Below are 124,600 nucleotides of genomic sequence, written 5' to 3'. Positions count from 1 at the left end.
ATTTGTCACATACACATGGTTAGCAGATGTTAATGCGAGTGTAGCGAAATGCTTGTGCTTCTAGTTCCGACAATGCAGTAATAACCAACAAGTAATCTAACCTAACAATTCCACAACTACTACCTTATACACACAAGTGTAAAGGGATAAAGAATATGTACATAAAGATATATGAATGAGTGATGGTACAGAACGGCATAGGCAAGATGCAGTAGATGGTATAGAGTACAGTATATACATATGAGATGAGTAATGTAGGGTATGTAAACATAAAGTGGCATAGTTTAAAGTGGCTAGTGATACATGTATTACATAAAGATGGCAAGAAGCAGTAGATGATATAGAGTACAGTATATACATATACATATGAGATGAGTAATGTAGGGTATGTAAACATTATATTAAGTGGCATTGTTTAAAGTGGCTAGTGGTACATTTTTACACAATTTTCATCAATTCCCATTATTAAAGTGGCTGGAGTTGAGTCAGTATGTTGGCAGCGGCCGCTAAATGTTAGTGGTGGCTGTTTAACAGTCTGATGGCCTTGAGATAGAAGCTGTTTTTCAGTCTCTCGGTCCCTGCTTTGATGCACCTGTACTGACCTCGCCTTCTGGATGATAGCGGGGTGAACAGGCAGTGGCTTGGGTGGTTGTTGTCCTTGATTATCTTTATGGCCTTCCTGTGACATCGGGTGGTGTAGGTGTCCTGGAGGGCAGGTAGTTTGCCCCCGGTGATGCGTTGTGCAGACCTCACTACCCTCTGGAGAGCCTTACGGTTGTGGGCGGAGCAGTTGCCGTACCAGGCGGTGATACAGCCCGACAGGATGCTCTCGATTGTGCATCTTTAGAAGTTTGTGAGTGCTTTTGGTGACAAGCCGAATTTCTTCAGCCTCCTGAGGTTGAAGAGGCGCTGCTGCGCCTTCTTCACAACGCTGTCTGTGTGGGTGGACCAATTCAGTTTGTTTGTGATGTGTACACAGAGGAACTTAAAACTTTCCACCTTCTCCACTACTGACCCGTTGATGTGGATAGGGGGGTGCTCCCTCTGCTGTTTCCTGAAGTCCACAATCATCTCCTTTGTTTTGTTGACGTTGAGTGTGAGGTTATTTTCCTGACACCACACTCCGAGGGCCCTCACCTCCTGCCTGTAGGCCGTCTCGTCGTTGTTGGTAATCAAGCCTACCACTGTAGTGTCATCCGCAAACTTGATGATTGAGTTGGAGGCGTGCATGGCCACGCAGTCGTGGGTGAACAGGGAGTACAGGAGAGGGCTCAGAACGCACCCTTGTGGGGCCCCAGTGTTGAGGATCAGCGGGGTGGAGATGTTGTTACCTATCCTCACTACCTGGGGGCGGCCCGTCAGGAAGTCCAGGACCCAGTTGCACAGGGCGGGGTCGAGACCCAGGGTCTCGAGCTTGATGACGAGTTTGGAGGTTACTATGGTGTTAAATGCGGAGCTGTAGTCGATGAACCGCATTCTCACATAGGTATTCCTCTTGTCCAGATGGGTTAGGGCAGTGTGCAGTGTGGTTGCGATTGCGTCGTCTGTGGACCTATTGGGTCGGTAAGCAAATTGGAGTGGGTCTAGGGTGTCCGGTAGGGTGGAGGTGATATGGTCCTTGACTAGTCTCTCAAAGCATTTCATGATGACGGAAGTGAGTGCTACGGGGCGGTAGTCGTTTAGCTCAGTTACCTTAGCTTTCTTGGGAACAGGAACAATGGTGGCCCTCTTGAAGCATGTGGGAACAGCAGACTGGGATAAGGATTGATTGAATATGTCCGTAAACACACCAGCCAGCTGGTCTGCGCATGCTCTGAGGACGCGGCTGGGAATGCCGTCTGGGCCTGCAGCCTTGCGAGGGTTAACACGTTTAAATGTTTTACTCACCTCGGCTGCAGTGAAGGAGAGCCCGCAGGTTTTGGTAGCGGGCCGTGTCAGTGGCACTGTATTGTCCTCAAAGCGAGCAAAAAAGTTATTTAGCCTGTCTGGGAGCAAGACATCATGGTCCGCGACGGGGCTGGTTTTCTATTTGTAATCCGTGATTGACTGTAGACCCTGCCACATACCTCTTGTGTCTGAGCTGTTGAATTGCGACTCTATTTTGTCTCTGTACTGGGACTTAGCTTGTTTGATTGCCTTGCGGAGAGAATAGCTACACTGTTTGTATTCGGTCATGTTTCCGGTCACCTTGCCCTGGTTAAAAGCAGTGGTTCGCGCTTTCAGTTTCACGCGAATGCTGCCGTCAATCCACGGTTTCTGGTTTGGGAATGTTTTAATCGTTGCTGTGGGTACGACATCGTCAATGCACTTTCTAATGAACTCGCTCACCGAATCAGCATATTCGTCAATGTTGTTGTTGGACGCAATGCGGAACATATTCCAATCCGCGTGATCGAAGCAGTCTTGAAGCGTGGAATCAGATTGGTCGGACCAGCGTTGAACAGACCTGAGCGAGGGAGCTTGTTGTTTTAGTTTCTGTTTGTAGGCTGGAAGCAACAAAATGGAGTCGTGGTCAGCTTTTCCGAAAGGAGGGCGGGGGAGGGCCTTATATGCGTCGCGGAAGTTAGTATAACAATGATCCAAGGTTTTACCAGCCCTGGTAGCACAATCGATATGCTGATAGAATTTAGGGAGTTTTGTTTTCAGATTAGCCTTGTTAAAATCCCCAGCTACGATGAATGCAGCCTCAGGGTGTGTGGTTTCCAGTTTACAAAGAGTCAGATAAAGTTCGTTCAGGGCCATCGATGTGTCTGCTTGGGGGGGAATATATACGGCTGTGATTATAATCGAAGAGAATTCCCTTGGTAGATAATGCGGTCGACATTTGATTGTGAGGAGTTCTAGATCAGGTGAACAGAATGACTTGAGTTCCTGTATGTTGTTATGATCACACCACGTCTCGTTAATCATAAGGCATACACCCCCGCCCCTCTTCTTACCAGAAATATGTATGTTTCTGTCGGCGCGATGCGTGAAGAAACCAGCTGGCTGCACCGACTCCGTTAGCGTCTCTTGAGTTAGCCATGTTTCCGTGAAGCAGAGAACGTTACAATCTCTGATGTCTCTCTGGAATGTTACCCGTGCTCGGATTTCATCAACCTTATTGTCAAGAGACTGGACATTGGCGAGTAGTATGCTAGGGAGTGGAGCGCGATGTGCCCGTCTCCGAAGCCTGACCAGGAGACCGCACGTTTTCCCCTTTTACGGCATCGCATAGGGTCGCCGGCTGGGATCAGATCCATTGTATTGGGTGGAAGGCAAAACACTGGATCCGTTTCGGGAAAGTCATATTCCTGGTTGGAACGATGGTGAGTTGACGTTGCTCTTATATTCAGTAGTTCCTCCCGACTGTATGTAATGAAACCTAAGATTACCTGGGGTACCAATGTAAGGAATAACACATAAAAAAACAAAATACTGCATATTTTCCAAGGAACGCGAGGCGGCCATCTCGGTCGGCGCCGAATACAATATTATATTGTATTGCAGGGATGTCTCCGAATCCCTGCGTCAGGGATACATTCGGTCCACCACTTCACCCGCCTCCTCGAGTTTCTTTTTTGTGAAGAAGAAGGAGGGAGGTCTGCACCCGTGTATTGACTATCGAGGTCTAAATCAGATCACTGTGAGGTACAGTTACCCGCTGCCTCTCATAGCCACAGCGATTGAGTATATGCACGGGGCACGCTTCTTCACCAAACTAGATCTCAGGAGCACTTACAACCTGGTGCGTATCCGGGAGGGAGACGAGTGGAAGACGGCTTTCAGTACTACCTCAGGCCATAATGAGTACCTCGTCGTGCCGTACGGGTTGATGAATGCTCCATCAGTCTTCCAAGCCTTTGTAGACAAGATTTTCAGGGACCTGCACGGGCAGGGTGTAGTGGTGTATATTGATGACATTCTGATATACTCCGGTGCACGCTCCAAGCATGTGTCCCTGGTGCGCAAGTTGCTTGGTCGTCTGTTGGAGCATGACCTGTACGTCAAGGCTGAGAAATGCCTGTTCTTCCAACAGTCCATCTCCTTCCTAGGGTACCGCATTTCCACCTCAGGGGTGGAGATGGAGAGTGACCGCATTTCAGCCGTGCGTAATTGGCCGATTCCCACCACGGTAAAGGAGGTGCAGTGGTTACTAGGGTTTGCCAATTACTACCTGAGGTTTATCCGGGGTTTTGGTCAGGTAGCGGCTCCCATTACCTCACTGCTGAAGGGAGGACCGGTAAGTTTGCGGTGGTCGGCTGAGGCAGACAGAGCTTTTGGTCACCTAAGAGCTCTGTTTACCTCGGCTCCCGTGCTGGCCCATGCGGATCCCTCTTTGGCGTTCATAGTGGAGGTGGACTCGTCCGAGGCTGGGATAGGAGCCGTGCTCTCTCAGCACTCGGGCACGCCACCGAAGCTCCGCCCCTGTGCCTTCTTCTCGAGGAAGCTCAACCCGGCGGAGCAAAACTATGATGTGGGGACCGGGAGCTGTTGGCTGTGGTCAAGGCTTTGAAGGCGTGGAGACATTGGCTTGAGGGGGCTAAATATCCTTTTCTCATCTGGACTGACCACCACAACCTGGAGTACATCCGGGCCCCACACGTCACCCTCCTCTGGTCATCCTGGGATTGGTCAGACGGTGCACTGTTTGAGTGGGAAGTACTGGTGGCCTACCTTGGCCAAGGATGTGAGGGTTTATGTCTCCTCCTGCTCGGTGTGCGCCCAGTGTAAGGCTCCTAGGCACCTGCCCAGAGGGAAGCTACACCCCTTACCCGTTCCCCAACGGCCTTGGTTGCACCTGTCGGGGGGTTTTCTTACCGATCTCCCCCCTCACAGGGAAACACCACGATCCTGGTCATTGTGGATCGGTTTCCTAAGTCCTGCCGTCTCCTCCCTCTGCCCGGTCTCCCGACGGCCCTACAGACTGCGGAGGCCTTGTTTACGCACGTCTTCCGGCACTACGGGGTACCTGAGGATATAGTGTCTGATCGAGGTCCCCAGTTCACTTCGAGGGTCTGGAAGGCGTTCATGGAACGTCTGGGGGTCTCGATCAGCCTTACCTCTGGGTTTCATCCCGAGAGTAATGGGCAGGTGGAGAGAGTGAACCAGGATGTGGGCAGGTTTCTGCAGTCTTATTGCCAGGACTGGCCGGGGGAGTGGGCGCATTCGTGCCCTGGGCTGAGATGGCCCAGAACTCGCTCCGCCACTCCTCCACTAACCTCTCCCCCTTCCAGTGAGTACTGGGGTACCAGCCGGTTCTGGCGCCTTGGCATCAGAGTCAGACCGAGGCTCCTGTGGTAGACGACTGGTTCAGGCGCGCGGAGGAGACATGGTATGCCGCCCATGTTCACCTCCAGCGGGCCGTGCTGCGCCAGAAAACCAGCGCAGACCGTCACCGCAGTGAGGCCCCGGTGTTCGCACCGGTCTGGCTCTAGACCCGAAACATGCCCCTCCACCTGCCCTGCCGGAAGCTGGGTCCGCGGTTTGTGGGGCCATTTAATGTCCTGAGGAGAGTGAATGAGGTTTGTTACAGGTTACAGCTTCCCTCCGATTACCGTATTAACCCCTCGTTCCATGTGTCTCTCCTCAGGCCGGTGGTGGCTGGCCCGCTCCAGGAGTCTGAGTTGCGGGAAGATCCTCCGCCCCCTCTGGACATCGAGGGGGCCCCGGCGTACTCCGTTTGCTCCATACTGGATTCGAGGCGTCGGGCGAGGGGCCTTCAGTACCTTCAGTACCTTCAGACCCGTCGATGTTAACGTGGGCCTGTTTGGCCCGCCTTTTCCTGTAGTACACAATCAGCTCCTTTTTATTGCTCACATTGAGGGAGAGGTTATTGTCCTGGCACCACACTGCCAGTTTTCTGACCTCCTTCCTATAGGCTGTCTCATTGTTGTCGGTGATCAGGCCTACCACTGTTGTGTCGTTAGCAAACTTGATGATGGTGTTGGAGTCGTGTTTGGCCACGCAGTCGTGGGTGAACAGGGAGTACAGGAGTGGACTAAGTACACACCCCTGAGGGGCCCCAGTGTTGAGGATCAGCGTGGCAGACGTGTTGTTGCCTACCCAGTGTGGCCCGTCGGGAAGTCCAGGATCCAGTTGAAAAGGGAGGTGTTTATGGTGTTGAATGCTGAGCTGTAGTCAATGAACAGCATTCTCACATAGGTGTTCCTTTTGTCCAGGTGGGAAAGGGCAGTGTGGAGTGTGATTGAGATTGCGTCTTCTGTGGATCTGTTGGGGCGGTATGCAAATTGGAGTGGGTCTAGGGTATACGGGATGATGCTGTTGATGTGAGCCATGACCAGCCTTTCAAAGCACTTCCTGGCTACTGACATGAGTGCTACAGGGCAGTAATCATTTAGGCAGCTTATCTTCGCTTCCTTGGGCACAGGGACTATGGTAGTCTGCTTGAAACATGTAGGTATTACAGTCTCGGTCAGGGAGAGGTTGAAAATGTCACATCTGCTCCCACTACGCCCTCTGGTGTCCATCCGGTTTCGTCATAACCTTCAGATCTCCCCCTGTATACTCTCTCTCTCTCTCTCTCTTGGTGTGATTATGTGGTTGGAGACAGGTGTGCTGGAGTCAGAGCAAATCCCTACCAGCTGCATATCGTCCCATAATCAAGACATCTACATAAACTCATTCCTGCCATCTCCACGCTGCCAGATCGTAATCTCTGATCAGTCAGTAATGATTCTAGCCTTTTGTCTTAGCTCAAGATCCTGGTTGCTCTACAGTGCTCGTTCCCTGTCTTACATCATTTTTGTTCTCTCCTTGCAGTACTGCTCTGTCTCCGGCTCCTGTCTCCTGTTCTACAGCTCACCACCAACCACCTTGCTCTGGATATTACTCACCACCATCACCTTGGATTCCCCTCAGGACCAGTTCCCCTGTTCCACGCTGTCAACTCCAACCTCACTCTACACTCCTGGTTATTGCAACTCATCTGAGCTGCCCCAGTTCTGCACTCCCCATTTTCTGTGTTCAATAAACATTTTGTGCATTCATCCCGGTTTCCTCTGCTGAGTCAGCTCTTGGGTTCTCCCCATTCGCTCATCGTAACAGAAAATGTCTGTGAAGACACTTGCCAGTTGGTTCGCGCATGCTTTCAGTACACGTCCTGGTAATCTGTCTGGCCCCGCGGCTTTGTGAATGTTGACCTGTTTAAAGGTCTTGCTCACGTTGATTACCGAGACCATTATCACACAGTCGACCAGAACAGCTGGTGTTCTCGTGCATGCTTCAGTGTTGCTTGCCTGGAAACGAGTTTAAAAGGCATTTTGCTCGTCTGGTATGCTCGCGGCTGGGTTTCCCTTTGTAGTCCGTAATAGTTTTCAAGCCCTGCCACATCCGACGAGTGTCAGAGCCGGTGTAGTTGGATTCAATCTTAATCCTGTATTGACGCTTTGCTTGTTTGATGGTTCGTCTGAGGGCATAGCGGCATTTCTTATAAGCGCCTGGATTAGTGTCCCGCTCCTTGAAAGTGGCAGCTCTAGCCTTTAGCTCGATGCGGATGTTGCCTGTAATCCATGGCTTCTGGTTGGGATATGTATTTACGGTCACTGTGTGGACGACGTCGTCAATGCACTTATTGATGAAGCCAATGACTGAGGTGGTATACTCCTCAATGCCATTGGATGAATCCCGGAATATATTCCAGTATGTGCTAGCAAAACAGTCCTGTAGCATCTGCCTCATCTGACCACTTCTGTATTGAGCGAGTCACTGGTACTTCCTGCTTTAGTTTTTGCTTGTAAGCAGGAATCGGGAGGATAGAATTATGGTCAGAGGGTGGGGGAGAGCTTTGTATGCATCTATGTGTGTAGATTAAAGGTGGTCCAGAGTTAATTTTTTTCTCCTCTGGTTGCACATGTGACATGCTTGTTTAAAATGTGTTAAAACTGATTTAAGTTTGCCTGCATTAAAGTCCACTAGGAGCGCCACTTCTGGATAAGCATTTTCTTGTTTGCTTATGGAGTTGGTTGAGTGCGGTCTTAGTGCCAGCATCAGTCTGTGGTGGTAAATAGACGGCTTAGAATAATATAGATGAGAACTCTCTTGGTAGATAGTGTAGTCTACAGTTTATCATAAGGTGCTCTACCTCAGGCGAGCAATACCTCGAGACTTTAATATTAGACATCGCGCACCAGCTGTTATTGACAAATAGACATACACCCCCACCACTCGTCTTAACAGACATAGCTTCTCTGTTCTGCTGGTGCATGGAAAATCCCTCCAGCTCTATATTATCAGTGTTGTTGTTCAGCCACAACTCGGTGAAACATAAGATATTACAGTTTTTAATGTCCCGTTGGGAGGATAATCGTAATCATAGGTCATTTTTTCCCCAATGATTGCATGTTAGCTAGTAGAACTGATGGCACTGGTAGTTTACTCGCTCGTCTACGGATTCTCCGAAGGCAGCCCGACCTGCGCCCCATTTTCATGAGGGTGATTTGGGCCTGTTCGTTGGACTTGTTAAAGGAAAAAGCTTCTTCCAGTTCGAGGTGAGCAATCGCTGTTCTGATGTCCAGAAGTTATTTCTGGTCATAAGAGACATAAGCAGCAACACTATGTTCAAAATAAGTTAAAGAAATAAGTTACAAACAACGCATAAAAACTAACAAAATAGCACAGTTGGTTATGAGCATGTAAAACGTCAGCCATCCTCTTCGGCCCCATCTTATTTAATGTCAGTACAGTTGCATCAAAGCTGGGACCGAGAGACAGCTTCTATCTAAAGGCCATCAGACTGTTAAATAGTCACCACCAGCCGGCCTCCGCCCAATACCCTGCCCTGAACTTAGTCACTGTCACTAGCCGGCTACCACCCGGTTACATTTACATTTACATTTACATTTAAGTCATTTAGCAGACGCTCTTATCCAGAGCGACTTACAAATTGGTGCATTCACCTTATGATATCCAGTGCAACAACCACTTTACAATAGTGCATCTAACTCTTTTAAGGGGGGGGGGGGGGGTTAGAAGGATTACTTTATCCTATCCTAGGTATTCCTTAAAGAGGTGGGGTTTCAGGTGTCTCCGGAAGGTGGTGATTGACTCCGCTGACCTGGCGTCGTGAGGGAGTTTGTTCCACCATTGGGGTGCCAGAGCAGCGAACAGTTTTGACTGGGCTGAGCGGGAACTGTACTTCCTCAGAGGTAGGGAGGCGAGCAGGCCAGAGGTGGATGAACGCAGTGCCCTTGTTTGGGTGTAGGGCCTGATCAGAGCCTGAAGGTACGGAGGTGCCGTTCCCCTCACAGCTCCGTAGGCAAGCACCATGGTCTTGTACCGGATGCGAGCTTCAACTGGAAGCCAGTGGAGAGAGCGGAGGAGTGGGGTGACGTGAGAGAACTTGGGAAGGTTGAACACCAGACGGGCTGCGGCGTTCTGGATGAGTTGTAGGGGTTTAATAGCACAGGCAGGGAGCCCAGCCAACAGCGAGTTGCAGTAATCCAGACGGGAGATGACAAGTGCCTGGATTAGGACCTGCGCCGCTTCCTGTGTGAGGCAGGGTCGTACTCTGCGAATGTTGTAGAGCATGAACCTACAGGAACGGGTCACCGCCTTGATGTGAGTTGAGAACGACAGGGTGTTGTCCAGGATCACGCCAAGGTTCTTAGCACTCTGGGAGGAGGACACAATGGAGTTGTCAACCGTGATGGCGAGATCATGGAACGGGCAGTCCTTCCCCGGGAGGAAGAGCAGCTCCGTCTTGCCGAGGTTCAGCTTGAGGTGGTGATCCGTCATCCACACTGATATGTCTGCCAGACATGCAGAGATGCGATTCGCCACCTGGTTATCAGAGGGGGGAAAGGAGAAGATTAATTGTGTGTCGTCTGCATAGCAATGATAGGAGAGACCATGTGAGGATATGACAGAGCCAAGTGACTTGGTGTATAGCGAGAATAGGAGAGGGCCTAGAACAGAGCCCTGGGGGACACCAGTGGTGAGAGCACGTGGTGCGGAGACAGATTCTCGCCACGCCACCTGGTAGGAGCGACCTGTCAGGTAGGACGCAATCCAAGCGTGGGCCGCGCCGGAGATGCCCAGCTCGGAGAGGGTGGAGAGGAGGATCTGATGGTTCACAGTATCAAAGGCAGCCGATAGGTCTAGAAGGATGAGAGCAGAGGAGAGAGAGTTAGCTTTAGCAGTGCGGAGCACCTCCGTGACACAGAGAAGAGCAGTCTCAGTTGAATGACTAGTCTTGAAACCTGACTGATTTGGATCAAGAAGGTCATTCTGAGAGAGATAGCAGGAGAGCTGGCCAAGGACGGCACGTTCAAGAGTTTTGGAGAGAAAAGAAAGAAGGGATACTGGTCTGTAGTTGTTGACATCGGAGGGATCGAGTGTAGGTTTTTTCAGAAGGGGTGCAACTCTCGCTCTCTTGAAGGCGGAAGGGACGTAGCCAGCGGTCAAGGATGAGTTGATGAGCGAGGTGAGGTAAGGGAGAAGGTCTCCGGAAATGGTCTGGAGAAGAGAGGAGGGGATAGGGTCAAGCGGGCAGGTTGTTGGGCGGCCGGCCGTCACAAGACGCGAGATTTCATCTGGAGAGAGAGGGGAGAAAGAGGTCAAAGCACAGGGTAGGGCAGTGTGAGCAGAACCAACGGTGTCGTTTGACTTAGCAAACGAGGATCGGATGTCGTCGACCTTCTTTTCAAAATGGTTGACGAAGTCATCCGCAGAGAGGGAGGAGGGGGGAGGAGGGGGAGGAGGATTCAGGAGGGAGGAGAAGGTGGCAAAGAGCTTCCTATGGTTAGAGGCAGATGCTTGGAATTTAGAGTGGTAGAAAGTGGCTTTAGCAGCAGAGACAGAAGAGGAGAATGTAGAGAGGAGGGAGTGAAAGGATGCCAGGTCCGCAGGGAGGCGAGTTTTCCTCCATTTCCGCTCGGCTGCCCGGAGCCCTGTTCTGTGAGCTCGCAATGAGTCGTCGAGCCACGGAGCAGGAGGGGAGGACCGAGCAGGCCTGGAGGATAGGGGACATAGAGAGTCAAAGGATGCAGAAAGGGAGGAGAGGAGGGTTGAGGAGGCAGAATCAGGAGATAGGTTGGAGAAGGTTTGAGCAGAGGGAAGAGATGATAGGATGGAAGAGGAGAGAGTAGCGGGGGAGAGAGAGCGAAGGTTGGGACGGCGCGATACCATCCGAGTAGGGGCAGTGTGGGAAGTGTTGGATGAGAGCGAGAGGGAAAAGGATACAAGGTAGTGGTCGGAGACTTGGAGGGGAGTTGCAATGAGATTAGTGGAAGAACAGCATCTAGTAAAGATGAGGTCAAGCGTATTGCCTGCCTTGTGAGTAGGGGGGGAAGGTGAGAGGGTGAGGTCAAAAGAGGAGAGGAGTGGAAAGAAGGAGGCAGAGAGGAATGAGTCAAAGGTAGACGTGAGGAGGTTAAAGTCACCCAGAACTGTGAGAGGTGAGCCATCCACAGGAAAGGAACTTATCAGGGCGTCAAGCTCATTGATGAACTCTCCAAGGGAACCTGGAGGGCGATAAATGATAAGGATGTTAAGCTTGAAAGGGCTGGTAACTGTGACAGCATGGAATTCAAAGGAGGCGATAGACAGATGGGTCAGGGGAGAAAGAGAGAATGTCCACTTGGGAGAGATGAGGATCCCAGTGCCACCACCCCGCTGACCAGAAGCTCTCAGCAGAGTCTGCTGCCAATGCACTGTACCAGTCAAAAGTTTGGACACACCTACTCATTCAAGTGTTTTTCTTTATTTTTACTATTTTCTACACATAGGTAGGTGGGCAGAGCCAAGCACGAGCTAGCGAGATCTTATTGGCCTGTTCTAGCATACATCTGCATATTTCCGTTAGGGAACGCTTACTCTTTGAAATTCGAGTGTACACTAACTCAGTTGGACTTTGCACTCCTTCTAAACATCACGATTTTTAAAAACCTTGGCAAAGGCTCAAGTCTACACAACTTAGTCCACTCTGTTCATAACAGATTCTAGTTTTCATCGATAAGAACATTTGCAGAATGCAGGCCAAAATCCATCTCGTTCCAACTTTCCCCACTGCCCCCCGTGGGCTTCCTCTCACTACCATATTTGGTAATGAGTGGAAACGCCATATTTATATATCCAGTGAAATATCTGTCTCATTGTTCTATCTGTGACAGTATGAGTCATAATACCTTGCAGTCAAACAGGGAAATGGTTCCAATAGTTTTTCCACAATTAATTTTTCCCCTATGAGATTTTAGAAACAATTAAAATAAGGTCTGTTTTTGTGTAGGCTTACCCTGGCGTGATGTTTTGATAAATGTGTAAATCTCTCTAGGACAAGGTGACTTCTATCAAAATATTTGCCTGTATTTACCCCCCCAAAATGAAATGCTAATTAGCTGCTAATGTGGCTAAAGAACAACCAATGCTATGGTCCTCTGGATGAATCTGCCGAATCAAGGCAAAGGTAGTATCTGGATTAACTAACGTTAAATTTAGTCATGAATAAATTGGCTACATTCCTTTAAATGGACAATTATGTGAATTGTCTTGTGCAAGTTTTAAATTGACACAATACCTGTTAGCAAAGATGTCAGCTAGAGATGACGTGCAGGAGCTTGCAGGGATTTGTAGTTTTGCATGACGTCTACTTTTATGTGAATTTCCATTTTCGAATCTGAGAGTAAATGGAGCCGAATATATTGATAAAAGTCACATTTTCCTAGAGATTTACACGGTTATCAAAACGTCACGCCAGGATAATGCTACACGAAACACAGCCCTTATTTTAAGTGTTTCTAAAATCCCCTACGGGAAAAAGGAATGGTGAAAAAATGATTGGAACCATTTCCCTGTTTGACTGCTAGGTTTTATGGGTATTATGACACCTCCACTATGGGGCTCTATACCCTTCTAACACCAGCTTCTCAGCCACTATCTCTTAAATATTACTCCACTGTTGGAATTAGGAACACAAGCATTTCGCGACACCCGCAATAACATCTACTAAATATGTTTATGCGAACAAGATTTGATTTTCTACAACTCCTCCAACCTGTGTGTATTGTTGTCATGATGAGGTTACTGTAGGCTATATAACAAGCACAGAAGCCAATTCACAAATCTAGTCTAGGCAGGGCTCTCCAACACTGTTCCTGGAGATCTATCATCCTGCAGGTTTTCACTGCATCCCTAATCTAGCACACCGGATTAGAATAAACTGGTTGTTGATAAAATTAATCAGGTTAGTTGCAACTGGGGTTGGAGCGAAAACCTACAGAAAGGTAGGTCACCAGGAACAGGGTTGCATTAGCATGCACTGTCATAATGTTATTCCCTCAAACTCAACTCGGGACCTCGATGCCAGTTCCACTGCCTTGTACATTATTTCATTGTTCCCTCTAATCAGGGACTGATTTAGACCTGAGACACAGGTGATTGCAATTAATTATCAGGTTAAAACCAGCAGGCTCCATACCTTGTAGGGCAGGGTTCCCCAACTGGAGGCCCATGGGTGACTTTATTATTTTTGGGACAGAAAAGACTGTAAAAACACCAGCATCTCCAAGTGATCCAAGTAATTTTAATTGAGTAAATCTGTTCCAAATTATTCCCACGCATAATACAGAGATATATGTGATGTTATACAAATGTAAGCAAAGTTTGAATTGATTAATTTTTAGCCAAATATATCTGTTTAGGCTTCTTGCAGTCAATTTGCAGTCTACAAATGATTTGTAATTATGTCTCGGCCTCCTGACCATCCGCTCAAGAAAAAGTCGGCCCGCGGCTGAATCTAGTTGATGATCGCTGTCATAGGGTAAGAGTTGAATACCCCTGTAATAGAATGTATAAACAGCCAATAATCCCTAAAGCTATTCAATAATGGCCGATAAATCCTAGTCGTAGGCTTATTTAGTTTATCACTTTTTTATATATATGGGTCAAAGACGAGATGTGTCAAAAGGCCATTCATTTAACATAATTTTTATTTAACTAGGCAAGTCAGTTAAGAACAAATTCTTATTTTCAGTGATGGCCTAGGAACAACTGCCTTGTTCAGGGGCAGAACAACAGATTTGTACCTTGTCAGGAATACCATGCTATTGTTTGAGGGGAGTGCACAGTTTTGAACATGAAAAGTTATTAATAAACAAGTTAGGCACATTTGGGCAGTCTTGATACCATTTTTAACAGAAATAGAATGGTTCATTGGATCAGTCTAAAACTTTGCAGATACACTGCTGCCATCTAGTGGCCAAAGTCTAAATTGTAGCTGGGCTGGAATAATACATTATGGCCTTTCTCTTGCATTTCAAAGATGATGGTACAAAAAAGAAGGGTTGGTTTTTTCTTCGTATTATCTTTTACCAGATCTATTGTGTTATATTCTCCTAAACTCAGCAAAAAAAGAAACATCCCTATTTCAGGACCGTGTCTTTCAAAGATAATTCGTAAAAATCCAAATAATTTCACAGCTCTTCATTGTAAAGGGTTTAAACACTGTTTCCCATGCTTGTTCAATGAACCATAAACAATTAATGAACATGCACCTGTGGAACGGTCGTTAAGACACTAACAGCTTACAGATGGTATGAAATTAGGTCACAGTTATGAAAACTTAGGACACTAAAGAGGCCTTTCTACTGACTCTGAAAAACACCAAAAGAAAGATGCCCAGGGTCCCTGCTCATCTGTGTGAATTTGCTTTAGGCATGCTGCAAGGAGGCATGAGGACTGCAGATGTGGCCAGGGCAATAAATTGCAACATCCGTACCGCGAGACGCCTAAGACAGCACTACAGGGAGACAGGACGGACAGCTGATTGTCCTCGCAGTGGCAGACCATGTGTAACAACACCTGCACAGGATCGGTACATCCGAACATCACACCTGCGGGACAGGAACAGGATGGCAACAACAACTGCCCGAGTTACATCCGGAATGCACAATCCCTCCATCAGTGCTCAGATTGTTCGCAATAGGGTGAGAGAGGCTGGACTGAGGATTTGTAGGCCTGTTGTAAGGCAGGTCCTAACCAGACATCACCGACTACAACGTTGCCTATGGGCACAAACCCACCATCGCTGGACCAGACAGGACTGGCAAAAAGTGCTCTTCACTGACGAGTCACAGTTTTGTCTCTGGTCGGATTCGCATTTATCGTCGAAGGAATGAGTGTTACACCGAGGCCTGTACTTTGGCGTGGGATTGAGTTGGAGGTGAAGGGTCCGTCATGGTCTGGGGCGGTGTGTCACAGCATCATCGGACTGAGCTTGTTGTCATTGCAGGCAATCTCAACGCTATGCGTTACAAGGAAGGCATCCTCCTCCCTCATGTGATACCCTTCCTGCAGGCTCATCCTGACATGACCCTCCAGCATGACAATGCCACCAGCCATACTGCTCGTTCTGTGCATGATTTCCTGCAAGACAGGAGTGTCAGTGTTCTGCCATGGCCAGTGAAGAGCCCGGATCTCAATCCCATTGAGCACGTCTGGGACCTGTTGGATCGGAGGGTGAGGGCTAGGGCCATTCCCCCCAGAAATGTCCTGGAACTTGCAGGTGCCTTGGTGGAAGAGTGGGGTAACATCTCACAGCAAGAATTGGCACATCTGGTGCAGTCCATGAGGAGGAGATGCACTGCAGTACTTAATGCAGTTGGTGACCATACCAGATACTGACTGTTACTTTTGATTTTGACTCCTCCCTTTGTTCAGGGACACATTATTCAATTTATTTTAGTCACATGTCTGTGGAACTTGTTCAGTTTATGTCTCAGTTGTTGAATCTTGTTATGTTCATACAAATATTTACACATGTAAGTTTGCTGAAAATAAACGCAGTCGACAGTGATAGGACGCTTCTTTTTTTGCTGAGTTTATTTGTATATCGCTTGCAAAATTCTTCATCTGTACAATATGAGTTTGAGGTTACATTCCTTTCACATTTCCACAAACTTCAAAGTGTTTCCTTTCAAATGGTACCAAGGATATGCAAATCAAATCAAATTTTGCTTCAGGGCCATATATGAAATTTTGATTTTTTTTTACAAATCCATTGGTGAGCAGGGTCTCGTGACATTTCATAATAGAATTTTTCAATTATGTATTTCGCTGTACAACCAGGCAAACAAGACTGGGTAAGCCAGTCGGCAGGTAAGTGTTGAGACAGTAACCGAAAGGTTACTAGATCAAATCCCCGAGCTGACAAGCTAAAAATGTGTAATTCTGCCCCAGAACAAGGCAGTTAACCCACTGTTCCTAAGCCGTAATTGTAAATAAGACTTTGTTCTTAACTGACTTGCCTGGTTTTATTTTTTAAATATTTTTTTTAAAGAGCCGTTCTGAAAAACAAACGCACTTTAATGCGTGTAAACTTTTGGGTCCTCCTCTTTAGGTTTTGGGTTGAAGTGATTGGTGGAATCAAGATCAAGCCCCACTCTCAGCAAGCAGCCAGTGACGTCACCGTGTTTATATAACATTATAAGAGTCGTCTGAGGCAAGGATTTGTTTGTTTGTTACGATTGGAGTCACGATTAAAAAATATATCAAAACGGGAAAATGATCATGGAATGGAAGATCGTCGTTCCTTTGCTCGCGGTGGCCTTTACCGTGGCGAGCGCCGGTTTGATCGGAGGCCCCGTGGCCGCAAATATGAACGACCAAGGAACGAGAGACGCCCTGCAGTTCGCGGTGGTCGAACACAACAAGAAAACAAACGACATGTTTGTCAGGGAGGTGGCCAAGGTTGTCAATGTACAGAAACAGGTCAGATCCTTTTCCATTTATTAGTTCACGACAAGATAATTTTGTTAGTTTGTGTAGTCTACCCAGTGAGCAAAATGACGTAGAAAATACGTATTTTCTCATTTATGTATGTTCAAAATGGGTCTTTTAAGGATGTCTTGTGTTATGGGTGTAAGATGGCACAGTGATGCCATCTGTTGGTAAATGTTCATTACTGCAACTCATGTATTTATACCGGGGTGCTTGAGATACCCGGGTGTGTTGTGATGTACAGAACAAAGCTGGTTACTCGCATGAATGTCTCTCTCGTCATTTAACATTTTATGGATGTATGCCATATTTATTATAATAATAAATTCCACCCAATCTGTCACATGGACTTATGTTAACTTTTTAAAATAGCTTTAAAGATGTCAGCGATGTTCAAAAGAATAAACCAACTACAATAACATTCATAGTAACGGTTATATAAATAACTGTTTATTGTTATGACTGATATATTTTTGTATATCTACCTTAGTTGAATGCACTGACTGTAAGTCGTTCTGGATAAGCTGAACGACCTACATTTTTTTTTTTAAACGAACAAGGCATGCTGCGTATTATTCTAATACAAGTCGCCAACAAACAAGTACCAATTTGGTCAGTCCGGCCCAGACCAAATCTGAAAGAATCATAGACGTCAAGGCTGTTTCACAAGTTTGAACAGTACTATTCAGAGTACAGTACAATATAGTTTAATTCAGTAGAGTACAATATGGTACATTCTACTGTACCTCATTTTCTCTACTGTACTGTGCTGCGCTCTTCTGTACTGTACTGTGCTGTGAAACATAGATGTCTATGATTGGGACAAACAAGGCCAGTCTAGGCAGGACCAAATCTTAACCAAACATAGACGCCCAAAAGACCTCTGGCGCCTGTCCATGCTTATTGTGTTTGCTCGTGTTTCATTCCTCAGGTGAAATGAGCCTAGTAATTGAACTAAGTCGCTAAGGATAAGAACATCTGCTATATGACTGAAAATGGGAATGGGTCTTATTGTCAGGAAGTTCATCAGATTAACACAAGAGTACCACCACATTGAAAGCTCAATGATTGTCTGTGTTTATATGGCAATTTCCCAACCCCTCTGGATCAGTGCACATTTGCCATTATGCAGAGGACTATTCATTTCTAAACCAGGCGAGCATCTGCGCTGATTTGAGAACACAGCATAGAATGCGGAAGGGGTGGATCATGGATTGGATTCTGTTTTTTCCTGTTCAATTATTTATCATCCGTGCATGATAGGGAGAAGAACCAATCTAGGATTAGGCCAAACGGCTGTTTATCACCTCTGTTAGTTAACCTCATAGCCTAAGATAGTCAGAGTGCCAATCTGTTTTTGCTTTACTGTACTGTGTTTTGCATTACAGTTCTGCCCGGATTTGGCAAAAGAGCAGAAACAGAATGCCACCCTGGCCTAATCTAACATGACGTGGACAATCAATAAAACTTTCAAAATTGCTTTGAAAGCAGATGTGATTTCTGTATATGTGAATGATATGATCCCAAAAAATGATGGCCATGATTAAAAAGATTGTTTATGTAACCCACCCTCTTGCCTACAGGTGGTATCTGGGATGAAGTACATCTTCACAGTGCAGATGGCCAGGACCCCATGCAGGAAGGGAGGTGTTGAGAAGGTCTGCCCCGTGCACAAGGACACACAGATGGCTGCGGTAAGGACCACTAGGGCCTAGACTAGCCTGTTCCCAGATCGGTTTGTCCTCAGCCTAAGTGCCAGTCGGTTATCAGAGCTTCCTATATGTCCGGCTTATGACTGGTCCATAGATTGTTTATAACATGTTGCAAACAGTCATAGCACATTGGTAACTAAGAATTTAGACAACTGTTGATAAACTACTTAAAATTGCTCAGTTCAGTTGTTATTGCTATACACTGAGTATACAAAAAATTATGACAGACAGACTGACCAGGTGAAAGCTATGTTCCCTAACTGATGTCACTTGTTAAATCCACTTCATTCAGTCCATGCCCTAACGAATTGAGGCTGTGTGTGCAGCCTTTGGCCATGTTCAAGACCATAAAAACGGATATATTGTGTGTAAATTGTGACTGATCTACAAATAATGAGTAGTTATTTATGACGCAAGTTGATTTGTAGATCAGGCAGTCGGCTGCAATGTCGAACAAGTCCATTGTCAAGTGTTCTGCTTGCTGAAAGGTTGTGTTACTATGCCAACTCATGTTGCTTTCTGTCTCCTCAGCCCTACAAGTGCACCTTTGAGGTGTGGAGCCGCCCCTGGCTGAGCGATATCCAGATGGTCAAGAACGAGTGCAATAGTTAAGACCCAATGAAGAGAACTTCAATCAATGTCTAGTCTACCCAATAACTAGTATTATCTAGTACTAGTGTTATTTGTTAGTCTTACCAATGCAGTTCAACCTCCTTGTCTAGGATGTATTCTTAGAATCCCACTAATAAAAGATTTTCAAACGTATTGTATCCCCACACTAATATAAGCACTTAATGCACACATTGCTGTCTTGAGAATGTAGTATTAAAATGATGCAACAGGGGGCCTCCCGGGTGGCGCAGTGGTCTAGGGCACTGCATCGCAGCGCTAGCTGTGCCACCAGAGTCTCTGGGTGCGTGCTAACCAAGGGGGCCAGGTGCACGGTGTTTCCTCCGACACATTGGTGCGGCTGGCTTCCGGGTTGGAGGCGCGCTGTGCGTACTCCCGTACGTCTCTCCCGAGCCCGTACGGGAGTTGTAGCGATGAGACAAGATAGTAATTACTAGCGATTGGATACCACGAAAATTGGGGAGAAAAGGGGGGGGGAAATGATGCAACAGTTAACTAAATAAAGAAATATTTTGGAACATTTACATGTGGTTATTTGCTTTATTTTGTTGCCATATGCCCAAACCTCTCCTTTACAAAGTAAGTTCTAGATGTGTTCTTTTCACATGACTGTGTCCAAAGTTGAGAAATACAACTGCCAGTCACACGCCCAATGAGTCACAGAGCCCACAGAAAACAGGACGTGACAGATAAATGTAATAAGACAGATGGGCTGGTCTTTTTTTAGCCCAGTGGGCCTGTCAAACCTTTTTGACAGGCCTCGGGGGGGGCCCCGAGGCCCCCCCCCGAGGCCAGTATGGGGGGCCTCGGGGGGGGGGGCAAAGGTTCACCTTCCAACAGGACAACACAGTATCTGAACCAGATCAAACATCTCTGGAGAGACCTGGAAATAGCTGTGCAGCAACGATCACCATATTCTGGCAGAGCTTGTGTGTATCTGCATAGAAAATGGTAGAAGCTCCCTAAATACAGGTGTGCCAAGCTTGTATCATCATACCCAAGAAGACTCGAGGCAGTAATCGCTGCCAAGGGTGCTTCAACAAAGTACTGAGTAAAGAGTCTGAATACTTATGTAAATATGATATTTCAGTTTTTTGCAAAAATGTCTAAACCTGTTTTTGCTTTGTCCAATATGGGGTATTGTGTAATGATTGAGAGGGGGGGGGGGTTTAATCAATTTTAGAATTAGGCTGTAACGTAACAAAATGTGGAAAAAGTCTGGGTCTGAATACATTCCAAATGCACTAAAGCACAGCTAAGGGCTGAACCCAGGCAATCCTCATTGCGTCGTGCGTAAGAATAGCTCTTAGCTGTGGTATACACCCACTGGGGCCTTATTGCTAAATATATTATAGAATTAGTTTAAGCAAGTGGTTGTGTACAGGCTAGGTTATATTCGTGAATTGACATTTGCAGGAAAATGTTGAAGCATTTGAGAAACGTTTTCTCATTCCAGTCTCTACAGCAGTGTTGAATAACTGCGGCGTTACTGATGTGTTAACTGGTGGGAAAAGTACCCATTTGTCATACTTGAGTAAGAGTAAAGATACCTTAATAGAAAAGGACTCCAATAAAACACATCAGTGAAAGTATTTGGTTTTAAATATACCTAATATACCTATCAAAAGTAAATGTAATTGATAAAATATATTTGAAGTATCAAAAGTGTAAATCATTTCAAATTCCTTATATTAAGGACATTTACACATTTCTAGTTTTGTGTTAATTACAGATAGCCAGGGGCACAATCCAACACATTTACAAACAATGCATGTGTTTAGTGAGGCCGCCAGATCAGAGGCAGAAGGGAAGACCAGGGATGTTCTCTTGATAAGTGTGTGAATTAGACAATTTTCCTGTCCTGCTAAGCATTCAAAATGTAATGAGTACTTCTGGGTGTCAGGGAAAATGTATGGAGTAAAAACTACATCATTTTGTTTAGGAATGTAGTGAAGTAAAGTTGTCAAAAATATAAATAGTAAAGTATTGATACCCAAAAAAACTACTTAAGCAGAACTCAAAAGTATTTTTACTTAATTAAGCACTTTACACCACTGGTTAACTGTCAGTGATGACTTCTGCTTGGCAAGTCACTAAGATAGATCTTGTCTTGGCTTCTTAATACAAGACTACAGACATGTCCATGACTCAATACAATTAAAATTGTTATTTTTGTTGGTTAAATCATGGTTGCATAGCCTGCCATTCAAGAAAAGTAGGACAGGACAACAAAAAACCACGTTTTATGAAATGAATAGGCTTCTGATTAAAACAAATATAAACATGTTTTATTTGGTCCCAACATGAATAGACATGGATAGCGTAACAAATATGGTGATTCTGCGTAGATTACATTTCACAATTCACATTTATAATCGAGAAGCCCAATGACCGAACAGCCCCTGGCTAACACTAATAATTGAACTGGTACCCTGCAGCCCTGTATTGAGGGTCCTCAGTAAAGCCCAGGTTGGTGTAGAGGCTGTAGGACAGTGTATTCTCCTCCTCAACGAAGCAGTACACTGGGAAGCCCTGAGAATAGAGTCTCCTGGACATGCTGCTGACCAGGGCTTTGGCCAGGCCCTGTCCTCTGTTCCTATTGACAACATACCTAGAGCAGGATAGGAACCACAGCTTTGGTAATTGTTTCCCAGGGGGAACATATAAAGCACCCCTTGGTACGGTTCAGGTGAGACCTGTGTAGATGTTACATGCTCCGGGGTGTACTAACCTTAACCATTATTTGGGGAAATGCAAGTAAGTGACTGATGGGTTTAATGTTCCTGTAGCCCTGCTCTTCCCCATCGAACTAAGTCAATGTGTGATTCGTTCAGGGAGGAGACCCTCAATTCAATGCCACTGTAGAGGAAAGAGAATGGATATGATGATACAGACACATGGTTAAAAGAAAATGATGTTGAATATAATAAACTACATTCATCAATCTGACTCCAATATAATGTGAATAAAAACAGGCCCTGTATGTTTCTGGAGGAATCTAGTTACATCACCTCTCAGTATAACTATAATGAACATGTTTCTATCTTGCACCGTTCTGCAATTATTAAGAGAATAGTTACAAATAGCTAATCCTGGCGGCCAATGTTTAAAGGTGGTAGCCAAGCATGTACAGTGGGGCAAAAAAGTATTTAGTCAGCCACCAATTGTGCAAGTTCTCCCACTTAAAAAGATGAGAGAGGCCTGTAATTTTCATCATAGGTACACTTCAACTATGACAGACAAAATGAGAAAAAAAAATCCAGAAAATCACATTGTAGGATTTTTAATTAATATATTTGCAAATTATGGTGGAAAATAAGTATTTCGTCAATAACAAAAGTTTATCTCAATACTTTGTTATATACCCTTTGTTGGCAATGACAGAGGTCAAATGTTTTCTGTAAGTCTTCACAAGGTTTTCACACACTGTTGCTGGTATTTTGGCCCATTCCTCCATGCAGATCTCCTCTAGAGCAGTGATGTTTTTGGACTGTTGCTGGGCAACACGGACTTTCAACTCCCTCCAAAGATTTTCTATGGGGTTGAGATCTGGAGACTGGCTAGGCCACTCCAGGACCTTGAAATGCTTCTTACGAAGCCACTCCTTCGTTGCCCGGGCGGTGTGTTTGGGATCATTGTCATGCTGAAAGACCCAGCCACGTTTCATCTTCAATGCCCTTGCTGATGGAAGGAGGTTTTCACTCAAAATCTCACGATACATGGCCCCATTCATTCTTTCCTTTACACGGATCAGTCGTCCTGGTCCCTTTGCAGAAAAACAGTCCCAAAGCATGATGTTTCCACCCCCATGCTTCACAGTAGGTATGGTGTTCTTTGGATGCAACTCAGCATTCTTTGTCCTCCAAACACGACGAGTTGAGTTTTTACCAAAAAGTTCTATTTTGGTTTCATCTGACCATATGACATTCTCCCAATCTTCTTCTGGATTATCCAAATGCTCTCTAGCAAACTTCAGACGGGCCTGGACATGTACTGGCTTAAGCAGAGGGACACGTCTGGCACTGCAGGATTTGAGTCCCTGGCGGCGTAGTGTGTTACTGATGGTAGGCTTTGTTACTTTGGTCCCAGCTCTCTGCAGGTCATTCACTAGGTCCCCCCGTGTGGTTCTGGGATTTTTGTTCACCGTTCTTGTGATCATTTTGACCCCACGGGGTGAGATCTTGTGTGGAGCCCCAGATCGAGGGAGATTATCAGTGGTCTTGTATGTCTTCCATTTCCTAATAATTGCTCCCACAGTTGATTTCTTCAAACCAAGCTGCTTACCTATTGCAGATTCAGTCTTCCCAGCCTGGTGCAGGTCTACAATTTTGTTTCTGGTGTCCTTTGACAAGCTCTTTGGTCTTGGCCATAGTGGAGTTTGGAGTGTGACTGTTTGAGGTTGTGGACAGGTGTCTTTTATACTGATAACAAGTTCAAACAGGTGCCATTAATACAGGTAACGAGTGGAGGACAGAGGAGCCTCTTAAAGAAGAAGTTACAGGTCTGTGAGAGGCAGAAATCTTGCTTGTTTGTAGGTGACCAAATACTTATTTTCCACCATAATTTGCAAATAAATTCATTAAAAATCCTACAATGTGATTTTCTGGATTTTTTCCCCTCATTTTTTCTGTCATAGTTGAAGTGTACCTATGATGAAAATTACAGGCCTCATCTTTTTAAGTGGGAGAACTTGCACAATTGGTGGCTGACTAAATACGTTTTTGCCCCACTGTATATGTTCTATCAACAAACTATACTGAACAAAAATGTAAACTCAACATGCAACAATTTCAAAGATTTGACTGAGTTATAATTCATATAAGGAAATCAGTCAATTGTAATAAATTCATTAGGCCCTAATCTATGGATTTCACATGTCTGGGAATACAGGTCACATACCTTTAAAAAAAAGTAAGGGCGTGGATCAGAAAACCAGTCAGTATCTGGTGTGACCAACATTTGCCTCATGCAGCGTAACACATCTCCTTCACATAGAGTTCATCAGGCTGTTGATTGTGGCCTGTGGCATGTTGAACCACTCTTCAATGGGTGTGCGAAGTGGTATATTGTGGGGAACTGCAACACGCTGTCGGATAAGTCGATCCAGAACATCCCAAACAAGCTCAATGGGTGACGTCTGGTGAGTATGCAGGCCATGGAAGAACTGGGACATGTTCTGCTTCCAGGAACTGTGTACAAGTCATTCCTTGCGACATGGGTCTGTACATTATCATGCTGAAAAAGGTGATGGCGGTGGATAAATGGCACGACAATGGGCCTCAGTCACGGTATCTCTGTGCATTTAAATTTCCCATCTATAAAATGCAATTGTGTTTGTTGTCTGTAGCTTATGCCTGCCCATACCATAACCCCACAGCCACCATGGGGCACTCTGTTCACAACTTTGACATTAGCAAACCGCTCGCCCACACAACACCATACAGGTGGTCTGAGGTTGTGAGGCCCGGTTGGATGTACTGCCAGATTCTCTAAAACAACGTTGGAGGCGACTTATGGTACAGAAATTAACATTAAATTCACTGGCAACAGCTCTGGTGGACATTCCTGCAATCACCATGCCAACTGCACACTCCCTCAAAACTTGAGACATCTGTGGCATTGAACATTATAGAGTGGCTTTTTATTGTCCCCAAAACAAGGTGCACCTGTGTAATGATCACACTGTTTAATCAGCTTCTTTATATGCCACACCTGTCAGATGGATTGATTATCTTGGCAAAGGATAAATGCTCACTAACAGGTTTTTATGTGTATGAAACATTTCAGGGATAATTTATTTCAGGTAATGAAACATGGGACTAGCCCTTTACATGTTGCATTTATATTTTTGTTCAGTGTACCTTTTGATAAGCAACTGCTAGGTTAGGGTTAGTTTTAGTAGATAGTTGAAATGTTACTGATAATCTGTAGATAGTCTGTAGAGAAACTACAGATGGACTAATCAAATAAAGTGTTACCCAAGTCCCTGTTGTTGAAGTCAGTCCAGGTGGAAAACTTTTCCAGTCTGTAGAGCCACTGGAGAGTCATTCACCCCTCAACCTGCAAGGGGAGACATTGTCCACAAATTGTATTTATTTATTTTTATTTACATGACTAGAGCCACCTCGAATCCATCCAGTGTAGGTTTCTTCAGAACGCCTCGATTAGGATTTAGTATTTATTTTGTTGTCCCTGAGGGGAAATGTGTCTTGGACATTAAAAAGTGCTATTGCTTCCACGAAGGATATCACAGGTTAAAAACATATATGATCATACAATACATCATATTACTACTTTGAATTTCAGATGGGCAGTTTGTGTGTTTGACAGTGAGGTAAAAATGATGATCACATTCTCACCAACAGAGTCTGGCTTGGTGGCCTGGATGTGCAGCTAGCCAGTCTCCCTGAGGATCTCATATTTTTTTATTTAATTGTTTTATTTAACTAAGCAAGTCAGTTAAGAACAAATTCTTATTTACAATGATGGCCTACCCCAGCCAAACCCGGACAATGCTGGACCAATTGTGCACCACCCTATGGGACTCCCAATCACAGCCAGATGTGATACAGCCTGGATTTGAACCAGGGACTGTAGTGACACCTCTTGCACTGAGATGCAGTGCCTTAGACCGTTGCGCCACTTTGGATCATATACGGTACGTTCCCCTCCATGAAACCTATTAAGCCATACAATCTCCTGACGTCCTCCTGGGTGAACCCAGCCAGGGCAGTTAGCGACCAATCAGGACAGTAAACAGGACACCCAACCCCCTCTGCTTGCCAGCTAACATGTTGAGGTGGAGACCCTTCACACACCTACAGTAGCACAGGAAGAGAGCAATGAATGTGGTCACTCAATTTAGAGAATAAAACAAAGGGGGCTGTCTGCTTAGTGGGGTTTAGTGTTGAGGATTTGACACAAGTTCAATGCACTTAAAACATTTGAATCTGTGTACACTAATGTACCTGCAGCCCTAACCCTTCGATATTTGCAGATCTGAAGGGTCTGGGTATGTGTAAGCAGTATAGTGGTGGCGCTTCCACCATATTGCTTGCTTCCACCTGTTGGATTCGGGGGGTAAACTTTGAACATGGATATACTAAAGACATGATAGATCAGAAGCATGGTATATAAAGGATTGAAAGAGACTCGTTTTTATGTCAGAAGTTAATGGTTCTCTGTAGAAAGACAGAGTGGCTGTGGAATGTGCTGGGTGGACGGGAGGGAGTCACGGGAGTGCGATAGGTGATACTAGAAGACATCTGTGGATTAGGTGAAGGAGGGGTTGAGGTCAGGAGATCAGGTCAAATCCCTTGAAGGGAGAAATAATGGTTTATTATCTTCTTACCCTCTTCCTGTCGAACTATAAGATGTATGGATTGGAGAGAAGGAGGGGTGTCTAAAGTTGAGTATATATACTTGTGATGGTGGGAACATGTCTTTGTCTGAATTACAGCTGTAACGACCCTTTGGTAAGAATTAAATTTGGTTAAGCTTCTCTAGTGTCCGTTATTTACTCTGAAAAATAAGAACCTAACACACCTAACAGATCAACAAAGATGAAGAGGTCCAAGGGGAAGAACAATTGGGGCAAGCTGTCTCTCTGTTCTTAGGGTGTGTCCTGATTTTCACCCAAAGTATACAGATGAACACTTTTTTCTCATGGATTAAACAATGCTGGCAAATCACTCCAGCCAATGCTTACACCAATCACATGCTTTGAAATCCATGATTGGGAGTGTGCAAGTGCACACATCTAGAAAAGAGTGGAGAATTGGGACTCTGTTCTTACTGTGGCTTCATCTGGGCCATGTTGGTATTGATGAGTGAGCTTGTGGAAGACCCTCGCTGCATCCAGAGTGTTAAAGTCTGCCGGGAGGGACACCACAGAAGAAGAGCGGATACAATGAGTTAGCATGACACCAGAGGAACCATAGCCCTTAGTAGCCTACCTAGTCCTAGTACAGTGAACTAATAGTAAGACTTTGCTGAATGGGTCTTGGTTAAAAAGTAAAACGAAGATCAATTACCAGAATCAGAAAATGACAATGGACAATAACGTATTCTTCTTCGTGAATCTCCTTATTGTATTCACATTGAACATTTATTACTATTATACCTTCTAGTGTACAAACTTTTACAGATGCATCATTGAGAGCATTCTGTCGGGCTGTATCACCGCCTGGTCTGCAACTGCACAGTCCGCAACCGCAGGGCTCTCTAGAAGGTGAGTCAGTCTGACCAACGCATCACCGGGGGCATACTGCCTGCCCTCCAGGACATCTACAGCACCCGGTGTCACGGGAAGGCCAAAACGATCATTAAGGAACTCAGACATCCAAGTCACGGTCTGTTCATCCCGCTACCATCCAGAGGGCGAGGTCAAATCAAATCAAACTTTATTTTTCACATGCGCCAAATACATGTGTAGACCTTACCGTGAAATGCTTACTTAGAAGCCCTTAACCAACAGTGCAGTTCAAGAGAAGTAAAGAAAATATTTACCAAATAAACTAAAGTAAAAAATTATAAAAAGTAACACAATAAAATAACAGTAACAAGGCTATATGCAGGGGGTACCGGTACCGAATCAGTGTGCGGGGGTACAGGTTAGTTGAGGTAATTTGTACATGTAGGTAGAGGTGAAGTGACTATGCATAGATAATAAACAGCGAGTAGCAGCAGTGTACAAAATAAATGGGGGGGTCAATGTAAATAGTCCGGTGGCCATTTGATTAATTGTTCAGCAGTCTTATGGCTTGGGGGTAGAAGCTGTTAAGGAGCCTTTTGGTCCTAGACTTAGCACTCCGGTACCGCTTGCCGTGCGGTAGCAGAGAGAACAGTCTATAACTTGGGTGACTGGAGTCTCTGAAAATTGATTGGGCTTTCTTCTGACACCACCTATTATATAGGTCCTGGATGGCAGGAGCTTGGCCCCAGTGATGTACTGGGCCGTACGCACTACCCTCTGGAGATCCTTACGGTCAGATGCCGAGCAGTTGCCATACCAGGCGGTGATGTAACTGATCAGGATGCTCTCGATGGTGGAGCTGTAGAACTTTTTGAGAATCTGGGGACCCATACCAAATCTTTTCAGTCTCCTGAGGGGGAAAATGTTTTGTTGTGCCCTCTTCACGACTGTCTTGGTGTGTTTGGACTATGATAGTTTGTTGGTGATGTGGACACCAAGGAACTTGAAACTGTCACGACTTCCGCTCTCCTTGTTCGGGCGGCGCCTGGCGGTTGACGTCACCAGTCTTCTAGCCATCGCCGCTCCACCTTTCATTTTCCATTTGTTTTGACTTGTTTTTTCACACACCTGTTTTACATCTCCTCATCACTCTACGTGTATATTATCCTCTGTTCCCCCCCATGTCTGTGCAGTCTTCGACCACCCACCCGAGGGTAGAGCGGCGGGTGAACGCCTCTTCCACCTGAGACAGGGGACGAAGAGCGCCCAGGAGTTCGCCCTGTAATTTCGGACGCTGCAGCCTGCGCGAGGATGTCCGTCGGGAGTTGGCCTGCAGAGATACCACCCTCACCTTCGACCAGCTGGTGGACCTGTCCATTCGGTTGGATAACCTGCTGGTCACCCGCGGACGTCCAGAGAGGGCTCTGTCGGTTCCCTCTCCCAGCACCACCTCTCTGGTGCCTATGGAGCTGGGAGGTGCTGCGATCAGGGAGGCCGGAGGAGGGGCCTTCACGTGCACCATCTGTGTCCGCAGAGGTCACACTGCCAGTCGTTGTCGGGTTGGTTCCTCTGGGGTTCGAGGCAGCAGGCAGGGCACTCTGGAGTCACCCTAGGTGAGCCTGCACCACTCTCATCCAGAGCCCTCTGTTGTACACATGTTTGTGCATGTAATATTTCCTCAGTTTTCCCCGCATTCCCAGCATAAGGCGCTCATCGAATCAGGCGCGGCTGGGAATTTTATTGACAGAGCATTCGCCCATAGTTTAGGGATCCCTATTGTTCCAGTGGTTAGGCCTTTCCCAGTTCACGCTTTGGACAGTCGACCATTAGGGTCCGGGTTGATTAGGGAGGCCACCACTCCCCTGGGCATGGTGACGCAGGGGGGTCACGAGGAGAGAATCAGTCTCTTCCTCATTGATTCTCCTGCGTTTCCCGTGGTACTTGGCCTTCCATGTTTATCTCGTCATGACCCCACCATTTCATGGCAACAGAGGGCTCTCACGGGGTGGTCGCGGGAGTGCGCGGGGAGGTGTTTAGGGGTTTCAGTTGGTGCTACTACGGTGGAAAGTCCAGACCAGGTCTCCACCGTGCACATCCAAATCAAATCAAATGTATTTATATAGCCCTTCTTACATAGCTGATATCTCAAAGTGCTGTACAGAAACCCAGCCTAAAACTCCAAACAGCTAGCAATGCAGGTGTAGAAGCACGGTGGCTAGGAAAAGTTCCCTAGAAAGGCCAAAACCTAGGAAGAAACTTAGAGAGGAACCAGGCTATGAGGGGTGGCCAGTCCTCTTCTGGCTGTGCCGGGTGGAGATTATAACAGAACATGACCAAGATGTTCAAATGTTCATAAATTACCAGCATGGTCAAATAATAATCACAGTAGTTGTCGAGGGTGCAACAAGTCAGCACCTCAGGAGTAAATGTCAGTTGGCTTTTCATAGCCAATCATTAAGAGTATCTCTATCGCTCCTGCTGTCTCTAGAGAGTTGAAAACAGCAGGTCTGGGACAGGTAGCACGTCCGGTGAACAGGTCAGGGTTCCATAGCCACAGGCAGAACAGTTGAAACTGGAGCAGCAGCACAGCCAGGTGGACTGGGGTCAGCAAGGAGTCATCATGCCAGGTAGTCCTGAGGCATGGTCCTAGGGCTCAGGGCCTCCGAGAGAGAGAAAGAAAGAGAGAAAGAGAGAATTAGAGAGAGCATACTTAAATTCACACAGGACACCGGATAAGACAGGAGAAGTACTCCAGATATAACAGACTGACCCTAGCCCCCCGACACATAGACTACTGCAGCATACATACTGGAGGCTGAGACAGGAGGGGTCAGGAGACACTGTGGCCCCATCCGATGATACCCCCGGACAGGGCCAAACAGGCAGGATATAACCCCACCCACTTTGCCAAAGCACAGCCCCCACACCACTAGAGGGATATCTTCAACCACCAACTTACCATCCTGAGACAAGGCCGAGTATAGCCCACAAAGATCTCCGCCACGGCACAACCCAAGGGGGGGCGCCAACCCAGACAGGAAGATCACATCAGTGACTCAACCCACTCAAGTGACGCACCCCTCCTAGGGACGGCATGGAAGAGCACCAGTAAGCCAGTGACTCAGCCCCTGTAATAGGGTTAGAGGCAGAGAATCCCAGTGGAGAGAGGGGAACCGGCCAGGCAGAGACAGCAAGGGCGGTTCGTTGTTCCAGAGCCTTTCCGTTCACCTTCACACTCCTGGGCCAGACTACACTCAATCATATGACCTACTGAAGAGATGAGTCTTCAGTAAAGACTTAAAGGTTGAGACCGAGTCTGCGTCTCTCACATCCCCCCTGAATATGCCGATTTGGCTCTCGCCTTCTCCAAAAAGAAGGCGACTCAATTACCACCCCATCGACGCGGGGATTGTGCGATAAATCTCCTGGTAGACGCCACACTTCCCAGGAGTCACGTGTATCCCCTGTCACAGGCGGAGATGGCGGCTATGGAAACATATGTCTCCGAATCCCTGCGTCAGGGATACATTCGGTCCTCCACTTCACCCGCCTCCTCGAGTTTCTTTTTTGTGAAGAAGAAGGAGGGAGGTCTGCACCCATGTATTGACTATCGAGGTCTAAATCAGATCACTGTGAGGTACAGTTACCCGCTGCCTCTCATAGCCACAGCGATTGAGTATATGCACGGGGCACGTTTCTTCACCAAACTAGATCTCAGGAGCGCTTACAACCTGGTGCGTATCCGGGAGGGAGACGAGTGGAAGACGGCTTTCAGTACTACCTCAGGCCATAATGAGTACCTCGTCGTGCCGTACGGGTTGATGAATGCTCCATCAGTCTTCCAAGCCTTTGTAGATGAGATTTTCAGGGACCTGCACGGGCAGGGTGTAGTGGTGTATATTGATGACATTCTGATATACTCCGGTGCACGCTCCGAGCATGTGTCCCTGGTGCGCAAGTTGCTTGGTCGTCTGTTGGAGCATGACCTGTACGTCAAGGCTGAGAAATGCCTGTTCTTCCAACAGTCCGTCTCCTTCATAGGGTACCGCATTTCCACCTCAGGGGTGGAGATGGAGAGTGACCGCATTTCAGCCGTGCGTAATTGGCCGATTCCCACCACGGTAAAGGAGGTGCAGTGGTTACTAGGGTTTGCCAATTACTACCTGAGGTTTATCCGGGGTTTTGGTCAGGTAGCGGCTCCCATTACCTCACTGCTGAAGGGAGGACCGGTAAGTTTGCGGTGGTCGGCTGAGGCAGACAGGGCTTTTGGTCACCTAAGAGCTCTGTTTACCTCGGCTCCCGTGCTGGCCCATGCGGATCCCTCTTTGGCGTTCATAGTGGAAGTGGACTCGTCCGAGGCTGGGATAGGAGCCGTGCTCTCTCAGCACTCGGGCACGCCACCGAGCAAAACTATGATGTGGGGAGCGGGAGCTGTTGGCTGTGGTCAAGGCTTTGAAGGCGTGGAGACATTGGCTTGAGGGGGCTAAATATCCTTTTCTCATCTGGACTGACCACCACAACCTGGAGTACATCCGGGCCCCACACGTCACCCTCCTCTGGTCATCCTGGGATTGGTCAGACGGTGCACTGTTTGAGTGGGAAGTACTGGTGGCCTACCTTGGCCAAGGATGTGAGGGTTTATGTCTCCTCCTGCTCGGTGTGCGCCCAGTGTAAGGCTCCTAGGCTCCTGCCCAGAGGGAAGCTACACCCCTTACCCGTTCCCCAACGGCCTTGGTTGCACCTGTCGGGGGGTTTTCTTACCGATCTCCCCCCTCACAGGGAAACACCACGATCCTGGTCATTGTGGATCGGTTTCCTAAGTCCTGCCGTCTCCTCCCTCTGCCCGGTCTCCCGACGGCCCTACAGACTGCGGAGGCCTTGTTTACGCACGTCTTCCGGCACTACGGGGTACCTGAGGATATAGTGTCTGATCGAGGTCCCCAGTTCACTTCGAGGGTCTGGAAGGCGTTCATGGAACGTCTGGGGGTCTCGATCAGCCTTACCTCGGGGTTTCATCCCGAGAGTAATGGGCAGGTGGAGAGAGTGAACCAGGATGTGGGCAGGTTTCTGCAGTCTTATTGCCAGGACCGGCCGGGGGAGTGGGCGCATTCGTGCCCTGGGCCGAGATGGCCCAGAACTCGCTCCGCCACTCCTCCACTAACCTCTCCCCCTTCCAGTGAGTACTGGGGTACCAGCCGGTTCTGGCGCCTTGGCATCAGAGTCAGACCGAGGCTCCTGTGGTAGACGACTGGTTCAGGCGCGCGGAGGAGACATGGTATGCCGCCCATGTTCACCTCCAGCGGGCCGTGCTGCGCCAGAAAACCAGCGCAGACCGTCACCGCAGTGAGGCCCCGGTGTTCGCACCGGTCTGGCTCTAGACCCGAAACATGCCCCTCCACCTGCCCTGCCGGAAGCTGGGTCCGCGGTTTGTGGGGCCATTTAATGTCCTGAGGAGAGTGAATGAGGTTTGTTACAGGTTACAGCTTCCCTCCGATTACCGTATTAACCCCTCGTTCCATGTGTCTCTCCTCAGGCCGGTGGTGGCTGGCCCGCTCCAGGAGTCTGAGTTGCGGGAAGTTCCTCCGCCCCCTCTGGACATCGAGGGGGCCCCGGCGTACTCCGTTTGCTCCATACTGGATTCAAGGCGTCGGGCGAGGGGCCTTCAGTACCTCGTGGAGTGGGAGGGGTACGGCCCAGAGGAGAGGTGCTGGGTTCTGGTGGAGGACGTGTTGGACTCTTCAATGCTGCGGGAGTTCCACCGTCTCCGGCCGGATCACCCTGTGCTTCGCCCTCCGGGTCGTCCCCGAGGCCGGTGTCGGCGCGCTGCTGGAGCCGGGCGTCAGGGAGGAGGTACTGTCACGAATCCCACCGAAGTCGGCTCCTCTCCTTGTTCGGGCGGCGCTCGGCGGTCGACATCACCGGTCTTCTAGCCATCGCCGCTCCACCTTTCATTTTACATTTGTTTTGTCTTGTTTTTCCGCACACCTGTTTTACATCTCCTCATCACTCTACGTGTATATTATCCTCTGTTCCCCCCATGTCCGTGTGTGTAATTGTACGTTACGTGTCATGTGTGACGCTTCATGCAGGTTTTTCGTCGTGTCTTGTTTGGAACCCGTGGTATTGTATCGTGTACATTATTTTTGTGACGAGTGCGCTATTCGCTTTTGCCTTTGGCGGGAGTGTCCAGTTGCGTCCGACTATTTTTCCTTCTGCCAAATAAAGTGTGCCTGTTCACTCATCTCTGCTCTCCTGCACCTAACTTCAGTTAATCAGTTGCGCACACCGTTGACGGAAACTCTCAACCTGCTCCACTACAGACCCGTCGATGTTAACGTGGGCCTGTCCGGCCCGCCTTTTCCTGTAGTACACAATCAGCTCCTTTTTATTGCTCACATTGAGGGAGAGGTTATTGTCCTGGCACCACACTGCCAGTTTTCTGACCTCCTTCCTATAGGCTGTCTCATTGTTGTCGGTGATCAGGCCTACCACTGTTGTGTCGTTAGCAAACTTGATGATGGTGTTGGAGTTGTGTTTGGCCACGCAGTCGTGGGTGAACAGGGAGTACAGGAGTGGACTAAGTACACACCCCTGAGGGGCCCCAGTGTTGAGGATCAGCGTGGCAGACGTGTTGTTGCCTACCCAGTGTGGCACGTCGGGAAGTCCAGGATCCAGTTGAAAAGGGAGGTGTTTATGGTGTTGAATGCTGAGCTGTAGTCAATGAACAGCATTCTCACATAGGTGTTCCTTTTGTCCAGGTGGGAAAGGGCAGTGTGGAGTGTGATTGAGATTGCGTCTTCTGTGGATCTGTTGGGGCGGTATGCAAATTGGAGTGGGTCTAGGGTATACGGGATGATGCTGTTGATGTGAGCCATGACCAGCCTTTCAAAGCACTTCCTGGCTACTGACATGAGTGCTACAGGGCAGTAATCATTTAGGCAGCTTACCTTCGCTTCCTTGGGCACAGGGACTATGGTAGTCTGCTTGAAACATGTAGGTATTACAGTCTCGGTCAGGGAGAGGGTGAAAATGTCACATCTGCTCCCACTACGCCCTCTGGTGTCCATCCGGTTTCGTCATAACCTTCAGATCTCCCCCTGTATACTCTCTCTCTCTCTCTCTCTTGGTGTGATTGTGTGGTTGGAGACAGGTGTGCTGGAGTCAGAGCAAATCCCTACCAGCTGCATATCGTCCCATAATCAAGACATCTACATAAACTCATTCCTGCCATCTCCACGCTGCCAGATCGTAATCTCTGATCAGTCAGTAATGATTCTAGCCTTTTGTCTTAGCTAAAGATCCTGGTTGCTCTACAGTGCTCGTTCCCTGTCTTACATCATTTTTGTCCTCTCCTTGCAGTACTGCTCTGTCTCCGGCTCCTGTCTCCTGTTCTACAGCTCACCACCAACCACCTTGCTCTGGATATTACTCACCACCATCACCTTGGATTCCCCTCAGGACCAGTTCCCCTGTTCCACGCTGTCAACTCCAACCTCACTCTACACTCCTGGTTATTGCAACTCATCTGAGCTGCCCCAGTTCTGCACTCCCCATTTTCTGTGTTCAATAAACATTTTGTGCATTCATCCCGGTTTCCTCTGCTGAGTCCGCTCTTGGGTTCTCCCCATTCGCTCATCGTAACAGAAAATGTCTGTGAAGACACTTGCCAGTTGGTTCGCGCATGCTTTCAGTACACGTCCTGGTAATCTGTCTGGCCCCGCGGCTTTGTGAATGTTGACCTGTTTAAAGGTCTTGCTCACGTTGATTACAGAGACCATTATCACACAGTCGACCAGAACAGCTGGTGTTCTCGTGCATGCTTCAGTGTTGCTTGCCTCGAAACGAGTTTAAAAGGCATTTTGCTCGTCTGGTATGCTCGCGGCTGGGTTTCCCTTTGTAGTCCGTAATAGTTTTCAAGCCCTGCCACATCCGACGAGTGTCAGAGCCGGTGTAATTGGATTCAATCTTAATCCTGTATTGACGCTTTGCTTGTTTGATGGTTCGTCTGAGGGCATAGCGGCATTTCTTATAAGCGCCTGGATTAGTGTCCCGCTCCTTGAAAGTGGCAGCTCTAGCCTTTAGCTCGATGCGGATGTTGCCTGTAATCCATGGCTTCTGGTTGGGATATGTATTTACGGTCACTGTGTGGACGACGTCGTCAATGCACTTATTGATGAAGCCAATGACTGAGGTGGTATACTCCTCAATGCCATTGGATGAATCCCGGAATATATTCCAGTATGTGCTAGCAAAACAGTCCTGTAGCATCTGCCTCATCTGACCACTTCTGTATTGAGCGAGTCACTGGTACTTCCTGCTTTAGTTTTTGGATAAAGTAATCCTTCTGACCCCCCCCCCCCCCTTAAAAGATTTAGATGCACTATTGTAAAGTGGTTGTTCCACTGGATGTCATAAGGTGAATGCACCAATTTGTAAGTCGCTCTGGATAAGAGCGTCTGCTAAATGACTTAAATGTTAAATGTAATGCTTGTAAGCAGGAATCGGGAGGATAGAATTATGGTCAGAGGGTGGGGGAGAGCTTTGTATGCATCTATGTGTGTAGATTAAAGGTGGTCCAGAGTTTATTTTTTTCTCCTCTGGTTGCACATGTGACATGCTTGTTTAAAATGTGGTAAAACTGATTTAAGTTTGCCTGCATTAAAGTCCACTAGGAGCGCCACTTCTGGATAAGCATTTTCTTGTTTGCTTATGGAGTTGGTTGAGTGCGGTCTTAGTGCCAGCATCAGTCTGTGGTGGTAAATAGACGGCTTAGAATAATATAGATGACAACTCTCTTGGTAGATAGTGTAGTCTACAGTTTATCATAAGGTGCTCTACCTCAGGCGAGCAATACCTCGAGACTTCTTTAATATTAGACATCGCGCACCAGCTGTTATTGACAAATAGACATACACCCCCACCTCTCGTCTTAACAGACATAGCTTCTCTGTTCTGCTGGTCCATGGAAAATCCCGCCAGCTCTATATTATCAGTGTTGTTGTTCAGCCACAACTCGGTGAAACATAAGATATTACAGTTTTTAATGTCCCGTTGGTAGGATAATCGTAATCATAGGTCATTTTTCCCCCAATGATTGCATGTTAGCTAGTAGAACTGATGGCACTGGTAGTTTACTCGCTCGTCTACGGATTCTCCGAAGGCAGCCCGACCTGCGCCCCATTTTCATGAGGGTGATTTGGGCCTGTTCGTTGGACTTGTTAAAGGAAAAAGCTTCTTCCAGTTCGAGGTGAGCAATCGCTGTTCTGATGTCCAGAAGTTATTTCTGGTCATAAGAGACATAAGCAGCAACACTATGTTCAAAATAAGTTAAAGAAATAAGTTACAAACAACGCATAAAAACTAACAAAATAGCACAGTTGGTTATGAGCATGTAAAACGTCAGCCATCCTCTTCGGCCCCATCTTATTTAATGTCAGTACAGTTGCATCAAAGCTGGGACCGAGAGACAGCTTCTATCTAAAGGCCATCAGACTGTTAAATAGTCACCACCAGCCGGCCTCCGCCCAATACCCTGCCCTGAACTTAGTCACTGTCACTAGTCGGCTACCACCCGGTTACTCAACCCTGCACCATAGAGTCTGCTGCCAATGCACTGTACCAGTCAAAAGTTTGGACACATATTCATTCAAGTGTTTTTCTTTATTTTTACTATTTTCTACACATAGGTAGGTGGGCAGAGCCAAGCACGAGCTAGCGAGATCTTATTGGCCTGTTCTAGCATACATCTGCATATTTCCGTTAGGGAACGCTTACTCTTTGAAATTCGAGTGTACACTAACTCAGTTGGACTTTGCACTCCTTCTAAACATCACGATTTTTTTAAACCTTGGCAAAGGCTCAAGTCTACACAACTTAGTCCACTGTTCATAACAGATTCTAGTTTTCATCGATAAGAACATTTGCAGAATGCAGGCCAAAATCCATCTCGTTCCAACTTTCCCCACTGCCCCCCGTGGGCTTCCTCTCACTACCATATTTGGTAATGAGTGGAAACGCCATATTTATACATCCAGTGAAATATCTGTCTCATTGTTCTATCTGTGACAGTATGAGTCATAATACCTTGCGGTCAAACAGGGAAATGGTTCTAATAGTTTTTCCACAATAAATTTTTCACCTATGAGATTTTAGAAACAATTAAAATAAGGTCTGTTTTTGTGTAGGCTTACCCTGGCGTGATGTTTTGATAAATGTGTAAATCTCTCTAGGACAAGGTGACTTCTATCAAAATATTTGCCTGTCTTTACCCCCCCAAAATGAAATTCTAATTAGCTGCTAATGTGGCTAAAGAACAACCAATGCTATGGTCCTCTGGATGAAACTGCCGAATCAAGGCAAAGGTAGTATCTGGATTAACTAACGTTAAATTTAGTCATGAATAAATTGGCTACATTTCTTTAAATGGACAATTATGTGAATTGTCTTGTGCAAGTTTTAAATTGACACAATACCTGTTAGCAAAGATGTCAGCTAGAGATGACGTGCAGGAGCTTGCAGGGATTTGTAGTTTTGCATGACGCCTACTTTTATGTGAATTTCCATTTTCGAATCTGAGAGTAAATGGAGCCGAATATATTGATAAAAGTCACATTTTCCTAGAGATTTACACGGTTATCAAAACGTCACGCCAGGATAATGCTACACGAAACACAGCCCTTATTTTAAGTGTTTCTAAAATCCCCTACGGGAAAAAGGAATGGTGAAAAAATGATTGGAACCATTTCCCTGTTTGACTGCTAGGTTTTATGGGTATTATGACACCTCCACTATGGGACTCTATACCCTTCTAACACCAGCTTCTCAGCCACTATCTCTTAAATATTACTCCACTGTTGGAATTAGGAACACAAGCATTTCGCGACACCCGCAATAACATCTACTAAATATGTTTATGCGAACAAGATTTGATTTTCTACAACTCCTCCAACCTGTGTGTATTGTTGTCATGATGAGGTTACTGTAGGCTATATAACAAGCACAGAAGCCAATTCACAAATCTAGTCTAGGCAGGGCTCTCCAACACTGTTCCTGGAGATCTATCATCCTGCAGGTTTTCACTGCATCCCTAATCTAGCACACCGGATTAGAATAAACTGGTTGTTGATAAAATTAATCAGGTTAGTTGCAACTGGGGTTGGAGCGAAAACCTACAGAAAGGTAGGTCACCAGGTACAGGGTTGCATTAGCATGCACTGTCATAATGTTATTCCCTCAAACTCAACTCGGGACCTCGATGCCAGTTCCACTGCCTTGTGCATTTTTTCATTGTTCCCTCTAATCAGGGACTGATTTAGACCTGAGACACAGGTGATTGCAATTAATTATCAGGTTAAAACCAGCAGGCTCCATACCTTGTAGGGCAGGGTTCCCCAACTGGAGGCCCATGGGTGACTTTATTATTTTTGGGACAGAAAAGACTGTAAAAACACCAGCATCTCCAAGTGATCCAAGTAATTTTAAGTTAGTAAATCTGTTCCAAATTATTCCCACGCATAATACAGAGATATATGTGATGTTATACAAATGTAAGCAAAGTTTGAATTGATTAAGTTTTAGCCAAATATATCTGTTTAGGCTTCTTGCAGTCAATTTGCAGTCTACAAATGATTTGTAATTATGTCTCGGCCTCCTGACCATCCGCTCAAGAAAAAGTCGGCCCGCGGCTGAATCTAGTTGATGATCGCTGTCATAGGGTAAGAGTTGAATACCCCTGTAATAGCCAATAATCCCTAAAGCTATTCAATAATGGCCGATAAATCCTAGTCGTAGGCTTATTTAGTTTATCACTTATTTATATATATGGGTCAAAGACGAGATGTGTCAAAAGGCCATTCATTTAACATAATTTTGTATTTAACTAGGCAAGTCAGTTAAGAACAAATTCTTATTTTCAGTGACGGCCTAGGAACAACTGCCTTGTTCAGGGGCAGAAGAACAGATTTTTACCTTGTCAGCTCGGGGTTTCAAACTTGCAACCTTTCGGTTACTAGTCCAACGCTCTAACCACTAGGCTACCTGACGCCCAATAAATATGTATAAATATAATATTAAATTACTTAACTCTTACCCTTCTTTTTGACCCATTAATATTTGTGTTGCAAACTATTAAATTAAGGGAGTTATTGAGCTGTAAAGTGTCAAAATGTCCTTCAGTGTAAATTCTAATGACAAACTTGTTTGTAAAATTGAGAAATTCCTCCTAAAAATATAAATGAACACCATTGGCATAATTGTGTTAGTGTTTGCAACAATATATATAATACTGTATCTAAAAAATATTTTAAAACTTGAATAACTTTTGTCTGGACTTTTGCGCTTCATCAATGTCATTCAGTATAACAAAGGTAAAAAGACATTTTGGTATAATCATGTGACAGTGTGTGACATCACAAAGAAGACCCATTTAAGACCCTCTATCAATGTGATGAGGTGAAGAAATCTCTCTGAAATATTTGATGATTTCACCTTTTCACCCTCTAGTAACCTTTCTAACAAAAAACACAGGTCCTTCAATACAACACAGAAAAAAATACTATTAATGTTATTATTTTATAAAAAGCTATATTAAATATGAAAGTAAGAAATCTTTATAGGTCAAGGTCATTACTTTATATAGGTGGCCAATGAACTGCCTGTACACTTTTGTCCTTCAGCACAACAAAAGTTGTGTTATACCAATATTATACCACAATGTCACCCGTTATACTGAAGGACAGTAGCTTTGTTATCCCATGTTTTCACAAGTTTATATTTAATCATGCAATTCATATTTACTTATTGTATGAATATTATATTTAAAAAAAAAATTATGACATTTTAAGGTATTTCAAGGCACATTATCTTTATACTGTAGATGCTGTTGTCTAATAAGGAGAGGGCTGCACGGCACAGACAAAAGATTAACGCAGATCCAGTTGCTAGGAAGGAAAGACTAGCCAGAAGAAATGCAAGGTATTGTTTTCATGGTTTCATGCTACTGTCAAGAACAGAATAGGATATAATAGGATATAAAGCTGGGTGGATTACACTTAACTTGTTCAGGGTTCGGTGTCCAGTCCACGGGACAGTTGAGCTAACGTAGGCTAATGCGATTAGCATGAGGTTGTAAGCATGAAGAAAATTTCCCAGGACATAGACATATCTTATATTGGAAAAAAGCTTAAATTCTTGTTAATCAAATTGCACTGTCCAAATTGCAGTAGCTATTACAGTGAAAGAATACCATGCTATTGTTTGAGGGGAGTGCACAGTTTTGAACATGAAAAGTTATTAATAAACAAGTTAGGCACATTTGGGCAGTCTTGATACCATTTTTAACAGAAATATAATGGTTCATTGGATCAGTCTAAAACTTTGCAGATACACTGCTGCCATCTAGTGGCCAAAGTCTAAATTGTAGCTGGGCTGGAATAATACATGATGGCCTTTCTCTTGCATTTCAAAGGTGATGATACAAAAAAGAAGGGTTGTTTTTTTTCTTCGTATTATCTTTTACCAGATCTATTGTGTTATATTCTCCTAAACTCAGCAAAAAAAGAAACATCCCTATTTCAGGACCGTGTCTTTCAAAGATAATTCGTAAAAATCCAAATAATTTCACAGCTCTTCATTGTAAAGGGTTTAAACACTGTTTCCCATGCTTGTTCAATGAACCATAAACAATTAATGAACATGCACCTGTGGAACGGTCGTTAAGACACTAACAGCTTACAGATGGTATGAAATTAGGTCACAGTTATGAAAACTTAGGACACTAAAGAGGCCTTTCTACTGACTCTGAAAAACACCAAAAGAAAGATGCCCAGGGTCCCTGCTCATCTGTGTGAATTTGCCTTAGGCATGCTGCAAGGAGGCATGAGGACTGCAGATGTGGCCAGGGCAATATATTGCAACATCCGTACCGCGAGACGCCTAAGACAGCACTACAGGGAGACAGGACGGACAGCTGATTGTCCTCGCAGTGGCAGACCATGTGTAACAACACCTGCACAGGATCGGTACATCCGAACATCACACCTGCGGGACAGGAACAGGATGGCAACAACAACTGCCCGAGTTACATCCGGAATGCACAATCCCTCCATCAGTGCTCAGATTGTTCGCAATAGGGTGAGAGAGGCTGGACTGAGGATTTGTAGGCCTGTTGTAAGGCAGGTCCTAACCAGACATCACCGACTACAACGTTGCCTATGGGCACAAACCCACCATCGCTGGACCAGACAGGACTGGCAAAAAGTGCTCTTCACTGACGAGTCACGGTTTTGTCTCTGGTCGGATTCGCATTTATCGTCGAAGGAATGAGTGTTACACCGAGGCCTGTACTTTGGCGTGGGATTGAGTTGGAGGTGAAGGGTCCGTCATGGTCTGGGGCGGTGTGTCACAGCATCATCGGACTGAGCTTGTTGTCATTGCAGGCAATCTCAACGCTATGCGTTACAAGGAAGGCATCCTCCTCCCTCATGTGATACCCTTCCTGCAGGCACATCCTGACATGACCCTCCAGCATGACAATGCCACCAGCCATACTGCTCGTTCTGTGCATGATTTCCTGCAAGACAGGAGTGTCAGTGTTCTGCCATGGCCAGTGAAGAGCCCGGATCTCAATCCCATTGAGCACGTCTGGGACCTGTTGGATCAGACGGTGAGGGCTAGGGCCATTCCCCCCAGAAATGTCCTGGAACTTGCAGGTGCCTTGGTGGAAGAGTGGGGTAACATCTCACAGCAAGAATTGGCACATCTGGTGCAGTCCATGAAGAGGAGATGCACTGCAGTACTTAATGCAGTTGGTGGCCATACCGGATACTGACTGTTACTTTTGATTTTGACTCCCCCCTTTGTTCAGGGACACATTATTCAATTTATTTTAGTCACATGTCTGTGGAACTTGTTCAGTTTATGTCTCAGTTGTTGAATCTTGTTATGTTCATACAAATATTTACACATGTAAGTTTGCATAAAATAAATGCAGTCGACAGTGAGAGGACGCTTCTTTTTTTGCTGAGTTTATTTGTATATCGCTTGCAAAATTCTTAATCTGTACAATATGAGTTTGAGGTTACATTCCTTTCACATTTCCACAAACTTCAAAGTGTTTCCTTTCAAATGGTACCAAGAATATGCAAATCAAATCAAATTTTGCTTCAGGGCCATATATGAAATTTCGATTTTTTTACAAATCCATTGGTGAGCAGGGTCTCGTGACATTTCATAATAGAATTTTTCAATTATGTATTTCGCTGTACAACCAGGCAAACAAGACTGGGTAAGCGAGTCGGCAGGTAAGTGTTGAGACAGTAACCGAAAGGTTACTAGATCAAATCCCCGAGCTGACAAGCTAAAAATGTGTAATTCTGCCCCAGAACAAGGCAGTTAACCCACTGTTCCTAAGCCGTAATTGTAAATAATAATTAGTTCTTAACTGACTTGCCTGGTTTTATTTTTTTTAAAGAGCCGTTCTGCAAAACAAACGCACTTTAATGCGTGTAAACTTTTGGTCCTCCTCTTTAGGTTTTGGGTTGAAGTGATTGGTGGAATCAAGATCAAGCCCCACTCTCAGTAAGCAGACAGTGACGTCGCCGTGTTTATATAACAGCATAAGAGTCGTCTGAGGCAAGGATTTGTTTGTTTGTTACGATTGGAGTCACGATTAAAAAATATATCAAAACGGGAAAATGATCATGGAATGGAAGATCGTCGTTCCTTTGCTCGCGGTGGCCTTTACCGTGGCGAGCGCCGGTTTGATCGGAGGCCCCGTGGCCGCAAATATGAACGACCAAGGAACGAGAGACGCCCTGCAGTTCGCGGTGGTCGAACACAACAAGAAAACAAACGACATGTTTGTCAGGCAGGTGTCCAAGGTTGTCAATGCACAGAAACAGGTCAGATCCTTTTCCATTTATTAGTTCACGACAAGATAATTTTGTTAGTTTGTGTAGTCTACCCAGTGAGCAAAATGACGTAGAAAATACGTATTTTCTCATTTATGTATGTTCAAAATGGGTCTTTTATGGATGTCTTGTGTTATGGGTGTAAGATGGCACAGTGATGCCATCTGTTGGTAAATGTTCATTACTGCAACTCATGTATTTATACCGGGGTGCTTGAGATACCCGGGTGTGTTGTGATGTACAGAACAAAGCTGGTTACTCGCATGAATGTCTCTGTCTCGTCATTTAACATTTTATGGATGTATGCCATATTTATTATAATAATACATTCCACCCAATCTGTCACATGGACTTATGTTAACTTTTTAAAATAGCTTTAAAGATGTCAGCGATGTTCAAAAGAATAAACCAACTACAATAACATGCATAGTAACGGTTATATAAATAACTGTTTATTGTTATGACTGATATATTTTTGTATATCTACCTTAGTTGAATGCACTGACTGTAAGTCGTTCTGGATAAGCTGAACGACCTAAATGTTTTTTTTTAAACGAACAAGGCATGCTGCGTATTATTCTAATACAAGTCGCCAACAAACAAGTACCAATTTGGTCAGTCCGGCCCAGACCAAATCTGAAAGAATCATAGACGTCAAGGCTGTTTCACAAGTTTGAACAGTACTATTCAGAGTACAGTACAATATAGTTTAATTCAGTAGAGTACAATATGGTACATTCTACTGTACCTCATTTTCTCTACTGTACTGTGCTGCGCTCTTCTGTACTGTACTGTGCTGTGAAACATAGATGTCTATGATTGGGACAAACAAGGCCAGTCTAGGCAGGACCAAATCTTAACCAAACATAGACGCCCAAAAGACCTCTGGCGCCTGTCCATGCTTATTGTGTTTGCTCGTGTTTCATTCCTCAGGTGAAATGAGCCTAGTAATTGAACTAAGTCGCTAAGGATAAGAGCATCTGCTATATGACTGAAAATGGGAATGGGTCTTATTGTCAGGAAGTTCATCAGATTAACACAAGAGTACCACCACATTGAAAGCTCAATGATTGTCTGTGTTTATATGGCAATTTCCCAACCCCTCTGGATCAGTGCACATTTGCCATTATGCAGAGGACTATTCATTTCTAAACCAGGCGAGCATCTGCGCTGATTTGAGAACACAGCATAGAATGCGGAAGGGGTGGATCATGGATTGGATTCTGTTTTTTCCTGTTCAATTATTTATCATCCGTGCATGATAGGGAGAAGAACCAATCTAGGATTAGGCCAAAATGCTGTTTATCACCTCTGTTAGTTAACCTCATAGCCTAAGATAGTCAGAGTGCCAATCTGTTTTTGCTTTACTGTACTGTGTTTTGCATTACAGTTCTGCCCGGATTTGGCAAAAGAGCAGAAACAGAATGCCACCCTGGCCTAATCTAACATGACGTGGACAATCAATAAAACTTTCAAAATTACTTTGAAAGCAGATGTGATTTCTGTATATGTGAATGATATGATCCCATAAAATGATGGCCATGATTAAAAAGATTGTGTAACCCACCCTCGTGCCTACAGGTGGTATCTGGGATGAAGTACATCTTCACAGTGCAGATGGCCAGGACCCCATGCAGGAAGGGAGGTGTTGAGAAGGTCTGCACCGTGCACAAGGACACACAGATGGCTGCGGTAAGGACCACTAGGGCCTAGACTAGCCTGTTCCCAGATCGGTTTGTCCTCAGCCTAAGTGCCAGTCGGTTATCAGAGCTTCCTATATGTCCGGCTTATGACTGGTCCATAGATTGTTTATAACATGTTGCAAACAGTCATAGCACATTGGTAACTAAGAATTTAGACAACCGTTGATAAACTACTTAAAATTGCTCAGTTCAGTTGTTATTGCTATACACTGAGTATACAAAACATTAAGAACACCTGCTCTTTCCATGACAGACTGACCAGGTGAAAGCTATGTTCCCTAACTGATGTCACTTGTTAAATCCACTTCATTCAGTCCATGCCCTAACGAATTGAGGCTGTGTGTGCAGCCTTTGGCCATGTTCAAGACCATAAAAACTGATATATTGTGTGTAAATTGTGACTGATCTACAAATAATGAGTAGTTATTTATGACGCAAGTTGATTTGTAGATCAGGCAGTCGGCTGCAATGTCGAACAAGTCCATTGTCAAGTGTTCTGCTTGCTGAAAGGTTGTGTTACTATGCCAACTCATGTTGCTTTCTGTCTCCTCAGCCCTACAAGTGCACCTTTGAGGTGTGGAGCCGCCCCTGGCTGAGCGATATCCAGATGGTCAAGAACGAGTGCAATAGTTAAGACCCAATGAAGAGAACTTCAATCAATGTCTAGTCTACCCAATAACTAGTATTATCTAGTACTAGTGTTATTTGTTAGTCTTACCAATGCAGTTCAACCTCCTTGTCTAGGATGTATTCTTAGAATCCCACTAATAAAAGATTTTCAAACGTATTGTATCCCCACACTAATATAAGCACTTAATGCACACATTGCTGTCTTGAGAATGTAGTATTAAAATGATGCAACAGGGGGCCTCCCGGGTGGCGCAGTGGTCTAGGGCACTGCATCGCAGCGCTAGCTGTGCCACCAGAGTCTCTGGGTGCTCGCTAACCAAGGGGGCCAGGTGCACGGTGTTTCCTCCGACACATTGGTGCGGCTGGCTTCCGGGTTGGAGGCGCGCTGTGCGTACTCCCGTACGTCTCTCCTGAGCCCGTACGGGAGTTGTAGCGATGAGACAAGATAGTAATTACTAGCGATTGGATACCATGAAAATTGGGGAGAAAAGGGGGTAAAACATTTTTTTTGATGCAACAGTTAACTAAATAAAGAAATATTTTGGAACATTTACATGTGGTTATTTGCTTTATTTTGTTGCCATATGCCCAAACCTCTCCTTTACAAAGTAAGTTCTAGATGTGTTCTTTTCACATGACTGTGTCCAAAGTTGAGAAATACAACTGCCAGTCACACGCCCAATGAGTCACAGAACCCACAGAAAACAGGACGTGACATAAATGTAATAAGACAGATGGGCTGGTCTTTTTTTAGCCCAGTGGGCCTGTCAAACTTTTTTTATGTTGTGAAAAATTATCATTTTCTGGCTAATGGGGGGCCTCGAAGAAAAATGGGCCAGTATGGGGGGCCTCGGGGGGGTGGGGGGGAGGTTCACCTTCCAACAGAACAACGACCCTAAGCACAGAGCCAAGACAACACAGTATCTGAACCAGATCGAACATCTCTGGAGAGACGTGGAAATAGCTGTGCAGCAACGATCACCATCCAACCTGGCAGAGCTTGTGTGTATCTGCATAGAAAATGGTAGAAGCTCCCTAAATACAGGTGTGCCAAGCTTGTATCATCATACCCAAGAAGACTTGAGCCAGTAATCGCTGCCAAGGGTGCTTCAACAAAGTACTGAGTAAAGAGTCTGAATAGTTATGTAAATATGATATTTCAGTTTTTATTTTGATTAATTTGCAAAAATGTCTAAACCTGTTTTTGCTTTGTCCAATATGGGGTATTGTGTAATGATTGAGAGGGGGGGGGGGGGGGTGTAATCCATTTTAGAATAAGGCTGTAACGTAACAAAATGTGGAAAAAGTCTGGGTCTGAATACATTCCAAATGCACTAAAGCACAGCTAAGGGCTGAACCCAGGCAATCCTCATTGCGTCGTGCGTAAGAATAGCTCTTAGCTGTGGTATACACCCACTGGGGCCTTATTGCTAAATATATTATAGAATTAGTTTAAGCAAGTGGTTGTGTACAGGCTAGGTTATATTCGTGAATTGACATTTGCAGGAAAATGTTGAAGCATTTGAGAAACGTTTTCTCATTCCAGTCTCTACAGCAGTGTTGAATAACTGCGGCGTTACTGATGTGTTAACTGGTGGGAAAAGTACCCATTTGTCATACTTGAGTAAGAGTAAAGATACCTTAATAGAAAAGGACTCCAATAAAACACATCAGTGAAAGTATTTGGTTTTAAATATACCTAATATACCTATCAAAAGTAAATGTAATTGATAAAATATATTTGAAGTATCAAAAGTGTAAATCATTTCAAATTCCTTATATTAAGGACATTTACACATTTCTAGTTTTGTGTTAATTACAGATAGCCAGGGGCACAATCCAACACATTTACAAACAATGCATGTGTTTAGTGAGGCCGCCAGATCAGAGGCAGAAGGGAAGACCAGGGATGTTCTCTTGATAAGTGTGTGAATTAGACAATTTTCCTGTCCTGCTAAGCATTCAAAATGTAATGAGTACTTCTGGGTTTCAGGGAAAATGTATGGAGTAAAAACTACATAATTTTGTTTAGGAATGTAGTGAAGTAAAGTTGTCAAAAATATAAATAGTAAAGTATTGATACCCAAAAAAACGACTTAAGCAAAACTTAAAAGTATTTTTACTTAAGCACTTTACACCACTGGTTAACTGTCAGTGATGACTTCTGCTTGGCAAGTCACTAAGATAGATCTTGTCTTGGCTTCTTAATACAAGACTACAGACATGTCCATGACTCAATACAATTAAAATTGTTATGTTTGTTGGTTAAATCATGGTTGCATAGCCTGCCATTCAAGAAAAGTAGGACAGGACAACAAAAAAGCACGTTTTATGAAATGAATAGGCTTCTGATTAAAACAAATATAAACATGTTTTATTTGGTCCCAACATGAATAGACATGGATAGCGTAACAAATATGGTGATTCTGCGTAGATTACAATTCACATTTATAATCGAGAAGCCCAATGACCGAACAGCCCCTGGCTAACACTAATAATTGAACTGGTACCCTGCAGCCCTGTATTGAGGGTCCTCAGTAAAGCCCAGGTTGGTGAAGTGTAGGACAGTGTATTCTCCTCCTCAACGAAGCAGTACACTGGGAAGCCCTGAGAATAGAGTCTCCTGGACATGCTGCTGACCAGGGCTTTGGCCAGGCCCTGTCCTCTGTTCCTATTGACAACATAGCTAGAGCAGGATAGGAACCACAGCTTTGGTAATTGTTTCGAAGGGGGGACATATAAAACACCCCTTGGTACGGTTCAGGTGAGACCTGTGTAGATGTTACATGCTCCGGGGTGTACTAACCTTAACCATTATTTGGGGAAATGCAAGTAAGTGACTGATGGGTTTAATGTTCCTGTAGCCCTGCTCGTCCCCATCGAACTAAGTCAATGTGTGATTCGTTCAGGGAGGAGACCCTCAATTCAATGCCACTGTAGAGGAAAGAGAATGGATATGATGATACAGACACATGGTTAAAAGAAAATGATGTTGAATATAATAAACTACATTCATCAATCTGACTCCAATATAATGTGAATAAAAACAGGCCCTGTATGTTTCTGGAGGAATCTAGTTACATCACCTCTCAGTATAACTATAATGAACATGTTTCTATCTTGCACCGTTCTGCAATTATTAAGAGAATAGTTACAAATAGCTAATCCTGGCGGCCAATGTTTAAAGGTGGTAGCCAAGCATGTACAGTGGGGCAAAAAAGTATTTAGTCAGCCACCAATTGTGCAAGTTCTCCCACTTAAAAAGATGAGAGAGGCCTGTAATTTTCATCATAGGTACACTTCAACGATGACAGACAAAATGAGGAAAGAAAATCCAGAAAATCACATTGTAGGATTTTTAATGAATATATTTGCAAATTATGGTGGAAAATAAGTATTTGGTCAATAACAAAAGTTTATCTCAGTACTTTGTTATATACCCTTTGTTGGCAATGACAGAGGTCAAACGTTTTCTGTAAGTCTTCACAAGGTTTTCACACACTGTTGCTGGTATTTTGGCCCATTCCTCCATGCAGATCTCCTCTAGAGCAGTGATGTTTTGGGGCTGTTGCTGGGCAACACGGACTTTCAACTCCCTCCAAAGATTTTCTATGGGGTTGAGATCTGGAGACTGGCTAGGCCACTCCAGGACCTTGAAATGCTTCTTACGAAGCCACTCCTTCGTTGCCCGGGCGGTGTGTTTGGGATCATTGTCATGCTGAAAGACCCAGCCACGTTTCATCTTCAATGCCCTTGCTGATGGAAGGAGGTTTTCACTCAAAATCTCACGATACATGGCCCCATTCATTCTGTCCTTTACACGGATCAGTCGTCCTGGTCCCTTTGCAGAAAAACAGCCCCAAAGCATGATGTTTCCACCCCCATGCTTCACAGTAGGTATGGTGTTCTTTGGATGCAACTCAGCATTCTTTGTCCTCCAAACACGACGAGTTGAGTTTTTACCAAAAAGTTCTGTTTTGGTTTCATCTGACCATATGACATTCTCCCAATCTTCTTCTGGATCATCCAAATGCTCTCTAGCAAACTTCAGACGGGCCTGGACATGTACTGGCTTAAGCAGGGGGACACGTCTGGCACTGCAGGATTTGAGTCCCTGGCGGCGTAGTGTGTTACTGATGGTAGGCTTTGTTACTTTGGTCCCAGCTCTCTGCAGGTCATTCACTAGGTCCCCCCATGTGGTTCAGGGATTTTTGCTCACCGTTCTTGTGATCATTTTGACCCCATGGGGTGAGATCTTGCGTGGAGCCCCAGATCGAAGGAGATTATCAGTGGTCTTGTATGTCTTCCATTTCCTAATAATTGCTCCCACAGTTGATTTCATCAAACCAAGATGCTTACCTATTGCAGATTCAGTCTTCCTAGCCTGGTGCAGGTCTACAATTTTGTTTCTGGTGTCCTTTGACAGCTCTTTGGTCTTGGCCATAGTGGAGTTTGGAGTGTGACTGTTTGAGGTTGTGGACAGGTGTCTTTTATACTGATAACAAGTTCAAACAGGTGCCATTAATACAGGTGACGAGTGGAGGACAAAGGAGCCTTTTAAAGAAGAAGTTACAGGTCTGTGACCAAATACTTATTTTCCACCATAATTTGCAAATAAATTCATTAAAAATCCTACAATGTGATTTTCTGGATTTTTTTTCTAATTATGTCTGTCATAGTTGAAGTGTACCTATGATGAAAATTACAGGCCTCTCTCATCTTTTTAAGTGGGAGAACTTGCACAATTGGTGGCTGACTAAATACTTTTTTTGCCCCACTGTACTATGTGTAGTGTAAATAACAACTATCAATTGACCTACTAAACTATAAATGTCAATCAAATAATTACTCTCTAAAACGAGGACTGCATTTACTCAATTCAACTAATAGGATGTATTAGCCATGAACGAATTAACACTACATTACAAAATAAAACAGAGTAAATGACTATCAACTAAATAAGACTTCTGGTTACATGTGTCTTCAATTCAAAATAATCTCTAAGATAAAAACCTGTGTGTGGAGCGTGACCCTGAATAGCCAACAGTACACCTGCTCTCCCACTATGCCCACTCCACATAGTTCCCCTGGGAACGTCCCTCCCGGGAGAAAGACACAGATAAGGTGTTTGACCCAATGATTTATACGTACATTAGATGACTAACAGGGGCCGCTGTTTGGAAGCCACCAAGCCTCCATCTTGTAAAACATCTTTTGGAAGCTATAGAAATGCATTCATTCATTAATGTCTACATTTGTTTTTACCACATATATTCTATTACATACAACTTCATTTATACATTTCAATTATATTAAACTAAACCTTCAAATAAAACATTTAAAATATATACGCCTTCTGGGGATTGCCAATATGGCCGACCGGTGGCTTCAAAGCCTCTAATTAGAAAATACACTGAGTGTAAAAACATAAAGAACATGTTCATAATATTGAGTTGCACCTCCTTTTGCCCAGACGAATTGAGGCTGTTCTGAGGGCATAGACTCTACAAGGTATCGAAAGCGTTCCAAAGGGATGCTGGCCCAAGTTGACTCCAATGCTTCCAATAGTTGTATCAAGTTGGCTGGATGTTCTTTGGATGGTGGGCCATTATTTATACACATAGGAAACTGTTGAGTGTGAAAAACCCAGCAGTGTAGCAGTTCTTGACACAAACCGGTGCGCCTTCTTTAGCCTGTCTCCTCCCCTTCATCTACACTGATTGAAGTGGATTTAACAAGTGACATCAATAAGGGATCATAGCTTTCACCTGATTCACATGGTCAGTCTATGTCATGGAAAGAGCAGGTGTTCATAATGTTTAGTACACTCAGTGTACATCATACATCACAAGATATCACTAGGTTACTAAACCCGTCTGTGAGTACTTGTTGAGTTGGGGCAGGAGACTAGGGTCTGGTAACATCATAAACTGCACCAGGGTAAAACCCTTCATATTGACTGCATCTGAAATGGCATTTTCTTCAGTCACCATTCTTTTCAAGATCTCTTCATCCATGCAGAAGAAAGCTATTTTTTTCATGAACTCTGTCACGTTTGTTCTATTCATGAAAACAAAATCTATTCATAATGGGCTTTTCTTTTTTGAGTGATACACAAAAGTATGTGGACACCCCTTCAAATGTGTGGATTCTGCTATTTCAGCCACACCCATTTCTGACAGGTGTATAAAATCGAGAACACAGCCATGCAATCTCCATAGACAAACATTGGCAGTAGAATGGCCTGCACTGAAGAGCTAAGTGACTTTCAAGGTAGCACCGTCATAGGATAACACCTTTCCAACAAGTCAGTTCGTCACATTTCTGCCCTTCTAGAACTGCCCTGGTCAACTGTAAGTGCTGTTATTGTGAAGTGGAAACGTCTAGGAGCAACAAAGGCTCAGCCACGAAGTGGTAGGCCACACAAACTCACAGAACGGGAACGCAGAGTGCTGAAGCGCATAGCGCATTAAAATCATCTGTTCTCGGTTGCAACACTCACTACCGAGTTCAGAACTGCCTGCCTCTGGAAGCAATTTCAGCACAAAATTATTCATCAGGAGCTTCATGAAATGGGTTTCCATGATCGAGCAGCCACACTCAAGCCTAAGATCACAATGCACAATGCCAAACGTCGGCTGTCATTTCACCACCTGGCAGTCAAATCCCAGACAAATCTGGGATTAGTGGTGCCAGGAGAGCGCTACCTGCCCAAATACATAGAGCCAACTGGATAGCTTGGTGGAGGAAAATAATGATCTTGGGATGTTTTTTATGGTTTGGACTAGGCCCCTTAGTTCCAGTGAATGGAAATCTTTACGCTACAGCATAAAATGACATTCTAGACGATTATGTACCTCCAACTTTGTGGCATTAGTTTGTGGAAGGTCCTTTCCTGTTTCAGCATGACAATGCCCCTGCGCACAAAGCGAGGTCCATACAGAAATGTTTTGTCGAGATCAGTCTGGAAGAACTTGACTGGCCTGCACGGAGCCCTGACCTCAACCCCATCGAACACCTTTGGGATGAATTGGAACGCCGACTCCGAGCCAGGCTTAATCGCCCAACATCAGTGCCCGACCTCACTAATGCTCTTGTGGCTGAATAAGCACGTCACCGCAGCAATGTTCCAGCATCTAGTGGAAAGCCTTCCCAGAAGAGTGGAGGCTGTTATAACAGCGAAGGTGGGACCAACTCCATATTAATGCCCATGATTTTGGAACGAGATGATCGATGAGCAGGTGTCCACATACAAGCTTCATGTGACTAACTAAAAATTATTGACATATGACTGACTTTTGTGTAGACTGTGGTGGTTGATGGACCTATGGGACACCATAAAGCTCATATTAGTGTCTGGTCCGCAATAATAACCTTAAAATCAGGCCAGCTGTCGTAATTATTTCCAATGTGCTTGGCTTACTTCTGTTGATACCATACAGGAATCCATACTCCTACAACACAGTGTAAATATGATTTACAAGGTTTTATAGTTAGGCACTGGAAAGTAAGCCACATTCTTAAAAAAAAATGTTATCTACAACCTATAAGGGTTCTTTGGCTGTCCCCATAGGAGAACCATTTGAAGAACCCTTTTTGGTTCCAGGTAGAACCCTTTTGGGATACATGTAGAATCCTTTCCACAGACGATTCTACACGGAACCCAAATAAACTCAGCAAAAAAAGAAACAGCCCTTTTTCAGAACCCTGTCTATCAAAGATCATTTGTAAAAATCCAAATAATTTCACAGCTCTTCATTGTAAAGGGTTTGAACACTGTTTCCCATGCTTGTTCAATGAACAATAAACAAGAAATGAACATGCACCTGTGGAACGGTCGTTAAGACACTAACAGCTTACAGATGGTATGAAATTAGGTCACAGTTATGAAAACTTAGGACACTAAAGAAGCCTTTCTACTGACTAGAAAAAACACAAAAAGAAAGATGCCCAGGGTCCCTGCTCATCTGCGTGAACGTGCCTTAGGCATGCTGCAAAGAGGCATGAGGACTGCAGATGTGGCCAGGAAAATAAATTGCAAAGTCCCTACTGTGAGACGCCTAAGACAGCGCTACAGGGAGACGGATAGCTGATCGTCCTCGCAGTGGCAGACCATGTGTAACAACACCTGCACAGGATCGGTACATCCAAACATCACCGCTGCAGGACAGGTTCAGGGTGGCATCAACAACTGCCCGAGTTACATCAGGCATGCACAATCCCTCCATCAGTGCTCAGACTGTCCGCAATAGGCTGAGAGAGGCTAGACTGAGGGCTTGTAGGCCTGTTGTAAGGCAGGTCCTCACCAGTCTTCACCGACAACAACTTCGCCTATGGACACAAACCCACCGTTGCTGGACCAGACAGAACTGGCAAAAAGTGCTCTTCACTGACGAGTCGCAGTTTTGTCTCACCAGGGGTGATGGTCGGAATCAAGTTTATTGTCGAAGGAATGAGCGTTACACCGAGGCCTGTACTCTGGAGCGGGATCGATTTGGAGGTGGAGGGTCCGTCATGGTCTGGGGCAGTTGTTGAATCTTGTTATGTTCATACAAATATTTACACATGTTAGGTTTGCTGAAAATAAACGCAGTTGACAGTGAGAGGACGTTTCTGTTTTTGCTGAGTTTAGGTTCCACCTAAAAACCAAGAAGGGTTCTACTGAACCAAAAAGGGTTCTCCAATGGGGACAGCCAAATACTACACCGGCTCCGATGCTCGTCGGATGTGGCAGGGCTTGCAAGCTATTACAGACTACAAAGGGAAGCACAGCTGCGAGCTGCCAAGTGACACGAGCCTACCAGACGAGCTAAATTACTTCTATACTAGCTTCAAGGCAAGTAACACTGAAATATGCATGAGAGCATCAGCTGTTCCGGACGACTGTGTGATCACACTCTCCGTAGCCGATGTGAGTAAGACCTTTAAACAGGCCAACATTCACAAGGCCGCAAGGCCAGATGGAATAACAGGACATGTACTCCGAGCATGCGCTGACCAACTGACAAGTGCCTTCACTGACACTGTCAACCTGTCCCTGACTAAGTCTATAATACCAACATGTTTCAAGCAGACCACCATAGTCCCTGTGCCCTGGAACACTAAGGTAAACTGCCTAAATGGCTCCAGACCCGTAGCACTCACATCTGTTGCCATGAAGTGCTTTGAAAGGCTGGTCATGGCTCACACCAACACCATTATCCCAGAAACCCTAGACCTACTACAATTTGCATACCGCCCCAACAGATCCACAGATGATGCAATCTCTATTACACTCCACACTGCCCTTTCCCACCTGGACAAAAGGAACACCTATGTGAGAATGCTATTCATTGACTACAGCTCAGCGTTCATCACTATAGTGCCCTTAAAGATCATCACTAATCTAAGGACTCTGGGACTAAACACCTGGAACTGGATCCTGGACTTCCTGACGGGCCACCCACAGGTGGTAAGGGTAGGTAACAACATATCCACCATGCTGATCCTTAATACGGGGCCCCTCAGGGGTGCGTGCTCAGTCCCCTCCAGTACTCCCTGTTCACTCTTGATCGCATGGCCAGGCACAACTCCAACACCATTATCAAATTTGCCGATGACATAACAGTGGTAGGCCTGATCACCGACAACGATGAGACAGCCTACAAGGAGGAGGTCAGATACCTAGCCGTATGGTGCCAGGATAACAACCTCTCCCTCAGCATGACCAAGAAAAAGGATTTGATTGTGGACTACAGGAAAAGGAGGACCGAGCACAGTGGTGGGCTACAATAGGCTATATGTCAAAGGTATGCATTCTCATCGACAGGGCTGTAGTGGAGCAGGTTGAGAGCTTCCTTTTGGGTCCAAATCATCAACAAACTATCATGGTCCAAGACAGTCGTGAAGAGGGCACGACAAAGCTTATTCCTCCTCAGGAAACTGAAAAGATTTGGTATGGGTCCTCAGATCCTCAAAAAGTTCTACAGCTGCACCATCGAGAGCATCCTGACTGGTTGCATCACTGCCTGGTATGGCATCTGCTTGGCCTCCGAATGCATGGCACTACAGAGGGTAGTGCGTACGGCCCAGTACATTACTGGCGCCAAGCTTCCTGCCACCCAGAACCTCTTTACCAGGCAGTGTCAGAGGAAGGCCCTAAAAATTGTCAATGACTCCAGCCGTAGTCACTTTAACTCTACCTACATGTATATATTACCTCAACTAACCAGTGCCCCCGCACATTTACTCTGTACCGGTACCCCCTGTATATAGCCTCGCAACAGTTATTTTACTGCTACTCTTTAATTATTTGTTACTTTTATTTATTTTATTTTTTACTTATCTATTTTTTACTTAACATTTATTTTTCTTAAAACTGCATTGTTGGTTAAGGTCTTGTAAGTAAGCATTCCACTGTAAGGGCTACACCTGTTGTATTCGGCACGTGACAAATTTAATTACATTTTATTTTATTTTAAATAAATGTGATCGAATAATTATTTCAGCAACCAGCAGTTCATTCGAGTTCAGAATCTTTATTCTTGAGCAAAACAACGGTCAGCAGAACTAAAACCAACTACCCACACAACAGGAACCCACAAACAGTCTGAAATTATACCCTAATTATACCCTATACCCTTGCACAATGGAGTAATAGGCCTGCAAAGTAACCAAATCACTTGATTACTTATGCTTTCGACTGTCCCCAAATGGTATAAACTTCGTTAATGTTTAATTTTGAGTAAACTTCGGAGCTATGATTGGATGTGTTACAAGTAAGTATATACTGTAGGTGTGTTTGTTTTAGCTCGCCCGCAGCACCGGTGGGCTACAATAGGCTATATGTCAAAGGTATGCAGTTCGCAGCATGAATCTAAATAAGTGTGTTTGTTTTAGCTCGCCCGCAGCACCGGTGGGCTACAATAGGCTATATGTCAAAGGTATGCAGTTCGCAGCATGAATCTAAATAAGTGTGTTTGTTTTAGCTCGCCCGCAGCACCGGTGGGCTACAATAGGCTATATGTCAAAGGTATGCAGTTCGCAGCATGAATCTAAATAAGTGTGTTTGTTTTAGCTCGCCCGCAGAGCCGGTGGGCGGAGTCTGCACTTTTGGGAATATTCCATTGTACAAGTTTTCATAAACATTCGACTCCCATCACATAATGACAAAATAACAGACAGGCTTATTGTCAGTGTTGAAAAATTATAGCACAAGTAGTCTAACATATAATAGGTATTTCGAGAACATTCCATTGAATCTAAATACAATAGCCAGTTTCCCACTTCTTTCTGTGGAGACGACCACAGATAGCACTCAGTCAGTCCATCAACACATTATAAAGACGTTATAAGGCATTATACCTATTGTATACCTCATTTATAAATTGATAAAAAGTCAGACAAATGACTACAACAGGCTATATGTCAAAGGTATGCGGTTTGCTGCATGATGGACTGACTGAGTGCTATCTGTGGTCGTCTACACAGAAAGAAGTGGGAAACTGGCTTTTGTATTTAGATTCAATATGAAGGAAAAAGGAAACCGCACACTGCTCTTGATAGTATCACCGATATTTAATAAGCTTACGTATTGGCCTCACGGCCTTCGTCAGAGCTTTTGTGATTTTTTAAAATTTGCACCCTTATGTAGACCTGACCCCACCCACATCCGTTCTACACATCGAAGGGGGTTGGAGGCAAAGGAAAAACAAATAAGTGCTACCAAATATAACAATATGCATTTCATAAATATTACATAAGTGTATAAATAAGGCGTATTGAACACGTCTGTAAAACCTCAATGAGGACATAGCAAGTTTTCATTAGTCATTGGATACATCGTACGAAAAACATCAGAATAATCTACAATAGGCACATATTTCATGTTCAAATTCACAACATAACATACATAGGCATTTCATCATTAAGTCCTTTAGGAAATAATGTCTGGAGAGTGAAAATCCCAAAACATTCTCTTTTACTATTATTAATATCCCCTCCCCTGTCTGATATCTTAACTTTCTCTAAACCACAAAATCTAAAGGTGGAAATGTCATGCTTCAGGTCATTGAAATGTACAGCGACTGGATAATCCCTGTCGTTTCTCCTATACAATAGATAGTTATTATGGCATCATGCAGGGGGCACAGGGGCACGTGCACCCTCAGATTTGTCCTGTAAAAAAATATATAGATACTATATGTATGTATATATATATATATTAACTACCGTTCAAAAGTTTGGGGTAACTTAGAAATGTCCTTGTTATTGAAAGAAAAACACATTTTTGGTCCACTAAAATAACATCAAATTGATCAGAAATACAGTATAGACATTGTTAATGTTGTAAATTACTATTGTAGCTGGAAATAGCAGATTTTTTTATGGAACATCTACATAGGCGTACAGAGATCCATTATCAGCAACCATCACTCCTGTGTTGCAATGGCACATTGTGTTAGCTAATCCACGTTTATCATTTTAAAAGGCTAATTGATCATTAGAAAACCCTTTTGCAATTATGTTAGCACAGCTGAAAACTGTTGTTCTGATTAAAGAAGCAATAAACCTGGCCTTCTTTAGACTAGTTGAGTATCTGGAGCATCAGCATTTGTGGGTTCGATTACAGGCTCAAAATGGACAGAAACAAAGTACTTTCTTCTGAAACTCGTCAGTCTATTCTTGTTCTGAGAAATGAAGGCTATTCCATGTGAGACATTGCCAAGAAACTGAAGATCTCGTACAATGCTGTGTACTACTCCCTTCACAGAACAGCGCAAACTGTCTCTAACCAGAATAGAAAGAGGAGTGGGAGGCCCCGGTGCACAACTAAGCAAGAGGACAAGTACATTAGAGTGTCTAGTTTGAGAAACAGACGCCTCACAAGTCATCAACTGGCAGCTTCATTAAATAGTACCTGCAAAACACCAGTCTCAACGTCAACAGTGAAGAGGCGACACCGGGATGCTGGCCTTCTTGGCAGAGTTCCTCTGTCCATTGTCTGTGTTCTTTTGCCCATCTTAATCTTGTATTTTTCTTGGCCAGTCTGATATGGCTTTTTCTTTCTCGCCTAGAAGGCCAGCATCCCGGAGTCGCCTCTTCACTGTTGACGTTGAGACTGGTGTTTTGCAGGTACTATTTAATGATATTGGGCAATTGCAAATCCAAAGTGCTGGCGTACAGAGCCAAAACAACAAAACATTTGTCACTGTCCCAATAGTTTTGGAGCTCACTGTATATACAGTCCAATTAATGATAGGAGTACACACACAAAAAACATGTTGTCCATTTAGGCTTAAATTTTTTTTTTTTTTTAAATAACAGAATAACTTATAGAAATTTTTGATTATTCTTTGTAGGATAACTAGTATACATATATCGATAATTGTGCACATTTTCACCCTAATTGTTAATTTACAAAATATACATGACAGGACTCTTATAGAGAGAAAGTAATGCTGTCTTTTTGTAGGCACTAACTCTGCCATGGTTCATTGGACAAAGCCTATGGGAATATGAATGGAGTTTTTGTAGGGCTTTTGGATAAACACCGAAAATAAGGTCTGTGGTTAACACAGGCTTAGCAGATCTTATACGTTTTGTTCTGAGATAATCTTAATCAGTGTATGTCACTTTTTGTGAATTTTGAAGCATTTATGTAATCATTTAAAAAAGCACATAAAAAGCTTCAGAAAACATAAAGGTCATGTTAACTGACTGATATTATCTCATAGAACAAAACGTATAAAATATCCTAAGCCTGTGTTAACCTCAGACCTTATTTTCGGCGTTTATCCCAAAACCCAATTCTTTCCCGACTCGTTTTCCCCATAGGAATGGCTGAAAGAACCAGAGGTAACTAATTTCTGTTTTTTTGGACTACAACAATATGAAGACAGGCTAAAACTGTTTCTCCAATATAAATCCCCAATCACGCTGGTAGGAGATGTCATGGCGACGTTGGCTTGCTAAATGTAAGCGTACAAATACGTCATCGGGTCTAACGGTCGTCTTGCACCAAACTGCGCATATGCACAGACACTCGTTTGATTTAAAGTTGCTTTTGACGAAAATAAAAACGTGTCAGTTTGTCACTTTCACGAAGTTGGAGTAATACCATGTACAACTTCTTATGTCATTGGCTCGAATCTACGTTGTGCCTTTAGCCTTCGAGAAAATTAACAACTAAGGAAGAATCGTTCACTTCTCTCGTTGACTTTCAAACCCCGCCTGCTCTGTTAAGTTTATGCATAGTTTATAAATGTTTGCATAGTATAAGGGATTTGCGTCAATTCAAATCTGGTATCAGGACATAATGTGATTCAGAGTCACCGAATATACTTTAAGTATTTTTATTAAACTCAAGCGATAAATGGTAAATGCAATTTTCGTATATACGGGTTCTCTGTATCACCTCGCAGGGCAGAACAGAGAACTGGCAGGATGTAGGTAAACAGCTGTTCTTATACTGTGACAGACTAGTTCCAACCCGTCTGTTGGCCTATCACAGTAGAGGCTGAGCGTGGTTTAAACTCTGCTCAGCCTATCACCGGCGCTCAGGCTAGTCCCAGCCTCTTTGCGCTCTTTGGTGTCCCGGCGCTGTTGCTGTGTAGATTACGCTCCCTCACCCCAGAGACTGAGGTCAGATAGCTCTGCAACATTGTCTGAGCTATTTGCACCTGCATACAGAGCACACTGTTCTCGCTCAAGGCTAACCACAGCTTCCCAGCACACTTATCTGGGGCTAACTGTTACTTCCAGCACACACACACAGACACCCAGGCGCCCAGGCCAACAGTTGCTAATATTCAATCACATGTGATTTAGCATTGGGTTATAGTGCAATAAACACAAATCCTAACAATAGTGGCCGATGTGAAGTCAATTTCCCCTCCCTCGTGACTCCGAAAGTAAAGTACTGAAGGTTGTAAAACTTGTTGAAGTAAAAGTGAAGTGTTCACTATTGCGTAATAAATTCAGGAAGAAATGTAATGATTTACCCGCCTTAGTCTATTTAGCCTATTGTACAGTCGTTCGTTTGTTTAGTGTCAAGTCATGCAAGTGTCAGAACGAGGAACAACCATGGAGCAACTGAATGAAATGCAGCTGAAGACTGTTGAGACCCAACTGAAAGAGCTATTTCCTCAGTCGCAGCAGGTGGGTATTAAGGTAGTATAGTGTGCATTATATTCATTTTTATTATTAAATTATACTTTTTGTGTGAAGTTTATTAAGGCTTAAATGCACTTTTAAAAAATTGTGATTTGATAATGCAAAGATTATGCTTTTTGGAATAGATTACATTATTATATATTATAACAGAATAACTATTTTTCCTTGAGGAACTTACTTTAGTTGTGGCAAGTCGGATAAGATGTAGCCTAAAGATTTCAAAGATGGAGTAGCAGTCAGACGTCTTTGTCTTTGTTTTGTCTCGTCCCATGTATATATATTTTTATAACTTTTTCTTCGCATTCTTTTTAATATTTTTCCTAAACCTCAACTTCAAAATACTCTCCTGCAACCCGCCTCACCCAATGTGGCGTGGATCTGTTTTTTTCCCTAAAGTATTTATATTTTCCTTCGAACTGGAATACCTCAACTGAAGCTAGCTAGCTAACTTTTTTATTTTATTTTTATTAACAGTAACATGCAAAACATAAACATAACAGCCAGAGGGATTCCACAAAGAAAATAGAAAAAATAAAAATAAACTATTCCACAGTATATCAATTCAAATACAGCCATGTAGTGAATACATTTTTTTGACATTTTGTTTTGTATACATTTTAATGACTCTAAATAGCATTCCACATGAGATACTTATTTTTTTTGAAAAGTGGCTTTTTCTTCATAAATTTTGATTTGTGTAAGAAACATTTTCCTAATAATTGTTAATTTACAAAATATACATGACAGGACTCTTATAGAGAGAAAGTAGAGAAAGTAATGCTGTCTTTTTGTAGGCACTAACTCTGCCATGGTTCATTGGACAAAGCCTATGGGAATATGAATGGAGTTTTTGTAGGGCTTTTGGATAAACACCGAAAATAAGGTCTGTGGTTAACACAGGCTTAGCAGATCTTATACGTTTTGTTCTGAGATAATCTTAATCAGTGTATGTCACTTTTTGTGAATTTTGAAGCATTTATGTAATCATTTAAAAAAGCACATAAAAAGCTTCAGAAAACATAAAGGTCATGTTAACTGACTGATATTATCTCATAGAACAAAACGTATTGTAATGAAACAGGCAGGGAGCAGGTCTCGAACCCTCGACCTTCTAGCCCGAGGTCCGGCGCGCTATCGACTGTGCCGCAAAAGCATGCTCAAAAGCATGCTCAAGCGGCAGAGTCGATTTCCGCGCTTATAAACCCAGGGTCGTTACACTACTCCCTCCTTTCAAAGAGCGCGTCCTCGCGCTAGCTTGCGACTCTACGTCTTACAGGAACGCGCTCACCGGCCAAGCACACGCACTGTCGTGGATGCAAGGTCCGATCACTTCCGACACCAATGTAATGAAACAGGCAGGGAGCAGGTCTCGAACCCTCGACCTTCTAGCCCGAGGTCCGGCGCGCTATCGACTGTGCCGCAAAAGCATGCTCAAAAGCATGCTCAAGCGGCAGAGTCGATTTCCGCGCTTATAAACCCAGGGTCGTTACAGTATAAAATATCCTAAGCCTGTGTTAACCTCAGACCTTATTTTCGGCGTTTATCCCAAAACCCAATTCTTTCCCGACTCGTTTTCCCCATAGGAATGGCTGAAAGAACCAGAGGTAACTAATTTCTGTTTTTTTGGACTACAACAGTATGAAGACAGGCTAAAACTGTTTCTCCAATATAAATCCCCAATCACGCTGGTAGGAGATGTCATGGCGACGTTGGCTTGCTAAATGTAAGCGTACAAATACGTCATCGGGTCTAACGGTCGTCTTGCACCAAACTGCGCATATGCACAGACACTCGTTTGATTTAAAGTTGCTTTTGACGAAAATAAAAATGTGTCAGTTTGTCACTTTCACGAAGTTGGAGTAATACCATGTACAACTTCTTATGTCATTGGCTCGAATCTACGTTGTGCCTTTAGCTTTCGAGAAAATTAACAACTAAGGAAGAATCGTTCACTTCTCTCGTTGACTTTCAAACCCCGGCCTGCTCTGTTAAGTTTATGCATAGTTTATATATGTTTTCATAGTGGCCGATGTGAAGTCAATTTCCCCTCCCTCGTAACTCCGAAAGTAAAGTACTGAAGGTTGTAAAACTTGTTGAAGTAAAAATGAAGTGTTCACTATTGCGTATTAAATTCTGGAAGCAATGTAATGATTTACCCGCCTTGGCTATTTAGCCTATTGTACAGTCGTTCGTTTGTTTAGTGTCAAGTCATGCAAGTGTCAGAACGAGGAACAACCATGGAGCAACTGAATGAAATGCAGCTGAAGACTGTTGAGACCCAACTGAAAGAGCTATTTCCTCAGTCGCAGCAGGTGGGTATTAAGGTAGTATAGTGTGCATTATATTCATTTTTATTATTAAATTATACTTTTTGTGTGAAGTTTATTAAGGCTTAAATGCACTTTTAAAAAATTGTGATTTGATAATGCAAAGATTATGCTTTTTGGAATAGATTACATTATTATATATTATAACAGAATAACTATTTTTCCTTGAGGAAATTACTTTAGTTGTGGCAAGTCGGATAAGATGTTGCCTAAAGATTTCAAAGATGGAGTAGCAGTCAGACGTCTTTGTCTTTGTTTTGTCTCGTCCCATGTATATATATTTTTATAACTTTTTCTTCGCATTCTTTTTAATATTTTTCCTAAACCTCAACTTCAAAATACTCTTTTTTTTCCTAAAGTATTTCTATTTTCCTTCGAACTGGAATACGTCAACTGAAGCTAGCTAGCTAACTTGAAAAAAATTTTTTTTTAGGGGGGGTTATTGTTTATTTTTATTTTTTATTAACAGTAACATGCAAAACATAAACATAACAGCCAGAGGGATTCCACAAAGAAATTAGAAAAATTAAAATAAACTATTCCACAGTAAATCAATTCAAATACAGACATGTAGTGAATACATTTTTTTTACATTTTGTTTTGTATACATTTTAATGACTCTAAATAGCATTCCACATCAGATAAAAAATTTTTTTTTTTAGAAAAGTGGCTTTTTCTTCATAAATTTTGATTTGTGTAAAAAACATTTTCCTAATAAAATAAAGAGATTTATGACATACTCACGTTCAATTATGGAATCAGTGTAGTAAAATATGTCAAACTTAGAAATGTCAATGGTTGTATGCAATTTGAGGCCAAGATATAGTTTTAATCAGTCCAGAACAATTCACTATATAAACAATGACAGAATAAGTGTTCAATAGAATCAGTTTCTAGTTCACAAAACTGCATTCACTGGTAACATCAGGTATATATTTAGAAATCAAGCTATTACACGGATAGAATCTATGGATAATCTTTAAGGAGATCTCCTTTTCTTTATTGGTCACCAATTTGTGTGGAGTGAGCCAAGCACGGCGCCAGATTACATCAAACGATGAAGCCCAACAAAATATCGCAGAGGGAATAGACTTCCTGTAGAAAATATCCCTTAATAAACGATTGTTGAATTTTGTATCTAGTAGACCTATGCCATTCACCTGGATATTGCTTACAATCGGAGATATTCCAAAATATGCATTATTCTGAAGTAAAGTTTTTATCCCACTAGGTATAGCTTTAATAACAGTGTCATATTCCTTGCTTGAAACCTCAAAGTTGTATCTTTCCATAAATTCTCCCTGTGTAAATAGGTTCCCACTAATATTAACTAATTGGCTGACAAGGAAAATGTTTTTCGAGAACCATTTATAGTAAAATAACATCTTGTTTCTATGTAATATCGACCCATTGTTCCATATAAAACATTTATGAGGTGAAAAGTTGTGTTTATACAACAGCACATTAAAGCCTGCTTGTGAAAAGCCGCCAGTTTCACAGGAAGTTTACCCACAATATATGGACATTCTAGTAAAAAATGAAGCCCTCTTCTGAAAAACAAAATGAGGTTTAATATTCCAGAAACTATGAGGATTTTTTATGTACCTTTTAATCCAGTGTATTTTGATATCTGATTGAAGAGAGTGAAGTCTAAGACATTTAGACCGCCATCACAAACCCTGTTGGTTCAAATTAAGATCATTCACAGCCTTAAGATTTTTGGTGATCTTTACACCGAGGTAGGTTACAGTATCTTTTTCAGAGATGTTACAATCTGCTGGATTGACAGCTCCCTTTAGAACAAACTTGGACAACCTTGTCGTATTCCTTTGTAAATGTTATACCTTGAAGATGTTCCATGACAGAGTTTGATACAGCTATTGCCACCATTATACAGGGTTCTAATAGCATCAACAACAAAAAAGACCAAACTTCAAATGCTTAAGACAATGAAAGATAAAATTGTGACTTACTGTATCAAATGCTTTCTGAAAATCCAAAAATAGGATAACAGGGAAGTCATCCAATAGATCACAATACTCAACCAAGTCTAACAGCAGCCTCAGATTATTATATATATGGCACCCTTTCATAAACCCTGATTGACATTCATCAATCAGATCATTCAAGCAAGACTTTAACCTTTTTGCAAAGATTAAGGCTATAATTTTGTAGTCGTTATTTAGGAGTGTGATATGACGCCAATTATCAATATTTAAGAGATCCTTGTGTGGTTTAGGTATAAGAGTGATAACCCCTTACTTCAGAGAGGCAGTTAGTTCTCCCTTCTTTAAAACCTCCTTAAAGGCTTCAAGTAAAAATGGTGCTATTTCTTCAGAGAAGGTTTTGTAAAATTCAGATGTTAATCCATCACAACCTGGAGATTTGTTATTTTTTAACTGAGCAATCCCGTACTGGATGTCCATAATGGATAAATCTTGACAGCAAGACCGATTGAATTCTTCACTAACCGAATTAACATTCTCTATAGAATCAAGGAGATCCTTAGTCACCCAAATTGTTATCTAAGGAGTAAAGATTCTCATAAAACTTAGTGGTAAAGTCTGATAACAACTCTCTATCCTCAGTGGTAACCCCATTAATCTTAAATTTCCTTAAGTGTGTTGAGTTCCCTTCTCCTCTTTTCCAAATTAAAAAAGTATCAACTGTTCTTTTAACCTTTTTCAAGCCATTGTTTTCTGGATCTTATGAAAGCTCCTCTAGCCTTTTCCTCATACAATGTATCTAGTTGATTCTGTAAATCATTTAATTTAGCTTTCTCGTTAAGATCAAGATGCTCAATCTCTGAAATATCCGCAATTGTCTTAGAGAGTTCAGCTACCTCACATCTCCTTCTTAAAGCAACCCGTTTTCCATCAGTAATACAGGCTGAGCGGATTTTACATTTCAGCAGTTCCCAATATTTCCCAAATTCTGCATTAGATGTAGCTAAACTCCAGTAAACAGAAATTAGATTCTTAATCACATTTTTTAAATCATCATGCAATAACAATGAGTTATTTAATTTCCAATAACCACCCAAGTATTTCTTACCATCATTCTTACCATCGCTGCACATTCTTACAGTCAACCATATGACTTTATGATCTGTCAGGACTGCAGGCAGTATTTTTACCTCTACAGTGTTGGGCTCAAGACTAGAGGTTATCACCCACAAATCAATTCTTGATTGTAGAGAACAATCTCTATTACTCCATGTGTATTGTTTCTCTCCAGGACTGTTAACTCTCCATATGTGAATTAAGTCCAGGCTTTGGCAGAAATTCACCAACTTGTTCACACCAATGTTAGGCCTATGGGGCAATCTATCAGTCTCATTAGAATAAACCATATTAAAATCTCCACCAACTATAATCTGACTGGATGGATATTTTCTCAAAAGACTTTTAAGACTTTCTTAAATTTCCTCTTGAAGTAAGTTATTTGGAGGACTAGAACAGTATCCATATACATTACACAACACAAATAATCTGTCCATGTGGTTGATTACCACTACTAGCCAATGTCCATTGGTGTCCATTTGAGTAAACAAAAATGTCCCTTTGAAATTGTGTGCTAAAATTGCAACCCCAGCTGAATGATTAGTCCCGTGGGCCAAAAAAATGACATTGCCCCACTGATTTTTCCAATAATTATAGTCCTCTTTGCATGAATGTGTTTCTTGAACGAATACAAGACTGCATTGCAGTCCTTTCAAAAAAAAAAAAAAAAGCTTTTCTCTTCAACAGGTTTCATGTCCCCCTGGCATTGATTGACATAAACTTCAAGTCCATATCTATAGAATAGAAATAAAAATCCTATGCAATCTTAACTCTACCCTCTCTATAAAAAGTTGCTTCATATATGTATTAACAGAAGTCTTAACTTGTAAACAGGAGCACCATAATTCAAAACTAGAACGCTCAGTTTGCGGTGGGGAAGGAGCTACCTTGTAAACCTACCAACAGAACAAATCACCCCGGTCATATTTATTTTCCGTCGGCGCAAAAGGCTCTGATTCCCCTGTAGTATCCACCCTTTCCTTGATTTCAGGCCTGTTGTACAAGAGGCCAAAATTTTGCCTTTGCTGCCTTGTCTGCTGCAGTCAGGTCCTCACCAAATATAAATTTTCTCTCTTTCAGAAATGCGCTTTCCTTTGCTTTCTTCCAAACTGCATCTCGTTGTGCGAAAAGCAAACTGAGTGATGATTGAGCGGCTGACGATGGCATCTTGCTTCTTCCCAATACGATGAGCAACATCCACAGCCATATCCATATATCCATCAGGGAAGTTCGGTGCCACACGGTTACAGATGTCTCTTACTAAGCGCTTCACATTCTCATCCTGGTCCTCGGTTACACCGTAAGGCCGTAGCCCCCACCTTCTCCGGTATCGCTCTGCTTCCGATAAATCAAATCAAATGTATTTATATAGCCCTTCTTACATCAGCTGATATCTCAAAGTGCTGTACAGAAACCCAGCCTAAAACCCCAAACAGCAAGCAATGCAGGAGTAGAAGCACGGTGGCTAGGAAAAACTCCCTAGAAAGGCCAAAACCTAGGAAGAAACCTAGAGAGGAACCAGGCTATGAGGGGTGGCCAGTCCTCTTTTGGCTGTGCCGGGTGGAGATTATAACAGAACATGGCCAAGATGTTCAAATGTTCATAAATTACCAGCATGGTCAAATAATAATAATCACAGTAGTTGTCGAGGGTGCAACAAGTCAGCACCTTAGGAGTAAATGTCAGTTGGCTTTTCATAGCCGATCATTAAGAGTATCTCTACCGCTCCTGCTGTCTCTAGAGAGTTGAAAACAGCAGGTCTGGGACAGGTAGCACGTCCGGTGAACAGGTCAGGGTTCCATAGCCACAGGCAGAACAGTTGAAACTGGAGCAGCAGCACGGCCAGGTGGACTGGGGACAGCAAGGAGTCATCATGCCAGGTAGTCCTGAGGCATGGTTCTAGGGCTCAGGTCCTCCGAGAGAGAGAAAGAAAGAGAGAATTAGAGAGAGCATACTTAAATTCACACAGGACACCGGATAAGACAGGAGAAGTACTCCAGATATAACAGACTGACCCTAGCCCCCTGACACATAGACTACTGCAGCATACATACTGGAGGCTGAGACAGGAAGGGTCAGGAGACACTGTGGCCCCATCCGATGATACCCCCGGACAGGGCCAAACAGGCAGGATATAACCCCACCCACTTTGCCAAAGCACAGCCCCCACACCACTAGAGGGATATCTTCAACCACCAACTTACCATCCTGAGACAAGGCCGAGTATAGCCCACAAAGATCTCCACCACGGCACAACCCAAGGGGGGGCGCCAACCCAGACAGGAAGATCACGTCAGTGACTCAACCCACTCAAGTGACGCACCCCTCCTAGGGACGGCATGGAAGAGCACCAGTAAGCCAGTGACTCAGCCCCTGTAATAGAGTTAGAGGCAGAGAATCCCAGTGGAGGTGAACCGGCCAGGCAGAGACAGCAAGGGCGGTTCGTTGTTCCAGAGCCTTTCCGTTCACCTTCACACTCCTGGGCCAGACTACACTCAATCATATGACCTACTGAAGAGATGAGTCTTCAATAAAGACTTAAAGGTTGAGACCGAGTCTGCTTCTGTCACATGGGTATGCAGACCGTTCCATAAAAATGGAGCTCTATAGGAGAAAGCCCTGCCTCCAGCTGTTTGCTTAGAAATTCTAGGGGCAATAAGGAGGCCTGCGTCTAGTGACCGTAGCGTAGGTATGTACGGCAGGACCAAATCGGAAAGATAGGTAGGAGCAAGCCCATGTAATGCTTTGTAGGTTAGCAGTAAAACCTTGAAATCAGTCCTTGCCTTAACAGGAAGCCAGTGTAGGGAGGCTAGCACTGGAGTAATATGATCACATTTTTTGGTTCTATTCAGGATTCTAGCAGACGTATTTAGCACTAACTGAAGTTTATTTAGTGCTTTATCCGGGTACCCGGAAAGTAGAGCATTGCAGTAGTCTAACCTAGAAGTAACAAAAGCATGGATAAATTTTTCGGCATAATTTTTGGACAGAAGGTTTTTGATTTTTGCAATGTTACGTAGATGGAAAAAAGCTGTCCTTGAAACAGTCTTGATATGTTCGTCAAAAGAGAGATCAGGGTCCAGAGTAACGCCGAGGTCCTTCACAGTTTTATTTGAGACGACTGTACAACCATCAAGATTAATTGTCAGATTCAACAGAAGATCTCTTTGTTTCTTGGGACCTAGAACAAGCATCTCTGTTTTGTCTGAGTTTAAAAGTAGAAAGTTTGCAGCCATCCACTTCCTTATGTCTGAAACACAGGCTTCTAGCGAGGGCCATTTTGGGGCTTCACCATGTTTCATTGAAATAAACAGCTGTGTGTCATCCACATAGCAGTGAAAGTTAACATTATGTTTTCGAATGACATCCCCAAGAGGTAAAATATATAGTGAAAACAATAGTGGTCCTAAAACGGAACCTTGAAGAACACCTAAATTTACAGTTGATTTGTCAGAGGACAAACCATTCACAGAGACAAACTGATATCTTTCCGACAGATAAGCGCTCTTGCATGTCGGTCTTCTCCTGTGCAGTGCATTTCTCAGAAGTAGCAGTGTTTGCAAGTTTAAGCTCTTCGATACTCTTGTATGCATGATTCAGAGAGGTCTCGAGGTCAACAATTTTTGATGTGTTTTCGCGTATCCTTTTCTCCAGACCATCGGCTCTTTCGTTTATCTTTGCAGAGACAGCATCGATTATGTTGACCTGTAGTTCGCGCAAAGACAATTCTTTCTGTGTCTTTTTGGGTGCGGGACTATTGACTGGATTTTCAGAATCAACCGAATGTCCAGATTCCTCCATTTCTTCTCCTGAGGAGTCAGGTTTTCTCCAATGTATGAGTGCTCAGCTAGCAACTGCCTTCTCCTCCCTTCGCACATTCTTTTCTGCCATTTCTCAAAATTTCTGATCAAATAACGGTCAACTAAGCGTTGTTCTCTATTGTGTTAACTATAAGCCAAGTTCTGTTATATTTAAGTAAGTTTAGGAGGGATAAAAGTTAAGGTTACTCGGAGCAAGCTAAAATCTCGTCTGTATACTCGCCGCCATATTCAGCAGCCCAGCTAGCTAACTAGCTACCAGCTATCAGCTATCAGTCAGCTAACCACTGCTAGCGGTCATCAGCTAACCTTTAGCTCGGAAAGCTCTCGCCAGTTCGTACAATGCGTTTCAAACCAGAGCATACGGATCTATTTTTCTCTCCATATCCCTGGATTCCTACCGCAAACTCTGAACCCTTTCATCTGGATCATGGCAGCTAGATAACCGCAACCCGGGTTGACTACTCCTGGCTAACGTTTCCGTCCCGGAGCAAGCACCAACTAGCCTGGAGCTAGCCCATGCTAGACCCATCTCTCGGCTAGGGCTCCTGGGCTACTCCTGAAGCCCACTCCTCGGCTACAATATCCGGACCCCTTCTACTGCCGATACGGGGCACGGAACCCCGCCGATCCTTCACGACTGGAATACCAACATAATCTGTCCGAGGATCCCAACAGGCCCCTCAGGCGCGCCGTCCCCTGAAGGCCCATTCTGCTAACCACGGCCTGCTAGCTATCTAGAGCATATTGGACTGTTAGCTGAACTATCAGCCAGTTTCTTGGACCACTATACCCATTTTGCCAATTGGACTTGGATCCCTCTGCTACTTGGAACGCTACTAATTCCACGACTGGTCTATCGACGTCACCGCACGAGGAGGCAAAAACAGACTTTCCCCCATCGCGACGTCCCTCTAAGGCCCTTATGCTAGCTCGCTAGCCCCGGCCTGCTAACTGCTAGCTTGCTAGCCCCGGCCTACTAACTGTCTGAATCGCCGTGTCCCCAGCCAGCCCAACCACTCACTGGACCCATACGATCACTTGGCTACGCATGCCTCTCCCTAATATCAATATGCCTTGTCCATTACTGTCCTGGTTAGTGAGTACTGTCTTATTTTACTGTAGAGCCTATAGTCCTGCTCAATATGCCTTAACCAACCATGTTGTTCCACCTCCCACATATGCGATGACATCACCTGGTTTATACATCTCTAGAGACTATATCTTTCTCATCATTACTCAATGCCAAGGGTTATCCAAGATGGCGTAGCAGTAGGACGTGTCTTTGTCTTGTCTTGTCCCGTGTAAATAGTCTTCGTATTTTTTGTATACATTTCGTATATATTTTAATTTCACTTTCCATCTAGGAACTGAATATACATTCCTACTTTCCGCCTCACCCAATGTGGTACGGACCTGCTATTTTTTTATACTTTAGAACCGTAACCCCAATCAGAAGCTAGCCAGATAACTAGCTACTAGCTAGTAGTCAGTTAGCCACTGCTGCGGTCTTCACCCTCAACTCGGACACTGCCAGCTTCAATACCGGGCCAATACCTGCCAGTCTGCAAGCGCGATATCAACCCAGAGCATATAGGACTGCTTTTTCTCTACCACATCACCGGATTCCTGACGCAAGCTCTGGACAATTACACCGTATCATCACAGCTAGCTAGCTGCAACCGAGTGGCTACTACTGGCTAACACCTCTGTCCCGAAGCAAGCACCAGTTAGCCTTGAGCTAGCCTCGAGCTAGGCCCATCTGCCGGCTAGCCGAAGAGGTCTACCAGCGAATTCTTGGGCTACAATACCTCTTTTGCCAATTGGACTGGACCTTTTTTTTTTTGCCGACACAGAGCCCTGCCAATCCATCACAACTGGTCTAAATCAGCTACAAGCTAATTTAGCCATTTTTTTGCCGCTGCTAGTAGCTTTTACCTTCTGCACAGACACCAGCCCTGTTATTAGCCTGGATATTACTCACCAATTTACCAGCATCGGACTGTCTCTCGACAACAACGCCGGATTCCTGCCGTAATCCCTGAGCCACTACTTCTGATCCTCACAGCTAGCTTGCAGCTAGCGCAGCTAGCGCCACTGCCACGAAGCTAGCACCAGTTAGTAAACACAATTCTACAATTCACAACCTCTCTTTCGCCATCCGGCTTGGATTCTCTGTCGACACGACCACGTCTGAGCAGACCCCCTCCGTCTGAGCAGACCACCCCCCGGGCTACTAACTTTAAACGCCGCGTGCTAGCTTAGTGGAGGCCTCCCTGCTCCATCTACGGCTGCCCCCTGGACACTATGATCACTTGGCTACATAGCTGATGCATGCTTGACTGTCCATTAATTCACGGTACTCCATTCTGTTTATTTGTGTTTTATCTGTCGGCTCTGTGCTTTAACTCAGGATCTGAGTGTAGTTAATCCGACCCTCTCTGCCTAGTCGTCGCCATTTTTACCTGTTGTTGCTGTGTTAGACTAGCACCCTGTTATTGCTGCTGTTATCTTACCTGTTGTTTTAGCTAGCTCTCCCAATCAAGACCTGCAATCACTTTATGCCTTATTGTATGTCTCTCTCATATATCAATATGCCTTGCATACTGTTGTTCAGGCTAGTTATCATTATCATTGTTTTGGTTTGCAATGGACCCTGTAGTTCCACTCTCCGTACCTCTGTTACCTCCTTTGTCCCACCCCCCACACATGCGGTGACCTCACCCATTGAGACCAGCATGTCCAGAGATACAACCTCTCTTATCATCACCCAGTGCCTGGGCTTGCCTCCGCTGTACCCGCGCCCCTCCATACCCCTGTCTGCACATTATGCCCAGAATCTATTCTACCACGCCCATAAATCTGCTCCTTTTATTCTTTGTCCCCAACGCTCTAGGCGACCAGTTTTGATAGCCTTTAGCCGCACCCTCATCCTACTACTCCTCTGTTCCTCGGGTGATGTGGAGGTAAACCCAGGCCCTGCATGTCCCCAGTCACCCTCATTTGTTGACTTCTGTGATCGAAAAAGCCTTGGCCTCATGCATGTCAACATCAGAAGCCTCCTCCCTAAGTTTGCCTTACTCACCGCTTTAGCACACTCTGCCAACCCTGATGTCCTTGCCGTGTCCGAATCCTGGCTTAGGAAGGCCACCAAAAATTCTGAGATTTCCATACCCAACTATAACACTTTCCGTCAAGATAGAACTGCCAAAGGGGGAGGAGTTGCAATCTACTGCAGAGATAGCCTGCAAAGTTCTGTCATACTTTCCAGGTCTATGCCCAAACAGTTCGAACTTCTAATTTTAAAAATTAATCTCTCCAGAAATAAGTCTCTCACTGTTGCCGCCTGCTACCGACCCCCCTCAGCTCCCAGCTGTGCCCTGGACACCATCTGTGAATTGATCGCTCCCCATCTAGCTTCAGAGTTTGTTCTGTTAGGTGACCTAAACTGGGATATGCTTAACACCCCGGCAGTCCTACAATCCAAGCTTGATGCCCTCAATCTCACACAAATCATCAAGGAACCCACCAGGTACAACCCTAAATCCGTAAACATGGGCACCCTAATAGACATTATCCTGACCAACCTGCCCTCCAAATACACCTCTGCTGTCTTTAATCAAGATCTCAGCGATCACTGCCTCATTGCCTGTATCCGCCACGGGTCCGCGGTCAAACGACCACCCCTCATCACTGTCAAACGCTCCCTAAAACACTTCTGCGAGCAGGCCTTTCTAATCGACCTGGCCCGGGTACCCTGGAAGGATATTGACCTCATCCCGTCAGTTGAGGATGCCTGGTCATTCTTTAAATGTTACTTCCTCACCATATTAGACAAGCATGCTCCGTTCAAAAAATGCAGAACCAAGAACAGATATAGCCCTTGGTTCACTCCAGACCTGACTGCCCTCGACCAGCACAAAAACATCCTGTGGCGAACTGCAATAGCATCGAAGAGCCCCCGCGATATGCAACTGTTCAGGGAAGTCAGGAACCAATACACGCAGTCAGTCAGGAAAGCAAAGGCCAGCTTTTTCAAGCAGAAATTTGCATCCTGTAGCTCTAACTCCAAAAAGTTCTGGGATACTGTAAAGTCCATGGAGAACAAGAGCACCTCCTCCCAGCTGCCCACTGCACTGAGGCTAGGTAACACGGTCACCACCGATAAATCCGTGATAATCGAAGACTTCAACAAGCATTTCTCAATGGCTGGCCATGCCTTCCTCCTGGCGACTCCAACCTTGGCCAACAGCCCCGCCCCCCCCGCTGCTACTCGCCCAAGCCTCCCCAGCTTCTCCTTTACCCAAATCCAGATAGCAGATGTTCTGAAAGAGCTGAAAAACCTGGACCCATACAAATCAGCTGGGCTTGACAATCTGGACCCCCTATTTCTGAAACTGTCCGCCGCCATTGTCGCACCCCCTATCACCAGCCTGTTCAACCTCTCCTTCGTATCATCTGAGGTCCCCAAGGATTGGAAAGCTGCCGCGGTCATCCCCCTCTTCAAAGGGGGAGACACCCTGGACCCAAACTGTTACAGACCTATATCCATCCTGCCCTGCCTATCTAAGGTCTTCGAAAGCCAAGTCAACAAACAGATCACTGACCATCTCGAATCCCACCGTACCTTCTCCGCTGTGCAATCCGGTTTCCGAGCCGGTCATGGGTGCACCTCAGCCACGCTCAAGGTACTAAACGATATCATAACCGCCATCGATAAAAGACATTACTGTGCAGCCGTCTTCATCGACCTGGCCAAGGCTTTCGACTCTGTCAATCACCATATTCTTATCGGCAGACTCAGTAGCCTCGGTTTTTCTAATGACTGCCTTGCCTGGTTCACCAACTACTTTGCAGACAGAGTTCAGTGTGTCAAATCGGAGGGCATGTTGTCCGGTCCTCTGGCAGTCTCTATGGGGGTACCACAGGGTTCAATTCTCGGGCCGACTCTTTTCTCTGTATACAGTGATCCCTCGCCACTTCGCGGTTCACTTATCGCGGATTCGCTATTTCGCGGATTTTCATAATGCATTTTTTTTTTTTTTTTGGTGCATTGTGCTCTGCATTCTGATTCGCTAAAAACTCACTCCCGCTTCTTGTATCAAAACATGCTACGAATTGTGCTATCATTTTGTCGTCTCGTGCAGTTATGTGTACGTACATAAAACAGCTTGGCAAATTTACATTAAGTTGGCCAAATTATCTTGTAATTTCGAACATCTCCTAAACCCATAATGTCGACGAAACGGCCTACACGTGAGTCACTGTATTTGTATACATGTAATAGTTGCTAATTGTAAAAAAAAAAAAAGTTTTCTATTTCGCGGATTTCACTTATCGCGGGTCATTTTCGGAACGTAACCCCCGCGATAAACAAGGGATTACTGTACATCAATGATGTTGCTCTTGCTGCGGGCGATTCCCTGATCCACCTCTACGCAGACGACACCATTCTATATACTTCCGGCCCTTCCTTGGACACTGTGCTATCTAACCTCCAAACGAGCTTCAATGCCATACAACACTCCTTCCGTGGCCTCCAACTGCTCTTAAACGCTAGTAAAACCAAATGCATGCTTTTCAACCGTTCGCTGCCTGCACCCGCACGCCCGACTAGCATCACCACCCTGGACGGTTCCGACCTAGAATATGTGGACATCTATAAGTACCTAGGTGTCTGGCTAGACTGCAAACTCTCCTTCCAGACTCATATCAAACATCTCCAATCCAAAATCAAATCAAGAATCGGCTTTCTATTCCGCAACAAAGCCTCCTTCACTCACGCCGCCAAACTTACCCTAGTAAAACTGACTATCCTACCGATCCTCGACTTCGGCGATGTCATCTACAAAATAGCTTCCAATACTCTACTCAGCAAACTGGATGCAGTTTATCACAGTGCCATTCGTTTTGTTACTAAAGCACCTTATACGACCCACCACTGCGACCTGTATGCCCTAGTCGGCTGGCCCTCGCTACATGTTCGTCGTCAGACCCACTGGCTCCAGGTCATCTACAAGGCTATGCTAGGTAAAGTGCCGCCTTATCTCAGTTCACTGGTCACGATGGCTACACCCATCCGCAACACGCGCTCCAGCAGGTGTATCTCACTGATCATCCCTAAAGCCAAAACCTCATTTGGACGCCTTTCCTTCCAGTTCTCTGCTGCCTGCGACTGGAACGAATTGCAAAAATCTCTGAAGTTGGAGACTTTTATCTCCCTCAACAACTTTAAAAATCTGCTATCCGAGCAGCTAACCGATCGCTGCAGCTGTACATAATCCATCTGTAAACTACCCACCCAATTTACCTACCTCACCCCCCATACTGCTTTTATTTATTTACTTTTCTGCTCTTTTGCACACCAGTATCTCTTCTTGCACATGATCATCTGATGATTTATCACTCCAGTGTTAATCTGCTAAATTATAATTATTCGATTTATTGCCTACCTCATGCCTTTTGCACACATTGTATATAGATTCTCTTTTTTTCTACCATGTTATTGACTTGTTTATTGTTTACTCCATGTGTAACTCTGTGTTGTTGTCTGTTCACACTGCTATGCTTTATCTTGGCCAGGTCGCAGTTGCAAATGAGAACTTGTTCTCAACTAGCCTACCTGGTTAAATAAAGGTGAAATAAAATAAAATAAATAAAAAATGCCTAGGTTTACCTCCAATGTACTCTCTTCCTACCATACCTTTGTCTGTACATTATGCCTTTAATCTATGCTATCGTGCCCAGAAACCTGCTCCCTTTACTCTCTGTTCCAAACGTGCTAGACGGCCAGTTCTTATAGCCTTTAGCCGTACCTTTATCCTACTTCTCATCTTTTCCTCTGGTGTAGTAGAGGTTAATCCAGGAGCTGCAGTGCCTAGCTCCACTCCTACTCCCCAGGTGCTCTCATTTGTTGACTTCTGTAACCGTAAGAGCCTTGGTTTCATGCATGTTAACATTAGAAGCCTACTCCCTACTGCTTCAGCACATTCTGTCTTAGCCGTATCTGAATCCTGGTTTTGGAAAACCACCAAAAACCCTGAAATTTCCATCACGAACTATAAAATGTTCTGCCAAGATAGAACTGCCAAAGAGGGCGGTGTTGCAATCTACTGCAGAGATAGCCTGCAGACTTCTGTCTTACTATCCAGGTCTGTGTCCAAACAATTTGAGCTTCTACTTTTAAAAATTCACCTTTCCAGTAACAAGTGTCTCATTGTTGCCGCTTGCTATAGACCACCCTCTGCCCCCAGCTGTGCCCTGGACACCATATGTGAATTGATTGCCCCCCGTGTATCTTCTGAGCTCGTGCTGCTAGGTGACCTAAACTGGGACATGCTTAACACCCCGGCCATCCTACAATCTAAACTTGATGCCCTCAATCTCACACAAATGATCAACGAACCTACCAGGTACAACCCCAAATCCGTAAACACGGGCACCCTCATAGATATCATCCTAACGAACTCGCCCTCCAAATACACCTCTGCTGTTTTCAACCAGGATCTCAGCGATCACTGCCTCATTGCGGTCAAACGACCACCTCTCATCACTGTCAAACGCTCCCTAAGACACTTCAGCAAACAGGCCTTTCTAATCGACCTGGCCGGGGTATCCTGGAATGACATTGACCTCATCCCGTCAGTAGATGATACCTGGTTATTCTTTAAAAGTGCCTTCCTCACAATCTGAAATAAGCATGTTCCATTCAAAAAAAAAATTGAACTAGGAATAGATATAGCCCTTGGTTCACTCCAGACCTGTCTGCCCTTGATCAGCACAAAAACATCCTGTGGCGTTCTGCATTAGCATCAAATAGCCCCCGTGATATGCAACTTTTCAGGGAAGTTAGGAACCAATATACACAGGCAGTTAGGAAAGCTAAGGCCCATACAATCTAGCCCATACAATCTACCTCATCCCCATACTGTATTTATTTATTTATCTTGCTCCTTTGCACCCCAGTATCTCAACTTGCACATTCATCTTCTGCACACCCTACCATTCCAGTGTTTAATTGCTATATTGTAATTAATTTGCCACCATAACCTATTTATTGCCTTACCTCTCTTATCCTACCTCATTTGCACATGCTGTAAATATATTTTTCTACTGTATTATTGATTGTATGTTTGTTTATTCCATGTGTAACTCTGTGTTGTTGTATGTGTCACACTGCTTAGATTTTTCTTGGCCAAGTCGCAGTTGCAAATGAGAACTTGTTCTCAACTAGCCTACCTAGTTAAATAAAGTTGAAATAAAATGAATAAATATATAAAAAGAATATATTAAAACATACACTGAGTGTACAAAACATCAGGAACACCTGCTCTTTCCATGACATCGACTGACGAGGTGAAAGCTATGATCCATTATTGATGTCGCTTGTTAAATCCACTTCAATCAGTGTAGATGAAGGGGAGGAGACACATTAAATAAGTATTTTTAAGCCTTGACATAATTGAGACATGGATTGTGCATGTGTGCCATTCAGAGGGTGAATGGGAAAGACAAAAGATGCCTTTGAACAGGATATGGCAGTAGGTGCCAGGCGCACCGGTTTGAGTGTGTCAAGAACTGCAACGCTGTGGACATTCAGCCAACTGTGTCAAGTTGTTTGAAGTCCTGTGTGGAGTCGACATGGGCCATCATCCCTGTGGAATGCTTTCCCTGATGAATTGAGGTTGTTCTGATGGCAGCTCAATATTAGGAAGGTGTTCCTAATGTTTTGTATACTCGGTGTATAACAGCAACATTTACAGTGGGGAGAACAAGTATTTGATACACTGCCGATTTTGCAGATTTTCCTACTTACAAAGCATGTAGAGGTCTGTCATTTTTATCATAGGTACACTTCAACTGTGAGAGACGGAAATTAATTACTTAAAAATCATACAATGTGATTTTCTGGATTTTTGTTTTAGATTCCGTCTCTCACAGTTGAAGTGTACCCATGATAGAAATTACAGACCTCTACATGCTTTGTAAGTAGGAAGACCTGCAAAATTGTCAGTGTATCAAATACTTGTTCTCCCCACTGTACATATTTAGCTCTCATCCAGAGAAACTTGAGTGGATACCTTTTTTTGTATCTTTTTTACTGTATTGCACCCCTGTGGGAATTGAACCTACAACCCTGGTGTTGCAAGTGCCATGCTCTACCAACTGAGCCACACAGGACTTCAAACATATATTGACATATATATATATATACTACAGATACAAATGCTAGACAACATATATTGAGTATTTCATTTATATCAAACAAGGATAGAGTTCATACTTTGTTTTCTAAAGGAGGCATCTAGGGAACTGTCAGGTACATGTCCAATTTTATCTGTAGTGTCTAAGGGTTATTTCTGCCTTGTCTGTCAAGGTTTATGGTTACATTTTCCAGATGAACAGAGTTATGGCTGACCCGATTCAGGTTTTTGTGGACCACTGGCCAGAATTCAATGTCATTCTCTGCAAACCACCATATGAGAAGGTAACATTAGATAAATTCATAAAGATACACTTGTCCCAAACTTAATTAATAGAAATAATGTGTATTTTGTTGTCTCAACTCCTCATTTGCCCATTTTGCAGGAGGGGGACCTTTTTAAAGACACATGTGTTTTTACTAAAGATGAAGCTTCTTTTAGGAATATCCTTGGAGAGAACAACACAATTGACTGGACAAAGTTCCTATGTTTAGGTAATTACACTGTAATTACAGTACCTGCCACTTGCACTTTGCCTGCTTGCCCCACCCTCCTCTGTCTCTTGTTTCTCTTTCCTAAAACTAAAGTAAGTTTCTCTCTCTCTCCTAAAACCATCACCCATGTACCATGTTGAGAATTCCCCATTCGGAGTGTAACGCCATCTTTAGCTCTCTCTCAAGCTCTCCCAAACTGAGCTCTGGTTCAGGTCATTATTGCACCTTCCTCTACTAACATAGTGGAGGAACGTGCACCAACAACATGGACCAGAGCTACCCACAAACTCAGCCTTGCCCTGCTGCAGCAAATAGCAGGGCCATAAAACAGGGGATGGTGAGCTCCCCATTGTGTTTTATTCATTTAACCTATTGCTTTATCCAGGAAGTCCCATTGAGGTCAGAAGACCTATTTTACAAGTAAAGAAAGACCTGGGCTGTATGTATAAAGCTTGCCAGAGTAGGAGTGTTGATCTAGGATCAGTTTTGCATAATTATGAAGAAGGAGGAACTGTTCCTAGATCAGCACTCCTATTCTGAGACGCTTGATAGATACGGCCCCTGGTGTCTCTGGTTGTCTCTAGACTGCTGGGATCTGGGGTGGTTTCATTAGTCACACACCATATAGCACAAAGTTCAATTTCGTAGAAATTGTTTGCCAACATTACAGCCCTCTGCTATTTTAGGCACCAGTCTTTGCTATGAGGAGATGGTGATGGCGGTGGCTTCTGAGAGAAAGGTGCCAGTGAATAAAGTGTCTGTGTGTCACATGATGATGCTCCAGGATCCATCCCGCCTTCCACCTGTAGAAAGGTATGATGGGCTCAGCTCGATTCATTTTACCATGGGGTAGAGACATTTTTGCAATTTTAAAGCTTATTTTCTGCAATTCTACACATTTTACCATGACTTATGCAATGTTCTTATGATATCTGAGTGTCACATTCAAACAAAATCAGTGGCAAGTGCACTGCATGCATGGGCGGTACCATTGCTGACATGGGCTACTTGAGTGACTGTCAGTGACTAACATAGAGGAAAACTGAGGATGCACTATACCAAATTTAAAATCAAATTTTATTGGTCGCGTACACAGATTTGCATTTGTTATAGCAGGTGCAGTGAAATGCTTGTATTACCAGCTCCAACAGTGCAGTAGAATGTCTAGCAAATTCAATACACAAATAATAAAACAATCTTAACAAGAAATGAGAACAAGTACAATTAAAAATCCAAAGTAGATACTATATTAGAGTGAGCGATGTAAAAATCCAGAATATAAATACATGATGTGTATAGACAGTATATCATTTGGAAAAGAAAATGGTAGGTACAGTAGTAGGTATATTAGGATGAGCTATGTGGAGAATACAGTATACATACACAGTGAGTAAACAACAGTATATAAAAAGTAAATGAAGTGACCAGTGTTAAATGTCTCTATATACATGGAGCATTAGTCTCAAGGTGCAGGGCAGAATACCGGGCAAGTATCCGACTAGTGATGACTGTTCAACAGTCTGATGGCCTGGAGATAATATACTGTACTCTATACCATCTACTGCATCTTGCCTATGCCGTTCGGCCATCACTCATTCATATATTTTTTATGTACATATTCTTATTCATTCCTTTACTGTCACGTCCTGACCATAGTGCTTATGTGTTTTGCTTGTTTTAGTGTTGGTCAGGACGTGAGCTGCGTGGGCATTCTATGTTGTGTGTCTAGTTTGTCTGTTTCTGTGTTCAGCCTAATATGGTTCTCAATCAGAGGCAGCTGTCAATCGTTGTCCCTGATTGAGAATCATATATAGGTGGCTTGTTTTGTGTTGGGATTTTGTGGGTGGTTGTTTCCTGTGTCAGTGTTTGTGCCACACGGGACTGTGACGGTTGGTTCGTTTGTTGTTTTTGTATTTTGTCTAGTTTTTGTGTTATTAAATCATGGAAACTTACCACGCTGTACATTGGTCCTCCGATCCTTCTCGCCTCTCCTTGTCCGATGAGGAGGACGACTTAGACTGCCGTTACATTTACATTTGTGTGTATAAGGTAGTTGTGAAATTGTTAGGTTAGATTACTTGTTAGATATTACTGCACGGTCAGAACTAGAAGCACAATCATTTCGCTACACTCGCATTAACATCTGCTTAACATGTCTATGTGACAAATAAAATTTGATTTGAGATAGAAGCAGTATTTCAGTCTCTCAGTCCCAGCTCTGATGCACCTGCCAGATGGTAGCAGAGTGAATGGACCATGGCTCGGGTGGCTTAGGTCCTTAATGATAAGTGAACCTTGTGTATTCTACTTTTCTAACTCTCAACGGTAATTTGAGACCCCGACGGAGTTACCCCGAGCGGCCGCTCTACGATGTGCTATCTCTCACACCTCTTTCTTTCCTTCTCAAATCCACAGTGCAATTGAATCAATGATAACCTCACTGGACGAATCCCACTCTGATCTAGTCAACAAAACCTGGAAGTTCGGGAACACGGAGAACAGTTTCCAGATGATCCGGAACATGATCCGGCACTACCCGTCTTGCTGTGTGCTGGATGCAGAGAGCCAGCAGCCCATAGCCTGGGTTCTGACCTATCCCTCCTCTGCCATGGGTATGTGGAATATCTACGGTGCTTTCAGAAAGTATTTACACCCTTTGACTTTTTCCACATTTTGTTGTGTTAAGTGGGATTACAATGGATTTAATTGTCATTGTCATTTTTTGTCAATAATCTACACAAAATACTCCAACGTCAAAGTGGAAGAAAAAATGTTTAACATTTGTAAAAAAAAATATGAAAAATAAAACACTAATATATCTTGATTAGATATGTAAGTATTCAACCCCCTGAGTCAAATGTTTCTGGGAAAGTCTCTGAGCTTTCCACACCTGGATTGTGCAATATTTTATTATTTTCAAAATTCTTCGAGCTCTGTGAAATTGGTTTTCAAATGATTTTTTTCAGGTCTTGCCATAGATTTTCAAGTAGATTTAACTCAAAACTAACTCGGGCACTCAAGAACATTCAATGTCTTCTTGGTAAGCAACTCCAGTGTAGATTTGGCGTTGTGTTTTAGGTTATTGTCTTGCTGAAAGGTGAATTAATCTCCCAGTGTCTGGTGGACAGCAGACTAAACCAGGTTTTCCTCTAGGATTTTGCCTGTGCTTAGCTCCATCCGTTTCATTTGTATCCTGAAAAACTACCCTCTCCTTAATGATTACAAGCATACCCATAGCATGATGCAGCCACCACTATGGTTGAATCTGTGTTTGAAATTCACTGCTCGACTGAGGGACCTTCAGATAATTCTATGTGTGGGGTACAGAGATGAGGTAGTCATTAAAAAATCATGTTTAACATTATTATTGCACACAGTGAGTTCATACAACTTATGTGACTTGTAATTTTTGCTCCTGAACTAATTTAGGCTTTCTAACAAAGGAGTTGAAAATGTATTGACTCAAAACATTTATTTAAATTTATTTATCCCTTATTTTACCAGGTAAGTTGACTGAACACATTCTCATTTACAGCAACGACCTGGGAATAGTTAAAGGAGAGGAGGGGGGATCAATGAGCCAATTGGAAGCTGGGGATGATTAGGTGGCCAAGATGGTATGAAGGCCAGATTGGGAATTTAGTCAGGACACAGGGGTTGACACCCCTTACACTCACGATAAGTGCCATGGGCTCTTTAGTGACCACAGAGAGTCAGGACACCCGTTTGACTTCCCATCCGAAAGACAGCACCCTACACAGGGCAATGTCCCCAATCACTGCCCTGGAGCATTGGGATATTTTCTTTAGACCAGAGGAAAGGGTCACTCCTACTGGTACTCCAACACCACTTCCAGGGACTGACCAGGACTAACCCTGCTTAGCTTCAGAAGCAAGCCAGCAGTGGGATGCAGGGTGATGTGCTGCTGGCCATTTCAGCCTTTCATTTTTTATTAATTTGTAAACATTTAAAAAAAAACATTAGTCCACTTTGACATTGTGGGGTATTATGTGTATGACAGTGAAACAACTCAATTTAATACATTTGAAATTCCGGTTGTAACAACAAAATATGGAAAAAGTTAAAGGGTGTGAATACTTTCTGAAGGCACTGTACACAGCTCTCACTTGAACAGGACTAAGGAATGCTTTTATACATTTTACATGTCCCTCCTTATTTTGGGCGCACTGGGAAACAATTACCAAAACAATGGTTCCTACCCCGTCACAGGTATGTTGTACACCCTGCAGGAGCACAGAGGACAGGGCCTGGCCAAAGCCCTGGTCAGCAGCATGTCCAGGAGACTCTATTCTCAGGGCTTCCCAGTGTACTGCTTCGTTGAGGAGGAGAATACACTGTCCTACAGCCTCTACACCAACCTGGGCTTTACTGAGGACCCTCAATACAGGGCTGCATGGTTTGACTTTAACAGTTTGTGATTAAGGTCTTGCATAGAGATCAATGTTGACATTAAAAGCTATGCTATTATCTCCAAAAAAGAAGACAGTGTGTGAAGAGATCAAATCATTGCAGGATGGACTTTGAGCAAATATTACACTGAACAGTTATTAAATGTATCTTATCTATGCACACGATTCAAATACCTTTTAGACTGGCAACGATTCCATTATTTTTCATTTAGTGACTATCTTATCCAGAGCAACTTACAGTAGTGAGTGCTTACATTTTTTTTACTGGTCCCCTGTGGGAGTCTAACCCACAACCCTGTCGTTGGAAGCGCCATGCTCTACCAACTGAGCCACACGGTCCCCTGTGGGAGTCTAACCCACAACCCTGTCGTTGGAAGCGCCATGCTCTACCAACTGAGCCACACGGTCCCCTGTGGGAGTCTAACCCACAACCCTGTCGTTGGAAGCGCCATGCTCTACCAACTGAGCCACACGGTCCCCTGTGGGAGTCTAACCCACAACCCTGTCGTTGGAAGCGCCATGCTCTACCAACTGAGCCACACGGTACCCTGTGATGTTTTTTTCTCCAGGCTTATTTTCAGTGTGGTGTAATTAGAATGCCACAGTAAAATATGCTAATTGTATTCTGAGCTATAACACTTCATCCGTGTTGTTTAGATTTCTGATTCCAAATGTTAATTTAAAACATCAAATGAGGGAATGTTTACAAAAACAAAACAAAAAATAGAAAAATAAATATAATTAAACTCAACAAAAAAAGAAAAGTCCCTTTTTCAGGACCCTGTCTTTCAAAGATAACACCTGCACAGGATCGGTACATCCGAAAATCACACCTGCGGGACAGGTACAGGATGGCAACAACAACTGCCCGAGTTACACCAGGAACGCACAATCCCTCCATCAGTGCTCAGACTGTACACAATAGGCTGAGAACGTCGCCTATGGGCACAAACCCATCATCGCTGGACCAGACAGGACTGGCAAAAAGTGCTCTTCACTGACAAGGCGCGGTTTTGTTTCACCAGGGGTGATGGTCGGATTCGCGTTTATCGTCGAAGGAATAAGCGTTACACCGAGGCCTGTACTCTGGAATGGGATCGATTTGGAGGTGGAGGGGCCGTCATGGTCTGGGGCGGTGTGTCACAGCATCATCGCACTGAGCTTGTTGTCATTGCAGGCAATCTCAACGCTATGCGTTACAGGGAAGACATCCTCCTCCCTCATGTGGTACCCTTCCTGCAGGCTCATCCTGACATGACCCTCCAGCATGACAATGCCACCAGCCATACTGCTCGTTCTGTGTGTGATTTCCTGCAAGACAGGAGTGTCAATGTTCTGCCATAGCCAGCGAAGAGCCCGGATTTCAATCCCATTGAGCACGTCTAGGACCTGTTGGATCGGAGGGTGTGGGCTAGGGCCATTCCCCCCAGAAATGTCCTGGAACATGCAGGTGCCTTGGTGGAAGAGTGGGGTAACATCTCACAGCAAGAACTGGCAAATCTGGTGCAGTCCATGAGGAGAAGATGCACTGCAGTACTTAATGCAGATGGTGGCCATACCAGATACTGACTGTTTCCCCCTTTTGTTCAGGGAGACATTATTCAATTTATGTTAGTCACATGTCTGTGGAACTTGTTCAGTTTATGTCTCAGTTGTTGGATCTTGTTATGTTCATACAAATATTTACACATGTTAAGTTTGCTGAAAATAAACGCAGTTGATAGTAAGAGGACGTTTCTGTTTTTGCTGAGTTTATATAGTGTAAAACATGACAAACTATTTCTTATTCATCTTTGTTTAGTACTGAACTTCACAGGCTGATACTACCAAAGTGGTTAGAGTTCCTCAGAAGTGAAAAGCAAAAAAGAAAACTCAACATTTAGACTAGAGGAAAGGTTGTTCAAGACAACCATTTTACATTCTCAACACAGTGTAAGGTCAATGATGCATTTTCCAGCTTGAAATACTTCCTTAAGGTAACACAACATTAGAATAATGGTTGTTGTCAAACGTGTCAGTCTCAAAATAGAGTAATTGAGCAAAATACAGTCACAGGACATAGTATAAAATGCTTAATTGTCAGATACTGAGCCAACTGTCACACTCCTTACTCCAAGTCACCAATCAAATGTGCACATTTTTCTTGCATCACCTTACAGAAAGATTTTTTTAATTAAACCTTTATTTAATTAGGCAAGTCAGTTAAGAACAAATTCTTATTTACAATGACGGCCTAACAAATCAAAGATAGCCTAGTTTGTCATGCTGCACACGGCTCTCGATGGCTCTCACTCCCCTAACGTCCTCCAGCACATGGTGTATACTCTCCATGTACCCCTCTACCTCTGCTGGAACCTCTGGTGCCTTCCCAGGATATGCTGTGTCTTCCCCTGGGGCCTCCTCTGTTGTCAATGGGCAAACACTCCCCACGGTCACGTAGAAAAGCTTCCCTTGCCTGAATAGATCTGACATGTTTGTTTGTGTGTATCATGTCCTCATATATGTCAAATTCATATTTTAGAGAATTAAATATACTTTTACAATCAGAGGGTTCTGCTTACACCTACTTACTCATATTGTATTCCTTAAAGCCGTCCTCTACCAGTTGAGTGATCATCTTCCTCCTACACCTCTCCAGGTAAAACTTTTGTTCCGGGGACATGTCTGCTGAAGGATATGATCACACATCCAAGCTCAGTTTCGCCATATTCAAATGCCCTGCTGCGGTTAAGCAACGGGTGGAGCATTTTAAACACTTTGGGTGGCAGTCGTTAAGAGGGTGTTTGGGATTTTCTCACAGGTCTGTAGATTTGAGCATCTGGCTCCTCTAGGATCTTGGTAGTTTGAGCACTGACTCAGTGGGACACAACTGACTTGACAAGTGTAGAGTAGCGTCTGCTGTCCATGGAACTGTATGGACTGCTTTTCTTACGAGCTGGAGATACATTGGAAGTGGAGAAAGTATTCACGGAACTCGGGGTACAATGGGAGAAGAGTCCAGTCACAACCCTAGCTGGCTCCCACACACGATGGGCACATCTAAACAGCTGATGGAAATGCATTCTAGTTAGTTAGATAACTTAGCTAGCCACATACAATAGTACACAGTGAAAGTTGTAGGAGATATACCCAAGGACGTCAGAAAACAAAAATCAGTTAACCACCTAACTGAGGAACTCAATTTAACCTTGCGTAATAACCTAGATGCAGTCACACCCCTAAAAACTAAAAACATTTGTCATAAGAAACTAGCTCACTGGTATACAGAAAATACCCGAGCTCTGAAGCAAGCTTCCAGAAAATTGGAACGGAAATGGCGCCACACCAAACTGGAAGTCTTCCGACTAGCTTGGAAAGACAGTACCGTGCAGTATCGAAGAGCCCTCACTGCTGCTCGATCATCCTACTTTTCCAACTTAATTGAGGAAAATAAGAACAATCCAAAATGTATTTTTGATACTGTAGCAAAGCTAACTAAAAAGCAGCATTCCCCAAGAGAGGATGGCTTTCACTTCAGCAGTAATAAATTCATGAACTTCTTTGAGGAGAAGATCATGATCATTAGAAAGCAAATTACGGACTCCTCTTTAAATCTGCGTATTCCTCCAAAGCTCAGTTGTCCTGAGTCTGCACAACTCTGCCAGGACCTAGGATCAAGGGAGACACTCAAGTGTTTTAGTACTATATCTCTTGACACAATGATGAAAATAATCGTGGCCTCTTAACCTTCAAGCTGGATACTGGACCCTATTCCAACTAAACTACTGAAAGAGCTGCTTCCTGTGCTTGGCCCTCCTATGTTGAACATGATAAACGGCTTTCTATCCACAAGATGTGTACCAAACTCACTAAAAGTGGCAGTAATAAAGCCTCTCTTGAAAAAGCCAAACCTTGACCCAGAAAATATAAAAAACTATCGGCCTATATCGAATCTCCCATTCCTCTCAAAAAAAATTGAAAAGCTGTTGCGCAGCATCTCACTGCATTCCTGAAGACAAACAATGTATACGAAATGCTTCAGTCTGGTTTTAGACCCCATCATAGCACTGAGACTGCACTTGTGAAGTTGGTAAATTACCTTTTAATGGCGTCAGACCGAGGCTCTGCATCTGTGCTCCTAGACCTTAGTGCTGCTTTTGATACCAACGATCACCACATTCTTTTGGAGAGATTGGAAACCCAAATTGGTCTACACGGACAAGTTCTGGCCTGGTTTAGATCTTATCTGTCGGAACGATATCAGTTTGTCTCTGTGGATGGTTTGTCCTCTGACAAATCAACTGTAAATTTCGGTGTTCCTCAAGGTTCCGTTTTAGGACCACTATTGTTTTCACTATATATTTTACCTCTTGGGGATGTCATTCGAAAACATAATGTTAACTTTCACTGCTATGCGGATGACACACAGCTGTATATTTCAATGAAACATGGTGAAGCCCCAAAATTGCTCTCGCTGAAAGCCTGTGTTTCAGACATAAGGAAGTGGATGGCTGCAAACTTTCTACTTTTAAACTCGGACAAAACAGAGATGCTTGTTCTAGCTCCCAAGAAACAAAGAGATCTTCTGTTGAATCTGACAATTACTCTTGATGGTTGTACAGTCGTCTCAAATAAAACTGTGAAGGACCTCGGCGTTACTCTGGACCCTGATCTCTCTTTTGACAAACATATCAAGACTGTTTCAAGGACAGCTTTTTTCCATCTACGTAACATTGCAAAAACCAGACATTTTCTGTCCAAAAATGATGCAGAAAAATGAATCCATGCTAACTTCAGTTAGTGCTAAATACGTCTGCTAGAATCCTGACTAGAACCAAAAAAATGGATCATATTACTCCAGTGCTAGCCTCCCTACACTGGCTTCCTGTTAAGGCAAGGACTGATTTCAAGGTTTTACTGCTAACCTACAAAGCATTACATGGGCTTGCTCCTACCTATCTTTCCGATTTGGTCCTGCCGTACATACCTACACGTACGCTATGGTCACAAGACGCAGGACGCCTAATTGTCTCTAGAATTTCTAAGCAAACAGCTGGAGGCAGGGCTTTCTCCTATAGAGCTCAATTTTTATGGAATGGTCTGCCTACCCATGTGAGAGATGCAGACTCGGTCTCAACCTTTAAGTCTTTATTGAAGACTCCTCTTCAGTAGGTCCTATGATTGAGTCTAGTCTGGCCCAGGAGTGTGAAGGTGAACGGAAAGGCACTAGAGCAACAAACTGCCCTTGCTGTCTCTGCCTGGCCGGTTCCCCCCTTTCTGTAACTCTATTACAGGGGCTGAGTCACTGGCTTACTGGTGCTCTTCCATGCCGTCCCTAGGAAGGGTGCGTCACTTGAGTGGGTTGAGTCACTGACGTGATCTTCCTGTCTGGGTTGGCGCCCCCCCTTAGGGGCGTGGTGGAGATCTTTGTGGACTATACTCGGCCTTGTCTCAGGACGGTAAGTTGGTGGTTGAAGATATCCCTCTAGTGGTGTGGGGGCTGTGCTTTGGCAAAGTGGGTGGGGTTATATCCTGCCTGTTTGGCCCTGTCCGGGGGTATCATCGGATGGGGCCACAGTGTCTCCTAACCCCTCCTGTCTCAGCCTCCAGTATTTATGCTGCAGTAGTCTATGTGTCGGGGGGCTAGGGTCAGTCTGTTATTTGGAGTATTTCTCCTGTCTTATCCGGTGTCCTGTGTGAATTTAAGTATGCTCTCTCTAATTCTCTCTTTCTTTCTCTCTCTCGGAGGACCTGAGCCCTAGGACCATGCCTCAGGACTACCTGGCATGATGACTCCTTGCTGTCCCCAGTCCACCTGGCCGTGCTGCTGCTCCAGTTTCAACTGTTCTGCATGCGGCTATGGAACCCTGACCTGTTCACCGGACATACTACCTGTCCCAGACCTGCTGTTTTCAACTCTCTAGAGACAGCAGGAGCGGTTGAGGTGCTGACCTGGTGCACCCTCGACAACTACTGGGATTATTATTATTTGACCATGCTGGTCATTTATGAACATCTTGGCTATGTTCTGCTATAATCTCCACCCAGCACAGCCAGAAGAGGACTGGCCACCCCTCATAGCCTGGTTCCTCTCTAGGTTTCTTCCTAGGTTTTGGCCTAGTTTTTCCTAGCCACCGTGCTTCTACACCTGCATTGCTTGCTGTTTGGGGTTTTAGGCTGGGTTTCTGTACAGCACTTTGAGATATCAGCTGATCTAAGAAGGGCTATATAAATAAATTTGATTTGATTTGATATCCGTTCTTTCTCCATCTTTGCGTTTGCGGCTTTGTATTTAGAGTGACTCAATACAACAAATATAATGTTATTTGTCACATGCACTGAATACAACAGGTGTAGACCTTACAGTGAAATGCTTACTTACAAGCCCTTAACCAACAATGCAGTTTTAGAAAAATAAATAAATAAATAGAAATATAACAAATAATTAAGGAGCAACAATAAAATAACAGTAGCGAGGCTATATACAGGGGGTTCCGGTACAGAGGGTTCCGGTACAGAGTCAATGTGCGGGGGCAGCGGTTAGTCGAGGTAATATATACATGTAGGTAGAGGTAAAGTGACTATGCATAGATAATAAACAGAATGTAGCAGCAGCGTAAAAATGGGGGGTAGCCATTTGATTAACTGTTCAAGAGTCTTATAGGGGTTAGAAGCAGTTAAGAAGCCTTTTTGACCTAGACTTGCCGTGCGGTAGCAGAGAGAACAGTCTATGACTGGGGTGGCTGGAGTCCTTGGAATTTTTTGGGGCCATGCTCTGACACCGCCTGGTATAGAGGTCCTGGATGGCAGGAAGCTTGGCCCCAGTGATGTACTGGGCCGTACGCACTACCCTATGTAGTGCCTTGCGGTCGGAGGCCGAGCAGTTGCCGTACCAGGCAGTGATGCAACCAGTCAGGATGCTCTTGATGTTGCAGCTGTAGAACTTTTTGAGGATCTGATGACCCATGCCAAATCTTTTCAGTCTCCTGTGGGGGAATAGACATTGTCGTGCCCTCTTCACGACTGTCTTGGTGTGTTTGGACCATGATAGTTTGTTGGTGATGTGGACACCAAGGAACTTGAAGCTTCCAACCTGCTCCACTACAGCCCCGTCGATGAAAATGGTGGCATGCTTGGTCCTCCTTTTTCTGTTGTCCACAATCATCTCCTTTGTCTTGATCACGTTGAGGGAGAGGTTGTTGTCTCTGACCTCCTCCCTATAGGCTGTCTAGTCGTTGTTCGTGATCAGGCCTACCACTGTTGTGTCCTCGGGAAACTTAATGATGGTGTTGGAGTCGTGCTTGGCCATGCAGTCATGGGTGAACAGGGAGTACCTTAGGCTATGCTTTGGTTACATGAAATGATTACTGAATATATGGAAAACAATGAATACACGTAGTGAAAGTCGTTACCTCCCAAACATCGCGCGATTTTTGTTTTGTTACAACATTTTGACCGATGAGGGACAGGCTGCAAGGCATGTCGTTTTTTTTCTCAAGTAAATTCTTGATGGTACATGATAGACAAAACTAGTCCAGTAATCTCTTCAAGGTGGGTCTTTGAAACTGGTCCGTGTGTTCCTGACATGGAACCAAAGTGAACTTCGAAAATTACACATACGCTGTGGCCATATACAGTATATTATTACAATATGTAATAATTTAGTATGTTTAATTGTTGTATCGGTAACGTATGTTCGAAATGCGACTTGGGTTGGACAAAAAAAGCAACGAACTCTTTTGATTGACGTTCAGAAACCTTGTCCAATCAAAAACATCAGGGCGAGTTATTGGGCGGGATTTATCTGTCATGAGACAGGAAGAGCGAAACGGGGGTTGTTTCCAGAAGATAGCGATAATAGCTAGACTTGCCGCACAACACGACGATCTGCAGCCTTGTTGTACTTTTATAACCATGACATCTACTCTTGATGATAGCGAAAAAGAAAAGGTACGTTATGGGCGATGTACTATCGTCCTTGTTATCCAACTACCTAGCTCTTCGCTTAATGTTAAATAGCCAGCTAACTGTAGCCTATATTTTACCTAGCGAGGAAGTTCATGAGATGCTCACTTGCTTAATAAAACACAACTGTGCAGTATTTAGGTAACGCTATTCATACAGTCAGCTAAATATGTTAAATTTAGCTGGCTACCTAATAAACTGAAAATAAGGTTGCCTGGCTAGCTAAATAGCTATCTAGAGGAATCAACAGCTGCAGTCTGTTGAAAGCAACAGTGTAACTTTTAACGTCAACTAGTATTGGAGGCGGTATAGAAAGCATTCTACTACCATCTTTGGCATTGGCTTAGCTAGTTAACTACTTCACAGATGAATGTTGTCACAAAATGTCTTATCCATTATTGTATTGTCACCACCCCAGGCTACTTTAGTTTGCCATAAGTACTTGATGTCGTAGCCTCTAAGTGTTCCACTGCCTCTGACAAGAGAGTTGGGCTTGTATGGCACTGCACTTCCCCAATAACGTCAGGCCAGGCTCGCTGGTTTCATTTCTGCTCTTCCTGTTTCCCCCACTACTATTTTGAATTATATCTGGCTAGAGGGCTATTGATTTTAGAATATGGACCACAGACCACTGATCTAACCATTGCCTTTGGGGACTTGCAACGTGGCAGTAAGAGGCTAGTATTGTCCTGGCCAATGACAGAATAACTCAGATGGCTTACATATGGACTGGTGTGGAATTTGACAGGCCTGTGGTTATTTTCTTTTCTGCAATTTTTTTTCTTTTCCTCTGAGACTTTCCAGAGGAGACTTACTCTGCTTTATTTCGGTTGACTTTGTCAAGCTGAGTAGCAGAGTTCGGGTAGTAGTATGGTGAAACACTGATGCTCAGTGGGTCATTCACACAGGAAGTACTGGCTAAATTGATAGAGAATGCTGCTTGCAACGCCAGGATTGTGGGTCTGTTCCCACTGGGGCCACCCATACGATCAAGGCTTCTCCTACTCAAACAGAAACAGCTGTTAAGATGGGAGAAACGTAGCCTTGACAATAATGACCATAGGGAGTGGTAGGATGGCACAACCAGATCTAGGACCATGCTAGGAGAAGTGTGCACTAGCTAGCAGACTCTTGGGAACACTGACTGACCCTTTTGGGAAATCAGCTGGAGTTATTGCTTCAAGTGCGGTGAGTGTGTAATTCAAACCCAAGGATATATACAGTTGAAGTCGGAAGTTTACATACACTTAGGTTGGAGTCACTTAGGTTGAAACTCGTTTTTCAGCCACTCCACAAATGTCTTGTTAAACTATCGTTTTGGCAAGTCTGTTAAAACATCTACTTTGTGCATGACACAAGTCATTTTTCCAACAATTGTTTACAGACAAATGATTTCACTTATAATTCACTGTATCACAATTCCAGTGGGTCAGAAGTTTACATACAGTAAGTTAACTGTGCCTTTAAACAGCTTGGAAAATTCCAGAAAATTATGTCATGGATTTAGAAGCTTCTGATAGGCGAATTACATAATTTGAGTCTATTGAAGGTATATGTGTGGATGTATTTCAAGGCCTGCCTTCAAACTCAGTGCCTCTTTGCTTGACATCATGGGAAAATCAGCTAAGGACCTCAGAAATTGTAGACATCCACAAGTCTGGTTCATCCTTGGGAGCAATTTCCAAATGCCTGAAGGTACCATGTTCATCTGTACAAACAATAGTATGCAAGTATAAACACCATGGGACCATGCAGCCGTCATACCCCTCAGGAAGGAGATGCGTTCTGTCAACTAGAGATGAACGTACTTTGGTGCAAAAAGGTGCAAATCAATCCCAGAACAACAGCAAAGGACCTAGTGAAGGTGCTGGAGGAAACAGGTACGAAAGTATCTATATCCCCAGTAAAACGAGTCCTATATCAACATAACCGGAAAGGACGCTCAGCAAGGAAGAAGCCGCTGCTCCAAAACCGCCATAAAAAATCCAGACTACGGTTTGCAACTGCACATGGGGACAAAGATCATACTTTTTGGAGCAATGTCCTCTGGTCTGATGAAACAAAAATAGAACTGTTTGGCCATAATGATCATCGTTATGTTTGGAGGAAAAAGGGGGAGGCTTGCAAGCTGAAGTACACCATCCCAACCGTGAAGCACAGGGGTGGCAGCATCATGTTGTGGGGGTGCTTTGCTGCAGGAGGGGCTGGTGCACTTCACAAAACAGATGGCATCATGAGGGTGGATATATTGAAGCAACATCTCAAGACATCAGTCAGGAAGTTAAAGCTTGGTTGCAAATGGGTCTTCCAAATGGACAATGACCCTAAGCATACTTCCAAATGTGTGGCAAAATGGCTTAAAGACAACAAAGTCAAGGTATTGGAGTGGCCATCACAAAGCCCTGACCTCAATCCCATAGAAAATTTGTGGGCAGAACTGAAAAAGCCTGTGCGAGCAAGGAGGCCTACAAACCTGGCTCAGTTACACCAGCTCTGTCAGAGGAATGGGCCAAAATTCACCCAACTTATTGTGGGAGCTTGTGAAAGGCTACCAGAAACGTTTGACCCAAGTTAAACAATTTAAAGGCAATGCTATCAAATACTAATTGAGTGTATGTAAACTTCTGACCCACTGGGAATGTGCAGAAAGAAATAAAAGCTGAAATAACTTTGTCCTTGTCCTTTACCCTGTTCCCCCTTGTCTTAGGCACGCTCTGTGTCTGTGGACCTAAACAATGACGCCTCTCTACTCATCGACATTCCTGATGCACTCTGTGAACGTGACAAAGTCAAGTTCACTGTCCACACCAAGGTAAAAACAGCAACTCCACAGTTTCAGTTCTTAAGCTAAGGGTCACCCTCACTTCCCTGTCAGTTATTCAAATAATATATAATGCTCTTCGTGTACAGCAGGCTAGAACTACAGCTCATGTTGTTTCTATGTCAAATGTGGTTGTCTTACCTGCCTTAGTTGAATGCTGCACTGTAAGTCACTCTGGATCAGTGTCAGCCAAAAATAAATAACAGTAACTGTCTCTCAGATCTTTTACTTCTAAAGTATATTACAACCTTGTGGTAATGCATTTTAAATGGAGCTTGAATTGTCTTTTCTGTCAGACCACCCTGAGCTCCTTCCAGAAGCCAGACTTCTCTGTTCCTAGGCAACATGAGGACTTTATCTGGCTCCATGACACGCTGGTTGAGACTGAGGACTACGCTGGGCTCATCGTGAGTGACCTGTTAAGTCCACCACACACACGCACACACTGGCTTGGGACTACGCTGGGCTCATTGAGTGACTTGAGTAGTAGAGCTGGGTGACATGGACAAAAAGTCCATATTGCGATAAATTGCCTGGATTGATGCGATAATGAGTAGTTTATAACGTTTTAATGTACACCACAGATGTTTATTTTTATCCTTAACTACTAATACTAGTTTGATGGTTGTAGCCATCAGTTGTCCCGTTAACAGTGACCCAGATTAGCAAACGTATTTAATTTTAAACTTCTCTAGTATCGGCTACTTATTGTAATGTCAGCAAGTGGTCTGTATTAATCATTTTCAGTTTATCGTCCCAGCTCTATGGAGTAGTCTACGGAACACACACACACCACTTAATTACAGTATAGTTCACACTCGCTGCCACTGTGAATGTAATTTCGCAAGTTCACTGTCAGGACACGTGAGTGTTATTTGATGAAGGGGAAGGTGCAAAGGACTCCGGTATCTGCAAAGGACTCCGGTATCTGCTCTTTTCCTCACCCATCTCCCTGTCTGTCCAGATCCCTCCAGCCCCCCCAAAGCCAGACTTCGAGAGCCCAAGGGAGAAGATGCATAAACTGGGAGAGGGAGAAGCCACCATGACCAAGGAGGAATACACCAAGATGAAGCAGGAGTTGGAGGCGTGAGTTCTGACCTTTCCTCCTTTACCCCTTGTCACTGTGTCCAAGCTTAATTGGCACAGTTATGCGTTTTTAAATGTTGTATTACGATTCCTGTGGGAATGATTCTGGTGATCTCAAGATTGTGTATCTGTATGTGCACTCTCAGTTGGTAATTTGCCATCTTCTGGCTCTCTCCCAGTGAGTACCTGGCTGTATTTAAGAAGACTGTACAAGTCCACGAGGTATTCCTGCAGCGACTATCTTCTCACCCGATCCTGAGCAAGGACAGAAACTTCCAGATATTCCTGGAGTATGACCAGGATGTGAGTTTGACACTTGGAAAAGGAAATGAAGAAGACAGACTGCGTATTTTCCAGCAGTACTGACTTCCTAGTTAACTGCTGAGTCGTGTTCACTAGAGCACACCATTGAAAAACATTTCCCAATGCAGTTCAGTTAGTACCTCCATTTTTTTCCTTCCGTTTTGTGCTTAGTGAACACGATGGAGGGAGGGGGATAGAGGAGGGAGGGGGATAGAGGGGGATGGAGGGTGGGAGGAAGGGGGATAGAGGGAGGGAGGAAGGGGGATAGAGGAAGATAGGCAAGCACACCTAGGACACACATCCTGCTGCTGAGTTCAGCTCTATTTCCAAACCACTCGGTCAGTGGAGCTGTGAGTCAGCAAGGACAGAAACAAAACATGGTTTTGTTTGTCCTTTTGGGAAATGTTATACAGGCATTTTTTATAAAATTATCAGGAAATACCATAACACTTATTGTAGTTCTTACTCACTTTCTTCATTCCTATGTGGAACAAAAGGCTTCCACAAGACAGCGCCACAGCTGTTGTAGCTTACGTAATCAATTTTACATTGCGAACTTGTACTGTGGTCTTATTGGCTAAATAAATTATTTCCCTCCCTGTGATTGGTCCACGTAGCTGAGCGTACGAAGGAAGAACGCCAAGGAGACGTTTGGGAGTTTCTTTAAGAACATGGTCAAGAGTGCTGACGAGGTCATCATCTCTGGGATAAAGGTAGGTGTGGCCTCCTCGTATATCATACAATACTAGCCAAGTTCGAGAGCATCACATCTGTGAGACACAAGAGGTATGTGGCAGGGTCTACAGTCAATCACGGATTACAAAAAGAAAACCAGCCCTGTCGCGGACCAGGATGTCTTGCTCCCAGACAGACTAAATAACTTTTTTGCTCGCTTTGAGGACAATACAGTGCCACTGACACGGCCCGCTACCAAAACCTGCGGGCTCTCCTTCACTGCAGCCGAGGTGAGTAAAACATTTAAACGTGTTAACCCTCGCAAGGCTGCAGGCCCAGACGGCATTCCCAGCCGCGTCCTCAGAGCATGTGCAGACCAGCTGGCTGGTGTGTTTAAGGACATATTCAATCAATCCTTATCCCAGTCTGCTGTTCCCACATGCTTCAAGAGGGCCACCATTGTTCCTGTTCCCAAGAAAGCTAAGGTAACTGAGCTAAACGACTACCGCCCCGTAGCACTCACTTCCGTCATCATGAAGTGCTTTGAGAGACTAGTCAAGGACCATATCACCTCCACCCTACCTGACACCCTAGACCCACTCCAATTTGCTTACCGACACAATAGGTCCACAGACGACGCAATCGCAACCACACTGCACACTGCCCTAACCCATCTGGACAAGAGGAATACCTATGTGAGAATGCTGTTCATCGACTACAGCTCAGCATTTAACACCATAGTACCCTCCAAACTCGTCATCAAGCTCGAGACCCTGGGTCTTGACCCCGCCCTGTGCAACTGGGTCCTGGACTTCCTGACGGGCCGCCCCCAGGTGGTGAGGGTAGGTAACAACATCTCCACCCCGCTGATCCTCAACACTGGGGCCCCACAAGGGTGCGTTCTGAGCCCTCTCCTGTACTCCCTGTTCACCCATGACTGCGTGGCCATGCACGCCTCCAACTCAATCATCAAGTTTGCGGACGACACTACAGTGGTAGGCTTGATTACCAACAACGACGAGACGGCCTACAGGGAGGAGGTGAGGGCCCTCGGAGTGTGGTGTCAGGAAAATAACCTCACACTCAACGTCAACAAAATAAAGGAGATGATTGTGGACTTCAGGAAACAGCAGAGGGAGCACCCCCCTATCCACATCGACGGGACAGTAGTGGAGAAGGTGGAAAGTTTTAAGTTCCTCGGTGTACACATCACGGACAAACTGAATTGGTCCACCCACACAGACAGCGTTGTGAAGAAGGCGCAGCAGCGCCTCTTCAACCTCAGGAGGCTGAAGAAATTCAGCTTGTCACCAAAAGCACTCACAAACTTCTACAGATGCACAATCGAGAGCATCCTGTCGGGCTGTATCACCGCCTGGTACGGCAACTGCTCCGCCCACAACCGTAAGGCTCTCCAGAGGGTAGTGAGGTCTGCACAACGCATCACCGGGGGCAAACTACCTGCCCTCCAGGACACCTACACCACCCGATGTCACAGTAAGGCCATAAAGATCATCAAGGACAACAACCACCCGAGCCACTGCCTGTTCACCCCGCTATCATCCAGAAGGCGAGGTCAGTACAGGTGCATCAAAGCAGGGACCGAGAGACTGAAAAACAGCTTCTATCTCAAGGCCATCAGACTGTTCAACAGCCACCACTAACATTTAGTGGCCGCTGCCAACATACTGACTCAACTCCAGCCACTTTAATAATGGGAATTGATGGAAATTATGTAAAAATGTATCACTGGCCACTTTAAACAATGCCACTTAATATAATGTTTACATACCTACATTACTCATCTCATATGTATAGACTGTACACTATACCATCTACTGCATCTTGCCTATGCCGTTCTGTACCATCACTCATTCATATATCTTTATGTACATATTCTTTATCCCTTTACACTTGTGTGTATAAGGTAGTAGTTGTGGAATTGTTAGGTTAGATTACTTGTTGGTTATTACTGCATTGTCGGAACTAGAAGCACAAGCATTTCGCTACACTCGCATTAACATCTGCTAACCATGTGTATGTGACAAATAAAATTTGATTTGATTTGTGGGTAAATTGTGACTGACTGACCTACAAACAATAATTTATGCAAGGTGATTTCAGGATCAGTCAGCAGTCGCCTGCATTGTCAAACAAGCCCAATGCTTTTATTGTCCATTTCCATGAAGTGTCATTTTGTGAAGTCAGCAATGCATTACAAACCAGATGCAGAAAGTCCATGCATTACAGTAGCAGACTTAAACAAAGAGAAACAAATGCAGCTACAGATCGTAACGGTTTACAAGCTGAGCAGGGACCTTCGTATCCAGGATGAAGATCTGGCTTTGTGTGTTTTTTTGTGTCTTAGGCAGAAGGTTGATGTCTTTTTAAAATATTTTTTTCTTGCAGGAAGTAGATGATTTTTTTGAGCAGGAGAAGACCTTCCTGCTTGATTATTCGTCCAAGATCAAAGACTCCACTGCCAGGGCAGAGAAGATGACCCGCTCTCACAAAAGTATGACTATGAAATCAACAACAACCAACTTGAATTGGAGCTTTTTGAGTTATTGATAAGAACAGTGTCTCTCTCCCCCCCCCCCCCCTCATATCTGGCTCAATCAATCACATGTCATTTATAAAGCCCTTTTAACATCAGCAGTTGTCACATATTGCTTTGGCGATACCTAGCCTCAATGCTGGACTTGGGACTAAAATAGGTGCTGGTACTGTTTTATAGTTAGGTGCAGAAACTCCACAATACTTTTGTGCTAATATTCTATGAAAGGAACAGAACATTTGAGACGCTGGTACTCAGCTCCTGCCCAAGTCAAACACTGCCTAACCTAAAATCCCAAAGAGCAAGCAATGCTGATGCAGAAGCACAGTGGCTAGGAAAAACTCAGAAGGCAGGAACGTAGGAAGAAACCTAGAGGAACCAGGCTCCGAGGGGTGGCCAGTCCACTTCTGGCTGTGCCGGGTAGAGGAACCAGGCTCCGAGGGGTGGCCAGGCCTCTTCTGGCTGTGCCGGGTAGAGAGGAACCAGGCTCCGAGGGGTGGCCAGGCCTCTTCTGGCTGTGCCGGGTAGAGAGGAACCAGGCTCCGAGGGGTGGCCAGGCCTCTTCTGGCTGTGCCGGGTGGAGATTTAAGAGTACATGTAGCCATTAAGGCCAGATCGGTTTTCAAGACGTTCAAATGTTTATAGATAAACAGCAGGATGTTTGGTAGCATTGTGTGGTGTCACCAAAGTGGTGCAACTTCTTACAGTATGTTACCCATACTGAGTTTTATTGATTGCTTTGAATTTACAGCTGTTGACCCTTGGCCTCAGGGAGACCACCTAGGATACCAGGTTTTGCATTATGGTGACCGCTAACCTCTTGAAGTCACTCAGGGGCTGAGTTCAGATTTAAAGTGGGCCAAGAATTTAGATTAACATATTATTCTGTCTCAGATGTTGTCTCAGATGAATTTAGATTAACATATTATTCTGTCTCAGATGTTGCTGATGATTACATTCACATCTCTGCCACTTTGAACAGTCTCTCTGTCGATGACAACACTGCACTTAAAAAGTGAGTAACAATATAAATACACTATAGTTGTATACTATAGGTATACGAATGGTGCCGTTGTTTCCTCAAGCCAACTACGGGTGGCTTAATCTAGGTTAACCCAGAACTAAAGTCCTGCGTAATTGGTCAAAAGCTTGATTAAGTTCTGGGACCATACTTGTTAAGAGAAGATATGAAGAGATGCTAGAATGAGGAGCGGAACCAGAACAAGGAGCCCCAACCTCTCTCTCAGCAAATTACGGGCAATTATTATATGGGCAAAATGCCCCCCCCCCCCCCCCCCCTTTCTGAAATTCAGAAAGATGCGAACACCTGCAAAATCGTGATTTGTCCAAATAATCATCAGTGATTGAGAACCCAAGCACTGGAACTATTGCTGCTTGTTAGCTATCGGTGCCCATAGTATAAAGAACGACCTGTGGTACCATGTATGATTATGTAGTCTAGCTACAAGAATTTAAGGGTTGCTAAATGAATGGTTTACATCTCACCCAATATCAGCGACAACAAATTGTGACTTTGCTTAAGTTCTCATGGTTTGTCTATTCCCTTCAGGCACCTTGAGAAGTTTGCAGACCTGTTTGAGAAACTAAGGGTAAGAACCACAGTGCTGGTCTTCTGCACTTCTCAACCTGGACTGTTCTTCTATTCATTGTATGTTTTTATATAAGCCGCTATTGTCCATTTCCATGCAAATTCAAATTTTGTGAGGTCAGCAATACATTTAAACACGTGTGTGCATTTTGCTTTTGTGAGCTGTGCAAATGTCATTTTTTTTTTTACAAGTTAGTCATTTAGCAGACACTCTTATCCAGCGTGACATGCAGTTCATCTTAAGATAGCTAGGGGAGACAACATTTCTCAGTCGTAGTAAGTACAATTTTCCTCAAAGTAGCAATCAGCAAAGTCAGTTGGAAATGTGTGAGTGTCAGTTATTTATATATATATCTTTTTTTAAATGTGTATATTATGTTCTTTGAGCATGGCGGTAGCATCGATGTTGTATCTATTTGGTCCTGCCTGTAGAAAGTGGAGGGCAGAGTGGCGTCAGACGAGGAGCTGAAGCTCACAGAGCTGCTCCGTTACTACATGCTGGACATCCAGGCAGCCAAGGTGAGCCACGTCTAGTCTGTTTCTCTCTCAAAAACCCTCAGCAACTTCAACTTTTTGAATCATACATTTTATTCTTCAATGCACGTGGAAACACGGTAGGCATGCATATTACATACATTCTCTGAGAAATGCAGTCTGTGTGTGTGTTAACCACTACGTGTGTGTGTCAGGACCTGTTGTACAGGCGGGCCCGGGCCCTGGCTGACTATGAGAACAGTAACAAGGCCTTGGACAAGGCCCGGCTGAAGAGTAAAGACATCACCCAGGCTGAGGAGCACCAACAACAGTGTCTGCAGAAGTTTGACAAGCTCTCCGAGTCTGGAAAAAGAGGTTTGTGTAAGACAGTGTGCATGTGGGTTTGGGCTAACATTTTCTTCCATAATACAGTACAGTGAGTAAACTGACAGTATGGTCTTCTCCTCCCAGAGCTGACCAGTTTTAAGGGCAGGAGAGTGGTGGCTTTCCGTAAGAACCTAATAGAGATGGCTGAACTGGAGATCAAACACGCCAAGGTCAGTCATTGTGTATAGAGTTCTTTTTCCTTCCTGTGTTTGAGATTTTTTTTCGAAATATGCAGTAATGAAATATAGGGGGAGGAGAGAGATCGAATGACACAATTAGAAGCCGTGGGATTCAATCCCACAATATCACTAAACTGTTATGTGCTGCAGGAGGCGTTCCCCACTAGACCAACCGCAGACAACACTCTACTTTGTTGGTACTTTTCTCAGTGATAGATTGGACTGTTCAGGAGCTTTCAGTGGATATTGAATATGTAGCAACTATGAGCAAAATGTAGTTCATGTTATGTGGTATATTGTGCCCTTGTCCTTGTGAAATGTCTGTTGTTGAATGGATATGATACTGATATCCCTGTTCTCTCTGTAACCACAGAACAACATGGCTCTGCTGCAGGGCTGCATTGAGCTTCTCAAGAGCAACTGAACCACCTGTCTCCTACCTATCCTCCCAGACCGCCAGACCACCACCCACTGACCAGCTAACCTGGGTGCCAGTCTGTTTATTGCTGTCTTGCCAACTCCGTATGGAACTGTCATGCAGATCAGTGCCAATGGCGTAGGCAAAAGCACAAACGGATCTGGAACCAGGCTACTGACCCAGCCTTTGAGAAGGGAACCTGGATACCCCTTCCCACCACCCTCTACCCCCAGGGGACCTTGGGTCGTGTTCATTAGGGCACATGGTAGAAAAACATCCATTTGCAAAAGAAAAGGAGCCTTTCTTATTGCACAGCATTAGATGGTCCCTCACCGTTTCACTCGGTTTCGGAGCATTCTGTGCCTATTAAACACGATCCTGGGTACCTCCACCCCCAAATGATGCCGTTTCAGAAACCTGCACAAGTACCTGCAGCCGTCTGTTTGCAGTTTGTCTGTCTGTCTCAAGGTTTACATGGTCCCTGCCCACGTGGCAACCCATCTCGTTCTACTCCGCCCCATGTCCCATGGAACACTCACCTTTTGTGATGCCACCATTCCGGAACAGGGAGAATGTAGCCGCTTGCATTGTCTTCTGATATTACTCTTTCATCTGGGCGCCTTCGTAAATTCACTCTGGCTATCTACTCAGATTTCAGAGCGCTCTCGTCTGAGTGTGCCAGAATGCAGAATAACTGATGAACGAACACCTGTTGAATATGGCCAGTGTCAGTAAACATTGTAAAAAAAATAAAAAAAATAAAAACTTAATTCAATTGTTGCCAGCTGCGCAGTTAGTCACCAACGCTCTGGATAACGTGAAAATAGCCAAACCACCTCTGACCATTTTACTTGCCCTAGCAGAGTGAGGTGTTCTCTCATTTATGTCTGGAAGTAACTAGCAAGCTAACTTACTTTAGCCAGTTAGCTTGGATGTTTGACTGCTGTTGTGAGGTCAGAATGCTCAGATCAACCCTACTCCTCGGCCAGGGCATCCAGTGTGGCTCTAAATTCACAAACGGACAATCTGACAATGTTCTGAATTCACGAACGCCCAGAGCGCACTCTTGAGGGTCCTTTGGCACTCCAGAGTGAATTTACAAATGTACCCATAGATTATGTGATACATTTTTCTATTCTGGATGGATTACTCTTTATTCTTGTATTGTATTTTCCATTTTTAACGATGTTGATTGTGGAATAATAGCCTCATTGTGATGTTTTGCTTGCTTTTCACGGCACACTCTAACTAACCCCGTTAGGTCCCGCACTTTTAATAACGTAAACGCATACATCTGGGTCATGTTCATTAGGGAACTCCGTAGCAAACCGTTTTGCGGCTGAACACAAGTGTTTAATTTAGGTGGAATTTGGACCTACTGAATGTGAATCTGTAGCTTAAGAGTTTAACTAGGCAGAGTTGTTTTGGAATAACCTGAGGTTTTTATGGTGCGGGTATAGCTATCTATAATGTTTTCTTACTGCAACTCCACTTTAAACCAGAAATACTCTAAAGAATCACATAGTAAATAACTGACAGCTGAGCTCAGCTTGTTTGTAATGGAACAGTTTTAAAGGTCGTATTCATTAGGCCACAGTGTAGCAAAACATTTTGCAGTAGAAAACAAAAACAATTTCTTATTGGACAAGTTCAGATAGTCCCTCCCTGTTTGTTTTTTCCTTTGGTTTTGTGCCTAGTGAATACGACCCAGATGGAGCAACTGTTCATAAAGAACATATAAAGTGGATGGAAACGGGAGAGAGACTAACTTAGTGCCTAAATAAAGGTCTTTATGACTGCGTCCCAGTTGTCCACCTTTCTACCCAAGTGTGCACTTGCACACTCCCATCCTGGATTTAAATACATTGGATTGATATAAGCATTGGCTGATGGGAGTTTCCACCATTGTTAAATCCATGACAGGAAGTGGGAGAAGGGTGGAGAATTGGGACTTAGACTATATACTCTAAGATTAGTCTGGGCCGAACTCTCTCAAACCACCAGTAAAGTGAAGTGCTCTTCTTCATGGTTAAAAACGCTGAGTAGACACTAGTGTGCGTGTGGTAGTGTATCTATACTGTGTGGTACCACACAGAAATGCTTTGGCCGTACCTCAGGAATGGCTACATGGCTCTTCTCACATTCGTCTTCGTTACTGCCAGTAACTGGAGCTAAATTCTTAAGATTCACATTGCTTTTGACAAGTTTACTTACACATATTATGGACCAAAAGATTATTTTCACCACAGCCCCTTTGAGTGTCAGGACTGGTAGTCGTCCCTTTATCAAAGTTGACTGCCAAACGTGATATGTGATTTTTATTTTATTTTTTATTATAAAAAATAAAAAAAAAGTTTATTCCCCCCTCTCTTCAATCTGCCATGTCTAGACTAGTGAGTGCCAGGGAGCACTGGTTTCTGTACTCATTGAGTGAATGTTCAGTGGACTAGTTTGAGACAGTCAGTCAGTCATTGAAGTCCACCCGTAGTAGCTGACTGTACTGTATACCTATGAATCACGTGACACCCACACATCAGGAAGTGTGAGGGCAGCAGCAGGTCCTAGTCCACTCACCCTTCAGCCAGTTGCTCTAGGGAATTTCCATGGTAACGGAATTATACTCAGATGTTTCACTTTAAAATGTATACCAAACAAAAAGTTAAGTTAAACATTGAAATTTCCACTGAAAAGTTTACAAACGCATATTTTACAGGAAGAACTGTGTAGATACATTTGGTAACAAAATAAAACAGATTTTCATATAATTCTGTTACTGAACTTTGCATCTGCCCAGTTTATCCAGTAATTTATTTATTTCTCTAAAATGTTTCAAATAGTTGTATGGTTTGTTAAACTTTGAAATTAATGGATTTTGCTTGACATACATTTTAAAGTTACTGTAGGATTGCGCTCTGTGAAGTCAGCACAATCATTACATTGCATATGTAGCCTGGTCAGTTGAGAAGCTTCATGCATTATATAGTTAACATTAAGCAAGCATCAAGCACTAGACTTATATTGGCTATTGGAGAGTAACTCTGGTCCTAGCACTTATTCAGAGGAGTTTGACTGACTCATGTCCTTCAGCATCTGCTTGAAGCTGTTGTCTATGTTTTCAATTCTAGAATTTTCTGCCCTAAGTGTGCACTTGTTCACTTCCCTTCATGAATTTGAAAGGGTCTGACATGCTTATACCAATCCAATGTTTTTAATTGTGTGATGAGGATGAGTGTACACTACCAAGATAATTGGGATGCAGAGACTACATGACTGTGCACTTCATTGATTTCCTGTTTACCAGTGGCCTACTCCACCTGCTTACAGAGCAACACTAACCTAACCAATCCCCATGCTTCTTACTGCTGATGCAGTATTTGTTTTTAAGCAATTAAGTTTGGCGTCGCGTATATTTCTCCTACTGCTTTTTGTTACTGACAGAACCTTTGCCTGGGTACCAGTCTGTTTCTGCCCTCTTGCCTACTCCTTATGGATTTGTCATGCCTGGTCTGGCTTTACTATGACAGCAATGGCGTTGGCAAGAGCACTAACAGATCAGGGACCAGGCTATGCCTACACTCATTAACCTGTGAAATGGAAAGGGTTCATATTGAAACAAAAACGATTGAATTCTTTGAATTGCTGAAGAAAAGAATAAGATATAATGCACTATGAAGGTGGTAAATACTTAGCAATCATTTCCAAGCCCAGAGAGAGCTGTGTTTATAAAGAAATATTAAATGTTTTTTGCTAATGAATGTATTTCTAATGGATTACAACTGTGTGAAATACTTCTTTACCTAGTTATTTTTCTTATGGAGCGTCTACATAAAAAAAAAATGCAATAATGTCATTAAATAAGTCCTACTTTCCCAAAATACTTACTGTGTTAGTATCTTATTAAGGTAATAGAACTGCGTGTGATATCATCACTCTGATACTATGGACTTGTTCAAGACAACTCAGAATTTGGACATTTCTGACTTATTATTGGTTGATTCTGATACTAAGCAATATGCAAAAAAAAAAAATTATAATAATTTGGAAGTAGCATATTACTATTGAAGTGAACGTCAACTGTCACCGGGGCCATGGCATCTTCACACCAGCAGGTGGTGCAGTCTGCATGCTGAAGAGGATAGGAGAGAGTAGACTTCACCAAAAACCTAAACTACTAATATTTTTTATTTATTTCACCTTTTATTTAACCAGGTAGGAAGTTGAGAACAAGTTTTCATTTACAACTGCGACCTGGCCACGATAAAGCAAAGCAGTTCGACACACAACAACAGAGTTTTACACATGGAGTAAAACAAACATACAGTCAATAATACAGTAGAAAAATAAGTCTATATACAATGTGAGTAAGGGAGGTAAAGGCAAGAAATAGGCCATGGGGGCGAAGTAAATACAATATAGCAATTAAAACACTAGAATGAAGAAATAAAAACACTACTACGTAATGACGTACTTTCTCTCAGCGTTGCCCCTATACTGTTGAACCTACAGTATGTGTCTGTTCTGACAGTAAGGTCCACAGTAGGCCTATCATTGGCAATGCTGATTTGATGCCAACATATTTGGGAGTGTCATGGGAAGGTAGCATATATTTCTGCTGGAAAAGACTCCCAGTTACAATGCTAGGTGCAGTTTCCCCTTGGACTGTAAGTGGAACTTATCTTGACTAACTTTACTCAACTGTAAGAGGAACTTCCATATCTTAGAACAGTAAACTGTGTGTATGCGTCGCTGTGTCTGTTAAGATTGGTCACTCATCCTGTGTCCTGAGATAAGATTGGGACAGACAGTCTGCTGTAGGTGAGTGGAGAGGAAATGCCAGTGTGCCTCAGGGACTTGTCACTACCAAAACACACTGTGGCTACATATCTTGCTCGGTGAGTGCTTCTTAGCAACCGCTACTAAACAAACCAGCGGGCCTACAGCCTGAAATACACTGGCTGAGCTCTTTACAGCCCTGCACTGGGGCCTTTGAAATACACTGGCCGAGCTCTTTACAGCCCTGCACTGGGGCCTCTGAAATACACTGGCCGAGCTCTTTACAGCCCTGCACTGGGGCCTCTGAAATACACTGGCCGAGCTCTTTACAGCCCTGCACTGGGGCCTCTGAAATACACTGGCCGAGCTCTTTACAGCCCTGCACTGGGGCCTCTGAAATACACTGGCTGAGCTCTTAACACGCTTCTGCTTGTTTGGGTTCAGTGATCATATGATTGGTAAAAGCTTTCCTAAGGCCTGACGCTGTCTACAATCTACAGAACTGTACATGTATACACTACCTTGTATTTTGTACTTTAAACTGGTCTTTTTCTGAATGTTTGTCAAAGATGAAAGATAATTCCATAGGTACAAACCAAGTGTTGATAACTGACAAGCCTTTTAGCTACAACAATCAGATTTACACTGAACAAAAATATAAATGCAACATGCAATAATTTAAAAGATTTTACTGAGTTACAGTTCATATAAGGATATCAGTCAATTGAAATAAATAAATTAGGCCCTAATCTATGGATTTCACATTATTGGAAATCAACGTTCCCTCAACAACAACAAAAATGGCACAGCAAATTTCAGGTCTGCTGAGCGTAAACTTGAAAGTTGTGAAATTTAGGTGCAACTTCCGGCGTCTGTTTACTGTGAACACTTAGGCTGTACCTGCTTTAAGTTAGTTTTAAGTGTTCAAGTAGGCTACTGTGGCTAGTTGAACATTAAAAATGCATCACATAACATTTTAACATGGAAATGGCTGTATTATCATTCAGCCTACAGTAGCAGCCAATGTGTGGCGTTCAATGTAGACCTACATTCCATGAGACTTTTGGGAAAAAACATGCAGGGCGTGACATTAACATGTTTATCCACTTGTCCTTCAGACAAGGTGACTGAAAATGTTGTTTTGATGCGAGAAACCGCTTTACAAAATTAAATGCATCATTATTCCCCTACCGTTATTATAGAGACTCATACAAATTATGCTACCCTCTGCCTATTGGCTACTAAGCTTATTCAAGCCTGTCTCAAAACACAACACTCCCCTTTTAAGACAAAAAAAAGCTCTTTACCTGACTTGTCTAGAAATGCACATGTTTTGTGCTCTTGTAGGAAGCAATCACTCCCCCATTGCTGACTACAAATTATCTATAACTGCGCATGCTGTAAAAACAGTCCAGTTCAAAGTGAATGGCAGAGATCCATATATGGCAATGGTCTATTTGCATATAGGCCTACCCCAGCTCTGATTGGTTATGGCGCACTGTTCTGTGTAGAGTATGGGCCTGAGTCATGACTGTCAATGGCAATCCAAGATGGCGTAGCAGTAGGACGTGTGTACAGTATTTGTCTTTCTTATCCTGTGTCGTATATATCTTAATTTCATTTTCTATTTACGAACTAAATATACTTTCCTGCAACCCGCTTCACCAAATGTGGTACGGATCTGCTATTTTTATTCCTTATAACTGGAACTTCCATCAGGAGCTGGCCAGCTAACTAGCTACTAGTCTTTGTTAGCCACGGCTAGCAGTCTTCACCTTTTTCTCGGTCACCAGCCAGCCTTAGCTCGGACAACACCTGCCAGTCTGCACGGCGCGATATCAACCCAGAGCTTATCGGACTGCTTCTCTCTATCAATCACCGGATTCCTGCAGCTCTGGATCGCTACTGTTAGTTAACGCCTCTGTCCCGAAGCAAGCACCAGCTAGCCTCGAGCTAGGCCCATTTACCAGCTAATTCTAGGGCTACAATACCTCCTTTGCCAATTGGCCATCACGACTGGACTGCCGACGTGATCGCTCAATGTGGTCTCAACAGGCTATTATGTTACCATATCGCCGAAAAACCATCTACTAGCCACGGCCCGCTAGCTTTTTTCAACGCTTTGACCCCTGCTCGCCTAGCGTAGTAGTGACTACCGAACGGCACCCTGACTCACCTATTGCTGCTCTTTTGACCCTATGATCACCCGGCTACACAGCTGATGCCCCTGGACTGTTTCAATAACACGGTACCTCATTTTGTTTACCTGTCGGCCCCAGCCTTGAACTCAGGTCCTGTATGTACTACCTTACTGACCCGCTCTGCCCATCCATCGCCATTTCTCCATTGTTGTCTTAGCTCTCCTGATCAACACCAGTGATTGCTTTATTTATTTATTTTTTTACCTTTATTTTACTAGGCAAGTCAGTTAAGAACAAATTCTTATTTTCAATGACGGCCTAGGAACAGTGGGTTAACTGCCTGTTCAGGGGCAGAACGACAGATTTGTACCTTGTCAGCTCGGGGATTTGAACTTGCAACCTTTCGGTTACTAGTCCAACGCTCTAACCACTAGGCTACCCTGCCACCCCTACCCTGCCGCCCCTATGCCTCTCTCTAATGTCAATATGCCTTGTCTACTGCTGTCTCAGCTAGTTCTTGTTTTATTTCACTATATAGCCCTCAGTCCCACTCAAAATGCCTTATATAGCTCTTTTGTCCCACCCCACACACATGCGGAGACCTCACCTAGCTTAACTGGTGCCTCCAGAGACTAAACCTCTCATCGTCACTCAACGCCTAGGTTTACCTCCACTGTACTCACATCCTACCATACCATTGTCTGTACATTATGCCCTGAATCTATTCTACCACGCCCAGAAATCTTCTCCTTTTATTCTCTGTCCCCAATGCACTAGACGACCAGTTCTTATAGCCTTTAGCCGTACCCTTATCCAACTCCACCTCTTTTCCTCTGGTGATGTAGAGGTTAACCCAGGCCCTGTAGCCCCCAGTTCCACTCCTATTCCCCAGGCACTATCATTTGTTGACTTCTGTAACCAAAAAAGCCTTGGTTTCATGCATGTTAACATCAGAAGCCTCCTCCCTAAGTTTGTTTTATTCATCTGCTTTAGCACACTCCGCCAACCCTGATGTCCTAGCCGTGTCTGAATCCTGGCCTAGGAAGGCCACCAAAAATTCTGAAATTTCCATCCCCAACTACAACATTATCCGCCAAGATAGAACTGCCAAAGGGGGTGGAGATTTCTGTCATGCTATTCCGGTCTGTGCCCAAACAGTAAAAGCTTCTGCTTTTAAAAATCCACCTTTCCAGAAATAAGTCTCTCACTGTTGCTGCTTGTTATAGACAGCCCCCAGCTGTGCCCTGGACACCATATGTGAATTGATTGCCCCCCATCTATTGTCAGAGTTTGAACTGTTCGGTGACCTAAACTGGGATATGCTTAACACCCCGGCAGTCCTATAATCTAAGCTAGAAGCCCTCAATCTCACACAAATTATCAAGGAACCTCCCAGGTACAACCCAAAATCCGTAAACACGGGCACCCTCGTAGATATCATCCTGATCAACCTGCCCTCTAAATACATTTCGGCTGTCTTCAACCAGGATCTCAGTGATCATTGCCTGTGTCCGTAATGGGTCCGCGGTCAAACGACCACCCCTCATCACTGTCAAACGCTCCCTAAAACACTTCAATGAGCAGGCCTTTCTAATCGACCTGGCCTGGGTATCCTGGAAGGATATTGACCTCATTCCGTCAGTAGAGAATGCCTGGTTGCTCTTTAAAAGTACTTTCCTCACCATCTTAAATAAGCATGCCCCATTTGAAAAAATGTAGAACCAGGAACAGATATAGCCCTTGGTTCACTCCAGACCTGACTGCCATTGACCAGCACAAAAACATCCTGTGGCGTACTGCATTAGCATCGAATAGCCCCCGCGATATGCAACTTTTCAGGGAAGTTAGGAACCAATATACACAGGCAGTTAGGAAAGCTAAGGCTAGCTTTTTCAAACAGAAATGTGCATCCTGTAGAAGAAACTCCAAAAAGTTCTGGGACACTGTAAAGTCCATGGAGAACAAGAGCACCTCCCCCCAGCTGCCCACTGCACTGAGGCTAGGAAACACTGTCATCACAAATAAATCTACGATAATCTAGAATTTCAATAATAATTTTTCTACGGTTGGCCATACTTTCCACCTGGCTACCCCTACCCTGGTCAACAGCTCTGCAACCCCCCACAGAAACTTGCCCAAGCCTCCCCCATTTCTCCTTCACCCAAATCCAGATAGCTGATGTACTGAAAGAGCTGCAAAATCTGGATCCCTACAAATCAGCTGGGCTAGACAATCTGGACGCTCTCTTTCTAAAACTATCTGCTGCAATTGTTGCAACCCCTATTACTAGCCTGTTCAACCTCTCTTTTGTATCGTCTGAGATCCCTAAAGACTGCAAAGCTACCGTGGTCATCCCCCTCTTCAAAGGGGGAGACACTCTAGACCCAAACTGTTACAGACATAGGTCTATCCTACCATGCCTTTCTAAAGTCTTCGAAAGCCAAGTTAACAAACAGATCACCGACCATTTCGAATCCCACCGTACCTTCTCCGCTATGCAATCTGGATTCCGAGTGCACCTCAGCCACGCTCAAGGTCCTAAACGATATCATAACCGCCATCGATAAAAGACAGTACTGTGCAGCCGTCTTCATCGACCTGGCCAAGGCTTTCGACTCTGTCAATCACTGCATTCTTATCTGCAGACTCAACAGCCTTGGTTTCTCAAATGACTGCCTCGTCTGGTTCACCAACTACTGCTCAGATAGAGTTCAGTGTGTCAAACCGGATGCCAATTGCACACTCCCTCTACTTGAGACGTCTGTGGCATTGTGCTGTATTTGTAAAGGTGGTCTTGAGTTTGTGTGACAAAACTGCACATTTTAGAGCGTCCTTTTTATTTGTACAGAGAAATTAGTAATGGCGCCGGAGGGGATGACTGCCGTTTTACGGGCTCCTAAACAACTGTGCTATTTTTATTTGTTTTTTCACATTGTTTGTAATTCATTTTGTACATAATGTTGCTGCTACTGTTTCTTATGACCAAGAGCTTCTGGACATCAGAACAGCGATTTACTCACCTCGAACTGGACAAATACTTTTTTTCCTTTAACGAGTCCGATTGCGAAGGATATACTGCTTTCTCGAGACCAGGTCCCTGTCATTCGTGTGAAGAAAAGGCAGTGAAAAAAGGGGCGGAGGTCGGGGTGCCTCGTGAGAATTAATAGGCGAGTGAGTAAACCTCCTACCATCCGTACTATTAGTCAAAGTGCAATCATTGGAAAATAAACTGTACGATCTACGATTAAGACTATCCTACCAACTGGACATTTAAAAACGAATATCTTAAGTTATAATATAGAGCTGGCTGGGTTTTCCGTGCATCGGCAGGACAGAGCAGCTACGTTTGATAAGACAAGGGGCAGGGGTGTGTGTCTATTTGTCAATAGCAGCTGTTGCGCAATGTCTAATATTACAGAATTTTTTTGTTATTGCTTGCCCGAGGTAGAGTACCTCATGATAAGCTGTAGACCACACTATCTACCAAGAGAGTACTCATCTATATTATTCGTAGCCGTCTATTTACCACCACGAAGCGATGCTGGCACTAAGACCGCACTCAAAGAGCTGTATAAGACCATAAGCAAATAAGAAAATGCTCTTCCAGAAGCGGCACTCCTAGTGGCCGGGTACTTTAATGCAGGAAAACTTACATTCGTTTTACCTCATTTCTACCAGCATGTCACGTGCAACCTGAGGAAAAAGCTCTAGACCACCTTTACTCCACACACAGAGACATATACAAAGCTCTCCCTCGCCCTCCATTTAGCAAATCTGACCATAATTCTATCCTCCTGATTCCTGGTTACAAGTAAAAACTAAAGCAGGAAGTACCAGTGACTCGCTCAATATGGGAGTGGTCAGATGACACGAGTTCTAATCTACAGGACTGTTTTGCTAGCACCGACTGGAATATGTTCCAGGATTCATCCAATGGCATTGAGAAGTACACCACATCTGTCATTGGCTTCATCGATGATGTCGTCCCAACAATGACCGTACGTACATATCCCAACCAGAAGCCATGGATTACAGGCAACACCTGCACCGAGCTAAAGGCTAGAGCTGCCGCTTTCAAGGAGAGGGACACTAATCCGGATGCTTATAAGAAATCCCGCTACACCCATAGACGAACCATCAAACAGGCAAAGCATCAATACGGGACTAAGATTGAATCCTACTACACAGGCTCTGACGCTCGTCGGATGTGGCAGGGCTTGCAAACTATTACGGACTACAAAGGGCGACCCAGCCGCGAGCTGCCCAGTGACGCGAGCCTACCAAATGAGCTAAATGCCTTTTATGCTCGCATTGAGGCAAGCAACACTGAAGCATGCATGAGAGCACCAGCTGTTCCAGACGACTGTGTGATCACGCTCTCCGTAGCTGATGTGAGCAAGACCTTTTAAACAGGTCAACATTCACAAAGCCGCGGGGCCAGACGGATGACCAGAACGAGTACTCAAAGCAGGTGCGGACCAACTGGCAAGTGTATTCACTGACATTTTCAACCTCTCCCTGAACAAGTCTGTAATACCTACATGTTTCAAGCAGACCACCATAGTCCCTGTGCCCAATAAAGCGAAGGTAACCTGCTTAAATGATTACCGCCCCGTAGCACTCACGTCGGTAGCCATGAAGTGCTTTGAAAGGCTGGTCATGGCTCACATCATCCCGGAATCCCTAGACCTGCTCCAATTCGCATACCGCCCTAACAGATCCACAGATGACGCAATCTCAATCTCACTCCACACTGCCCTTTCCCACCTGGACTAAAGGAACACCTCTGTGAGAATGCTGTTCATTGACTACAGCTCAGCATTCAACACCATAGTGCCCACAAAGCTCATCACTAAGCTAACGACACTGGGACTAAACACCTTCCTCTGCAACTGGATCCTGGACTTCCTGACGGGCCGCCCCAAGGTGGTAAGGGTAGGTAACAACACATCTGCCACGCTGATCCTCAACACTGGGGCCCCTCAGGGGTGTGTGCTTAGTCCCCTCCTGTTCTCCATGTTCACCCACAACTGCGTGGCCAAACTCGACTTCACACCATCATTAAGTTTGCTGACGACACAACAATGATGAGACAGCCTATAGGGAGGAGGTCAGAGACCTGGAAGTGTGGTGCCAGGACAACAACCTCTCCGTCAATGTGAGCAAGACAAAGGAGCTGATCATGGACTACAGGAAAAGGCGGGATGAACAGGCCCCCATTTAAATCCGACGGGGCTGTAGTGGAGCGGGTCAAGAGGTTCAAGTTACTTGGTGTCCACATCACCTACGAACTATCATGGTCCAAACACACCAAGACAGTTGTGACAACACCTTTTTCCCTTCAGGAGACTACAAAGATTTGGCATGGGTCCCCAGATCCTCAAAAGGTTCTACAGCTGCATCATAGAGAGCATCCTGACCTGTTGCATCACTGCCTGGTATAGCAACTGTTCGGCATCTGACCGTAAGACGCTACAGAGGGTAGTGTGTACGGCCCAATACATCACTGGGGCCAAGCTTGCTGCCATCCAGGACCTACAGTACCCATCAAAAGTTCAGACACACCTACTCATTCAAGGGTCTTGCTTTATTTTTACTATTTTCTACATTGTAGAATAATAGTGTAGACAACAAAATTGTGAAATAACACATGTAGTAAACAAATCAAAATATATTTTATGTTTGAGTTTTTTCAAAGTGCCACAGCTTTGCAAACTCTTGGCATTCTCTCAACCAGCTTCACGAGGTAGTCACCTGGAATGCATTTCAATTAACGGAAAGGTGTGCCTTGTTAAAAGTATATTTTTGGAATTCTTTCCTTATAGTTTTCTTTTTTTTCACCCCTTTTTTCTCCCCAATTGGTAGTAGTTACAGTCTTGTCTCATCGCTGCAACTCCCGTACAGACTTGGGAGAGGCGAAGGTCGAGAGCCATGCGTCCTCCGAAACACAGCCTAGCCGCACTGCCCATCCAACCCGGAAGCCTGCCGCACCAATGTGTTGGAGGAAACACTGTACACCTGGCGACCGTGTCAGCATGCACTGTGCCTGGCCCGCCACAGGAGTCGCTAGTGCGTGAGGAGACAAGGATATCCCTGCCGGCCAAACCCTCCCCTAACCCAGACGACGCTGGGCCAATTGTGCGCCGCCCTAGACTCCAACCCAGAATCTCTAGTGGCACAGCTAGCACTGCGATAAGCACTGTGCCTTAGACCACTGCGCCACTCAGGAGGCCCTTCTTAATGCTTTTGAGCCAATCAGTTGTGTTGTGACAAGGTATGGTTGGTATACAGAAGATAGCCCTAATTGGTAAAAGACCAAGTCCATATTATGGTAAGAACAGCTCAAACAAGCTAAAAGAAACGACAGTCCATCATTACTTTAAGACCTGACGGTCAGTCAATCCGGAAAATGTCAAGAACTGCTAAGATTTCTTCAAGTGCAGTCACAAAAAACATCAATCGCTATGATGAAACTGGCTTTCATGAGGACCGCCACAGGAAAGGAAGACCCAGTGTTACCTCTGCTGCGAATGATAAGTTTAGAGTTAGAGTTAATTGCACCTCAGATTGCATCCCAAATAAATGCATCAAGTAACAGTCACATCTCAACATCAACTGTTCAGAGGACACTGTGTGAATCAGGCCTTCATAGTCGAACTGCTGCAAAGAAACCACTACTAAAGGACACCAATAATAATGAGACTTGCTTGTGCCAATAAATGGACATTAGACTCATGGAAATCAGTCCTTTGGGCTGATGATTCCAAATTTGGGGATTTTTGGTTCCAACTGCCGTGTCTTTGTGAGATGCAAAGTAGATGAACGGATGATCTCCGCATGTGTAGTTCCCACCGTGAAGCATGGAGGAGGAGGTGTGAGGGTGCTTATTTATAATTCAAGGCACACTTAACCAGCATGGCTACCACAAACCATCTGGTTTGAGCTAAACATTTCACGGTAAGGTCTACACCGCATGTGACAAATTAAATTTGATTTGAATAGGCATTTTGTGAGTATGGACAATTTCTGGGATCTTTTATTTCAGCTCATGATGCATGGGACCAACACTTCTACTTGTTGAGTTTTATATTTTTGTTCAGTGTAGATTCTTGCACCTAGTATTGCAGCTCGTTTTACCTTCCTCTTCACAGAACCATAAGCTCTGGAGGAAATGTGCTTCGAGGTTGTGGAATTTGTGCGTGTCTCTTCCTCCTCCAATGTGAGGGCTGTGCTGAGACTTTCTTAAAAATATATATTTTTTAACCTTTATTTAACTAGACAAGTCATTTAAGAACAAATTCTTATTTACAATGACGGCTTACCCCAGCCAAACCCGGACGACGCTGGGCCAATATGGGACTCCCAATCATGGCCAGATGTGATGCAGCCTGATTTCGAACCAGCTACTGCAGTGATGCCTCTTGCACTGAGATGCAGTGTCTTAGACCACTGCACCACTCTGGAGCCCTAGACTTCCTGAGCAAACATTGTTGTAACATGTGGAGAGCAAACAGTCATTTCCCACACAGCAGCCTGACTGGCAAATAACACTCACTATTCAACTGCAGAATGACAAATCGTGTTCACGATGGTTGTGTCCCAAATGGCACCCTATTCCCCATGTAGTACACTACTTTTGAGCAGGGCCCATAGCTCTCTGGTCAAAAGAAGTGCACTATATAGGGAATAGGGTACGATTTTGGATTCAACCTCACGTCTATCAGCACCAATGGAAAGTGGTCTAATAGGCCATGTTGATGTTTGAGTAAATTAGAAGAGTTGTTTGAATGTAAAAAATATTCGATAAAGACTTGTGCCTTCCTGTTCAATGAACTCGTCCAAAGGCAATTCCATGGAGGGAATATACACTACAGTATGTTGCCAAGGCTGTCATAGAGCCTTGGTGAGTACTCTGGGATTATAAGAGATATAGCTGAACCGCTTATAAACCCTTAATAAATTATTCTAAGAATAGTGAAGTGTTACCTCTTTGTCTCTCATGTTATGAAACATGTCAAACTTGTTTTCTGGTAATTGCAGTTTAAATGTCTTTAAGTACGAATGCCCCTCCCTGGCTCTTTCGGTGAGGTGACTGGTGACATAATGGTTAAGGCCAATTATACACACACACACAACCGGCTCTCAAGTCAGCCACACCAGCTTTCGCCATACTGCAGACGTCATGACTTCTAATGCATTTCTTGTTGATGTTAAGAAAGCTGACCTTAAATCAGTTGTTAAAGGTAGAAGGTAACCAGAGTCCTTCATATGAGACAGAGGAGTAGGATATAGTTTCTTCTTGACACTTATCTAACGTCAGTTTTGTGTTTCTCTTCTTAATGGTTAAGGTTAGGATTTAGGTATGGTAAGCTGATCCTAGATCTGTGGCTACGGGCAACTTTTATACTTTACTCCGATCTATCCAGTCACGCCCCAGTTGGGTTGACCAGGCCTGACTGTAGCCTCCTACTACCGACTCACAGGGTCAGAGTGACCACTAGGTCCTGTTTCCTAAAGCCAGCTGTGGTTGACAGTTCGAAAGAACCTCTGCAACAGTGATAGTAGACTACTACTGACTTACAGAGTCACAGTGACTCCTACAGTAAGTCCTGTGTTGGAACCACTGCAACTCCAGTGTGTGTCACACAAAACCTCACTGGAGAAGAACAAAGAGAACAGGACACATCAAAAGTTCAAGCCAGGGCTGTATTCACTAGAGCACACACGAAGTAGGCCTACTGTATATATTAGTATTGATGGTGTCAGCCCTATGACTTGATGTAGTAGTCCACTGTATTTCCTAAAACTGTCATTGTGGATTTGATATGTTCAATGTTGTTTTTATGCTTCTTTGCTGCATACCAATTGCCCTCTGGAACAAATTAAGTTGAAACTTGAACTTGAACAAATTATTTTGCAACGGAAAGCGAAAACAAAAATGGCGTTCTTATTGGACAAGTCGAGGTAGCTAGTCTCTCCCTGTTTCTGTCCGAATTCTCCCGTTGGATGGGAGTCAACCATTAACATGGGCTATCAGAGCAGGCTGATAGGTCACACACACACACACACACACACGTACGTATACACACACACACACACACACACACACGGATGGCAGTGTAGTGGTGTTGGTGGAGAATCTGGAATGTTCTCTCAGCATCTGGCTGGCTATCCTTGGATGGAGCTGTGTTCTTGTCTCCTATCTGCATGTCTCTCTTCTCACTGTCTGTTGAACCATATGGGCCCTGGTCATCAGTGGTGAACTTTATAGGGCGTGGGCTGCCATTTGGGACGCATCCAATGTTTTACTTTTAGGAGCTGGATATGAGTCACATGGTGTTGCCAAAAATGAGGAAACGGAGCCAGAGGGCAAAGCAGCACAAAAACATAGGCTTCAGGGTCCGTGGTCATACTCTTAGTCTCAGTACAGGCCCAGGAAAGAAAGTGCTTCAGGCTCTCCTTCATGCTGGGTTGAACTTAAAGATGAAAATGGGAGTCCTGGGTTCCAGTAGTGCATCAGAGGGACACACGCATGACTTGAACTGTGTTCCCCTTAGTCAGTTGGTTGGCACTTAAGGGTTATGCATCTGAAAGTACTTCACATGAGGCTCACACACCACAGAGCACTGAAGTGTAGTCTGTGTCAAGGGTAGAGTGCCTTCACAAAGTATTTACACCCCTTGACTTTTTCTAAATGTTGTTGTGTTACAGCCTGAATTTAAAATGGATTCAATTTAGATTTTGTGTCACTGATCTACACACTTACCCCATAATGTAAAAGTGGAATTATGTTTTGAGAAATGTTTACAAATGAATTACAAATGAAAAGTGAGTCAATAAGTATTCAACCCCTTTTGTGATGGCAAGTCTAAATAAGTTCAGGACTAAAAATGTGTTTAAGAACTCACATAATAAATTGCATGGACTCACTCTGTGTGCAATAATAGTGTTTAACATGATTTTTGAATGACTACCTAATCTCTGTACCCCACACATACAATTGTCTGTAAGGTCCCTCATTCGAGCAGTGAATTTTAAACACAAATTCAACCACAAAGGTGTTTGTGTTGTGCCCGCCATCAGTTGAGACACATGTTTTGGCTAATAAACATACTAAAATATGAATAAAATTGAAATTTTGTCTTTCAAATGGTACCACAAAGATGGTTGGAGGTTCACACGAGAGAATGTTGACTTGAATGGGAATATCTGTTGTTTTAAATTATACTGTCAATCCTCCATAGGAAACCTATTGAAATCATATAAATATAGATAATACAACAGACATAACATTCAACGGTGGGTGGGCCAGCGGTCATCTTTGTGGTAGTAATTAGTAGTAAAAATGTCAATTTTATTTAAATTTCAATGGTGTGCCAGCTAATGGTCTGTGGTCTGAAGGGATAGGCCCATTCTATAAATGTTATTTCTATGATTGAAATGCCCCGCTTTATTCAAGAGCATGTTGTGTCTCAACCGATGAGGGCACAACACAAAATCCTCAGACGATGTGAAATAGGGTCTAAGCTACAGTACAACCTATGCGGATAGATAATTGACATTAAAGTTGTTGTTTTTTATTACAATTTTAATTTAAAATATTTATTTCAAGAAATAATAAAGTTGTTTGAGAAGAGTGTTTGTAAGCTTTTAAATTATATCAAACTCAACCGTTTATCTTTCCCAGTGATGAAGACATGGATGTTTCATGGTATGGTGGGGTATTCAAAATGGACAACTTTGAGCACCTTAATCTCCTGAATGTTTTGGGATTCAGGTCCAAAAAGTCACTTTCCGACCACTTCTTCCATGGGCAAACATGTATGGAAAGTTTTGTTTAAATCAAAATGGATGCTGTCAAATAGTTATTGAATTAAAATGGATTGACACATATACTATAGCTATTATATATTTTTATTTGTTTTACCTAGCAAAGACCCTTATAGATGACCTGGAGCCAGTGGGTTTGGCGACAAATATGAAGCGGGGGCCAGCCAACGAGAGCATACAGGTCGCATACAGGCCGCATACAGGCAGTATATGGAGCTTTGGTGATAAAACGGATGGCACTGTGATAGACTGCATCCAATTTGCTGAGTCGAGTGGTGGAGGCTATTTTGTAAATGACATCGCCGAAGTCAAGGATTGGTAGGATAGTCAGTTTTACGAGGGTATGTTTGGCAGCATGAGTGAAGGATGCTTTGCTGCGAAATAGGAAGCCGATTCTAGATTTAATTTTGGATTGGAGATGCTTAATGTGAGTCTGGAAGGAGAGTTTACAGTCTAACCAGACACCTAGGTATTTGTAGTTGTCCACATATTCTAAGTCAGAACCGTCCAGAGTAGTCATGCTAGACGTGCAGGCAGGTGCGGGCAGCGATCGGTTGAAGAGCATGCATTTAGTTTTACTTGTATTCAAGAGCAGTTGGAGGCCACGGAAGGAGAGTTGTATGGCATTGAAGCTCGTCTGGAGGTTTGTTAACACAGTGTCCAAAGGGCCAGAAGTATACAGAATGGTGTCGTCTGCGTAGAGGTGGATCAGAGAATCACCAGCAGCAAGAGCGACATCATTGATGTACAGAGAAAAGAGTTGGCCTGAGAATTTAACCCTGTGGCACCCCCATAGAGACTGCCAGAGGTCCGGACAACAGGCCCTCCGATTTGACACACTGAACTCTGTCTGAGAAGTAGTTGGTGAACCAGGCGAGGCAGTCATTTGAGAAACCAAGGCTATAGAGTCTGCCGATAAGAATGTGGGGATTGACAAAGTCGAAAGCCTTGGCCAGGTTGATGAATACAGCTGCACAGTATTGTCTTTTATCAATGGCGGTTATGATATCGTTTAGGACCTTGAGTGTGGCTGAGGTGCACCCATAACTTGCTCGGAAACCAGATTGCATAGCAACATACTGTGGTAGGCTGTATTGTAAATGCTGTATCGGGCTGGTGTTGGGCCCAACATGCATCAAAATGTTTAACATCATTATACAGTATGTTCACTAATCATGGATCAAATTAATAAATCCTAAGCAGTACTTTTAGCATTTCCTTTCATTAATTCAGCGTTTCCTTTTTTTAGGTTATGTATGCAGTTATAGTTTTTACTGTGTCACTGGTAAACAAATATTTTTGTGTGCACAAGAACAATTAATTTGTCAACATTGGAGGATTGACCGGATTCCGTTCTTCGTTTTATGACTTTGTGTATATAGCAACAAAGAGAAGCAGTCTTTTGTGTTCAGTAGAAAGGACGGAAAGGAGAAAGAGAAGGTGAGGTGTTGAGTACAGGCAAGGCTGACAAGGTTATTATACCCTGATGAAGACAACTTGTCTGTCGAAACGTTGGTTATTAGGTTAATAAATTATTGCATCTGAGCTCCTAGAGTGTGAGGCTCTATTTTATTTTTCAAGTGTTCTACTCCGCTAGTCAGCACCTCGCCTAAACAGGTGTGTGTTTCTTTCGCTAACAGATAAGGCTGACAAGGTAACACACACACACTAACAGCAGCAGCAGACGTCCAAAAAACAGAGACGTCACTGCGGTGCTGACAGTGTTTCTAACAGTGTTATCCTGGTGCCTGCAGCTAGCTGTGTGAGAAAATTACATTTTGGCACACGTCAGGAAGTGTGTGTGTGTAGCCTACATTGTTATCCTGGTGCCTGCAGCTAGCAGTGGGGGAAAATTACATTTTGGCACACGTCAGGAAGTGTGTGTGTGTAGCCTACAGCGACCAATGACATTTCAGCACATCCAACAGGTGCAGTTGTGATGGCCCTGGAGTGGATGGTTTGGAACAGCACTGTCAGTGGTGAAGGTAGAGGATACTGTATTCCCTAAAGGGAAATGTAAGAGCTCTGTTGAATGCACAGGTTGCTGCCATCACTTCACAGCACAGAGATCTATTTCCATCTATTTTCTTTGTGTGATAGGTGTGGTTGTGACGCATTAGAAGGTGATGGCTGAACAGAGGCTGTAGTGCTGAAGTGACATATTTGACAGCATAGAGATCTATTTCCATCTATTATCTTTGTGTGACGTATGTGACGTATGTGGAAGGTTCTCTGACCTAAAGTTTGGATCAAGTTGTCACATTGAACTTTCTTTAACGAAAAGATCATTAGAAAACAAATTACAGACTCCTCTTTGAATACCGGTATGTGTACTTTTTACAGAACTCCTGGCTGTTCCTGTACCCAATCCACCTTGTCATGTTGCTGTTACGACTGCAGCTGTAGACCCTTGACCTAACCTGACTTCACAGGGCGTGCTACCTTCTCCCGGATAGAGCCCCACCATCCTAACCGTTATCTACTCGGTACAGGCAGAAGAGGACAGGCCACCCCCTCTGAGCCTGGTTCCTCTCTAGGTTTCTTCCTAGGTTCCTCCCTTCTAGGGAGATTTTCCTAGACAATGTGCTTCTGTCTGCATTGCTTGCTGTTTGGGGTTTTAGGCTGGGTTTCTGTATAGCACTTTGTGAGAACTGCTAATGTAAAAAGGGCTTTTTAAAATAGATTTGATTGATTGATGGTCACTTCTTGTGTAACTCTGGATGACTGTCTGCGTGATCTCGGTTTTTCTTCACATGGTTGCCTGGGAAAAGGGATGGCAACCATCATGGTCAATTCACCCTGAAAACAAAGTTATTCTATTCAGTTCTATTCTATTGTACTCACCACAAACTCCAAAATGACCTAATCTGATTAGATATAGGCTACTCAAAAGACAGAGGACTGTTTCATATTCCTATTCTCTATGGAATTCAATATCTGACTTGGAATTCTCTATTCTACCCTATGTTGCAGAGCAAAGCACTGCAATGTTACACCTCTGGACATCCAGAAACCAGTGGAGTCTGCTTAGGGGAAGACGGCTCATCATACGGGCCGAAACAGAGCAAATGGATTGGCATTTGATACCATACCACTTATTCTGCTCCAGCCATTACCAAGAGCCCATCCTTCTCAATGAAGGTGCCACCAACCTCCTGTGCCAGAAACAGATGTGCATAGCTACCTTGAATATTCTCGAATGAAATCGTGTCCACAAAGGGGGCATGGAAATAATATGTGATGCTCACATCCTTGCCAGTGTGCCTAGTCTCCACATCTATTGTAGTTTTAAGAACGAGCTTTCACCGTTCAAGCCAAGTAATTCCAACAAGTATTTAAACAACAACTCCCAGAAACACTTTCCATTGTGAGCTACAGACATCGTTGGTTCCATTGATTGAGTAGATTTAGCCAATTAGGAATCTTGTGGATTAATGATGGGATTCATGTTTAGTAGTGGCGGTGTGGCCGTGTTTAGCACAAATTGATTGCATTAGTTTTGGGACCGGGTTGCCTCCGGGATGTGAGCCAGGTGCCCCATTCAAAGTCCACGGCGAAATCGGCTCAAAACAAAAGTGACGTAATTAAGCACGAGAAGTAATGAAGGATTTTGATGAAAATGCTTTATCTGCCTTCCCAATGAAAAACATATTTTATGGAAAATATATGTTGTTTGTTTGTGGACGATGCACCATGCTGCCTTGATGACAACATGACTGAACTGCGCAGATTACTGTTCGATTTATATCCATCCTGCCCTGCCTATCTAAGGTCTTCGAAAGCCAAGTCAACAAACAGATCACTGACCATCTCGAATCCCACCGTACCTTCTCCGCTGTGCAATCCGGTTTCCGAGCCGGTCATGGGTGCACCTCAGCCACGCTCAAGGTACTAAACGATATCATAACCGCCATCGATAAAATACATTACTGTGCAGCCGTCTTCATCGACCTGGCCAAGGCTTTCGACTCTGTCAATCACCATATTCTTATCGGCAGACTCAGTAGCCTCGGTTTTTCTAATGACTGCCTTGCCTGGTTCACCAACTACTTTGCAGACAGAGTTCAGTGTGTCAAATCGGAGGGCATGTTGTCCGGTCCTCTGGCAGTCTCTATGGGGGTACCACAGGGTTCAATTCTCGGGCCGACTCTTTTCTCTGTATACATCAATGATGTTGCTCTTGCTGCGGGCGATTCCCTGATCCACCTCTACGCAGACGACACCATTCTATATACTTCCGGCCCTTCCTTGGACACTGTGCTATCTAACCTCCAAACGAGCTTCAATGCCATACAACACTCCTTCCGTGGCCTCCAACTGCTCTTAAACGCTAGTAAAACCAAATGCATGCTTTTCAACCGTTCGCTGCCTGCACCCGCACGCCCGACTAGCATCACCACCCTGGACGGTTCCGACCTAGAATATG

At 44.1% G+C, this 124,600-nt stretch overlaps 4 protein-coding genes across 10 annotated transcripts; all 4 read left to right on the top strand.

Moving 5' to 3' along the window:
• Positions 1–16,307: 16,307 nt before the first annotated feature.
• Positions 16,308–19,579, top strand: LOC139571259 (cystatin-like). The gene is made up of 3 exons (XM_071393953.1): positions 16,308–16,704; positions 18,297–18,407; positions 18,957–19,579. Exons 1-3 carry the CDS (start codon positions 16,498–16,500, stop codon positions 19,035–19,037), a joined length of 399 nt encoding a protein of 132 aa, XP_071250054.1. The 5' UTR covers positions 16,308–16,497; the 3' UTR covers positions 19,038–19,579.
• Positions 19,580–42,771: 23,192 nt separating this feature from the next.
• On the top strand, positions 42,772–46,043 carry LOC139571258 (cystatin). Its single transcript, XM_071393952.1, has 3 exons — positions 42,772–43,148; positions 44,739–44,849; positions 45,414–46,043. The coding sequence occupies exons 1-3, from the start codon at positions 42,942–42,944 to the stop codon at positions 45,492–45,494; spliced, it is 399 nt and encodes a 132-aa protein (XP_071250053.1). The 5' UTR covers positions 42,772–42,941; the 3' UTR covers positions 45,495–46,043.
• Positions 46,044–60,482: 14,439 nt separating this feature from the next.
• Positions 60,483–89,840, top strand: LOC139571249 (glycine N-acyltransferase-like protein 3). 7 transcript variants are annotated; one of them, XM_071393928.1, is made up of 7 exons: positions 60,483–60,640; positions 62,845–62,967; positions 79,227–79,337; positions 79,439–79,547; positions 80,234–80,360; positions 81,963–82,159; positions 89,705–89,840. In XM_071393928.1, exons 1-7 carry the CDS (start codon positions 60,527–60,529, stop codon positions 89,716–89,718), a joined length of 795 nt encoding a protein of 264 aa, XP_071250029.1. In that variant the 5' UTR covers positions 60,483–60,526; the 3' UTR covers positions 89,719–89,840. The 7 variants fall into 7 exon arrangements, with proteins under 7 accessions (XP_071250029.1, XP_071250026.1, XP_071250027.1 ...); XM_071393925.1 differs by lacking the exon at positions 89,705–89,840 and adding an exon at positions 83,778–84,046 and having other exon boundaries at positions 60,491–60,640; positions 79,248–79,337; XM_071393926.1 differs by lacking the exon at positions 89,705–89,840 and adding an exon at positions 83,778–84,046 and having other exon boundaries at positions 60,492–60,640; positions 62,845–62,955; positions 79,248–79,337.
• Positions 89,841–91,684: 1,844 nt separating this feature from the next.
• LOC139571248 (sorting nexin-5-like) lies at positions 91,685–104,793 on the top strand. Its single transcript, XM_071393921.1, has 13 exons — positions 91,685–91,906; positions 94,629–94,733; positions 95,039–95,149; positions 95,707–95,828; positions 96,008–96,131; positions 96,749–96,844; positions 99,216–99,321; positions 100,303–100,378; positions 100,934–100,973; positions 101,405–101,491; positions 101,662–101,821; positions 101,918–102,003; positions 102,386–104,793. The coding sequence occupies exons 1-13, from the start codon at positions 91,766–91,768 to the stop codon at positions 102,434–102,436; spliced, it is 1,305 nt and encodes a 434-aa protein (XP_071250022.1). The 5' UTR covers positions 91,685–91,765; the 3' UTR covers positions 102,437–104,793.
• Positions 104,794–124,600: the final 19,807 nt, after the last annotated feature.

Source organism: Salvelinus alpinus, chromosome 3 (assembly GCF_045679555.1).
Source record: "Salvelinus alpinus chromosome 3, SLU_Salpinus.1, whole genome shotgun sequence".
Classification (NCBI taxonomy): domain Eukaryota; kingdom Metazoa; phylum Chordata; class Actinopteri; order Salmoniformes; family Salmonidae; genus Salvelinus; species Salvelinus alpinus.
Note: the sequence above shows the minus strand (reverse complement) of the source record. Positions and strands in the feature narration are given on the sequence as shown.

Excerpts from the sequence above, each read along its gene's own strand:
- LOC139571258 (XM_071393952.1), top strand. The coding sequence starts at position 42,942 with ATGATCATGGAATGGAAGATCGTCGTTCCTTTGCTCGCGGTGGCCTTT. Across the intron at positions 43,149-44,738 it reads TTGTCAATGCACAGAAACAG|GTGGTATCTGGGATGAAGTA; the intron begins GTCAGATCCTTT and ends TCGTGCCTACAG. Across the intron at positions 44,850-45,413 it reads AGGACACACAGATGGCTGCG|CCCTACAAGTGCACCTTTGA; the intron begins GTAAGGACCACT and ends CTGTCTCCTCAG.
- LOC139571259 (XM_071393953.1), top strand. The coding sequence starts at position 16,498 with ATGATCATGGAATGGAAGATCGTCGTTCCTTTGCTCGCGGTGGCCTTT. Across the intron at positions 16,705-18,296 it reads TTGTCAATGTACAGAAACAG|GTGGTATCTGGGATGAAGTA; the intron begins GTCAGATCCTTT and ends TCTTGCCTACAG. Across the intron at positions 18,408-18,956 it reads AGGACACACAGATGGCTGCG|CCCTACAAGTGCACCTTTGA; the intron begins GTAAGGACCACT and ends CTGTCTCCTCAG.
- LOC139571248 (XM_071393921.1), top strand. The coding sequence starts at position 91,766 with ATGAGACAGGAAGAGCGAAACGGGGGTTGTTTCCAGAAGATAGCGATA. Across the intron at positions 96,845-99,215 it reads TCATCATCTCTGGGATAAAG|GAAGTAGATGATTTTTTTGA; the intron begins GTAGGTGTGGCC and ends TTTTTCTTGCAG. Across the intron at positions 101,492-101,661 it reads TGGACATCCAGGCAGCCAAG|GACCTGTTGTACAGGCGGGC; the intron begins GTGAGCCACGTC and ends TGTGTGTGTCAG.
- LOC139571249 (XM_071393922.1), top strand. The coding sequence starts at position 60,527 with ATGCAAGTGTCAGAACGAGGAACAACCATGGAGCAACTGAATGAAATG. Across the intron at positions 62,968-79,226 it reads CGCAGCAGGTGGGTATTAAG|GTTTATGGTTACATTTTCCA; the intron begins GTAGTATAGTGT and ends TTGTCTGTCAAG. Across the intron at positions 79,338-79,438 it reads GCAAACCACCATATGAGAAG|GAGGGGGACCTTTTTAAAGA; the intron begins GTAACATTAGAT and ends CCCATTTTGCAG.